The sequence below is a fragment of the Trematomus bernacchii genome, unplaced genomic scaffold (assembly GCF_902827165.1).
Source record: "Trematomus bernacchii unplaced genomic scaffold, fTreBer1.1, whole genome shotgun sequence".
NCBI lineage: Eukaryota > Metazoa > Chordata > Actinopteri > Perciformes > Nototheniidae > Trematomus > Trematomus bernacchii.
In genome coordinates, this window is record NW_022987648.1 from 5,459,761 (window position 1) to 5,599,760 (window position 140,000).

At 43.0% G+C, this 140,000-nt stretch overlaps 2 protein-coding genes across 3 annotated transcripts; both read right to left on the minus strand.

Annotated features, from left to right (window-relative positions):
• Positions 1-24,187: 24,187 nt before the first annotated feature.
• efnb2a (ephrin-B2a) lies at positions 24,188-50,568 on the minus strand. Its single transcript, XM_034134408.1, has 6 exons — positions 50,476-50,568; positions 49,793-50,351; positions 39,969-40,252; positions 31,638-31,730; positions 30,477-30,557; positions 24,188-28,081 (listed from the first exon to the last, which is right to left on the minus strand). Exons 2-6 carry the CDS (start codon positions 49,903-49,905, stop codon positions 27,675-27,677), a joined length of 978 nt encoding a protein of 325 aa, XP_033990299.1. The 5' UTR covers positions 49,906-50,351; positions 50,476-50,568; the 3' UTR covers positions 24,188-27,674.
• Positions 50,569-53,654: 3,086 nt separating this feature from the next.
• Positions 53,655-61,596, minus strand: LOC117485666 (arginine and glutamate-rich protein 1). Of its 2 annotated transcripts, none has more exons than XM_034134293.1 (5): positions 61,050-61,596; positions 58,992-59,217; positions 56,092-56,175; positions 54,967-55,146; positions 53,655-54,933 (listed from the first exon to the last, which is right to left on the minus strand). In XM_034134293.1, the coding sequence occupies exons 1-4, from the start codon at positions 61,367-61,369 to the stop codon at positions 54,982-54,984; spliced, it is 795 nt and encodes a 264-aa protein (XP_033990184.1). In that variant the 5' UTR covers positions 61,370-61,596; the 3' UTR covers positions 53,655-54,933; positions 54,967-54,981. The 2 variants fall into 2 exon arrangements, with proteins under 2 accessions (XP_033990184.1, XP_033990183.1); XM_034134292.1 differs by having other exon boundaries at positions 53,655-54,941; positions 54,975-55,146; positions 58,992-59,250.
• Positions 61,597-140,000: the final 78,404 nt, after the last annotated feature.

Here is a 140,000-nt window from a genome sequence, read left to right on the forward strand (position 1 = left end):
ACTTCAAAGCTGCAATCAACACACGCATGCATCTTATATGTTGACGCCGAGAACACAGGCAACACCATTTTAAACTATTTATTAGGATTTCTAATAAAATAGGTATTTATAATATTGAAAAACAACTATTTCATATAAACAGTACTTGTAAAAGAGACATATTTAAATAATGAGTTGTTAATTCTAGCGTTTTATAACTTCATTTACATTTCTTGCATAGACTGACCTATAACAAAACACTGGCAACACATCAGCCCACACAGAGTTAGAGGTGCTGTTCAGAGTCAGGGACGGTGCGTTCAGAGAGAGCAAAGCATCATGTACATTTCATTTATTCTACTTGGCCAAGAAACCTAATTTTACAAAAGAGCTTTTAATTGTACTCGCCCACTCTAAATCCGCTCCATATTGCTCTTCTCTACCCTTAGAAGGCTTAGCAGAATATTCATAAACTCCCACAAAAAAACAATAATGACACAGCGAACGTGTCATTATTGTGTGTGTGTGTGTGTGTGTGTGTGTGTGTGTGTGTGTGTGTGTGTGTGTGTGTGTGTGTGTGTGTGTGTGTGTGTGTGTGTGTGTGTGTGTGTGTGTGTGTGTGTGTGCTTTAAACACACCTGCTGTTGCAAGGACTAGCACACAGCAGGTTGAGTACTTTGCCAGGTGTCACAAAGAGGGAGTGGTCCGGAGCAAAGTCGCTGGCAGATAGAGGGCAGAGGGTGGGGAAGAGGACATTGCCCCCCCCCCCCCCACACACACACACACACTTTACGCACCTGGCCCATTTGCTTTTGAGGGTTGTGTGACCGCATCATGAGATGGTCTTTAAGCTAAAACTATCTTATGTGAAATTAATTGAATATATATGTTTTGAACACGGTTATCTTTAATACCAGGATAGCTCAACCACCGTGCTTAATGTCATTGAATAAAAGACTAACAAGTCCAAACAGCAACATTTCGCTTTAATTTGAGATTGTAATAGCAGTCAAATTAAATACATCACTCGTAATTATGTGAAATACATAATTTAAACAACACTGTACATTTCCCCTCTGTGGGACGAATAGAGGAATTCAGATCCTACCTCCTCATAAACCTGCTGTTATTTAGCCTCCATTGACATACTAAATTCCATGGGAAGTTCAACAATGCTTAAGATATTTCAGCTAAAAGCAACCATGTCCACCTGTTGGTGTCCCTGCAGGAAATGTCAGGGGTCAAAGGCATTAGGATTCATCCTCTGGGGGCCATCTTAACCACATTTAATGATAAGCCATTCCATATTTGTTGTGATATCTCCACCAGCCTTTGTCCTTGGCCCTGCAGCTGTAGGAGGAACCAGAGTCCTCACCCCGCCCGGCCCCCCCTATAGCTTGCGGTTTACGGAAGTGGCTCCTGGCTCTTGTTAGAGGGTCTGGAGCCACTTTGTTTCGCTCGGTTTGGGACACGGCAGGCTTTTCATGCTCCAGGGGGCCGAGGCGGATCGTCTTGCAGTGGCTGAGACAGTCCTGGCACACAAAGGGGGTCTTTGTCTAAAAAGACCCTTATCTGACCACCAGCATCAACTTACTCCTACGACACAGAACCGCTCATATAAACCCTCACTTTACACCCCAACCGCACACACACACACACACACATAATCAGATAGGACAGAACACACACACATATACATACTCATTTGCATACTCACACACTCCTATCCATTCTGGATGTCATTTGTAAGTGTGTATATATCATGTGTGTACCTATACTTCAGCGGGTGTGTCTCTCTGAGGTGCATATTATTAGTAGAGAAGTACAAATACACTCCTGCAGCTACGCCGAAAAAACTCATTAAATGTGGGAAAGCATATGGTCATACTGTGCAAACAACAAATCCTCTCCGAGGTTTATCTGCCCGCACACATTTGCATACACCCACACACCCTTACCTCTTCAGATGCATGCATATCATCTCCAAGCAATTAACATCTATAGTGATGGCAGTGCATGGGCATGATTTGCCTCCTTATTGTTATGCTGTGTTTTGTTTACAGTCGGCACTGCACCAACACAGCCCGGAGAAAACTGGCTGTTCATTTTCTGTGAGTTTAAGTACCAGTCTGTACTGTTTGTCAAACTTTAAAGCTGAATGAACTGCTTTAATGTCCACTTGGAGGCCTTCTGAAACAAATGTGAACACATACACTGACAGATCTTCCACTTTTAAGTTAATATGGTGAACCTGAGCAAACAAATGCTTTACATACTGAGAAGATATGCAGGAATATCGGAATCAGAAATACTTGAAAGAGGCCCTATTATGCTTTGGGGGTTTCTCTTTCCTGCAGTGTGTTCTATTATTCTTGCATGTAAATGGTCTGCAAAGGCTCAAATCCCTGTCCCATTTTACTCCACTTCATTCATTTAACACTCATAGTTACAGCTTCTGTTTACATATGAAACACGTGACATTCTTATATATTATATTGCATAACTGTACTATCAATATACAAAGTAAAAAAAAACATTGAAATATATTGAACTACACCATAAAATGCTCTTACATGCTTTTGTAAGCAGTACAAAAAAGAATGATATAATATTCTATCATAATATAATACTTTCAAAAGATCAAGTACTTTTACTTTGGATACTCTAAGACAATTTATCTGACAATACTTCTGTACTTCTACTTTAGTAACATTTTGAGTATTTTCAGACCAAAGTACTGACCTATGTATGTCGTCAACCTCTGCAGTTGTTCCATTGTAAAAATAGGAGATACAAAAAATCAAATAGTATATATAAACATAGGAAGTAAGAATGTGCAATAAAAAGATAAATAAGATGTATAAAAATGAGAAATGAAAGTAAAATGTCAAATAAGAGGTAGAATAGCATAAAAAGAAAGAGATATTATATAAACATAGGAAGTCAGGTGCCAGCAGACTGACTCAGAGTGCCTGAGAACAAAACCATGCATTATTGGAGTAAAACATATGAAATGTGAGCACACACACTGGCCATGCAGGTGTGTGCATGCACTCTCCGCTCAGCTTAGGAGCCTGTGAGAGGCTGTGTGTGATGGAATGACAGAGGACAGAACCAGAGACATAGAGACCTCTTTACTGGAGCTCCTCTCAGCTTAAAGTTAATTACAAGGATTATTCTTCTCCTTATTGTCCCTCTGAGCCCGGTGGAGCCAGGTCAGATACAGAGTGTGTGGTCGAGCTAACACTGTGACCAAGAGGGATCAGGGTTGGTATGTTGCTCAAAATGTGTCAATAACCTTTTCAGGTGGGGGAAAAAGCTTTTGAGAGTCGAAGTTACCAAGTCGACTGGTTAAATGATTTTGTATTGTTTTGATTGTGTGCATTTAATCAACCAAGGCTCTTGAGCGAGCAGATGTTCTCGTATAGTAAAGGATGCCACTTGTAAGCAGAATTAAATGCTCTCCTAATGTAATGTAAGTGTCGACAGGAAATGGCCATCATCTGGAGTATTTAAGCAAATTGTTCAATGTGTGTGTGTGTGTGTGTGTGTGCGTGCGTGCGTGCGTGCGTGCGTGCGTGTGTGTGTGTGTGTGTGTGTGTGTGTACATTGTTGGAGCAATTGAGTAAATGGGCATTTAATTGGTTTTGCAGAGAGCACACATTTTGAGAGGGATAAACAGATTTATTTGTCTGCCGACGTCAAAGATGACAAAGCAGTGATAGTCGAATGGAGCTGTGACTCACGCTGAGGCAAAACAATTAAGATACCGACGGCTAATTTCTGCTTCAAAAAAGATTGGTTTGTCTTCGGAAAAGAGAAAATTCTCAAAGCATTTTCTTGGCAGCCTGGAGTGCCAGACCTTTTTGAACCACCCACAACATACACATGAACTAAATCAATACGATAACAGTAAGCACAGTTTTTCTTCCTTTTATCCCCTTTTTTAATCTGACAAAACAATGATGTCAAACTATAAAGAAGTGAAGCAGAAGCTATGATCGATATTCCACTGAATGGCAATTTTTATTTTGTCTCAGCTCAGAATCAATTATGTATTCCTCAGAATCTCCATTGTTTCACAGAAAACTGTTTCTTTGCTCTCCGAATGTGAAAACCTCCAGTGAACGTGTCCCAGACAACATCTGTCAACAATGAATGGAAGCGTGTACTGTAATGAACTGACTTCAATCATAAACTGTTTCAGTAGTGAACAACTGATCAATATCTTTATTTTTTAAATCAAGTGAGGATGTGTAAAGTGTTAGGCAAGGTGATAGACACAGAGACTTTGCATCCCGCTCTGCAGAAATCATTAAACAATGCAATTTCTGAGATTAAAGGCGTACATTGAAGAGACAAAACTCTGCGGTGGGTCCGTACTTTGTTTGTTCCAACCTTGCAGAATGAAGCAATGTGTGTGCGACTGTACTTTTTCTCGTATAATTGTGACTTTAATCTCAGAGAACTTAATCTTTTTTCTTCCCTTGTAAATGTATGACTATAATCTCACCACATCTTTCAAATGTATTTCTGTTATTTTGTGAGATTTATTTCTAACCTTTTTCCACTTAGCTCAGTATTTTTTTTTACCCCCAATGGCCCTAATACACCATTCAACAAAACAGAGCCAAAAGACTGTGCATATTAAGTGGTGCAGGAATGAGTCCTAAATCAAGGAAACACTTTTGTATTTTGCCAATTTGGTACCTTTGTCTCAATGTGTCAATGGTTTTCTGAACGCCTTAAAATATATTAGCCAAAAGCTGAAGAGATTTTCACAATTTTTCCCACGACATAAATTAGGTCAGTAATACACTGGTGAATCTCTGAAGCTTGTATGTGTCATACAAAATTGGCGGTTGCTAACAAGTAACTAAATGAGACTACTGAACGTCATCACGCAAACATTAGCCGCCTTTAGCTTAGCCGTGTTAATTAACAGCCATGCGACCGCGATGTAGTTCATTTACGGAACAACGTTAGCTGTTTACTTCAATCACATTTCGATTCAAAAAAGATTTAAAGGTAGGGTAGGTAAGTTTGAGAAACCGGCTCGAGATCGCTAGAATTTGAAAATACACAACCGGAGAAAATCTGCCACTTCCTTACAGAGCCCCTCCTCCAACACACACGAACGCGCACATGACCAATGAGGGCACGAGATAAGTTTGTGCACAGGTGGAAGGCTGACAGGCAGGTAGGCCATCCAATCATTTCAGCCGGGCCGGCTAAAATGATTGGTTGTACTTTTTACAGTATTACGGCTTCCACAGATGACATTTTTTTATGGATTTTTTGTCAAAGCACTTAAGATATTCATTGCTATCGGGATGTTAAGAGCATTCCATGGAATATAACAAAAAGTGTATCTCGAGCCGGTTTCTCAAATGTATCTACCCCACCTTTAAGTGGTGTTAATCTGGAAATGATCCTGCTGAGCAAAACATGTTAAGTATCATAAAAGTATGTTAGCCACAAGGCTTATTTTCTGCAAATTACCAAAACCCAATGGGTGAATCCCATTGGGTTTTGTTGGGGGAGACCTTGGGATGCTAACTTCCGGGTTGGCCTACAAAAATACATCATCACTGACTCTTTAATATAAGGACTAAAAGATAATTGGATTACAATGTTGCTCTGTGTCTTCTAATTGTTTAAATATAAGTAAACAAATGAATATGCAACTATAGGAAATATGTTAGAAAGTACCTGATATAATAATAGAAAATCACATCAACCAAAATAGAACAGATCTCAGAGCAAGTTAGAAAAATCACCAGGAAAGCAGCGAGAGAGCTGCTTCGGAACGTTTGGCAGCTTCTTGAATTTGTCGATGTACTTTAGCTTGTTCCACTGGCCCAAAGTGGCCATGAAATCAATGACTGTAGCTTTATATGGACTTTGCTGATAATGCATTCGCACTGTACCGAGGTAAGATTTATTTGTGCAGGATATTAAGTATTTTTTTCCTTTTTTCAAGTTGTGCCATCCCTGAGCCAAACAGCTGGAATCACATTAAAATAAATGATAATTGATGAGGTCTGCTTGTCATCACCAGAGTGCACTGTGTCTCATCCCTCCGTGAGTTGTTTTCGTCTCTCTCTGCTCTGTCACCCTCTCTCTATCTCTCTCTCTCGTTGGCGGGGCTTCTGAGAGTCGGGGGACACAGACGGGGTCTTTGACTCGGCGGTGATGCTATCACTGCTAGCTGCACAGGCCCCGCTTTGTTTCCTCCCTCCTCTGCCTTCGCTGCGCTCACTCGCCAGGTTTCCCGTTGCTCATGGAATTTCTGAAACTTGGAATAATGAGAGGTGTAAATCAAGACAGGGAAATAAGCAGCTTCCAGAAACTCACAGGGGAATTCTGGGTATATAAAGGCGATTTACAAAGGACTGTTTTTGAAAGAGTGGAGCAGAATGCATGCTTACCTCACCTACCAAGCACTTCGGTTTTGGAAAGTTATGAAGAAGTTAAGGAAATGAATTTAAGGGGCCACAGCAGGAAACCTAACATGAACCTTTGCTCTCTATTTACGCTGTTACTTCTGAAAACAATCATCCCACATCATCCTCACAGGAGACTTTTTCACTTATTCCAGCTACTTGAAGCCGCTCACATTCAGATGTCATCGTCTCCACAGGCCAAATACTCCAGAGTCTAAGGAAAGTGGCCCAAACATTGCCGCTGTGCACACGTCATAACTGAATAAAAAAATAATGTTAGAACTGAGCAATGGGAGATTTAAAATAAGAAAACACATGAAAGCATATAAACACACTGATGGTATCCTCTGATGCATTTGACTCAGTGGGTAGAGGAAAACAAAGTCACATCTTCATCACTAAGAAGAGCCATTTTATTTTCCTCCATTACTCACTCTTTATGGACTAATCCAGGTGGATGCCAGTCGTAAACATGCTGCTTTAACTCCAGTGGCATCTCAATTTGCACACCAGCTAAAAACACTGTGTAAAATATTCCGTGTTCAAACTGATTTGTGCAGTTTTCATAGCTATTGCATTTATCAAATGCTGTTGAAACAAAGGTTGCATTTAAAGGTAGGGTAGGTAAGTTTGAGAAACCGGCTCGAGATCGCTAGAATTTGAAAATACACAACCGGAGAAAATCTGCCACTTCCTTACAGAGCCCCTCCTCCAACACACACGAACGCGCACATGACCAATGAGGGCACGAGATAAGTTTGTGCACAGATGGAAGGCTGACAGGCAGGTAGGCCATCCAGTTATTTTAGCCGGGCCGGCTAAAATGATTGGTCGTGCTTTTTACAGTACTACGGCTTCCACAGATGACATTTTTTTATGGATTTTTTGTCAAAGCACTTAAGATATTCATTGCTATCAGGATGTTAAGAGCATTCCATGGAATATAACAAAAAGTGTATCTCGAGCCGGTTTCTCAAACTTACCTAACCCACCTTTAAGGAAGAAATCCCCCAAAACTATTTTTTAGAAGCCAAATGTAGCCCAAGAACACTCAGGATCTTGATGAAGACATATAGCTCTAGGTGAAATCCTTGTGGACCCAAACAGTCCAAAAGCCGTCAAAGAAAACGTTGTTGATGGAAACATTGATGATGAAAATGTTGACATTGCCCCAACAGTCCAGAAGCCATCGATGGAGACATTGTCATCAGATATATCCTGGTACAGCCATGTTTCCATGAAGCACATTAAACTACACTCCATATATTGCGTATGAATCCTAGCTAACGCCATTAGCTTGTCCATTTCATTAGCTAGTAATCTTTTATTGCCCATGAATGAGAGGGAGGAGTCATACATTATATAATATGTTCTGCATAAATCTGGACACAGGTGTCTTCCCACTTCGCTTCGGGTTAGCCTTCCATCATCTGTCCTTCTACAGATTTCAGTGGGATAGCCCTACAGCAGCAATTCAACAGCAACAAATATAAAAATCCCTCTTTACAAGAGAGTTTAGGGATGGCACAGCTTAGTGAGTTGCTAATAGAAGTTATTTATAGAAAAATAACAAGTAAGATCAAATAAGAAAGCTAAAAGATGAAAATACTGTAGTAAAGCACAGTTGGCGCATATGCAAGATAATAGTTAACCATTAGTTGCTGAAATAACTCAGATGACATCACTATGACCTCACCAGGGTTATTTTTTCAGACATGAAAAAGCTCCTAGAGAGTCACAACCATTTCACTACAGGCTGGTTGTGACGGCAAATTGACTTTGACCTGTGAAATTGGCGAGCTGCCCCTTTAACAGCGACATTGTAATAGTGCTCGACACATAAATCAGTCCGTACTCTTCCTGTCACAGCCTGCATACATTACTATCAAACACTAAGTTTGGCCCGTAAGTAGCTGCTGGGATTTGAGTTATGAGGCTGGTAAGGTAACCCTGCTCTCTGTCCCGCCTCCTCTCATCTCCTTTGATGCATATTATCTATATGTATGAGTGTACACAAGCGGGTCACGTTGCACCTCCCAGAGAGCCCATTTCAATTCATATTTAAACTGGGTTATACTGGGCTAATGTCTGCAAAAGCTGTCGCTGTGAGAAATGATCTGACTTGTTAAACCTTGCAGGCATATTAAAAGAAGATAAAAAAAAGACTTTGTTCTGGGATTCACATATCTCTGTATTCACCAGCTTGTATATGTGTATACGGAAATGGTCCCAGGGATGTTCTCATTCTGCTTGCAAGTATTAACACGAGGCAGATGTTAGTGTTGGACTACTTTACAGCTCATGAAATGATCGATTTGCTCTGGAACAAGATCTAAAAGGGAATTAAAGAATCGCAGTGTTTAACGCCAAGATCAGCAATATACAGTATGTTAGTGTAATCACTTTAATCACTTCATAAAATACACTTGTACACACACACATCAAATACACTTTAGTCTCATTACTGCTTGATTTGTTTATTCTTCAACTGTACTTTGAGACCTATCTGGTTTCTCATCATCTGAAAATAGAGGAAATCTAAGTTTATTTGACTATGAACCAGGATGCCAGAGACACATACCAAAATGTGACTAAATGTAATTTAAAATAAAGAAGGTATTTTTTCATTGTCATGTATACGCACATCTTTTCCAGATCAGTGTCAGTGTACCAATGTCATATTTAGGTTCCACCCTTAATGACAAGATAGTGCTCCAAAACCAAAGTATGAGCATCAGCAGATGTGTGCAGGAACACTTTCCAGTGTACACACTTTGAAAGCCCTACTACACACTTTTCCAGGAACTCAAGAACCGCTCGACTCAGCATTTATCTTGCATCTGAAATCACTTCCTCCATCAATCATTAAATATTTGTTTCATAAGTCTCAATTCTTGACTGTAATTTTCACATCCAGTACTACTACTATGTGTATATATATATTTAAGAAATGTCCCCACTTGCCCCATCTTGTGTGGTCTGTTGTTCTTCCTTCCTTCAGGCTGTGGTCCTCTGAGCCGGAGGGTTCTGCGCAGTATCTAGCTGTTCCTAGGACTGTGCTCTTCTGGACAGAGATCTCGGATGTTATTCCTGTGATTTGCTGAAGCCAGTGTCCCAGTGTTGGGGTTACTTTCCCGATTGCTCCAATCAGCACAGGAACCACTGTTGCCTTCACCTTCCACATCTTCTCTAGCTCCTCTCTCCTATAGGATCCCAATTCCTTTTCCCCATTGGATTTCGGTATATTGCTGGAAATAAGGTTTGCGGTGCACACACACTTACCACGTTTTGTTCAGCAGGATAATCTCCACATATTCACACCATTGTGAAGCTCTCTAGATTTATGAAGCATAAATGCATTTGCCAGAAATAAAAAGGCTAACGTGAGTCTATGAACAAACTACAACATGGTTGCACGGGCCGGCTGCACGTCTCTACTGCTAAGCTAAAAGCGATTTTGTGTTGGCGTGATGACGTGATTTTAGGCATCTACAAATACGTATAAAAAAGGGAACCTAGTGATAAAGTCCTTTCCTGGTTTAAGGACTCATTACTGCACCACTCTATAGACCCGTGTGGGAGGGATGATTGGCAGGTGTCTGATCCAATTCCCCGAGAGAAAAGTCAAACTCAAGTCATTAGAGGTGAGGAGGTCCTGTCTGTGAGGCAAGACAGACAGCTCCTTGTCCAGCTCACACACGCACACACACATAGAGAAAATACACTAATACACATCAGTTACATGTCCAGCACTTGGTGGAGCTTGCTGAGCCGTGGCTGCAGACTGTCAGACACTGACGGATACATCGGTGTGTCAGTAACGGGGGGAGGGTTCCACTACACACACACACACACACACACACACACACACACACACACACACACACACACACACACACACACACACACACACACACACACACACACACACACACACACACACACACACACACACACACACACACACACACACACACACACACACACACACACACACACACACCGATGTCTAGGTGAACACCCTTTTTCAGAACCCACCACGACCAAAAAGCTTTTGGAAAATGTGAGTGCTGCTTGAAAGAAGAAACCTTTAAACAACGGGTTGTCTTGTGTCTACATTTGTCATCTAAATGTTAATGTTTGTTCTTGTTTTGTTGTGCGGTTAGTTTATTTGAAAGTCTCTTCATTATCTCCTGGAGTATTTCAATCTCACCTGAGACAATTTCTTATTTTTCTTCCCCTCTATCTGTTTGGTGTATTTTTATCCTTACTTTGTTGTCATGTTTTTCTCACTGTGCAAGAACTAAACTTACAACCAGGATAAACACAAATAGACGTTGCACTGCTTCTGAAAAGGAAAAAACAGATTAAGCGTTTGCAATGCAACAGAAAAAGGAGCAGGGCCTCAGGTGGACGGGTCTGTGGGTCGAAATGGAATATTATACTTTTTGATATATATATATATATATCAACAAAAAAATATATATATATATATATTGGAGTTTTTCTCTCAGAACTACTGTCATTGATTCATTAACTTTGTTTCCTGATCTGAAATCTGTTATAAATCTTTAATAAAAATGCAAGCAGCAAACATTTATATGTTGTGAAAAGTGCGATCAATGTAAACCCAAATATGTTTATTCGAAGGGGTACAGGTAACCTTTAATCCCACCATCATGTATCTCCTTTTATCTGACACCTGGGTTGTTTCTTTAATGGCTTGGATAAAACTGTCACAGCATAAGTGGAAGACATCTGAAACCCATTGTTGCAGGCGACTGGGTGCGGTTACTTGAGGGAACGTCATAACTCTCCAATTGTCGTCCAAATTATTCTCCACGTTTCATTACATGGGTGACATAAAAAATGAACGTTGGGTCGTGTGGACTGCAGCCTGACAGAGGGAGAGTCTTTTATGTGCCCAATAACGCAGACTGAGCTCAACAAAGGAATGCCTGCGTACCCGGATTATTTTTACTTTAATGTAGCGCCATTCTCAAGCATGGGCTCAAGGGATTCCGACATATTAGACATATAACTCTGTCGGATAATGTGTACTAGAATAGGCCACACAACAATAAAGATGATATTTATAGTGGACTATATCTTCGACCATGCATTCCATGTATCTTTTAAAGCACACATTGGAAAGATGCAGCTTCCGGCACTGAGGAGCGAGCTGTGCAAACGTATTCATACATAATAAATGCACACAATGAGATAAAGACATGAACCCCCGCCCCCCTCCATGATCATTTCCTCTCCTTCTTCGTCCTTTGTAGTCTTTTATTTCTCTTGTTGTAGCATTCTGGTGTGTCCTTTGTTTGTTACGCTTGCTTGATTTCTTTCTTTCAGCTTTTCTTTCTCTTGGTCGAGGCTGGATTACCAACAAGGAAAAGGAAACTGAATGAAGAACAACACAGATTTAGTCAGCAGAAGTTGGCTTTATGTCATTTGATGAATTGATTCGTTAGTTAAGGTATTTGAAACCATCTATGCACGGTATAAATAAAGGTGGGTCTTTTATTATTTCCTAATCTAGTGTCTTAATTTTAAAGAAGGCCACATTTAGTTAATATTGTGCTAATACACAACAATTGACTCAATTTCACTTCAATTGGGACCATCACAAACAATCTAAACTAATTTAAAATAATCTAAGAACGTTAGAAACTTCCACTTGTAGCTGAACTTGGAAGTTTCCCAGGCTGTGTGTTTGACTAACAGGAAGCTTTGTCTACATTTGTTGCAGTTAGCCTCAATGATATTATTTATCACACATTTTCAGAGATGTCTTTAATGCCTGAATTCATTTCATACAATGTGATTGCTAAACATGTAGCTAATAAACAAGTGAAAATTGTGTTTATTAAAGGTTACGGCTAACATAACTCTGACAATTACGTTCGAATTTCTGCAACACTTAGAGCCTGTCACGTCCAGCACAATGTTGACTTTGGTGAAATTGTATCTGTAAGTTCCCAACAGCAGACATTTTTGACGGTGATGTGTTTGAGGGGACCTAGACAGACCAAAATGGTCGAAGCTGTGGTAGTTTATAGCTGCGTTGCACTGCTCCACAAAAGAGGTTACTGATTGTTACTTACAATCAGCCTAGTAAGTTGTACTATCTGAGACTGCAACTAACCCGCTAGCATCAGTTTCGACATGCAGGCCTGTCTCTAGTGGCCAAAGCATGGTAACGTAGTGAATACCATGCAATGAATTATATTAGACTATCCAGCACATTGAAACCTGCCACTAAAAGTTTTCCCAGTGTATTAAAAAGTGATGTCTTGGGTCCCTGACCAAGCTCCCCCTCCTGGGAGTGAGAACATATTGACCAAGAGTATCTGCATAGAGCAGTACGAACCCACTGGAATTTCTACCATTACCATTACAACTCGACCACCAGACAGGATACAAATACAAAATGTGGAGTGGAGGAAAATAATTCATCTTTGTCCAGGGACCAGAATGTTTCCTTTATTTATAGTTTTATTTTTTGGATTTACATTACAAGACATCACTGTCCATCCCAATCTCTCTTCTGATATCCTATCCAAATCTACGCCATCTCCCATCTTCACTGTCCAGTTCTCTCATTATTCCACCATAATGTCCAATCGTCTGTCACCCTGTGTGTGATTAGAGCTTCATCCCGGTGTGTGTGCGTGTGTGTGAGACACCTCATCATCAGCCAATCATACGGATCAGTGCCAATGATCCGGCTGGAGCATGAGGAACAAAAAGCAAGCTATTGTTTTTGGACCCGCTCCTCCTTTTTCTATCTCCACCACAATGGCCCAAACCTGTCATTGACGTTTGCCCTCTTTGAGCCAAAAGAGCTAATTCATTCATTTATATTTATGAATGCAAAACCCATTCAACTCTGCCATTAAAACAATGCAAATAGAATTGAGTTGCTTTGTTAATTTCTCTCTCTTTCTATATCCCCAAAACCCTCTGATAGATTATCTGAACCTTTGTGCTGTAGTCATGCGCCACTGAACATTAGGAAATAACAAAAGCACCGTGAGCTGATAAAAGTGACAAAAGAGGTCGATGATCTCGGCATCAGGGACAGACAAATCACTGCTGCAGCCAAGAATAGGTAGGCTGTCTGAAAACAGGGACCAAGTGAGACTGGACCTGGATTTACCGACCAAATCAGACTATCACAAGTTAGATTATAGTAAAACATATGCCAGTAAAAATATACCAATAGAAAACGGCTTATGCCTTAGCTATGTAATACGAAATAAACGTTATTTACAGCGCTATGTTGACAATTATTGTCAATTAAAACATCAAATATTGACCTATGGGTATATACGTATGCATCAGGGGATGTTATTTGTGTGACTGTGAATACGTGGATAACTACTTTACAGTGGCAGCATTAGGCTAAATGTTGGTGGACAAGCATCGTATCACTCCAGCGATTGGCTAATGCGGCTGAATTAGAAACCACAGTGCAACATGACCACAGCTCCGACACAGTCCGCCATTGTTTTTGTGGTGAGTTTAGTTGCCGAGAAAATTGGCAACTTAAACAATGACATCATGTTGTGGCTCCAATCGGGCACTGGGCAGTGGAAACCAAACTGTTTGCAATTCGTTGAACCAACTGCGGACCAAACTAAGATCAGAAAAAAACTAGAACAGAAATGATTTCAGTGGAAAAGGGTTTCTGTTACTTCTTTTTGATTTGAGCTTTGATTGCTAGTTTACCTTGAATTTTTTGCCTAAATCATCTTCTAATTTGTTTCTGTTGAGAAAAATCTGCAAGTTTCCAGCTACCCGTTACCTTCAACTAATGATCTCAGGTGATGAAAAATAATCGTAAAATGAAGTGGTGAGATGGATAGAGGTATAGAGGATGTGGAGGGATTTTCTCTTTTGCAGCTATCGCATTACAACTGGCAGAAGAGGAAGAGGTAGGGTGAAGGGGTATTATTATGTGGGAAAAGGGTCGCATGAGGTCCTTTTTGAAGAGATGAGTTTTGAGAGGGATGAAAGAATGTACTGTGCTGACTGGAGTAAGAAGGTCCACTTTTGGAAATGAGGGAGATAGAAAGGACCGGGAGGAGCAGCAGAGTGAAAGCTAAATTGTCGGGCCAGACTCCAATGGCGTTCCTTTTTTCTCAGAGCTGTGAGATCCTCCTCTGCAGGTGATTGAGATTAGTTTCTGAATGATGATGAAATGCGGAGGTATTTCAGACACTCCAATACAATTTATCCCTTGCAAAAGTGCAATGCAGTGGTCACATTCAATGTAAAAGCACCAGTGACCAACCTGCAGCTTACCGAAAGTCTTTAATAAAGCCATCACACATACACTGCCGGTACAATGGTTACATGAAAGCCATAACCCTTAAATATAGCCGTTTTTGTTACCCTTTAATCAAAATCATGTGTGGCAAACTATTAGCCACTGCACTCCAAACATGGACCCAGGTTCCATAACAACTGGTTGTATATGATTTGATTGCAATTATATTAACGAATGTGTACTTCCAAAGTGCAATTTCTACTACTGGTCCTTCATCAGTAACTGATCTCGTGGCCCTGACAGAAATGTTTCAAAAAATGGTTTCATAAAAACAATAGCTTGATAACAGCACATCCCCAAAAAAGAATGTGTCTGTACCTAATACCTGATATGTCTTCTGTGTCATTCTGTATATCTTCATTCAGAAACACATCAGTGATCACTGGCTGACATCTTCTTTCATTACCATCAACACACACTATCAGCTGTTTTGTATTTGTTTAAAAATCAAAATATATCTATGAAATGTTTTTAAATTAACTAAAAGTACATTTTAGAAAACGTTGGCATGCAGGATGTCTTATTTCCTGCTTCATGACTTCTAAAATAAGCCCAACATAACAAAAAAAGTCAATCCTGCCACAAAATAACAACAACAAAAAATGTCTGCAATAGTAATGTGTGTGTGTGTGTGTGTGTGTGTGTGTGTGTGTGTGTGTGTGTGTGTGTGTGTGTGTGTGTGTGTGTGTGTGTGTGTGTGTGTGTGTGTGTGTGTGTGTGTGTGTGTGTGGTGTGTGTGTGTTGTGTGTGTGTGTGTGTGTGTGTGTGTGTGTGTGTTCCACCTCTGGGACAGCAGTGGAGCACAGCAAACTTCAAACAGTGCAGTGGCTCCTCGGGGTCCATTATGGTGGGACTGACATGGTTCTAATGATGATGCTGTGACTCTGGCAACAAAGGTAGCTCAGTCCCATGACAACAGGATGATTGACAGCTCCCGGGTTGTCGTGGACAGCAGGAGGCAGGGACTCCTGCACTATGTTGTGGGTGAGTTAAATTGACATGTGATGTGAGCTGGCTTCAGCTCAGTTCATTTCACAACCCCGCCCTTGGCTGGTTAAACTATGACAGACCATTACCATTACAGATGGAAAGACGTTGTTCCGGTCCCTAAAAAGACGACTCCTTCTGGGCTCAATGACTATTGCCCAGTAGCTCTCACATCTCATGTGATGAAGGTGCTGGAGAGACTGGTCTTGGCCCATCTCAGTGAGATCATTTCTAGATCCTCTGCAATTTGCCTACCAGCCTCACCTGGGGGTGGACGATGCCATTATTTACCTGCTGCAGCGTGCTCACTCATACCTGAATGGATCGGGTTGCACTGTGAGAATCACCTTTTTTTATTTCTCCAGCGCATTCAACACGATCCAGCCTCGGCTACTGAGTGACAAGCTGCAGGCTATGAGGGTAAACTCGTCCACCATCTCCTGGATTACCAACTACCTCACAGACAGACCACAGTACGTCCGGCTGGGCAGTGTGCTGTCTGATGTGGTGGTTGGTAGTATAGGAGCCCCACAGGGGACTGTGCTGTCTCCTTTCCTGTTCACCTTATACACCTCTGACTTTCTATACAACTCAGAGTCATGCCACCTGCAGAAGTTTTCGGATGACTCTGCAGTGGTAGGGTGTATAAGGGATGGACGGGAGGAGGAGTACAGAGCGCTGGTGGGTGATTTTGTTGAGTGGACTGGAAGAAATCATCGGCTTCTGAATGTGGCCAAGACCAGAGAGATGGTCATTGATTTCAGGAGGAAGAGGACATCTCCTCCTCTGCCCCTGTGCTTTCTAGGAGAGGATGTGACTGTTGTGGAGGACTACAAGTACCTGGGAGTGCACTTAGACAATGGGCTGAACTGGAGGATCAACACTGACGCTGTGTACAAGAAGGGGATGAGCAGACTCTATTTTCTGAGGAAGCTGAGATCCTTCAACGTATGCAGTAAGATGCTGGAGATCTTCTATCAGTCTGTGGTGGCTAGTGCACTCTTCTTTGCTGCGGTCTGCTGGGGGGGGCAGCATAAGAGACGGTGACACCAGCAGGATCAATAAACTGATCAGGAAAGCTGGGTCAGTCATCGGCATCAAGCTGGACCCCTTTGAAGCTGTGGTGGAGAGGAGGACACTGAACAGGCTGTTGTCCATCATGGATAACCCCACCCATCCTCTCCACCTGCAGCTGGACAGACAGCGGAGCTCCTTCTCCAATAGACTGCTGCAGCTCCCCTGTCACAAGGACAGATACTGGAAAACATTCCTGCCCACTGCAATAACTCTGTACAATAAATCACCTCTGGCTGGAAGAGAACTCTCTGCTCCATAGTTTCTCTAGAAATAAAACCACGTTGTACATTTGACACATATATAATCTGTTCAATATTTAATATTTAATATTAATATTCCATATATACCATATATATTTGTATATATAATATCTTGTCAAATTTAACATGTATATTTTCTATTTTCTTTTCTTTCTTTTCTTGTTTTGTTTTATTGTAAAATGCCTTGTCTTTTATGCTGCTGCAACACAAAAGAAATCCCAAATTGGGATCAATAAAGTACCATCTTATCTTATCTTATTTTATGAGTTCAGACGGGGGTCAACAAAGGGTCTAGGGCTACTTTACTTTACTTTACCCATTATCTCATTACCCATAATCTAACTTTCCCATGGTATCCAGTTATGTAGATTATGAATTGTGGATATATTTTTGGATCATTGTTTTTGCGGTGTCCACTGAAAGGAATAGTTCAGTTCAAGGCCGTGCTGACTATTTCAATCACAGCATTAGTCATTTGATGAAATGCCTGAGAGGCCCAGGATTACATTTACCTGACAAGGACATTTTGAGGCTGTAAGAATAATGACCGTTCATTCTCTGAGAAGCAAAGGTGGAATTGTGAATGATACTAAATTACTTAGTTGGTAAGTCCCTTCAGAGCCTCCTTGGTTTGTTATAATGTGAATATGGCTTTATAAGAAGAAGAAAAAGACAACCCATTATGAATACGCGCCTTAAAGTGCCTTGCTCAAGGATGCCTCGGCAGTGTCCAGAAGGTGAACTGACACCTCTCCACAATCTGTATTTTTGGTCCGAAGGTGACTTGAACTGAAGAGAAAGAGGGCAACATGGATGGTTGGGTCAACAAAACATCTGGATCAAACCAATGTCTCCAGTCTGATAAAATATTCATTCCTACCATGTTCTTTTCCCAATCTTATATTAACCTTGATTGAGTTAGACCGAAATCTCAGATACAACAATCATTTTGTAACAATGTATTAAATGTTGTACAATCTTTATGAATTGTTGTCGTGACTCTAAAAAAGAGGTGAATTCAATAATTTTAGCATTTGCGGTTGTCTTAGAGTAGAGTAACTTTTCTCATTATGTCTAGTCCCTGCCGTTTGTTTCAATCAATTTTACAGAAAAACTGAGTTACAAATTAATTTGAAGGGAAATGAACTCCATGAAATGACAAAAATAAGAGTTTATAATTGTAAAGAGTTGAATAGTGAGGTGTGTGAGTTAATAATCGCTGCATTGATATAACTGAGTGAGACAATAGAGATACTGATATGAGTTAGTACCGTGGTACATGTTGAGCCACTTCCTGCGGTAGATCTCACAGGAGTCACTGTGTTGACTTCAGTTGCTACCAAATCACTTAGGACATCTGGGGGTGCTCCTCCTTGTGCAGTTTCACTATGTCAGACACATGTCGTATGACTCAATCTGACACCAGAGGAAGAGGGAGGATGATTTGGGGTTGTGGGAGGAGGATGGAGAAAAATAAATGTCAGACTGGGCATAGGGCCCGATGAAGAGGCATGGTGAGAGGACTAAGTGATTTCAAAGCTTCTTTTTTTGTTCCTTTTTTCAAAACGAAACACTGAGCTACAGCAGCTAATACCTTCCATTCATCCTCACAAAGGAGAGGGGTGGGGCTGTCTGCCTGTACAACAGCACAGTGAGTGTGTGTGTGGTTGCTCTCCCATTAGCCGAAGGTGTTGGCTATATTTACACACCTCTGTGGCATTTCACCACCCAAAACTTCATGACGGTGGGGTTAGGCATATTATACTGAAACTGAAACCCTGTTTGGTAGGTAGGGATTGTAGGCTTATGTGTACGTAACAGATATTTAACCAACTAAAATATGGACTGTTGTACATTTACCGAGGAATGCATTTTAAATTGTTGTTAATTAGGGTTAGGGTTAGGGTTAGGGTTAGGGGTGTCTTTGAACAGGATGTAGTATTTGTAAAATGGTATCTTTTATATGGGTCTATTTTACAAAATGTCAAACGTTGCAAATTACAATGTTGTGTAATTCAGAATGACATTTTCCTAGCTCCAAACTCACAATGTCCTCAAACGAAGTACCTTCTAATCTTCAGAGTACTAGCTTGTTACTATTTCTACAATGTGTAAACAATATTAAACTACAAATGCTATTAAATAGAAATAAATACGTTTTCAACAATAACATTTAATAATGTTTTGTCCATTTTTATCTGGGGATCAGCAATAGGAGGACCTGGTTGAGGTGACTAACATTATTGTTTACACCCAGAAGCGTTTTTGCTACCGAGGAATGCCACAACAAAGTGTCAACAAACTAGAACAATGGGTCTTAAGTTCAGCAGGGTGAAATATAAGGTGAACCAAACCTTGAGTGAATAATGCTCCCATATTCCTGGATGAGTCACGCAGCAGGAATCAAGTTTCTGTGAGGATTATCTTATTAATGTAAGATGTTGTTTCACCCATATGACTTATTTGTTTACTCCCTCTCCCCATATGAGAAACTAGGATGGAATTCCACAGTCACATGACACAACAGTATGCATGACAGGGTTATTCATTTACTCAATGGAGATAATCTGAGCAGAGGAGACCAATGTTAATTCTGCCCGTGAATAGAGTGGTGCATGAATCAGTCCTTACTTACCACTTCCAGTTCCCTTGTCTCGAAGTCAATGGATTTTTCAACGTGTTTTTGGTTAGAAGCCTGAAATAAGATCTGTGGCTAACACAAGCTTAGGAGACTTCCAAGTGTTGTTCTACGACATCAAATATGTCAGTAAATACCCCACTGGTGATGTGTCATAGAAACAGTGGTTGCTAACAAGTGACTAAATAAACTACTAGAAAACATCTCGCCGAACATCAGCTGCATTTAGCTTAGTGATGATGATGTGCAGGCATGCAACCGTGATGTAGTTTGTTTTACATTAGCTTCAGATGTTTTATGTGTTAACAATCACAAATTGGTGTTAATATGTGGATATTATCCGGCTGAGAAAAACGTGTAAGTGTCATAAACCTGTGTTGATTACATATACTGAAATCCAATGAAGAATTCCCATTGCTTTTTGCGAGGGAGCAGGAATGTGTCATCGTTGCAACACTTCAGCTGGGATCACACAGGCATTTTATTTTCAGTGATCAACATGACTGATTTAAATGCCAACACAGGTGTACGTTCCAAGCACCTCTACAAACATTGCCACCAACTCAAGTCCCAGCACCTGTTTTCCTCCCCAACAGAATCATGGTTAGCACAGGAAGCTCCCGGGCATTTAAAACACCGGCCCTCTGGTTCTGAACAATGTTAAATTACAGACATGTGGAGAGAGGTTAAGGGCCTAAAATCCTTACTACTCCCCGGTGATAAACCCTTCAGCTTCCTCAAAAAACGGACCACCATGAGAGAGCGAGAGATGGGAGCCTCACAATTTGTTTTCTCTTTTTGTTTCCTGCTTTTTTTTCATCTTGGCTTCGCAGGCGGCTTTTTTTCCCTGATAAACAGGAACAGAAAGAGCTGAGATGCGGTGCCATGAAGACATTTTCATTTTCAGCTGCAGCCTCATAAACACAGGGCTGTGAAGACAATGTGGTTAGAAATGATGAATATATAGCCAGTGGCTTTAATATCTCTAATACGTGTGATGTGGCAAAGAATAGAGCGGGGAATTGGATAATGATGAAAAAGAAGAAAAAAGATGGTGGGTGCTTTTCTACTCTGAGAACTGTGCTCCATTAGGCTTTTTTAACTGCAGGGTTTAGCCATAATGCTTTTTCTCAGGACTAACAAGGTTTCTTTTTTCAGCTTTGGAGGTGCTTAAATGTCAGTGAGGTTGCTGAAATAACAAGAAGACCTGCAATGCAGTAAACCAAAATGGGAGGCAGGTGTAGAGTAAACCACAGAAAAGCTTACAGGAGTTTAACACTTTGGGAAATGCACATTAGATTTCTTGCAGAGAATTAGATGAGAAGTCCGAATACTAACCAACCATATACTATACAAAACAAAAGTAAATATGAAGATACAGCTAGCCACCATTTGGCTTAGCTTAGCACATACACTGAAAACTTAGTAGAAGCAATACGTAAAAGATTGTTGGAGTGAAACAAACAAGATCTTTGAAGGCCAAACCCTGAAAACTTGTATTGCACAGGTTCTCTTGAGAGCATTGGATTCAAAAAATATAAGCTTTGTGGCAATCAGATCCCAAATGAATGGTTACAGCCACATTAGCAGTGGAGTGGTCTGGCCAAAAAACAGTGAATACGTTAGCCAGTGTTTGATGAACCTCTTCTGGTATACATACAACCATTAGCAAGGTTTCCATCTCAAGTTAAGTGGTTCAATGTTTCTCCGAAAGCAAAAACAGACCCAATGAGCTAGTGTTGATGCTATAATAAAGACCTAATCTAGACTTGGTCAGGACCGCTGGCTGTCTGGATGCTTGGCCGTCACCACTATAATCTTGCCTGTTGCTCTATTTCCTGGCCTGCAGACTGTATGGCTGTACAGAGAGTTATGGTGGTGAGCTGATGGGCTGCAAGAGCTGATTTGGTGGCTAACTGGCACTAGCTAGCTATAGTAGAAGGGAAACCTGGAAGTGTCTGCCTGGCTGTATCCTCTCTCTCACTGGCAGCAGGGCTGGTTATACAGGCTGGTTGCCTGGATATATTGGCTGATTACTCACATGCCAGCTTAGTGACAATTTGGCTGTGCTGGTTCTGTCTCAGAGAGCAACCATCATCCCAATGATAGGGAACAGGATCCCTTAATCACTGCCTCCATATTACATCAACAAAGAGTAATGAGTCCATTACTGTCGTAAGACTGCGCTAAGCCTTGTGTTGTACAATGCATGGTCGGAACTGTGAGGACACTTCCTTTTGTCTGAGGCAAGACACCTTAGTGTCAATTAAGAAGCTTAAAGGGCATTGATTGTAATACATATGTTATGGTGGTGGGTTATTTTGGAGACATGTTCATGGAAAGACTGTGGTAGAAACTCATGCTCTGCACATTCCCAAATCTGAAAACCCTACATTGTTGAGGCTTTGTCTTTTCTATCACACTTGAAAGCAAGTCAATAACAAAGGCCCCTAGGTGGACTCAAACCGCGGATTTTGGTTCATTTTTAACTTTGAGGCTCTCATGGTTCCCCACACCAGCGCCTCTTGGAGCGTGATTAGTGCTGCTGTTTTGCGTTGTTTCATCAATGACAAATAGTTATCTCTTCCACTCTTCCTAGAGGGCAATGCTCATCTTCACCTACATCCAACATATGACAGAAATGGAATGGACACAATCTGTTAAATCTCCTATCAATTATTTAAAATGTATAAAGATTCCAAAACTAATTTCACTGGGAAGCCAGGTAGCAAAACCATTTCAGGTTGAGACATTGAGTATTAAGGATTTGGATATTTACCAAAAACATTTGGACATGACATTAAAAAGGGAAGTGTCGGATACAATGATTAGGAGGCTTGATGGCATTTCAGAAATATAAGTCATCTCCACCGTGCTTCTACCATTATTTTTCAAACCTGTCTCACTCAATTCCTCAACTTTTAAGAACGTTCCTACTATTTTACTGCAGTGTCCCTTTAATGCTACAGCATGAGAGAGTTTTGATAATAGTTTGCTTTTTTTAGGGCTGCAGACTGTTGCTGCGGAAGGTCGTTGTGTTAGGTCAAAGGCAGCACCATAAGAAGATGCTTCCCAGCTTCATATGGAAGTATTTATCTGACCTCAACCATCCAACACCTTTAGGATAAACTAGAACTCTAACTGTGAGTCAGACCGTATCACCAGCATCAGTGTCGCCCCTCACTATCGCTCTCGATGCTGAAAGGGAGAAAATCCCTGCAGCGTGTGGCGGACAGACTGAACCGAAGAGTGGAGGCTGTTAGAGCAGCACATTGGAGATCGTGGTTGTGTAACATGATAATACTTTAGTGTCCATATTAAGAATAAGATCCCTTTACTAATCGCAGAGGGCAAATTCAGGTCTTCACTCGGGTGCTTTTTACAATTACACACATAGGCCCAAAATCCACACATACAAAAAAAGGACCTATAGACATGTACCAAGGGTGTCAGAGCTAAGAAGCCGACAGTGTTACGGTACCGGGAGCAGCTGGGTTCAGTGCCTTGCTCAAGGACACCTCAGTAGTGAGGAGTGAACTGCACCTCTCCGATTACCAGTCCACAATCTGTATTTTGTTCCGATCGGGCCTTGAACTGGCGACCCTTTGGTTCCCAAGCCATGTCCTTACAGACTACTATAGGGATTGTTAGTACTGATATTTCTGTCCCTCTGTCCTGCAATCAACCCATCATAATATTAGGAGCAGCGCCTTGGAACTAGTGCTGCTCACGGGCACCTCGACAGTACTCGGTCATTCCGAGACTTGAACTGACAACCTTCAGGTTACCAGGCCAAGTCCTGGCTATGGACTGAGCCACTGTCAGCACTGTCGCTATAGGAGCCACAATTATGAATGTATTATCTGACTGTTTAATTATGTGTAAAAATGATATAATATTGGAAATGGAAACTGAATATATAAGATAGTAAACACTATTAATTCATTGTTTTCAACTCTTGAAGTTGAAATACCACACCCTTGTGAAAATCAGCTGATTGAGGCTATGATTGTATCGTATGTATTGTATGTATGTGTGGTAATAAAGTCCTTAGGATGTTTTTTTGGTGTCTTTTGGTTTGAAGCCACACGTTTTTTTGACTGCTGCGCTGCACGGAGTGAAAGTAAATAATAAACTATATATGTCTTTGACCACAGAGTGTATTTTAATGAACAGAAAATGATTGTGCATGTTTTTGCATTTCAGTTGTTATAATAGTAAAAGCTACAATGTGCCGATGTGATTTCAAATGTTCTCTGAAAACATCATGTGAATGACAGTCTGACATAAAGCGGTGGACTGTGTGAAATATATCCTCAGGAGTGATTCTACTCCCAGATAAATAAGTAGATGAAACTGTCACATCAACTCCTGCACTGTCAAGTTGTGTGAGACAATAAAATATGGAAATTATTCATTCATGCCGTTTGAAGGCAACAAAGCAACACAGGCAGACAGCGCGTCCATAGGAAAAACATTTTATTGAAAAACATTTTCAGTTTGTAACAGACTGGTGGAATGTGTGTCATTTATCCTCACTTTGAACTTGTTTTAAATTGTCAATGTTAAAACCATTTTTCCCAGCCTGGCCATCTCATACTGCGAGGGGGGGGGGGGGGGGGGGGGACAGGGCTACAGCCACCCGGCAACCATGACATGACTAAAGAAAACCAGGGGGAGAACAAACAATGCAGATATAATACTGTGTTACTTACAAACTGGACTGAAGTTAAATCGTTAACAGAACAAAAAAGAAAAAAAAAGAAACTAATTCAATAAATATTTATGGTACACTTATGGCACAAATATGCAGCAGTCGGTTTGGCAACTTTTTCTCTCATTTTTTTAAAACCAAATTACCATGGAAACAGTGCAAAAGGGGAGGGAGTGGGGAGGACACAGGCTTTCCATCGAGCGCTAGCTAAAATACATAGCAAAAAATTCAAATTTTATACAAAACATCTTACTTTAAGAGTTTATAAAAATGTTTTATTGGGTTCTGGTCAATATTTACATAAGCTATTTACCAAAAAAGTAGTATGCTCTGTTTTACTGAAGTGAATTCAATTTTTTCTGTCGTTTTTTTTCCCATTTACTTTCCTAAAAAGGTGAATAAGGCTATTGTAACAACCCAGGATCCATATACAATACAAACATTAATGTATTTACAGTTTCTTACCTACAGAAGTACGGTGCAAAATTACTGAGTCAAGTGACCAAGGGCTGACCATACGAGCAAGGCATTTTACAGAAGCCTGAGGTGCTTCTCCTAGCCTTTGTGCTAAGACTCTCACAGCATCGCTCCACGTTTCAGAACCGTCAGAACCAAACCTGCTCAACGCTGGGAGAGCGCTAGTCGAGGGGCAGCTAAGAAAAGGACGTCAGATTCAAATAAACTAATAAGATTGTCATATTCTGCCGCAGACAGATAGCAACTAAACAGCCATTTCTTTGTGTGTGTCTTTTTCATCTTTTTCTTAAATACCTGTTCAGGTGTGATATATATGCTTTTTTAATGGTTTCACAGTTTACCTTTGTACTACGGCACATCGTTAAAACAGAAAAGGTTCAAATAATAGGACAAATAATGCAGGAAATAAAAACTAACAGCAGGCTTGTGTGACGTACTTTGCTAGTTTTGTGTCATTTGTTTGTTGTTAAGAACACTTTCCATAGGTGGGTTTTTTTTTCTTCTCAGAATCGATTAAAAAAATAAATAAGAATTGCATATTTGCAGATTTTGTGGCCTCTTAGAGGCACAAACCTCAGATCATACAAGGCTTGGCTTTTCGGTGAAATTTGATGTTCTTCATGAACAAATGGCGATGTGGATGATGGGCTGATGCATGCTCTGTGAAACAGCTTAAGTCACGATTATGATCTAAAGCCAAAGATAGTAATGAATGTGATGCACTGAAATATGGACTTGCTCAACACGTGCACACACACATACACACATGCACATGGAGGTGTGTTTGAGGGGATTGGGTGTTCATGAGAATTATCATTTGGGAGATGCTACACTGAGTGAGTGTGGGAGACACAGCTACTCTGCCCTTGTGTACACCAATGTGAGCTATTTTGGGTGAGTTAGCCCTGCCCCCCCCCCTACCCATGTCCTGTTTCCCAGGACCGAGAGCTCATGAAATACGGGACTCAGCGGGTCGAGAGATATAAAATAATCAAAAACCTAGATTGCATAATGTGCACTTATACCATAATATATTAACATGACTTCTTCCTCCTGTCCATACCGCCTGACAACACCTGTGCTCTATGTGTCTATCGTAAATAAATTCTGCTTTTTATTTGACTTTTTTATGGTTTTTATTTCATCTTTCGTAATGTCCTTTTTTTAAATGTACATCTATATTGTAAAAAAAAATAAGAAAATCAAAAAGATCACAATATGGAAATGCTAAAGGAGATTGAGAAACAGTGACGATGTAAGAAGATGTCCCTGTGCTTTTTTAAATTTTTTAACAAGAATAGGAGAGCACCTGTCACCCTTACTTATCATTGGACCCCGGGGGTAAACAGTACAGTACCTCGAGCTGTTTCAGCCAGCTTCGCTAACCTCAACTACATCTCAGGCCTCTTCTTCACCTCATGTGAAAAACGTCAGTAAGGCGGGTTTTGGATTTCTTATTGCCCCTAACACTTTCCCGTGTGAAAAGCCCAGGTTCTGGAGAAGATGAGGCGAGCCCTCACTAGTAAATCTGACGGGATACAGCTGCTCTCCCATCTCTAGCCATCACTGTGACTTCTGTGAAGAGTGGAGGTACCAGAAAGGGGTTAAAAGTGCTGCTCTATGTATACGAGAGGCCTCCACTCTTCCCAGAAGCCACCTGGGCAGACCTGACAGGCGCCCATTAGCAAGAGAGCGCCTGTGTAATCCTCACTTTTCCTGCTCTGGCCACTCCTGGCCAACTGTTGGGTCACTTGTGTTTGAACGTCACACACGATTTGACAAAGGAAAAGAAAGAAATCTCTCTATCCACATACACCGGGATATGGAAACCAGATACGAGCATAAACAAGATCAGTAAATGTTGACAGTACAATACAAAAGGGAATTTATTTCTCTTGCTTAAAACCTTCATCTAGAAGAAGTGACTTTCTGAAAAACATACGTGGGAATGAGGAGAAAATGGTGTAATCCACACTTAAACCCAAACAGTTCACTGGTGAGACAGTGTGTCTGTGTGTGTGGGTGAATATGTGTTTATGTGATGGTGAGCATGTGTGTGGCAGGGTGATTGGGTGATCTCCATGAGTCAGTCAGGAAAGTCCCGGAGAGGAATCGGGGTGAGAATCCTCGTCCGACTGCTGAACGCAAAGAGTCTCTCCGGCTAGAGGGCATTAAGGGAGGGCGGCCATTTTTGTGAGTTCATGGTCAGCCCGAATTCTCTTGCATCTCCTCCTCGCTTGTTTTTTGTCTCTTTTTCCAAGCAGTAGTCTCTCTTAAATGTGAGGTCAAACATTCCTGCCAGTTCACCTTCCAATCCATACATCCGTCCTTCTGTCCGAGAAAAAGCTGTGCATCCGTTTCACTTTCCGATCCCTCAACACTCAGTTCCTCTAAAATGCTGGCTGCAGTGCACAAAACAAAACCCGGAGCAGCATCGAGGGGAAAAAGAGATGTGTCCTCTATTTCCCAAGAGCCCCCAGAGAGCGGAGGCAGTGGAGGCAGGAGCCTTCTCTCCGGCTCCCTCCACCCGCACAGTCAGCACCGACTGGGACCAAACCGGAGCCACAAGGTATCAGCAATAAAGAAAAAGTAGTGACAAAACATCAGAGACGAGGAGGAGGAGGAGGAGGAGGAGGAGGAGGAGGAGGAGTGGACAGAGAGAGAAAGAGTGATTGCAGGCATGCCGGCGCTGCCAACTAAAAACCCGCTTTTCTGCCCGGGATTGTTCAAGTTCTTCTCTTGCTTTAAAAGTCCCGCCTCAGACCTTGTAGTAGATGTTGGCCGGACTCTGAGGCGGCATCTCCTGCACGATGTAGACCGGGTGGCCGTAGTCGCCGCTGACCTTCTCGTAGTGCGGGCAGAAGACGCTGTCAGCAGTCCTGAGAGGGATGATGATGTCACTGGGCTCCGAGCCGTTATTGTTCCCACCCCCTCCGCCCCGTTTGGGCGTGGCCAGGGTGCTCAGAGACAGCGTGGTGGCGTGCTGCGGCGAGTGCTTGCGGTGCCGCCGCCGGTACTTGAGCAGCAGAAGGACCAGCATGATGATGATGATGATGAGGATGACGCTGCCCGAAGCAATGGCCACGAAGATGGCAGCGTCAGAGGCGATGCCGCTCGAGGACTTCCCGCCGCTGTCGTCGCCGGCGCCTTCTCTGGGTGCTACACCTGGGAGACAGGGGGGAGCAAGGGTGAGTACAGGGAGGACATGCATGTCACTTCTATAAACACAAAATAAATCAGGGTGAACTCAGAAGTAGTTTGTATGCTATGCCATTAGACCGGTTGTCCTGGTTTTGCACTTGGCTGACTCACAACAAAAAGTGAGGAAAGTCAATAATAACAGACGCAAATTCACAACAGCTGTGTCCACTCAGAAGCGTTCATGCATCCACACACACACACACACACACACACACACACACACACACACACACACACACACACACACACACACACACACACACACACACACTCACACACTCACACACACACACACACACACACACGCACACACACACACACACACACACACACACACACACACACACACACACACACACACACACACACAGGGAGGGGCTTTTTTAGGGAGCAACGACTGACAGACCTAGCTCCTGGTCGCATAAAAAAAAAAAATTTGAGAGAAAATGTTTGGTAAGTTTGGAAGTAGGCATGATTTTTGGATTGCTTTGGAAAAGTTCCAAAACTGTAATTTGGTATCAGCAGGTTTCAGATGATCGAATAAACTCTTCAGTTTGAGCTTACTGACGCCTTCTAAGAAAAGGAAGCTGTTTTCCACAGTCTTTCCCCACCTCTCCCTTTCATTCCTCACAATCTTTTCATCAGGCCACAGTGAAGGTGGCCGGCAGCAGCGTGGCTGAGAGTGAAGCCTTCCTATGGAGGGCTTTTGTATAAAGGTCACATTCGATCGGTGCCTATTCAAATTCAGGCGGTGAAGACTGCAACCTTGAAAGTAGGGCGAGCGCAGCCTGATAGGAGATACAATGGCTGAGATACTAAATACAGGCACTTAGATCAATTGCATTCTGAAAGGCATAAAAAGTAACTTCATTTTATAACTAGCAGCCTCAGAGAGACGAAAATAAGAGAGAAATATTTGAGATCATCAGGGGACATCAATTATGGAAGCCGAGCTGGGCTCTGACTCCCTGCGATGGACATTCTGGTTCCCATCCAGCACCTGGGGGGGCGGGTGTGTTCCGTTCTCCCGGGCTGTACCACGTTCCCCCGGGCAGGCGGGATTACTGAGGCTCCCTGTCTGGTTCCTGCTCTCCTGAGGGCCTCAAAGTGCTTCTGCTGTGGTATATGGGGGGAGTGGATACATGATGGCAGGCAGCCCAACGCAGAGACCCTTCAGTTGTTTTACAAGGGGATTACGCTGCCTCAGAAGCACTGCCCATAGCACTCTGACGCCCATGTGCTCGGGATGGAGGGATGAGACATAAAAAAAGCAAGGCAGACGACGGGAAAAGGAGAGAGCAAGGTGCTGATGTCGGCAGAGAGCGGTGCCAGCATGGATTTAACAGGCAGGGGGGGGGGGGGATCTGCATGCTCCACGTCAGTCAGATTTGAAGTGATGCCACGCCCTTAGTGAGCCAGGAGAGAAGGCTGCTCATATAGGCAGGTTTAGGGAGTAATGGACTATGTCATCAGGACAACAACAAAAAGTAACTGCATTCCCTTACAGTTACATAAAAATGATGTAATCAGATTACTGTTCCATTTCAACAAATTGGGGATTACTAGCAGGATTACAATGTTAGTAAGAACTAAAAAGAGCATATAGTGTTTGTTGTAAAGGATCAGATGTTATCTTTTCTCTATGAGCTGTACTGTTCTGTAGGATAATTCTTTAAGTGTGAATCTATCCGTTCATGTGTTCTGTTATTATTCAGTAGGTGAAGCTATATGTTAATGTCTTCTCTTTTATTTATTGCCATTGCATTTGATATTGAGGAAGTAGCCCTCCCAAACCTACATATAGGTGTTTTTGTTCTTTTTTGTTTTGCCTTTCCTGTTTTTTAGTTCTAATCACAGATCGCTGAGGAAATTGCCGGTCAGATTTGCTTCTCTGGAGATTTCTAACTGCAATATAATAGGCCGAGATAAGAGCGGTCTGCACGCTGTCTGAGTTGTGATGTAGAGACAAGAGTGCGTCTGTACTGAGAGCAGGTGGTTTAAAAAGATGGCAGACAGCGATCAGATCATTTTCCTGCAAATGTCACTTAAGCGGCGGGTTAAGGCTGGAACGGGGCCAGCAGGGAGATGCCTTATACGTCCTTGAGAGGCCGGAGATGCCTATCAGTTTTACGGGCAACATTCAATTACTGGCTGATGAATTGCTGACCTTTCTTTCCTTCACTTTCACATGCACACCTCAGTGACTCACGCAGACACACACACACACACATGCTTACTTGGCGCTATCTGCTTTTAGTTAGGCCAAACAAACGCACGCACTAAATGTCAAATAGTTTCGATAAGTCCTTCACTCCATTACCAATTTCCTGGGATTTAAGATTCATGTGTGGGATCTCACCTGGTTTCGCCGGCACTTTGGTGGCCTTGGGAGAGTAGGGTACTCTGGTGGGTACTTTGGGTGAAATAGGGTCAGAGGGATCTGAAATAAAAATACATAAGAATTTAGTTTCATTTTAAGGTTGTTCTTTATGTCAATCATGCAACTCCCAGGGAAACACAATAAAGGGAATTTTGTATGAACATATACAACAATATGTTCCTCCAAATGCTTCAACAGTGTACACTTATTTGACTAGATCCACTTAAAAACAAACAGTTTTTATACATATGGCTCTTCACGACCCAGAAATGACTGTAATCGACTATTAAGACTAGCTAATGGTTGTTTTTAGATTCTGCAATGGGTCCATTTGCTTCTAAATGTATCTCAAATGTCCGTCAGTACCTGTGTTGTGCTTGTAATGATGTGCAGACAGTCACACTAAACGGAGGAGTAATTCCCTGAGCATCTGCTGTTAGAACCACAGCGATGAACCCAAGCCCAACGGTACCGAAAGCACACTAAGTAGAACATTACGTTTAATAAAGCCCCCGAATGGTAGGCAGCTCCTAACACAGGAGGCTCAGATATTGCTCAGCACCTGTTCTCTCCTTCCTCCGAGTGCAGCGGCCATTAATTCCCTGACCTTCAGCCACTCTCAGCAGCACTGGAGCTGGAGCTGACGACCGGCCAACCCCGGGATATAACCACTGTGGGTGGCAGCCGAGCAACTGATTTATGAATATTATCGCTATAATAAAGAACAGTGTCCGACCTGGTGTGGGGCAAACTGTGCATGTGTGTGGGAGTCACACATACAGGGTCATAACTCATGAGAATAACGCCTCTAAACTCAATTTGTGTGCAGAAAGCCTTCTAGTTAGAGCGTGTAGAACAGCAGATGCTTCTGGTGCTTGTGTGTATGCAGGCATACTCAATGTTGTGTGTGTGTGAGTGTGTTTGAGCGCATAAGGCTTCCGCTAGATTACATCTCCTGCCCCCTCGCAGCCCCAGGTGTCATGGAGACGATGGAGCTGTATGCTGCACAGCCTCCTATGACCTTATTAGGGCATTTTCAGAGTCTCGCACAGTTGTGCACAATGTACCGGCGCTGCATTGTGGCAGAATGCGTAAGCCTGCAGGCACTCATGAACCGTAATTCAATAACACAATACTCACTTTGTCCCACTTTCATGATTATCTTCATGGACTTGGTCTTGCACACTCCCCCATCCTGGTTGTCGATGCCATCCATGGTGCCGTTAGATGTAGCTGCAGGAGGCAAAGAGAGAGAGGTTAGAGTGAGCTGTCACTGCCAGCATCTTGTACAGAGGCAGTGCGGGGGGGAAATTGTGTTGCTATATATGCCTCAGTCTATCTCGGAAAAACAGCCATTTCCCAAAGACAACAGAGGCACTGAAAGCCTTCCGCCGAGGCAGGAAATGAGTCATATCCCCTTTAATGAGATCACAATTCACCTGTTCATCACCTCGGACGCGCCACTCCTCACGTCCCCAAAGTCAATTAGCTTGAGTCATTTTGACTGTAATACCTCTAACTGTGCTGATGGGCCTCATGAAGGAGGCAGTTAAGGGAGGTGAGGAGAGGGGAGGGACTGAGGGATGGAGGCAACGCAGGGACGGCCATGACAGCGTCCATTTTGGCAAGCCGCAGGAAATTTGGCGGCGCGTCGTGCATTTGCGCTAACGACACTCCAGAGAGAGGTAGCCGCTCATTAAAGAACACACTTTTGGATTTTTAAAAGCCCCATAAATGCTCAGATCTGAATGCCAAACTGGCTGCCAGGCTTAAAGAAGGAGAACCTGCTGACAACATGAAAACATATATTAACAGGAGGGGATGAGGAATTGTTAAAAATAATAAGAAATAGGGCACTTTTCCAGGAAGGCGGTGAAATGAAGGGAACAGAGGGAGGTGATAAATGCCTCAATAGCCCTTGAATGAAAATCGCTTAAAAGAGCTACAAAAGCACATAAACAGAGGGGGAAACAGCAGTGCTCCACTAAACACCGTGTTTAAGGGACAGGGGCAGATGTCGGGGGGGGATCTCGAGGGGGGTGCAGGACGGCCCACATGTGACAGGAGGAACGAAACGGGCCCGGTGAGCAGATGATGTGAAACTGCACTCTGATAAAAGAAATCTATACACTGAAAAAACTGTAGTAGGTCAACAGATCTCACATAACGGGATTAGATCAATGGAAGCATTCATGTTAAATATTAGGTTCAAGTTAAAAGTATTGCTTTCAACTAACCTAATACAGTTATTTGCCGTTTTTTGTTTCTTCAGTTTACTTGTGTCAAACTACAGATGTGGCCAACACACACAGACCAGATGAAAACTCCCCCCCCCCCCCCTGGAAAGCTCAATCAGCTGCTTTAAATCCATTAGCTGCTGCTCTGCCTCTCTGCTTTTTATCTGTGCTGCCCCCAGAGGTTGCTGGGCAGAACTACAGGGCACAGGGTAGGGGGAGGAGGGGGGGGGGCTTGTGGTCTATCAGGTCAGTAACACAGAGGCTAACGAGCTGCCAGGGCTTAGCAGCTTGGCTTTCTGCCAGCGCGCAGTGGCCCGCATTCACCATACTGACCCCCCCCCCCCCCACCACCTCCTCCCCTCCCCTCTGCTTCCTCTCCAGTCTCTCCTCCTCTTTACCCTCCCAGAACAACACCCCATCATCCCCAGTTTCCACCTCTCCAGGGCGGCCATGCCTTCTTCCCTACACCCCCTTTACCCCTGCACATCTTTTCTTATTTCACAGAGAATTAAATTAAAGTCTTGTAGATTGTATGGAGGGACTGTTACCAGCAAAGTTCAAACACATTCCATTTCAATTTCTTCATATGCCTCAGAACATCATTCTAATTCATAAGGTTATCTTTTTCAGTGTTTCAATTAGACAAACTTTCTTCTACCGTTTTAGATTTGACCTGTTTTAAATTAATATACTGTTTAATTGATGTGTCATATGTTATGTTCCCCTTCGTTCTCCATCAAGGCAGGTGCTGGTGAAACTTGAAGATGTGCTTTCCTTTCTCCTCCTCCTCCTCCATGTTGTCCCCTTTCCTTTTTTCTCCTTCCTTTCCACCCAGCTACCAATCATTTTGATCCGAAACCCCTTTGCTTCAATAAGATGGTGATGGGAGCGGACACAAAGAGCATGTTAACAAGGACTCCCTCCCTCCCTCGCCTCCTCTCTCCCCCTGTCTCCTTCTCTGGCTGACCTATGGCTTTTCAGTGGCGACCGAAAAGCACATTACAGACAAAGCTCCTTAAAGGCTTGTGCTCCTGTGCCCTGTGTGTTTGTGTGCATGTGCATGTGCGTGTGTTCATTTCATAAACCTGTTAGCACAACACACATGAAATTAACAATCCTGCAGGGTGTCATTAACCACCTCGACAATGTGTACTTTGCGGAGCGATCAGCGCGGCCACGGTGCGTTTGGGTTTGAGGCGTCGAGGTGCATGCACGCTCAAAAGCCTGAGAGGTCGGAGTTCACATGGCTGTGAACTAAACAGAAGGTATGTTTATGTCTGTAGCGCCTCCTTCATTCCTGCCTTGTTCTTTCCCTTTGCTCCCTATAAATCCCTTAACACATCCATCAACACTCACAACAGAAAAAAAGAAACATCTTCCTTGCCAAGATTTTTTTTAAAACTACCCACTTGGCTGCAACATTTTCTTGACATTTAAGAGAAGCCAGAAAAAAATCCTTCAATCGGGAGTCATTTTAAACTTTAAATTCTCCTTCCCCTTTAAATGCAGTGTTAAACACACTCACTATGCCAAGGCTGCAGTCCCAGAAAGCCTGACTTGGATTTAAACAGAATGTGATTGTTGAATGGGCTCAGGCTGAATGACTTGGCCCTCCTCGGCCCAGCCAGACGAGGCCAGGCTGACAGACTAGCTGGCTAGAGTTAACCAGCTAATCCATAATGCTGAGGAACACGTTGGAGGAGGCGGGGTGGGTCATACAAGACCCTCACAAATGGATTTAGTCAACTAGCTGGCATTGCAGCATTTAGATAAGACTCACAGGAAGGGAGGGGGGGAAAGGGAGAGATGTGGGGGAGAAGGGGAAAAGGAGAACAAATAGTGAGAAAGATTAACCTACTACTGCAGACTGTGTGACCTCCCAGAGAGAAACAATGAGAGAGAAAATCAGATTTTCCTTCACTATGCTCTCCATCTCCACCGTGAGTTTCACAGTCTATTTTCTCACTAGGACGTAAATATGGGCATGTTGGGGCCGAAGACGACACATGTTCCCATACACATAAACACATTAACGCACTAATGCAAGAGCAGACTCCGCAGCCGGGGAAAAAGGCCATCAGGAAAAATCACTCACCGCCTGTGACAAAGTACCGCTTGAGACCAAAGTGACAGCTTGAGTGGGTCCATACACATTTTTCCAGCACTCTCACACACACACAACTTTAACCTCACACATTGTATGTAGCTTCAAATGGTAAAAGTGTGTTGAGGGAGTGTCCCCACTTTGAGCCAGCCTGTGTGTGTGTTACAGTCACCTGTGAAATTAGCACTAGCATAAATAAAAAAGCACACTCAAACCCAGTGGTGAGCCGTGAGTTTTATACCTCAAACCACAATCCCACCCCTGCTCCGTAAACATACATCAAGTCAGTCCCCCCCACTCCCAACCGCCCTCACCCTCCTTAACTTAATTTACGCTACCTAACTTCATTTTCTGCTGTTTATCAAATGAAGAGAGTAGAAAATCACCCTGCCTTAAAGGCAGCCAATTGTGTGCTGCAATCCACATAAATATGCAGAGCTCCTGCTTTCTACTCATGTAACTAGCAAGATAATCCTACAGATACCTGTGCTAGCATTTAGAGCTAGTTTCAGATTAGCATTGGTAACTGAGCTAACATAGCACTCATAGAGAGGTGTTAGCATTTTTTTCATTTAAAATAGTTAAGCATATGCTTTAATTTCTTGTAACTAGCAAGATAATGCTACAGATAGCTGTGCTAGCATTTAGAGCTAGTTTCAGATTAGCAAAGGGTAGTTGAGCTAACATAGCACACATGAGGTTGTGTCTTTTTTTGTTATTTGAAATAGTTAAGTATATGATTTAATTTGTGGTGGGACAACGTTACGACCTTTTTATGGAATTTTAAGAACGAAGCATTTTCACAAAGTTAAAATAGGAAATGATATCTCGTATCAAGAGGCTTGTAAAGCTTGAAAAATAGACTTTGAAAGCGGGCTTCGCTTAAATTGCTCAATTCTGTGAGTTTAATTAATACACAATGAGCTTCTGCATAAAGACAATGCCTTTCCTTTCATAATGGAACAGAGCTGAGGCATGGCAACAAGAGACTGAAGAGGCAAGAGAGAGAGGAAGAGAGATATTGCACACAGCCAGAGAATTAGAGAATGATTGGATGGACAGAGTGAGGATGTTTCCCCAGAAAGAAAAAGGAACAGAAGAGACAAAGGCAGCTATGATCTAAACTCTGAGCATTAATTGCCATCCATCGTGTTGCTGCGGAGCTGTCGCCACAGCACTGGGGTTACGGGCTGGTTAATACCCCTCACCACCGTGTGCCCTAATCACCCGTGACAGAGGCGCCTCCGCATTTCGGGACCCCGGTGACCCTCAGAAACAGGCCAGAGCAAAGCTGGGTCGCCCGGGATAATCGAAGCTGTCCAAAAACCACTAACCAACATTTAAAATCCATCATTTAAGAACACTTCACTCCATAATTTCAGCAGTGGTTACATTATGATTTAGCACGTCAGAGAGTTTTTAGACACTTTTTAGAAGAGTATAATAATCCTGTCTCCCTTTATCATAATGATAACAAGGTCCCCAACAATCTAATACAGCCATCCTGGATGTATTAGGGTGAATTAAGAACGGATTGTCTGAATCAGACAAATCAGAAAATGCATGAAAGCGCATTTTAAAATGGTATATTAATTGAATGAGTGGAATTTCCCTCTCACAGTATCACACGACAATCAGCAGGGAGTTGACGGGACTATTTTTCTGTTGTGACTGAGGCAAAGGTTGATTAAAATCTTGATGAAATTTCCGCGTGCATGTGTGCTCTGACTGTAAATTCAGCTCGTCCTTCTCTTGCCCTCTTTAGCTCGTCGTCTCTTCCTCTGCCCCCGTTCCCTTTGGCTCTGTTTCTCCTCTCTCTCGTTAGCTCTCTTTAGCTGTCGTCACTCTTTCTGCCCCCTTTCCCTCCTTATTCATTCCTCTCTCTTTTCCTCCTCATCGACCCCTCTCTCTCTCTCCCTCTTTAGCTCATGTAATCATCCAGCTCACTACGTCCTCGCCTGCAGGCCGTGCTGCCACAAACAATCACATCAAACTCATCTGCTCTCAACTGGAGCAGCATTGTGCTTTCAAAAAGGCACACCGAAGTACACACGCATGCACAAAATACACAAACGCGCCCACGTGTAGTCACAGTGACAGATATCTGCAGATATACAGCTGTGCACGCAAACTCACAATATGCAGTTTGCAAACCCACACACACACACTTACACATGTATCCGTCTTTTTCTTGCCCGTCTGTCTTCTCTTCATGATAGTACAGGAAGAGACAGGCAAGTAGTGAGGTCTGATGTTGCTTCAATGGATGGGTTTGATGTGTGTGTGTGTGTGTGTGTGTGTGGGGGGGGGGGGGTTGAAATACTCATCTAATCTAGGTCTAGCCTTGGCACAATACTCAATGCAAGGCAGCGCTAATCCAATTGGTTGAGACTCAGATCCGTAGCATTGATGTGGGGGCCTTGGCCATTGTGAGAAGTAATGGAGGATTAAACGCCGGTTAATTAATTACGTATCGAGTGCTCACTCCAAAAGACTAATGAATTCCTCGCCGTGAACTTTCTGAGGCTGTGTCACACTGATGGATCTTGGACAGGACTACTGGAGGGGGGGACGGACAAATACACACACACAGAAGATGGAGATGCTTTGAGGTGGAGCTGCACAGGGCAAGTCAGGCCAATATGTATCTTTTATTCCCTTCTGCCACGGAGACACACGCAGTTATAGGCAGAGATTCACACATTGGCTCACTGCAAGGTAGAAACAACCACAATCAGACTGATTCCACCCACACACACACCTCTGCGCATTCCTCTCATTCTCTCTTTTAGTTGTGTGTGTTTGTGCTTTACTGCTGCTGTTTGCCCATGCAAAGCTGGAGCTTCACCAAGCGGCCGATTCAACACAAAAAGGCAACATACGCCACAATGCAGCTGCAGAGGGCTGTTCAAAAGCTGCAGCACTGGAGCCAGAGCTAGCCAAGGAGAGGCAATTAATAGCAAAACGTGACATATGCCGATGGAGAAACAGCTCCCTCTCCCCTCTTTGGGCTACACATTAGCATTTTGGGTAGATGTGAAGGAAGGCGGGATGACTGAGAGGGGGGTGTGAATGTCGATGGAAAAGGGAATTTGCAAGAAGTGCAACATTTGAATTTTCCGACCCTTCTTTTAAAGTTCCGAATTGAACTTTCGCACAGCTCTTTCTGTTCCAACGTGTCGACTCGGCATGTTGATGGAGATGAGAGGTTTTCAACGTAAGGCGCTGGGAAATGGAATATTCTGGTCTGCTAAAGCAGTGCCACAGAGAGAAATAGCTTCTGTAGATGTAAAGTGAAAACGACTGGATGTACCCGTATGTGTGCACAGAGACGCTGCTCCATCTCCAGCCTCCTGAGGAACAGTGTGTTATCAGTGTGTGTTTGCCCTCACCCACGCACCCAGCACATGCACCCCTAAATGTACCCGTGCTGCTCTTTCTTAGACATGTTCTTCATTAACCCAAACTTAACCCTGTCTTCTGATTGCGATCCACCACAGTGTGATCACGTTCAGCCGCAGGAGCGCTGGCAGAGCTCCGGGAGAACCAGAGAGAGTAAACACCAGCCCCGGCTCATCAATAATTAACTGCAGCGTTTGGGAGGGAGAGGAGCGGAGGGCGATGGTGTCTGGCTCAGAAGCCTTTGTAGTCCTAGCACACACACACACAGACACACACACACACACACACACACACACACACACACAAACCACATCTGATGGTTTGTCAGGCTCCTGTGTATGTGGATGCATGCGCTTGCTTGCTTGCACAGGTGTCTTAGTCCCATATATTCTTTATTTTCCATCTAAATTCAATGTGAGCCTTTGTAAAGCAATTAGCGCGCTGTTACTGCAATCAGCTGCACTGCTCCAACATAGTTACTTGTCTTACCTGCAAGACCACAAAAGCAGCTGTTAGACTCTTACACAACAGGAGTAGCCCCCCCATGCAAATATCCTGCAGCTATGACACATTGGTGACAGAGCAGCCTCTTCTGCTTGTGTAGTTTGAAACTGACTGAGGTAGGACTGACTGAGAGTAATGCGTCTGTGCTTTTTCTAACAGCTGTTTGACTGATCTCTCTGCGGGACTTCTGTGGAGCTCAGAGGAACATTACATTCACAGGAGTCTGCTTCTGCGGACGGTTTAAAGTGGGACATATACCGTACAATACAATTACCTTGTGCATTTGTTTTGCTAAATTCAACTTCCTCTTCCCGCAGACTGTTTGGAGTCAGTATTTCCTGCTCCTCTTTCCTCCTCCCTCAATTCTCTTTTCTTCCCCGCTTCCTTCTCCTCACTCAGAAATATGGCCTTCTCCTACTGTGACAGCTCACAGATGGCCGTGGCAGAGCCTCACAGATGGTCCTATCTGCGGCACACCCCCTATCAGCGCCACACAGATGGTTCAGTCCACCTCCCATGTTTCAAACCAGGGGGCCGTCGCTAAAACCCGATCAGAACTTCCTCCCAGGGCGACGTTAGTACATCACAGGCAATCAGCCGCACCTGCACCACGACAGAGTGAGCGCTGCGGTCTGAGTGCATTAAAGATTCACTCTCTGACAGGCAAAGTGTTTCCTACAACTTGGAATGGTCTGGCTTTAATATTCCCATTGTCTATTTGGATCTTTCTCCAGGCTTGATTTATGCAAGAAGCAAATTCCATAAGGAACATCTTTAAGAAGAACAGAATTCCTTTGAATGGACTTTGAGCATACCTTGAAATGGACCTAAAATGTTTACTTATGTGCTCAATAAAAAAAGGATTGTAATCATACAGGATAGCTTCTATCTGCCAATTAAGCATTGGTGACTTTCCCCTCAACCCAAGACTCATGTACTTCAGTTTACTTCCTGTAAATCTCAGTGTCCATCAACCACAGAGACTGATCAAATGCCTGATGCTACAAAACTGAGTGTTGAAAGCATTACACCCAGACTAATGTCCCACCCTGTCTTTGACCAGTTATCCACCAGAAACAGAAAACCCCACAACAAAGTCCACCATAAATTCAGTGCGTCACTAACACCGGGTTCTTCGACCTTGCCGAACTGTTCCAGGCTGTTTTCCCCTTCAATTATGCAAAGCCTAATTTATTGCCCCCTCAGGCAGAGACATGTACTTACAGATGATGTAGTAGTCCTTCCCTCTGAAGAACTCCAGGCCCCACAGGTTGGGGCTGAACTCCTGGAACTTGAGGGTGAACTTGACGTCCTGGTCGGGCTTGACACAGTTGAGGAGCGGCGTGTCGGCCTTGGTGATGGTGCAGCTATCCTGCTGGTCCCGGGGCACCATGTACACCTTGAAATACTCCACGGCATCATTCATCCCGGCTTCCGAACGGGGGCACACAATGTCCAACTTATCCCCGATCTGGGGGTACAGCACCACGCCTTGGCCCGGCACAAATCTGAAAGGAGAGGAGGGAAAGAGGATATTAGTAGGCTGCAGAGAAACTGATGATAACTCATCCATTATGCATTGCTGATTGGAGTGTTTGCCATTGAGCCTCTCTCCATATCTTTCAACAAAAAAAGAGAAGTCAGCTTAATTATTGATGTGGTAATTACTGATTGGGTCCATTAATGTTAGATGATGACGGATGATGGTGGGATGTGTGTATATGTGTGCATGTGTTGCAAAGTGACCCCGTATCTGAGGATGAAATCACAGCTTTTTCTTCAGCATTGTGACAGCGACGGAATAATTAACCGGATAAATGAGGAGAAGGCTTCCCGGATGCCAGGGAAAAGGCAGAAACGGCGTTGGCATACAAAACAGAAAATTAAAAATCCCGGACTGGGTGAGGCAACATCATAAACAGGAAGAGCTGCAGAAACACAGATGGACTGCAGGGCTTTGTTTGTGCGTGCAGTTGTATTTCCCTAAATTCTTCCCAAAAGTAAAATAATGTCGCCATTTAGTCTCCGAGCGCTGAGAGCCCCCGCAGCATGATTGCACACACACTCACACACACACTCACAGTTGGAGCTCCAGTTGGAGGTGAAACCTTGTATTTATCTGCTAAACCAATTTGCCCCCACGCTTGAATACAATTTGAAGTGTTAACCGTGGAGGCCCTGGAGGCTTTTTAGAGCATACTGCTGCAAGTAAATAGACAGGAAAGCATTGCACATACTGACTACTGAAGATGATGGGGATATCTATGGGAACCATTTTGGTTTATTGTGTCGATTCCATGTATGTGTCTGGTGGGGGAGAAGAAGAAAATACCCCATTGAACAATTAACTGATCAATCAAAAATTATATTGTGCAGATTTATAAACAGTCAAAGTATTTAAAAGTTTCATCTATATTGTCCGTTCCTTGGTGCTATATCTAACCAAGGCTTGTTTTGTCTGAAAAACAGTTCAACTCTATCTTTCCAATTGTATAAAGGAGAGAACATCATCAAATCGTCACATTTGAGCGGGTGGAACCAGCACAGGTTTGACATATAATGCTTGATAAATGACCCTTAATTATTTACAAGTTGTACCTTCTGATAATTGATGAGGTTTGTTTATTTATTTCCCTCACAAATCTCCATCCAGCCATACATAAACACATACTGTAAAACAAATGTTTAAGTGTGGGCTGCCTGGCGTCTCGAGCTGGCTTCTTTTCCTGGAATAAAGCACATTAGAGCCTATAAGATCTTCTCATTACAAAAGCAATGAGACTGAAAACAGCACACTCTCCTGCTCTGCAGCGTGAGGCTTTTACTCGCTTCTTTTTTTTTCTGACTACAAAGAGAGCCACCGCAGGGCGGCAGGGAGCCTCCACACAGGGGACGGGTGGCAAGGCACAGTCGATTCATAATTAACAAAGAGCACTAAATGAAATAGCGGGGGGGAAAATCCAACGCATAATCGGTTTTATATATATAAACAAGCCTGGGATGCTAGCTATGACAGAAGCATGTTTTTTCTCTCATCTCTGTCACACACTCTTTCAAATGATACAGTCACACACATTATTTCTCCTTCCTCCTGCAACAGCATGCATCATCTTCCTTGCTTCCGGCTTGAGCTCGTGCACGAGTTGGTTACACACACGCGCAAGCTAACAACGCGCAAGCTAACAACGTGCAAGCGCGGCGGTTAACTAGGCTGAGTGAATATTTTCTGCCCCCTGGGGACACACTCAGCGGTGGCACAGTGTGTCCAGTGACGGACCCAGAGATGGGGAATGTATGTCCATGCATCGCAGCGCCATCTGGCATCATCTTATCATGTGAGTGTGTGTGGGGAGGGCGGGGGCGAGAACTAGAGCACAGAGAGAGGAAAGGTCCTTAGAAAAGCCTAAGGGGGGGCTTCACTTCTATGCACACACTGTGGAGCTGAAGGTGTGTGCATTAACCTTGTGTGTACGTGTGAGCACGACTGCAGGCACTCACTCATGCGTGCTAGTGTGTGTTTATACAGCGGTGAAAGCATGCGTGCATGTGTGTGTGTGCACGTTAGCATGTGTGTGTAGCACAGCACGTGGTGGTCATTATTTATCTAGCGAGGTTCATCTAAAAGTGCTTCAGTACTCGGTAATGACAACACAACAGCAGATCTCTATCCTCCTTTATCGCCCTTTCCCATCATGCTTTGCACATCAGGATCCATGAGTGTCACAGTCCTGAGCGTTCAGGTGATTATGTTAGAAGTGATACCTGAGTGAAGTAGGAAAATGTATATCATACAAACATGTTATTTATGTAAAAAGTAACTGTAAGTGGGAATTTTTTTTTTTATGTAAAAGCACAATATTTTTAAGTAGAAGTACAATGTAGCAGAAAATGTAAAGTACCTCAAAATTGTACTTAAGTACAGTACTTGAGTACATGCACTTAGTTAGATTCCATCACTGTGCATGATTTATCTGTGTTATTTTTCTCCTTTATTAAAATAATAACCTGTCTGTTTGCCGGACACACGGTTTTATCATTAGTTACAATACTGATTATGTTGGTACACTATTTTATATAAAGAATTATTTTCAACTCCCTAAAAGAGAAAATGTTTTAAACTTAAAGAGTTCAAATGTGACACACGCCCAGGCCAACACCTTCTGTACAAGCAAACATAGTGAACAAGTGAATCATCAATAATCTTTCCCATGACACATTTCACCAACACCTTCCTGACAATACCAGGGAACTGCTGCTCTGCTAGCATGAATGCTATCACTGCTACAAGTGGGCGACCAGTTCAAAAACATGACGAAGTGTACACAAAGCTAACACACCAGCCTAGCTGCATGACACACCCACACAAAAACAACACAGGGAGATTTCATGTCAGAACAACCGATACGGTATCATAATCTCTCCTGTTCTTTTCAAAACTGAGATCTGCCTTAGCCAGGGGGGGAAACAAGAGCATCCTCTCTATTACACTGTATGTAAGCCAGCTGATTTACAGAGCTAATAATGAGAGCATTCAATAACTGCTGACAAAGACCAATACAACCGTTTGAGTGTGGTTTTAAAGAGGAGCTGCCAGGAGGCTGATTGAGGGCAAATATGAGCTATTCTGGATGGTCTCAGAGAAAACCCAGAGACAGGGAGAATGTCCCGTTGGACCCTCATTCATCACCCCCCCCCCTCCCCCTGCCCTGCGCTGTGCGATGACACCTGGCCAATGGCACCATCAGAAGCTAACAGCAGGTACACAAGGTCACGCTGCACATACTGCAGATAGCAGGGAGGGGCAGGAAGCATATAGGAACCTGACCCCCTATCTCATGATTGTTAATGCATTTGACCCCCACTCCCACCCTGCTTTAAGGCACACTTGCCCCCTCCCCTAAAAAGCATTCTTTAGTAAACTCCCCCCTTCATAAATATTCCTGAAGCAAAGAGCCTTTATCTCACAGAGGTCTGTCTTTAAACACATGCATTCACTGTTGGGAACTGGTTAAATACAACTAGCACACGGATTGATAGACTATAGGTAGAATACAATTAAAGCCCATAAAACTCTCTTACTTCAAAACAGTCCGTCAGTCCAACATCAACTAAATAAAAAGAAATACAAATATTTAAATTTAGAAAAAATAAATGTTTAGATCATGAAAATTGTATTAAATGATTGTGTGTTGCTGCTAAGTTTACTTTCACGTCCTCTGATCACAGTGTATCCCTCTACCTGCCCCCCACCCAGCTCCACCTCTGACCCCACCAGCCACAGGTGCCTCTCTCCTCTCAGCGTCAGTCAGAAATAAACCCTTTTATACTATTGAGAGGCTTTTCATAATGAAACGGCAAAATCAGACAGCTGCAATTTTCTCCGAACAAAAAGCCCTTGCCGCTTTTCTTGGAACGGGCTTTTTAAAAGCATGGACTGTGATTGCTCTTTAGTGGAGGTCCATGGCTGCCTTTGTGAACATGACTTTCACATTCACATGGATAATATTATCTTTTGTGAAATATGGAGCTGTCCATTTCAGGTTTGAGGATACTTTAAAACCATGTAAGTGAAATGCCAAACCCGCGGCCTGAGACTGCAGCCCTCTCCACCTTCAACTGTCTGTTCTAGTGTGTGTGTGTGTGTGTGTGTGTGTGTGTGGTGTGTGTGTGGTGTGTGTGTGTGTGTGTGTGTGGTGTGTGTGTGTGTGTGTGTGTGTGTGTGTGTTGTGTGTGTGTGTGGGTGTGGGTGTGTGTGGGTGTGAGTGTGTGTGGGTGTGAGTGCGTGTGTGTGAGGAAATGTTTGGGGCAAAGGAAAGAAGCAGCAGGAGGACTGTACTCCTACTTCCTGAGGTTATGACCGCTGCAGTCAAAAAGACAACAACAAGTAAAGTTAGATCTCTCCTTCCTTCTCTCTCTCTGTCTCCCCCCCCCCTTTTTTATTTAGACCTCTCCTAGGATTTGTGACAAAACAGCCGCGGTGGTCTCCCCCGGTTGTAATCCTCCGGTACGATCTCCCCTCCGTTTCTCTTCCTGTGGCCCCAAAGTTATGAGAAGACAAAGTAATATGATGGAGGTGTGTGTGTGTGTGGGGGGGGGGGGGGGGTATTTTACTACAGATCAAGAGCAACTGTGTGACTCGGAATCCCAGCTGCAACGCAAGGACTCATTAAGGCGGCAGACAAAGAGGCCGAGTGAGGGTTAATCCAGCCGCCATTCTTCACAGCGCCCCGGCTTTCGCCCTCTGTCGGCCGAGGGGGGGACGAGGGTCTTTTAGGACGCCTGTCGCCCCTGTCGTCGTCGTCCCCCCCTCTCCTTGCCCTCTCTCTGGTTCTGTCTCGCTACCTTTCATCCAGTAATCCAGGCCTATGGGTTCAGAGCAGGCCTAGACATAATTACCCTGGTCGCCCCCAGGGCCCTGACACTATCTCCCCTCTCTTTCATATTCCTTCACTTCCTGTTCTTTTTATTACACAATCTTAATCATCACTGGACAGGAATCATTATAAAAAAGCCACCTCTGTCACCCCGGATGTGCAGGATTTCACTTTGACTCACTGAAGAAACTGACTTTAATTAAATGTATTATGACGTCAAATGTCCTGCATTAGGTCAGTTGAAAGCAACAATATTAAGTTGAACCTAATATTTGTTATTTAAACTTAATATTAATGCTAATACAGTTATGTGAAATATGTTGACAATATATTTATTAAAGTTCCGTTTTTTCACTGCTGCTTCCATTTGAGCTCTCCGCCTGATCGATGAGGCTAAATTAAAGCAACTGATCCTTCTATCTCTGAAAAAAGGAAGACAGGACAAATCAGAGCGACTGCATGGCTTTGGAAAGGAGGGATAGTTTGAGGAAGAGGGGGGGGGGGGGGGGGGGGGGGCGACATTACATTCAGCACAAGGCCTCGTCAGTCATTCATGATGGACCTGCATCTCTATGCATCCCCCCCCACCACCACACAGCCCCCCTGTGCATTCACAAATAGGACCCACAGAGGTGCCCCCGTCACTGCCCGGTCACAAAGGGCCTTTGGGGGCTTCTATGTAATCTCTTAATGAACTGCAGTGGAGGAGAGGGAGCGCTCCTTTTTACATAAACCATGTAAAGCAGGCCTCGCTTTTGTTTCTCCCTCCCAACTACAACATGGATTACCAGGAGAAGGAGGTGTGTGATGTGTGTGTGTGCGTGTGCGTGTGCGTGTGCGTGTGCGTGTGTGTGTGTGTGTGCGTGTGCGTGTGTGTGTGCGTGTGAGTGTGTGGGAGATTCAGAAGGGTGAGGGGAGGTGGTGGTGGGGTCATTGTTTTTTTTCGTAGTAGTAGGTTCATGCACAAGGGCAATAAAGTAGTAAGGCGCAAACAACAATAAGGTTTAATCGACACAGCCGTGGGCCCCGTGGTGGGTTTTATCTTCCACACACACTTAGTACACACAGTGTGTTAGAGAGCCTGGCTGTTTCTTTATCCTCTCCCCCGGCCTACACACACAAAGGCATTAGACTGGCCCGCAGCCTTCACATTTCTAACATTCATCCTTCCTTGAATAGTCAAAGAGGAGACGAGGAGACGAGGAGGACGAGCTGGAGGAACGCGCAGAGGTTCTGGAGCGTTCTGCTGACCTGCTGCAGAAACATATTCACGCACGGGGGTTCTCTGTTACCAGGGGGGAGCGGGCGACACACGGGCAGGCATGAGGACTTTCAACAAGCAGTGAAAAGGGGATGATACACTCAGGGAAGTCATTCATCACACTGTAACTGTGTGGAAAATGAGCGGCATCTTAATCTCAAACTTTAACTAACTTTCTTACTTTTTCTAATGCAGGGGCGCAAAGTGTAAAAATACATTAACTTCAATTTTCACAACTTTCATGTATAAATGGTATATTTACAAGGCAGGGGGATAACTTAACCTTCTATAGTTCCAACTTTAGTTTGTATGGTGGTGTGTCAGTTCAGATGGTCAGGAGGATTACTACACAGCTGTGGAAATGAATGTAAAATCATCACATTCAAAGTAGTTTTGATCATATCCAGATACCGGTGACTAAATGTTTTGTACCTTTGTAAATACAATGTGATCTGGAAGTTGTAATGTACATGTGTAAATAATAAACTGAGGCATAAAAATGTTGAATTTCCACACATTCTTCTTAAGAAATGTCTAGAAACAAAGTTCATTGAAAGTGAACATTTTCAGAATGTACTTTATTGCACTAAAACAAAGGGAAGAATTTGGAGTTGTGGTTATTTAAAGGATATTGTGCTATGATTTTACTGGTCCGGCCAACTTGAAATCAAATTGGCCCCTGAACTAAAATGAGTTTGACACCTGTTCTAATGAGTAATAAAATAACAACTTTATATGAAATGTCCCAAATATGTTGAGAAAAAGCTGAGTTGTATTGCAGCCAGAGCACTTGAACTACCAACTGAAGCTATTGTCCCCCCTGTGCCGTGCTCCAAACCAGTATTAGCTCCACAGGAAGAGGTGAGCGGTCAAACAATGATATCACTCTCTGGCCTTTTACCTCTGAACTCCTCACCCACCCAGACAGAACGCAAAGAATGCGCACAGGCACACACTAATTCCGTGGAATGCCCTCTGCATTGGTGGCAGCCCGGGGCCTGAATACTCTCCCCGAGGCTGGACCATGTTCCCCTTTTGGGTTCTGTCCTCCTTTTACAAAATCAAGAGTGAAATGACACAAGAGCTGCAGCTCCAACATCGAGACGTTCTCTGAGACGTTTTCTAAAAGCACAAAATGAGTTGATCCCTATAGAGAAAACAACCTTTGCCAGGAAGCAAAAAAACACATAGCATGACATTTAAAAAAGGACATTTGCTGTGAACTACTTTGCATTGGCTTCACACTGAGATCTCTCGACACGTCGGATTCAAGCAAATGTTTCCTGCTGAAATCAATGTGGGGTGTTTTGTCTCACTGTCTCTCTAATAAGGCCAAATGGTCATCAAATGGCTCTACAGCAGAACAACAAAGAACTGACTATACAACACACGGCAGCATAGGGCCATTTGGGCTGAAATATATGTGGGTAAAGTGAAAACCAAAACCGATATTAACCTTTAAAATATGCCTGTCTGTCTAACAATGAGCTAAAGTATAATGAGTGCGTCACCGATGAGATTCAGACACCGCGGGACACAGATGGCTGAGGCAGTCAAGAGGCTAGAAGGCCGAGTGCTTCATGCAGAACACAGATCAGTGTGTCCCGCAGACCCTCCACTCAAATACATGGCGCAGACGTGGCCCCAGTGCGCACAAGTTAGCGTTCATTTCCAGCAGTCAGCCTGCAGGCCATGCAACAATAGACACCTGTTAGACGATCATAACGTCTCCATTGTGTGCATTTCTGAGAAGGGAAGCAGAGAGGGGCTTTCTGGGCTGTATCGGAGCCAAAAGCTGAATTATTGAGCGAGTTGGAGTTTGGCCGTGACGAAACGGCCACAAAGAGGGGCGCCCCCCGCCGGGCTGAGAGCAGGGGTGTAGAGGAGGAGAAAAACACCTTTTTATTCGAATAAAAGACTTTTAACCGCCTCTCTGGGCCTGTTGGAATATTCAGGAGGCACATGGAGTGTTTAGATTATTGTACATTGGGGAACAGGCGGGGAATAAATGGAGCCCGTGTTTGTTTGCTTTAATTCATATTAATCTACACAGCAATGGTCATAGCCAGCGCCATATAGATAGAAGGTCATAGCTAATGCACTATTTTCTGAAAATATACTCACAAGTGTATGAGACATCCTGAAATGTCAAACCCGACACTTTTACATGCAGGATTCTGACCGACAGTGAGAATGTCTGGATGTCTAGAGCCATAAGTATGCGCACGGCGGTATATTAAAAGGTTGTGCGTCACCTTACATATTTACAGTATAATATACTTTGCTCAATTGATTATTTAATTGTACCCAAACAACGTGTTGGACACCGTCACCAGAGCTCCAGAGGCCCGGCGGGGCGCCCCGGCTGCTCCATGAAGCCTCCACCCCGTCACGTAAAGCACAACGAGGACCCATTCCTCTCCAATCTCATATTTATATTATCTTCAATGCTGGGGATAAAAATGATATCCAATATTTTATCCAGTGGAAACTCAACCGCATGAATAAACAGGCCTGCTAATGAGCTCAGTGCAGCTTAAAGCTCTGCTATTTTTAATTGATTCAGACCTGTTACAGTCAGATATGAATTATAGTAGTACAAGTTGTTATTGACCGAGGAAGCGATGCGTAAAGTTACCTTCACAATTAATTGTCTAAAAACTATCAAAATCCAATCAACAAATATAAAGAAATATGCCAATAAACAAAGAATAACCGATGGATCGCACACACTACCGAGCCGTGTGTATGTGTGTGTGTGTGTGTGCTGCCTCCATTACGCGCGACCGAGCGGGCCCTGTCCACTGCGCGTAAATATTCCCACACAGTAAATCTACCAGATTAGATGTAACGCCATACTCAGAGCTAAATACAGTTTTCTTTATCTTGACAGGCGTTTAGGGTGATGTGTTTATCATGTATGGTAAAGCGTGACTTAGTATCCTAACCCCGATGCATCTCAGAATACAAACTCCGGAGTGAAGCTGCAGAGCGGGCACGGATCGATGTGAGATGTTTTACAGATCATTAAGGTTCTGTGGGAAACTCGGCATACTCACGACCCACTATAAACTGTTTTTATTTCTGACAAAAAAAATGTCTCGATTTCAATAGATCGTTGTCGTGGAAAAGTATTGTGAGGATAAGAGGCAAATAATCATTTACATTTAAAATCACGCTCCTATGAGAGCTCTTTGTTTCACTTAATGTATGCTGAATGTAAGAGTGGCTTATGTTTAACTACCCCATGTTAACTCGTGCTATTTTACCCATATAGGCAATGGGCGGCGGGGAAAGCAACATTCAATTGCATGATTTTTCAACCGAGTCTGGCACGAAATGCGCCGACACACGGGAGAGCGCTCGGCACCGCGGGGGCCAGCAGCAGCTCGCGCGGCTTGTGTTCCACTTACTTGGTATTTGTTGTGTTCCAGTAGATGGACTCCAGGATGATCGCCCGACACAAGTCCACTTTGAAGGCAATAAACAAAACTCCGAAATAATATCTCCACATCGAGTCCCCCATGGTTAGCCTGCGCGCACAATCCTTCTCGAATATGTCCACAAAAAAACAAATCAAGCGCTCCAGAAAAAAAGGCTGACCGTGGCAATTTCTTCAGTTTATATCCCGATCCAGAGGAGATGCGCAAACCCAGATCAGAGCATCTCCAGAGGAGCTCCAAAAAGCAAAGGCGCACGGCAGTAGTTCATTCAGCGGCAGCGGGTGTATATTCTCCCCTGTTCAGAGCGCACACTTCTCCGCGCTGAAATACATCCCTCACAGAGAAAAAAAAGTAGTGGGCCAGGCGGCAGATGGAAATCAATAAAAAATATAAATCCCCCTGCGTAATAGTCCAGCAGTGCACGCCAAAATCCAAATCAGCAGCAGAGAAAAGGACAGAGAGGCTGGTGCTGGAATGGAGAGATATTCTCCTTCAGATGCTGCTGGTGGTGGTGGTGGTGAGCTACAAACTGTGGGTGACAGCAGCAGAAAAATGAGAAGGGCAAAACAATGAGGTCGGATGGTCTAAATGAAAAAAATGGTAAAATATGAGAATGAAAGAAATCAAAGGAGCTGTAATGGAAGTTCTCATACTAGAGGTTCCCCCAACAAGTGCCGCGGCTCGGTCCTGCAGATATCGTCCTCCACACGGCCGCACACAGCGTAGCGATGATGCCTTAGTGCTGCTCCGAAACCTGGATGGAAAGTAACTGCGAGCTGCCGAGACTGGGAATATTTGGTGGAGCAGGCCCCGCCCCCCGCCGCCGCTGATTGGTCCCAACGGCGGGGAATTCAGTAGGAGCTCTGCTGTCAGTCAAGCGCGACAACTGGTTCAGCACGGTGACTAGTGGTGAGCGAAATGTGGAGGAAATACAGCCGAATCCTACTTAGTTAACTAGCAGGTGGATGAATATCAATCTGAAAATGTCACTTGTGTCTAATTATGACATCATAAAAGTGTAAAAGCATATTAGGTAGTCCAATAATACACAAAAACAATAAAGGTGCATTTCACTTCGATTAAAACATAGCTAACACTACAGAACAGCAATTATATGTGTACTTCTTATAAAAGCATAAGGGCTCTCAAACAACGCATAACGTGTTTATAGTTTCTGTAAATAGTCCCATAATGAAAACAAAGAGACAACATTGGGTCCCATAAGGCTCGCGCACAGCCATGTATGGAGCCACAGTGCTGCGCGTGTCTCCATCAGAGCACTGCAGCGCGAGCTCTTCCGAAGGGCACGAGCGCCCACTAGCGGGAAAGACATCTCGGAGACAGATGAGGAAATACAGAAAACAATAGATATTTGACATCTAAATGTAATTTAAAAATAACAGAACTGCTTGCATTGATGTTTAAAAAAGTACAACATCAAACGATGAAGTGCCTATTCTAATTAAGAGCTATTTTATCGTCAAGCCCACGTCATTTTAAAGAGAAATCCACTTTATTTAAACTTTTTAGAAGTTTAAAAAGTATGGCAGTATTTACAGGAGTTTTTCCTTGACCACCACATTATTTAATTATTATTTAGGCCTACAAGATGTCCTGCACAGGATTTCCGAACAATTAAAACGTTGTTTTAAAGTTCTTTCAAAGCATAATTGAGACGGCACACATTGACACTTTCTACAAACACTCTACTTTTAGTCAATGGCCTCTAATTTGATGAGCACTCACACACCTCTGCAGTCGTAGATTACAGGTCCCTGAAAGCACCATGTGAAGTTATGACACTGTTTAACGACTTAATTCGATCAGGCTTTTTCCAGGCGGCCGCTGTGGATTGCGGCTGTTTGCTGATCGTCCGGCTGATATTCACCGCAGACTGTGTTTATTGCAGCAGCGTGAACATCTCATTAATTTAATTCTGCGAGAGGAAAAGGCAACTATATTAGATTAACAAGACTGGCACGCGGCTCTGCGAACGGGCCCATACAGTTATCTAGGATGTTTACTCATTGACCTAAAGAAAACAATGCCATTTATAGAGTTTCAGAATGTGTCTACATATTTTAAAGATAGTATTTTATAACTGTGTGAGAACTTGATAGTGTTTTTGTTTTCTCTACACACCAACGTTTAAAAGTGGCTGAATAAAAAAATAACTAATATGCCCGTTCTTGAAGCTATTTAATCATTGATTTAATTTGAGTAAATATGCGCCTCTTCTGTCGTCTGTACTAACGCATCTCTTAAAGTAACTAATTTCCCCATAATGTTATCTTTATATTTCATGTAAATTATGGATTTGTTGTCATCAAATGTGTTGTTTGAAAAATTGTGGATGACAGCGCAGAGGAAGTTTTGAGTTTCTTTATTTTTAAATCTCTTCCTTCCTGCCTTTAAAACAAGTCCCTCAGCCCGACGGGCAATGAGCTGCAGCGTCTTTCCTGAAGAAACACACACACACACACACACACACACACACACACACACACACTCTCTCTGCACTCTCTCACACACTTCACCGTGAATCTCTGAGGTTGACACTTGCAAACAGGAAAGCACTTTGGACAGGACTTTAACTATTGTTGTTCCAACATTGTTCAAAGATAATCACATGGAAATTGTCCTGCTGACAGACAGGCCGCTAATGTAGGTAGCCTATTTCAAACAGACGCGAAAAAAGTTTGGGAAGCTCAGTTTGCCTTTAAAAGAACATTTAAAACAACTTAAGAAAAAATTGTAAAAATGTATATGTAGAATAGCCCGACATCAATAGGATAACCTGACACTTTTGTTTTACTTTCTGTATTCAGCTTGGAAACTTTTTTTAAACATTGTTTTATCTCCCAAGTAGCCTTACTCGTTTTTCTCTCTTTTAATTTAGTTTGTGGGGGAAAGTTCTCTAAACCAGCTGTATTTTTTTTCAAACTAACTAAATGTAGGCTACCATGTATTAATTAAATGACTTGTCTCAATCAGAAACAGCCCGCGAGAGGCCGCGGTGAGCCCCGTTTGTTCCGCGGCACCGGAGCGGAGCGGGGCCGGGGTCTCCGGGGCCGGGGTCTGCTGTTCACCCGTCTGTCGGTGTTTGACTGTGGACTGTGCTGCGTCGTTCTAAACTACAGAAAACTGTTGGCAGGAGTCACCAATTAGTAAGACATTAAAATAATATATTAGGTTCGTTTGCTCCTCTGATTCAAATAAACAAAGTAACCCGAGTTTAAATACTCACCTCTCAATCCGTCATTGCTTGACCTGCACTTTTAAAAGCAGTCGACATCTAAAATTGGATTCACTGTGCCGCCTTAAGCGTGATCGGCCCGTGCCGGAGGACCCGGGTTCGAATCCCCTCAGAGGCACTTTAAACAAATCGTTAAAGAAAAAGTATATATATATATATATATATATATATATATATATATATATATATATATATATATATATATATATTCGTTGAGACATTAAGCAAACTGTTACCAAACACAGTAGTATTTGTTGAGTTGATTTGTCATGTTGAATATGAGAAGCATGATCTCCATCAGCAGCCCTTCTGAATCCAGCTGCTGTTACAGGGTTTGTTAACTTGATGTATCGCTCGGCTCAAGGGTGGAAATGGATCGTAGTGCGATACAAACTGCTGACAAAGCTGGTGTAATGTCATTCAAATGTGCCAATCTGAAATACTACTTCTTTAAAACGGTAGTGTAAAGTGCTTTTAATTAACTTATTTGTGAGGTAGGACTGAATAAAAAAAAAAGTAAAATGGAAGTTGAGCGTTTCCTTTAAACTTCTTCACATCATCACACAGACACATGAGTGGCATTCAATGGATTTATTGAACTGTTCAGTCCCTTGACATTTGGGGGAAATTACATGACAAATTCCAAGTCCCACAACATAACAAAAAGTCTTTATATACCCACCTTAGGTCAGCCTGCCTGCCAGTCACACACACAAACAAACACACACACACACATTCACTGTCACACTCACACTGCTGCTGACCTTAAACCTGATCTTACCTGAACTTGTCCATCCTAAACGAATCAAGACTTACCAAGCGAGGCGCATTGCCAATTTTTATTTAATCTACAAAACTGTCATTAATGTAGGGACTGTATGCTCGGCTGCTCTCGTCAAATTTTCCCAAAAATTCTCAAAATGCAAAACTCAAGTATTACTGTGACTTTTGTGATCAACTTCCTAACACAATCTGAATTTGGGGGAGGAGGAGTAGTGGGAGTCAGCACATCACAGCAAGGCTAATAAAGTTACATCATACAGGAAATGTACTCTCCCCTGCCTTTACCCACAGGCCCCCTTTTATGGTGGACGACACACACATCCTGTTGTAAGGATCGGTCATGGGCAGCTTGGGAGACGGGCTGCGTTAACCTGCACTGCAGCGACTTCAAATCTAATACATTTCATCTCAGGTCGACATGCTGCTGTCATTTTAGAAAAAAAAATTATATACATGGCAGACAGAGCTGGAGCAGAAAGAAAAGAGGTTTATGTGAACGGAGCTCATGGTGAAGGAAGGAAAGTGGAAGACACACCGCTGTCAGCTGGACGGGAAGTTCACTGCGATTTAGAGGCTGTGATCGGTTACCACTGCCTGTTTTAGATGAAAAGGAGAACAGCAGGCCAACTCCCAAGCTGCACACGAGCTGTTTACAGTAGACTGAAGTACACAAAGTCACACATACTCTTCTATACTGGGGACTGGAGTTCTATAGTAGTTTGCTGGCTGTGAACACATGTAAAGAGGAGCGCACAGGTGCTCGCTGTTAAGACGTAACGGGGGCATGTTAAAGCATTCTACATCAAAAGTTCCCTAAAAGTAAAAAAAAAAAAAAAGCACAAACAGGATTCATCTGTGCGGTGGGGGAGAGGAAGGGTGGAGGAAGCAGTCGGGTCCTTCTTGGATGAAGAGCTGCCTCCTCTTCAAGGTAGTGGGGTCTTTCACAGCGACAAGCACAGGGATGCAGCCCGTTCCTCGGCCTTCCTTCTTTCGGCGCTTCCAAAACGAAGCGAGCGTTCCGCAGAGGAGGAGGAGCGGGGGTCGATCGATGAGAATGGGGGTCATGGAGGTTGGGGGGGGGGGGGGGGGGGGGGGGGGGGGGGGGGGGGGGGGAGCAGTCTCATTCCGTGGCCTTGAGGGAGAAGGACAGCTTGGGCCTGGACTTGCCCTTGCCCAGGATGATTTTCTGCTCCTCCTTCTGCTGCTTTTGACGGTCCTGCTCCAGCTTCATGCGCTCCTCGTGAATCTTTCTCTGCTCCTCTACAATACGCAACTGCTCCTCAGCCTGGGGGACGGAAAGGAAAACACGGAGCAGACAATAGGGGTCAGACAAGGTCAGGAAGAGACATCTATAAAAGACATGCACCCGCAGACTGCTGGCATTGGGGTTTTCAACCATGGTAATAATATAAAAGAAGCCCTATAAGGGTTAATCATAAGAGTGTTACAGGAGCAGGTTTACTAATTGAACTCAAACTAAAGCCTAAATAAAATATAAGGTTTATATAAGATTGGGAACAGTTTTGAATTGCCAAAAATGTTCAGTCTTAAAAAAGGAGAGCTCTTTATAACATATATTGACAAAGACGTTAGGAAATATGAAAAGTAAAAGGATACGGAACCAGGAGAAAATGAAATAAATTAGTCAGTACATTTTTGTAACCACGCAATGGCAAAACTCACACTGGCAAGTTAGGAGACTCGTCCCGAGATGCCAACATTTACATTGACCCATAAGTATAAAACAGTCAATTATACGTTAAGTCTTTTGCCACTTCAGTTTCTAGCATACCTCTTGCTGTGAGAAACCGCATTTCCCATACTTCTAGTGTCTCAGTGCTCTATACATTTGATTTGGAATGGAAGACACACAAAGACACATTGAGCACAAAAAGCAGACATGACGCGAGTTGGTTTTTCTTTCTGCACGTAAGGCACACTTATCATTGGCTGTGTCCGGACGGTAACATTTGGAATATATATATATCATTTGTGGGTATCAATATACTCCAAAAATGTTATTAAGAAAATCCCTGTTTTTTTGTTTTAAATATACGAACATGGTTTTCAGGTTTCTTGAGGACATTAAAGCGTTTGAAGAGGATGCGATTAGAGTGTTTTCGTATGTGAGGAAGGCGGCATGCAAAACAACAAAATGGAGGGTTATGAATTTTAGTCAAATGGAATAAATGTATGAAAACGAGACAGGAAGTAGCAGAGCAGGGCGTACCAGTTTGGCCTGAGCGTCGGCGATCTTGCGGTTATTCTCCTCGAGGATTTTTTCCAGCTCCTCCCGCTTAGATTTTTCTTCCTCCTAGACGGGTGACACGGTGCCATGTTAGCGCACGAACAGGCTACAGCCACAGAGCACTTTATGCACACACACACACACACACGCTCACCCTCTAATTGTCACACATACCAGCACACACACATAAAGTCATTACACCACAGAGAAGTTTGTTTAGCCTCTCGCACATGACCACACTCTTTGCAGTCAGCCAGAATTCTTAAAAAATACAAAGAGGGGGCAAAACGCATATAGAAACTGAGGGGGGGGGGAAATTCACCGGCAACTACTTTTCCCTCCCCTACCCTTTTAGAAGTAATTAAAGCTCACTCGCTGAATTATCGTAAAATTTACACGAGAATACAAAAAAAAAGAAAATAGAAAAGGGGGGGGGGGGGGGGGGGGGGGGACCCACTCATCACACTCGTAAAAATAAACATATAAATGACAGACAATACAATCTAGAGGAAAATAGATTTTTAACATCATTATAAGCATGAGAAAAAAGGATACAAATAAAGGAGGGAATAGTTTTGGCTCACCAATGCACGTATACCTACGCATTTTCCTTGCCTGTGTACCTACACAACTGGTGAAAGCATTCGGCATTAAACGGTTGAATATTTACTGTCTCGTCCGGACTGTGTTGCCCCTGCAGAGACAGAGAAGCGCTCCTGGGGTGGGTGGGTGGGTGGGTAGGTAGGTATGGGGGGGACTCTGCCATACCGCGCCAGCGGCATTCCTCTTTATAACTGATCTCTGTACTGCTTAGCCTTTGCCTGCAGCCACAGCTCATTCTGTTTAAGGGTTTATCCGTTCTGTACGGCGGCCCCACAGGAGAGGACAGTACAAAGTGGGGGTCCACGGTACACTTACAGTACAGGACACGAGTCACGGTGAGCTGAAGGCTGCAGGCCAGCTCGGGGGTCAAGTGCTAGTTAGGAAGACGCTGAGTTGTTGTGTTTCCAAAATAAAAACAACACAAATGTATTTAAATAACAGTCTCAAAATTTAGCAGCAAACCCTACAGGAGAAGCAAGGCATGAGTACAAAACACAGTACATTTGCTTTGCTAGAGAGAAAAAGCTCTTCAAATTAAAATTATTAGAAAAAATATATATATTAACAGATTAAAAAAAGGTTAGACCACAGATAGTTAACCTTGTCAAAACAGGAAATGTCCGTCATTATGTATCCAAGAGCAGGTGGCGTCTAACAGAAGAATCCCAAAAGAAGGATTGTTAAAGAGAAGGTAGGGGGGGGGGGGGGGGGGGGTAAAGCATAACACCTGTACAGGACAAACTGTCTGTATAAACAAATGGGATTAACATTTCTACACATCAAATTGGGTTTGAAATGTCAGCGTAGCCGATAGGAAATCTCCACTTGTGTTTTTAAAACTCAGGAGTTATTGTAGGAGTCTTCAGCTGAATACTCTACACTTTGGTTATAAAAAGGGTCTTTCTACCGGTCCTGTGAGTTACACGGTCTCAGTTTGAGAGTGGGAAATTCAGAAAGAGGCATACAGACAAACTGTAACAGCCCGTCCACACGGCGGCGTGCGTTGAAGCTTCAACGCTTCTGCCCGTTCACTTTGAATGGGGTGACGTCACACTTTGCCGAACTGCATTGTGGGAGCGTCGCTTCGCTCGCTTCAAAAGTTGAGCAATGTTCAACTTTTGAAGCTTCAACGGAAGCGTCAGCCAATCAAATCATATGCCAGTACAAGCTCTAGCCAATCAAACCGCGTGCTTGTGTGTCCGGGGCGGGAGATTCATGTGATTGGTTGTTGGTCGAGCTTCAGACTAGCCCGCCAGCAATCTTCAACGCACGGCGCCGTGTGGACGCTGCGTAAGGGGGCACAGGGCTGACCCAATAAGTCCTGTAGGTGAAGGAGGCTTACTACATTTCTCACCCGATTATTCCCGAGCCACTGGCTGCTCCCTGTGAGAGTCAGGGTCACTAGGCTTTAGCCGCCCTTCTCATACACAATACATTATTACTGTAGTATAAACAAACCCCCTTTTTTAATGAAGCCTGGGGAGGCAGTGGACAGGCTGTCAGACAGCTTCACTCTCTAAAATTCAAAACGAAAGGAAGAAGCAGGGGGGCTGTACTAATTTGAAAAAGCCCGAAAAGGGTTCATCATAATAGAAATCAAACTGAAGCCTAAAAATAATCTAATAGAGTTTCTAAAAACTTGTAGGTATTTGGGAAGTTTTAAATGGCGAAAAATGTTCAGAGCCGGTGGTCTAAAAATAGAGAGCTCAAAAAACAGAACCAGGGGGGGGAAATGAAATAAAGAAATCAGTTAATTTTTGTAACCACGCCATGGCAAAACTCTCACTGGCAAGTTAGGAGACTCTCTTGAGACGCCATTTACATTGCCCCATGTGTATAAAACAGGCAATTATACTAAATTGCCCATTTCTAGCATAACTCTCGCTGTGAGAACCACATTTCCCATACTCCTAGTGACTGTTAAGTGACTGCAAGAAAAAGGATCACTTTTAAGATGTGAACGTGTGTACATGTTGTCGTTTTATTACTTTAAATAATTGTAAGCCTTGTGCACGTAAGTTCATGCACATTTTCTCATCCGACATATTTAAATGTGTAAGAAATAACAATTTTGACAGTTAAATTGACAATGAATTACATTTATTAGTAATGCTTTTGCTACATGATTTCCCTGCAGGCTGTGCATATACCCTCCCTGCAGTGAAACTTGTACCATGGCTAGATCACGCATGTCCTGGAGAAAGGCAACAGTGAGACCAGCTGACTGGGGAAGGTATGTAGGGAATGGAGGGGCTGCGTTCCAAACGACCGAGCGTTACCTCTCTGGCCTTCTGGGCCGTGAGCTCTGCCTGCCGCTGTCTCTCCAGCTCCTCCAGCAGCTGACGCTCCATGATGCGCTTCGCCTCCTCCACGCGCCGCAGCACCTCCCGCTCAATCTCGTCCTTTCGCTTCTCCAGCTCCTCCTCCACCCTCTTGGCTACCAGCTCCTCCACCCGCCGCGCCGTCTCCTCCTCGATCAGCTTCTCCTCGATCTCCTGCTGCCGGCTGGAGGACGGAGAGGGAAACAGATGAGAGGAGCTATGAGAGCGGGATCACAGAGGGGAAGGATGCAGGGATTTATCATAAGAAACATATTCTACTACACTGAGAACAAAACAAGGGAGTGAGTTACCAACACACATTTAAACAAGTATCTTGGCTTTTTTAAAATGATTTAGAAAATGTTATCTGCAGCAGTGTGAAGTTGTATCAATGCAATATATGTTCACATTTTGAAGGATTTATTGTCATAGGGAAGTAGCTACAGTGTAGTGATGGCAATGAAAACCTTAAGTACTAAAATACTGCTCATTGTCATAAAAGATGAATATGGGAAATGTAACGGAAGAATGGTATGAAGTAGTGAAGGCTCAGAGCTCAGGATATGTATATATTTGACTTTATAATGCTTAGTCTAGTGTAGTTTTTCCACTAAAATGGCTACAATGGGTTGATGCAGATGCAGTATCATCCTGTTTACCTATTGAAAATGCTTTGAAATTGTTCTTTCATTCTCCAATGAACAGGAAGCTATTAAGAGTGGATGCGTGTTGTCACATCGCTCCTGGCCCCACTGTAAACACACAGCCCACCCTGCCTGGATCTTATTTCATTTTGTCAACCACTGGGAAACCAGAGACCGTTCCAAACCCAGGCCCAAGTCCTTCCTTATCTCCCAAGTCTCTGTGTCAGGATATTTACATGTGTATACCAGGAAAAGTGGCCTTGTGGCCAGGGGTTAATAAAAGAGCCACTCAGGAGGCCAGGTGATGGGCAGAGGCTGGGATCTCAGGTGTCTGTGCGCCTCTGGCTACCACACACACATTTCACAACAGCAGCTTTCCTGTCAGACAGATAGAACCTGCCAGCAGACAAGAAAACTAGCTATGGTCATTATGTGTGGCAACCGCTCCAGTGTTTTAACACAGAGAAGCGGCAGTGATGCACTTTTATTAGCACCTTCTGAAGCAGCATCTTCACTGCAGCAGCAGCTGGTGATGCAGTCAGACATGTTAAAGATAGCTGAAAAGCTAATTCTCCAGCTTTCATAGGTTACTAAACGCATGCTCTCTAACATGCATTCAGTATGTATATGTATTCAGTGAGGGGTCAAGGGGTTTATTAGTACATGTATTGACAGCCAAGTCAATTGTTTTCCTTTGTGCAACTCCATGTTAGACTGCAGAAAACTATTATTTCCATGTTAATATATGCATTGATCTAATTTTCAATAACCAATGAGTACCATAGGGGAGGTTAAGGTAAAAAAGTACGAAAAATCACTTATGTCAGATAATGATCCATAACACATTCAGAGGTTAATGTAAAGCACAAGTGCAGTTACATTAAAACAAGATTGATATAGCTGCTCATTAATGAGTAAGACAACTACTACATTTCAAAACGGTTGGTTGACAGCATCATGCATTAGATTAAGGACCAGTTGTACTGACAGTAATACTTATAACAAAGTTGGAATGTCCTCATTGCAACTATGAAGATTGTAATAATGATAAGCATAGTGCAACAACATGGCTGCTATTATAAAATGGGAATTATCTTAAAGTTAAACTTAACTTCAAGTGCAGCCAGGCTGAAAAGGTGAGCTGGCCCCTGCGTTGCTTTCTTCCCTGACAGGGATAATAATGTGTGCGTGTGTGTGTCCTCAGGGCCTGTGGAGCCTAGCTGACGTTAGCATGCTTTGGCTGCTAGCATGCTAGTGCAAAGAGCTGACGCTATCCATACAACTGAATGGAGCTAGCCTAGCATTTAGCTTAGCACACATTGCAGTTCATTTTACGTTAGATTTACAGAGTCTTTCATTAAAATATACTTACATCTTCCTCTGCCTCTCCATTTCTGCCCTTCTCTCCTCCTCCTCTTTCCTCTGTTTCTCGTCCAGAGCGTTTCTCTTGCTCAGCGTCCTGCCGAAGATGTCGATGCGCTCCGGCGGCGTGGCTGGTCTTTCTCTGCGGGTTGGGGCTGTGGTGGACCGGGAACGAGAACGAGATTCTCTGCGACGGTTCCTTTTCGCTTCCCGGGACTTGGACCGCTTCTTGGACCTCTCCCTGTCTTTGGACCGGCTCCGTTTCTTGCTGTGCTTGCTGCTTTTGGAGTGTTTGGAGCGGGAGGAGCTGCGGCTCCGAGATCGGCCCATCTTGACCAGCTCCGCTTAGCGTTACACCAAACTACGGTGCCTTGTGTCTGATATGTAGGCAATACTGCGAATCCTGTTGCACGAGCTCCTTTTTAAACGTATTGCTTACAGCGAGGTACCAAGTAAAATTGCTTCAATGATTAAATTCTGGAGAAATAATCATTTAAACTGGTTGTTATTTGCCCTACTAACTCTCTGTAAAGAAAGATGGCGGATTGTCGACTATTGCGTTTCCCAGCAGGCACCGCGGCTTTCGGTATTTTCCGGTGGTTTTCGGGAGAACCCAGTCAGGTGAAATCCTAAATCAATGTACAGAGCCCTGAGTTGCCTTAACTTTGTCAAAATAAAGATATTTAGAAAATGTTACGTTTATAAATTATTGAACAATTGGCGTCTATAAAGCCTTTGTGTTCAGTAATAATTACTTTCTATACACGAATAACCGAAAGCCAGTTTGTTTTCATTTTCTCACATAGAGCAGTTTTGGGTTGTTTGTACAGCAAAGTCAAAGTTACACTTTATTTGAACTGTCAATGATAATGTACATAATTAAAACGTTTTTACTCTCAAAATAATTACTAAATGTGTGGTCTTGAAGTAGGCTACTTATTGACCATGTACAGTCACTCACATGTAATCTTAATGGGCTGCTTACAGTTCATGCAGTTTATTCATGATTTCTGACAGAGATACTCAGATATTATTCAAATCAAGTCTTTTGAAGTAATTTTGATTAGAAAATGGTATAACCTGCATCCAGCCATGACCACATTTTAAATTACTCTGTTATAAGTAAAAGTCTGGCATACAAAATCTTACTTAAGTTAAAGCACAAAAGTATTTGCACCAAAATATACTTAAAGTAGAAGTAAAAGTACTTTTAATGCAAAATGGCCCATCATATAGGTCCTAGTGGATTAGGATTATTGATGCATTAATGTGTTCATCACAGCTTGTAAAGGTGGAGCTCATTTAATTACTTTATATACTGCTGCTGGATATTTTAACCAAGCATTATTTGACAATGTTTATTAACCACTTAATTGTTTAAGCTAGAAATCTGCATTTTTAAAGTTACTAGTAACTAAAGCTGTCTTTATATAAATGTATAGGAATACACGTACAATATTGGCTTCTTAAAAGTAGTCAAAGTAGCATAAATTCAAAATACTCAAGGAAAGTACCTCAATATTGTACTTTAAAACAGTTTGAGTAAATGTACTTCACTACATTCCACTAATTCTTCCAGCTCTACTGCATCAGTGTTGTATGAATTATTTTGACTCCAATATAAAAAGATCAACACCTAGATAAAGCACTAATGTCTTCGAATGAAAAACGCCAGAGAGAAAAGTGAAAGCTAAGTCGCTTCCATTTTTCTTTAACCTTGAGCTGGCTCACCGCCTGCAGCTGTTGAGTAAAATCAAGGTAGAAGTGTAAACTGAAATCGTTTAAATGCTCTCCTGCTACTTTTTAAAGCAAGCAGAGTGGCACTACACAGCTTTGAATTGTTGTCCCTATTTGACCTATATTTAACTTTTCCTGTGTCCATTTTTAAATGTTGTTGTCATGCGTTATCAGAGGTTAAAGCGATGCTTTTATCAGAGCTTGTAAATATAGCAACAAGAACATCAGATAGCCAACCAACAGACAGAACGAGGGAGAAAATAAAACACAATTTGACAATGACACAGTCCCACACTAAAAGACTGCCATCCCACTCTGGCAAAATGAGGCCATTGTGATAACTCTCCCTGGAGTGCTGCGCTCGAAATAAACTGTCATTACTAAATTTAAAAACACATAACTCAAAAGCCCAGTGAATCAGCTTTAAAAAGGTCACACAACTCAAGCTAAAAATGAAAGTGCTCCAACTTCAGGAAGATTTATTTTGTCATTTTTTCTAATTACCTGAAACTTCCTGCATCTCTGAATCTAATTTTAGTAGAAAGAAGGCTTTTGTTCACAAAGAGTCTTGCCGTGTGCAGCTTTGATCGTGGATCAAGAATACTTTGAGTTATTGTGAACTGATAACAGTTGTCATCTGAGTCACTTCCATGCACTCAGATGAAAAGGCGTTTGTGTTGAGGAAGGGTGCATTCATCCATGTATTGTCAGAAAAAGCACCATTACAGAAACACAACTGTTCCCAGAATTACAGAGAAATGATGTGATTTTAGTGCCAGAAATTGAGGGCAAGTCTTGGTTCCTCTCTCCAGGAACAGCTCCCCCGGCCTGCACTCCCTCCGTCAATTCCTCTGCTCAAAGCCAAAGAATCAATCTTCTGTAACTTATGGTTACGTTTTATTTTAATGATCCACAAATTCTGTTCCCGCAGATGAAAGGAATCAGCATTAAAGAGGCAAGGATGTCTTGTTTTTCGCTCGTTTCTCGCTTGTGTAACGGGAAGAGAGTGGTGCTTAAAGCTCCTTTTGATGAATAATAGAAAGTGTTTCATGGAGGTGGAGAGGAAAAGAGTTCCACTGCGACTCCGCTGGGGATAGAAAAAAGCCGAGCTGGAGGAGCAGTCGGTGTGTAAATGCAGAGTTTGTCTGTCTGCTCATGGGTGGTTTGGGGTGAATGTTGTAAGAGAGGCAATAACATGAGCGGGAAGATAGATAGAATAGAATATGGAGGGATGAAACCCTCTTTAGTGGTCACACATGCAGAGCACACAGCACACACAGTGACATGTGTTCTCTGCTTTTAACCCATCCTAGTACCAGGAGTCTAGTACTAGGAGATGGAGTTGTAAGAGAGTTTCAGAGAGCCTAAAGAGCAGGTTTCATATTCCTCTAATCCCTATTTGAAAGGGCTCCTTGCTGAGGTGATCTCAGGAGAAACCATTTGGATATGTCACTTATGATCACATGTCAGTCAAAGCTTAAAGGTGTCTGTGTCACAGGAGCACCAGCTCTGTCTTTGGTGGGAGAAGTTTTAGCCAAGATGATGACTGACCTGGTCACATCTCACTGATGAGCATAGCTGTGTGTGAGATCAATGAGATGTAAAGAGGACTAGTAAACACTGTAACTGAGACAATAGTCAAAAAGCTATCGTGAGCAGAGGTGCAAAGTAACTAAGTACATTTACTCAAGTACTGTACATACGTTTACAAAATAGGTACTTAGTACTTTACTTTAGTATTTATACATTAAGCTACTTCATACACTGCGTGCAGAATTATTAAGCAAGTCGTATCTTTGAGGATTCATTTTATTATTGAACAACTACAGTACTCTCGGTCAATCCACAATGTTAATAAACCTCAAGTGTCAATATTTTAGAAAGTAAAAGTGAGGTTTTGGCGTTATAGGAGAATATCTACGTGCAGAATTATTGGGCAACTAAATGAAAAAGGAAAATGTTCCAATCTGACTGGTTTATTTTCATCTTGTAAAGTGAGAATAATAAACAAACAACTCAAAATGTACAAATAAACATTTCTCATCAATCTCTCAACAACATGGTGTGAGATGGGACGCGGAAGATTCACGGTCTGTCAACATGCTGCCTGATGAGAGGGACATTTAAAGCTGGTCTGTATCTGAACTACTGGTTTGATTTGAGGTATTCAGACCATCACTCATTTCATTAGGAATTATACAATGGGATTACACCACTTCCTGTTTACATGCATCCACCGCTGCAACAGTGGTTTCAAAGAAGATGTATGCTGCTGAGGGGAGCTTCCACTGACCCCATTGACATTCATAAATGCAGATAAACCTCAGTAGTCAACATCATTATTATGACACCCACAGCTTCAGAAAGGAATGTATGGGTTTGGAAGATATCACAGTTCACCAAATACCAAATCCTTTTAAAGCGTTTTCCACACACTGAAAGTCTTCAATACTTTCTAAGAACTTCTGACTTGTGTTTCGAAAGTTTTTCTTATAATTCTACATTTCAGTTTGAATTATTTTGAAGAACTATACATTATCCTTAGAAGTCAGATTTACTATCCAAAACCCAAAGAAGCAGAACCCGGCTCCCCCGGCTAAAGTTAATCAAAAAGTCCATCCCTTTCACATTTTGTGATCAAAGTTGGCCCCTTTCTTTCACGAGCACTTCTCAGGTCCCCTGACCCTGCCCCGTGGTTGCTCTTCAGGGGGAAAAACACTTAACAAACACAGGATCTCTTTTAAAAAGCCCCGCCACATTGTCACATTGTCATGTTGATGGCCCAGGGGTCCTGGCATAAAGAGCCATTGAGGAAGGAGACCTGAAAGCAAGCTCCCCCACCCCTCCTGCCCTGAATGAGAACGCTTCTTTCACCTCAGGCTGGGTATGGGAGAGGTGAGGAGAGGAGGGAGAATAAAGGGGGAGGGCGGTGAAGGTGGAGATTTTAGGAGAGTGAAGAGAGGATGTAAAGGAGAGGAGGGGAGGAGGCAGTCAACAGGTCGGAGGAGAGGAGAATAGCAGGAAACCCACTATGCCCACTCTGCATCATTAGAGACTCTATGGAGTGAGTCAGGGATAATCACATCTGTATGGAACATGTCCTCTATTTTTCAATATAATGTCATTTAGACACAGCTAAAGTCATTGGGATACTGATTATATATACACTCCCTGAAGAGATTGTCCATTCATGATTAACATAAGCAGTTTTCTCAGTATCCATTAAACACATGTAGGACACAACATGAGAAGCTGTGTCAGAAGCCTTCTCACACTCACATTGTCGTTCCTTGAACATTTCTGAATATTTTTGGAGTCAGATCTTACTGACAGAAATGCCTTAATCTTGTTGTCTCACCTGTTTGACATTTTTGTTGGAGGCGTTGTGAAAAGGACCCTTCTTCCTTCAGCCTCTGATGTTGGTTATCTTCCGGTTTTATAGCAGCAATATAAACGTCATAACCACGCCCACTCACTTGCAATGAATTCCCCAGAGAATGAGTTGCTGGATTTGTACTTGGGCTCAGCAGGATATACGTAATACTTAGTGCATTTGATGTATGGGCCAAATGACTCGGACGCGTTCCCACATACACCTTCTTTGCATGTATGTAATTTAACTGTCAAAGTCGGTTCACGTTTTTCTTTTCTATTAACCAGCCGCTGTTTTTCTTGTTCTTTTGCGTCTGCACATCAATAGGTCTAAACCCTGAGTGTATATAAACAGTGTCATAATCATTATATTACCACCATACGTCATTATCATCGCAGGATGAAACTGTACTCTTTTTTAAATGAGAGGAAGAGAAGTCCAGGAACAATGACAGGAATGACGTTTTGACGGCAGCTTGTCTGTGACCAGCAGACTGCCGTTTGTGTTCTCTGTGTGTGAAACTGGTATCTGGGATCAGGTTTTATAAGGTCTGACTCCTTAGATCCCTGTCAGATCAGGTCACTCATTGTAAAAGATAATTGATACGTGTTGTGTTATCCACTCGTACAATTTGGATCCCATCCAAAACAGGCTCATCAATTATGTTAATGGCTGTGATAGTTAAAAACGACAATGTAGCTTTGGTGCTCTTAGGGCCCATTATTAGGTATGGCAATTAAAATACATTGTCTATTGAAACAAATCCTGCAGCCCCAGTCAAATCATGGAGCATAATTCAACCATTGTGCCTGTTATATCAGTTATACTGCTGGAACAAACACCAACAAGTTTAAGACTAAAGTCAAAGGATTGTCTTTCGGTGTCGTAGCCACGGACTTGTCTTAGGGCCTGTGTCCATATAGCATCTTCTTCTTTTTGTGTGCCTTTTCCAGGCACTTGAAAATATTTAAACTTTTAAGGAAAGTGCTGGAAATAATTGAAAATGAAGAAGAACCTTGTTTTCGACCACATATGTTTATCCTATACTATCATAAAAAGACTGAAAATCCTGTTTGTGGGAGCTGATCGGCCTGGTCGTTGCTGCTGGTGAGTGTGTGACTTTTATCGCCATACGTGGATCACCCTCCTCGCTCTACAGCTGTCACACTAGCTCATTCATACAAAGTGTGGGAGCAAGCATCCTAATTAAATACTATAGATACTAACAAATAGATAATACAAAAATGGTAGGCGATGCTAGTCTGATACAAGAAGTGGCTATTTATACTGCTGTCATAGACTTTTTTCTTAAAGTGCTGGGTGTGTTTCTTTGATAAAATGCTGGAATAAGGCTCTGCTCAGTGTCTGACTTTTTGCCGGAAAAAGATGATATGTGGAAACAGAGGTTTATGTAGCTGTATAGGCTTGACCAAAAGGTTTGTTGTGTCTGTGTTATCTGCCCTGCAACAATCTGAGAAGAAGCATTAATGTTCAAATAGTCAAAGGTGAAATGCAATATTCTACACAGGGACTATCTTCTTCTTCTGCTGTCCAATTTGAATTTCCTTACCGTGTAACCTCAACAGCCCTCACTGAGCCACTGACCAGATGTCCATTCCCATTACTCAAGACACAGCCACCCTGAAGATTCGCTCAATTCAAAATCACTAACCCTTAAAAGAGGTCCCCATTCACCGCGAGCACCATATGCCTAATGTCTTCCTCCTGACCATTTGTTTGTGTCAAGTCCAGTGAAGGGCTCAAGTCCGCCTGGCATGTGACAGCCATGTCCCCTTTCCCCTTAAGAGATGTAATTAAGTGTTAGAGGAGCTTCAGAGATGACCCCTGTGACAAAAGACTCCGAGGGAACTTGGCTGTCACCACCAGGGTTTTGTGACAAGCGGTGGTCAGCTCCGAGGATCATCTTTCTCTGGAGGGCCGGGCGAGAAGAGAGAGAGGAGGACAGGTGATTCTGACAGGCCAAACGGAGAGGTCAAGGGTCGAGTTTGAAGTATTGGCAGGCGGGGAAGCTGATCTGGTTAAGCTCTTGTCTCTATCTTCATCTGAGACGAGCGGTCTGCTTCTCTCCGGGTCCCTCCCTTCCCTCCCTCCCTTCCCTCCCTCCCTTCCCTGCCATTCACGACTCAAATGAGCAAAGTTTAGGTATCAGAGCAATTATGAGCTGAAATTAAAAACTGTGAGTGATCGAGAAGGGAAGGGCGGTGTTTGCTCAGCTGAAAAGATTGTATGAAAGGATTTGAAGGCAACATGATCTGGACCGTGCACCACCTCTGCTGTAGGCTGCAGTTTTATGTCAAAACAGGGGGGAATATAGTCCAATGAGAATGAGATTTGCTTTCTTCTCACTCCTGTATTTCTTATTGCGCCCAATTTTTCTCCCACAGCGTGCGCAGAGAAAGCGTGGCATTAGAGCAGGGGTGTCGAACTTATTTTCGTTCAGGGGCCAAATAGTGGGCCGGACCAAAATAATAGCATAATAATCTAAAAATATCTACAACTCAAGATTGTTCCCTTTTTTTTCATTTGAAAATGTTCACATTTAATAAACTCAGTTTTTACCTAACATTATGAACAACCTGACATTTCTTTAAAATAATAAGAGCAATTTCAACAGTAATAATTTACATCACAGTTTATCTACAAAGGCACAACACATTTAGTCACAGGTATCTTGAAGGGAACAATATAGTATTTTACTTTAAGATCAAAACAACTTGTTAAAATCTAGAAATTATTTAACATTCATTTCTACAGCTGTGTAGTAATCCTGACCACCTGCACTGACACACCACCATACAAACTAAAGTGGGAACTATTTAGGAAGAAGGTTAAGTAACCCCCCTGCCTTGTACATGTATAACATGTATACATACAAAATACATAAAAGTTGTGAAAATTGCAGTTAATCTCTTCTCTGTAATCTTTGCACTCTGCAAAGTCATCTCGCGGGCCGGATTGGACCCTCTGGCGGGCTGGTTTTGGCCTGCAGGCCATTATGTTTACACCCCCGCATTAGAGTGTGTGTTTCATGGGAAAAATAAACTCTCCTGAGAAACAGGAAGGGAGACACATCCATCACCTCCTCCTGCCACCAACACACACTCAGTCCCTGCTTGCCACTGTTCCCCACTGTAACAATGGATGTTTCCTGGAGACCGGAGTCACGGTGACGGAGTGACGCCGAGACGCCAGTGTGTGAAAGCTGAAGATACCGGCGGAGAGGAACAAGCCAAGGTCTTACTCAACCAGGACTGTTCTTTTTACAGATTCATATGTTTCCTCAACACTCATGTCTTAACATGACGCCAACATCTGGCATGGGAAGGTGCAGCTCATGGCTTTTGAATACAGCATGACTCATGCTGCGATCCATTCACATTTGAAGTGGGAGTTTGGAACTGGGAGTGACGTCACATTCGAGTTGACTGTGTTCCAGTAGCACAAGTCATACAAAGATGGAGGCTTGCAGGAAAGTTGTTGGCCTTGTTAGCAATACCAGTTGATACCTACGCTCTAAACATCATAGCAACATATCAACAGATAGAGCAGTATATGAACAGTTGATGTAATGTGCCATAGATAATACAGAAGAGCAAAACAATTTATATTATCAATGTTTTCTCTTAATGTTCATATGCAGCGACCCCATTTTGAATGATGATCTCGGGTATGGCGAAGTATCTCGAGTTTTCAAGTAGGAATTCCGACCTCAGGGGGTATTCAAGTTGAAATTTCCGACTGGGAACTCGGATACTCCCACTTCCCAGTATAACTGGAACGCACCATCAGGCCAATCAGCACAGTTCAAACACAGATTCCTATCTATTTACAGGCTGTAACAGCTTCACCTCTCAGGTATGGACTTTACTTGCTGCTGTTCAGGAATCACTCCATCTTCACTAGTATTTTCACTGTTAGGGAAGAGGAGGGATAATGATTCATACCCAGATGAAACACTGAAGGCTTCACACTCCCTCTATTAGTTTGATATCTTCAGAGCAGCAGAGAGTGAATGTGGTGGTTTCCCCTTGAGGCCTTGTCAGGTTCCTGCCTCTCTTTGTCAGGCGAGCTCTCCTCTCCATCAGCTCTAACTGAACAGAAGCCGTCAGTCTCACAAAGCCCTGACAGCCAGGATGGTTAGATGAGTGTGCCACCTCGCCCTGATCCACCCTCACCCAACAACCCCCAGACATACAGGGGGGTTACATGAGTTCAGGGCAGATGTGTTTGTGTCTCAGGCCACGTTTACACGGATACGATAACGAAAACGAACCTTAGTCGATATCAAAAAAGTCTTCCGTCCACACGGTATCGGCTCAAGAAACGTGTCCGTCCACACGACACGCTGGAGACGCTGTAGTACATATGCCGGGCCTGTAAGTGGCGCTGTACTTCCGCCACAAAATACACCAAAAGCAGCGAAGAAGACCCCCCGAGCATGGTTGCCATGGTTGCCTGGTTGCCCTTCTGTTTATTCTCCGTGGTGGATTTAGCAACATGTAGTTCATGTAGTTCTCCATGTCCACTTGTTGCTGATGGTTGTGGTAGAGGAGCTGTAGATTTTGCACTAACATCTGTAGCATGGTCAGTAGCAGACAGTAGCTACTGACCATGCTACAGCAGTGAGCAGCAGAGGTTGTTGGCGAAAACACATCAGCAATGACGCGGGTGACGCGGGGGTGAGCAGGAGAGGTGGGGAGAGGCGGGGCTATGGCGTCGTCGTTATCAGGACATGATCGTATAGGACGTACACACGGAGCCGTTAGGCCCCCCAGAGCGTTTCGTCTGCAGATCTACCGTGACCCGTTACCGTTTGAGGGCTCTGTTTCCGGGGTTCCGTTACGGCCTCGTGTGGACGAACTGTCCATACGATAGAGAACTGTAGCGGATACAACCCGTTTCGTCTCCGTGTAAACGTGGTCTCAGCAGGGTTGGGAGTGTTACTTTACAAATGTATTCTACTACAATTACTAGTTACATGTAGAATAAATGTAATCAGTAACCTAATCTGAGTATCACAATGTAAAAGTTATGTAACCTGATTACTTTCCGTTACTTTTGGATTACTTCAAAATCAAATGCAGTCCAAATAAAAACAAGAAATGTCAATAAAATGGATTTTATTAATGTATATTATGCAAGATAACAGAACAATATAACCTTAAAAAAGAAGAAACCAAGATATATAGTATCAAATAAAATCATTGGCTAGGCCTACAGAATAGTTTACAAATAATGTTTTAGTTTGAATTTGTATTAAATGTGTCCACCAACTGCATACAAAAAGATATTTAAAAAAGAAGAATGAAAGTAGCCATAGTGAAAACCAAAAAGAACATTAAGGCAGTACGTCTATAATATATCGATCTTTATTTTAAAATGTATTGTAATCTTGCTAGTAAGAGCCATTTAAAAAAACACCAGTAATCTGATTATGTTTTTTTATGTTACTCTAAGGGACTAGTTACCATTTGTTTTGTATCCCTATAATCTCGTTACATTACTCCCATGCCCGCCTCTCGGCTCCATGGTAAAGGTGTAATCTGGAGAATGAAAGGCTGTGAAAACACACAGCTACCACATTCCCTTCAATGAGCCAGACAAGGGCCAAACATCTACTGGAGATGTGCTAGATTTGTGTGTGTGATGTGTGTTTAACAAACCTAATGAGCAGCAGGAAGTTGTACAGCGAGTGATCTTAGGCCTTTGTCCTCCAAATATTGCCTCGTAGACCCCGTCCACACGGAGACGATATCAGTTGAATCCGCTAACGTTCTCTATCGTTTTAGAAGGTTCGTCCACACGAGGCCGACACGGAAACGCGGATTCGGAGCCCGAATCCGATACACTTTGATAACAGCTCCCAAAGTGGGTAGGTCTGAAGACGAAACGCTTGCGGCTCCGTGTGTACGATCATTCCCTTGAAACGATGACGCTGCTTTTGGTGTATTTTGTGGCGGAAGTACAGCGCCACTTACAGGCCTGGCATATGTACTACAGCGTCTCCAGCATTTTCGAGCGTTTTCATGTGGACGGACACGTTTCTTGAGCCGTTTCCGTGTGGACGGAAGACTTTTTTGATATCAACTTCGGTTCGTTTTCGTCTCCGTGTCGTCTCCGTGTGGACGGGGACTTAGACTACAAACAGTACTATGATTACATTACATTGCATTTAGCTGACACTTTTATCCAAAGCAACGTACAATAAATTCAATAATGCATAAAGGTACAAACTCAGAACAACAAGAAAAGCGCAGATATATTCACTTCATATAAGCCAAACCAAGTGCTGGTGCCTTAGTTTCAAACAGGGCTAAACTATTTTTTTTGACACGCCATTGAAAAAATGTAGGCACAGTGTTGAGTGGACAGTAAGAATACTCATACAGCCTTCAATATGTGTTAATGTCAACAAAAAATTGTGATTTGATTAATCAGCATTGCAGCATTTAAAAATTCTGCAAGTATAATCAGCCATGATATTTTATGTTTGGGAAGCAGAATAAACTTAAATTAAAACACCCCACTGTATCACTCCTTAAGTGTGCCATTTTGCGTTACAATTGTGGACGTCAATAAACAACTTTCTCAGATTTAGCCGACTTCACTCACAGCTGTGCAGCTCCCAGAGAGACAATATAAAGGGTGTGTTTGTTTCTGTGTGAGTGTGTGTGTGTGTGTGTGTGTGTGTGTGTGTGTGTGTGTGTGTGTGTGTGTGTGTGTGTGTGTGTGTGTGTGTGTGTGTGTGTGTGTGTGTGTGTGTGTGTGTGTGTGTGTGTGTGTGTGTGTGTGTGTGTGTGTAGGGTGTGACAGAGAACCAGGGCTAATGTTTTGGCTGTTGTCTGATTGTGTTAGCTGTCATTAGTGCTCTCCTGGTGGGGTTAGGCTGATTTCACAGAGTGTGTTGGGCTTGGCTGCTGAAGAGGCTGCTGGGACGGTGATCAGAGACTGACGGAGACTCTTGCCAGGAGGCCACACACAGAAATAAATGCTCTTTGGGCCTGGGTGTAGTAGAATGCTGGGAGGATAATAAAGTACAAAGGTGTGCTGAGTTCTCACACTACAGAACTCCTCCGCTCCTACACTGGTGGTCAGTGGCTGCCTGAATCTGCTTCAAGACACTGGGACTGGCCTATCATGCGGGGAAGGGATCAGGTCCTTCTTACATCAGGACATTGTTAAACCATACTCTGCAGCAACTGCCCAAAGAGTGTGCTCACTTGCGAATGGAGAAAGAAAATAACTCTGGATTTGGCTTGCAGCACATTTTACAACTTTTAGTGCCTAAAGATTTAAATATGGGCTATAAGTATTCGTACGGGGTAGTTTAATTCGTTTAAAAAGAAAAACATCTGCTGATTTACAGATGTCTCCTTCCCAATGTAAGTCAAAGGCGTCAAGTCTATTTGGGCCACATGACATCTCGGACTGACACGGAACACAATTTTGACACTACGAAAATGATATTCAAAGTCCGCCGCACTTCCTTTGGGCTTGGTGGGACCCAGGAACCTCTCAACAGAAATACTGTTTGCTTTGTTTGCTATCCTGGCAACAAAATGGTGGAAGGAGCTCCACATGGATATCAGGACAGCTGAAAGTCTACACATTGTCTGTTGCAGACTGAAACCCTCTTGTTTCACTTGTAACTTGGCCAAAACATTTTTATTTTTATTTGCACCAACTATAAATGCTATAAATATATATACAGTTTATAGTTCATTTTGCACCAGCACCTATGAGTTGGGCATATACCAGTTTTTTCTTGTTGTAAACTTATAATTGTCTGGTTTATTGCACTTGTTGTAAGTTGCTTTGGATACCAACGTCAAATGTGTTTTTAATCAAAAAGTTACCGATAGAATGATAAAACAAAACTGCATTGGAAAATGAAACTTCTCGATATTCTTTGTATGAAATTAGAACTTTTAAACAATTTCTAACACCTATCCTACCTGCAGGACATTAGCACTACATAGTGCGTTCATGCTATGACAAGAACATACGTGTTGACAGAATCATTGAGCATCTTTGCTGTTATTTTATTTTTTCAGATGAGTGCAATACTGCTTGAGGACAATTCATGTGGGGGTCACTAACTGCTAAAGTGATTTTCAATTGCTTTCCTGTGATTGTCTCAATGCTTAGCACTCACATTGTCTTCTTTTTTCAGAAGCACCACCCATCTAAGCAAAAGTGTTGAATAAAAAGATCCAAAGGGGGGTTCATGAGCCATGTGCAGACAGGCAGGTCTGTTCTTACCCACCGGAGCATGGTGATGAATTGCGTTTGATCTTAACTTGAATTTACGTGCCAGGCAATTTGCAGTTACTATAGGAAAATGTGTAAATAACATTTTACTCAGACAACATAAGGAAGTATAGAAAAAACGAAGAAAATGTCCCCTTAGGCAGAAAAACGTTATTATTATTTTAATGAACCTTGTTGATGTCAAACAGGCTGGATCTTATCATATTTCCTAAAGGATTACATGAATAAACACTTGAGAAAATGTGTTCATCTTCATATCCATTGTTGACAGCACAAATGTGAGTTGGCTTTTGTGTATATTGGCTTGTTTTTGTATAGGCTCTAACTCAAATCGACCTAACAACAAGTGAGAAGCACACACAGTTTAAGATCAAATATGTACCTTAGATTCATGCAGAGGCCCACTGTGCTGTAAAAGGAGTCCAGGTGCAGCTCTGCAGTCCAGCCATGTCATAAATCCACGACATGTTGTACAGACATTTGTGGTGCCCAGATGAATCCTAACAACTCTTCTTTTAGTTCAACTATCTAGTCAAAATGTCACTTTGCAATGCTTTGGCTTATGACCAAATACCTGCTAAAGTAATTCATTCCCATCTGCCTCCGCTGCAGTTTGAGTTGAGTTGTAACAAGCAAATGTTAGCATGCTAATATAACACATTTTAAAAGCTAAACTAAGCTTTGCATGGCACACCCATGCGCCACACCTTTCTATATGACTAATACAGTCAAACTTTGTGTTCAATTGCAATTTTTTGGCCCAGAGGAAGGTCGTTGTGAGGCATGGCAACAGCTAGTCAAACCTCACAGCCAATAGCACTGCTGTACGAGATCTTTCTGTGCATCGGCAGGGCAAATAGTGGAACTGAATCATCGAATGAAACGCTGCAGTATAATTACTCATTAAGCCACCTATTGATGAGAGTAAATGATGTAATCTAATGCTCACTGATTAACACTAAGGGGTTCAAAATACTGTTAGTTAGCAGCTGTTGCAAATGTTAAACCTCAAACATCAAATCATATCCTAACAAGTCATTACTTCACATGGTTGTACTATGATTGTGGATTTTCTTTTTAAAACAGCCATAATCTCTTTGCTGACATGCTTTGTTTCTCTACATGCTTTGTAGAGTTCTTTCCTCTTCTTTTCCCTCCTGCTGTGTTTACGGCGCTGCACTCTGAAGACCAGCATGTGCTTGTTCCAATTTAAATATATAGCATCACTATTCAATCAACCCATAAAGGTTCCTATCAGGGGTTAAATGTGTTAATAAAGAGCCTCCAGGTCTCCCCCGCCCTCCCCTCTCACCCCAACCTCCTCTCCCGCCTTACCCATCACCCCACCATCCACTTTGGTGACTGATGTCCTGATTAAACAGGGAGGGTGATTGATCCATCATATCCATCACCCTGCCTGTCTGCGGCACAGTATGGTGTCATCCCTTTGCTCTTTTGTGCAGAATTCCGACCTTTGTGCCGCACACGTGTGAGCATACATGTGTGCCCCCCCCCCCCCTCTCCTCCTGTGCGCAGAGCACTCTCTATCCCCATGTGAGAGGGTGACAAATGTAATTTGGTCGTCATCGTCAGCGGTAATATCATTTCTTTCACATGTGTGTTTAAGTGTTCGGGGACACCATATGTTCATTGTGCGAGTGAAAGTGAGGTTGGGGGGGTTGGGAGATTTTGTGTCCAACACAGGCTAAGGTGTCACTGGGCCTAAATGGATTCTCCCTCTCTCTGTGTTTCCCCCCTCATCCATCTCACTGACAGTGGCAGAAACAGTAGCCTCCCTGAGCGCTGCTGCCGGGCCCTCGGCTAACAGTAGGAGGCCCCCACTGTATGGAGGCCTTGTGCTCTGGAGGAAGCCCGTTCACAGGCGGGTTCACTTGTTGAGGACACCCCACCGGCGCTGTGTTGACCTCTGCGGGACCAGAATGGAGCGGCCAGGTCCCAGAGCCATTTGTCTCCTGGATATTTTGACACCTATCCGTGGCCCTTCACCTTTTTCCAGAGCTGTAAATGTTACAAACACAAATGATCCCACTAATCCATCCTATGTGCTTGAAGTGATCATGAAATATGAAATGAGCCTGTCACTTTTTGTTAGCTATTTCCACATGTCGAACCGCACACAATTTTAGAAAACACCGGTCTTTGTTACTTAAAAATGTAATATATCTAGAGGATAATTTATAGCGTAATGGAAATTGATACAAATAACAAAAAACAATAATTATCAAGTATAATGATCATAAACTAGAAGGTAACTTGCAGGGTGCGGACCTCTGCCCAATAGAGAAAAATGATACGTGATTCATGCTGTGATTAGGGTCCACACCAAAATGTATCTGGTTCTCGCTCAGCCCACCCAATTTCACCAGGTTTCAAGAAAATTGTGCTAGTAGCTTTTAGGTTATCCTGCTAAAAAAAAGACAAACAAAATATTCGCCCTTTCAACATCAGTCGGATGTGAGATGAATGTTGATTTTTCATTACCTCATCCTCGCCCCTGATGCTACCAGCTCAAAACGATACATGAATCCCCCTGAACAACAAACTGCTGACTATGCAACATTATGAGAGGGACAGCCTGCTAACTAGCTTTGATATAGATTTCAGAATCATACCTATTCCAAGGGGGGGGTACTGTGCGCCTATAACATTAAGCCTAGACGCCCCTCTCAAAACAGCTTTTGCTAATAGCTCAAAAACCCGTCGAGGTAACAATCCTGACGTTATGTAACATATCTGAAAGCTTAGGCCCTCCTTATAACATTGTATAACCCTCAAAAGGTGTTTCTGGGTCGACAGGAGTGATTTTGATGGAGCAAGTCACATATGTTTTTTGGTGAATCATAAATGTTGGGCTACGGAAAAGGGGTCCACATGGACCCTCGTTGACATAGATAGAATCGGAGGGATGAAACCCTCTTTAATGGCACACAGAGCACACACAGTGAAATGTGTTCTCTGCTTTTAACCCATCCTAGTACCAGGAGTCTAGTACTAGGAGCAGTGGGCAGCTATTGTACAGTGCCCGGGGAGCAATGGGAGTGGGGGGGGTTGTCTGGCGCCTTGCTCAAGGACACCACGGCAGGGCCCAGGAGGTGAACTGGGACCTCTCCAAGTAGCAGTCCACCCTCCATATTTAGGTCTGGTCGGGGACCTGAACCGGCGACACTACAGCACACAGTCCAAGCCCCTACTGACTGAGCCACTGCCGGACGGACAGATCCCGACAATGAGTAGGAAGCAGAAGGTGTCATTCGGACAGACTGTAGGAAACATTTATATTCTAAAGCTCACTGTGGTATTAACTGCTTTCCAATATCAGATGATGAATGCTCATTGAATATTGATCATCTGCCTAGTTACGTCTGTCATTGTCATTTATTATTGATTGTTTTCTCTGCTACTTAAAAGTGATTGTCTATCTATCTATCTATCTATCTATCTATCTATCTATCTATCTATCTATCTATCTATCTATCTATCTATCTATCTATCTATCTATCTACACTGAAAAAGCTGAGACGTTGACTTTAAATATATGTAGTATGTCAACCAAATATTAGGTTCATTTTAATATTATTGTTTTCAACTAACCGAATACAGTTATGTGAAATTTGTTGACATAATACAATTCAGTTTTTCAGTCTATCTATAGCTGTTGAGGTATCATACATACTTGGACTCCCCCTGCTTCTCTTTTTGATCTGAACACAATCTGAAGGCAAACTAAGAGTTGTTGGTGGGCCACAGCCACTAGTTCAGGAGGAGAGAGGCTAACGAGACGCAGGAAAGAACACCCAAAAACAAGTGAACAAACTGTGGTCGTAATGCTCGCTGTGTTTGCAGCATTCTGCCTGTTTGTTTTAACCTGCCTGGACTGCCAGATGGGTGGTGCTTCTGAAAAAAGAAGACAATGCGAGTGCTAAGCATTGAGACAATCACAGGAAAGCAATTGAAAATCACTTTGGCAGTTATTCAGTGACCCCCACATGAATTGTCCTAAAGCAGTATTCCACTCATCTTGTGCTCCCAGCAGGTTAAAGAAATGCGGGGACTAATTTGATAAGGGGACCGTGACCCTGGTGTGTTTTGGGAAACATGGGTGGAGAGAAAGACTTAATGAGTTCCATAAGTGTGCAGAGAGAGGAGCAGGAGGACAGGGACAAATGGAAACACGGAGCTTGGGGAACTGTCAGCACTCTGCAGGCTGAGTTAAAAGAGGCATTACATGTGAGGGAAAATCCACTTAGTCAGAATCAGAATTCCTTTATTAGTCCCACAGAAATGAACTTAGTCACAGCAAAGGTACAGCTGACTGTGCATGCCGATTTTATCTAATAGTGCGTTATTTGTATTTTTCCTCTATCTATACTTTGCTGTAACAATGTACATTTCCCCTCTGTGGGACGAATGAATGATCTCTGACTCTGAGGAATTCCGATTCTGATTGCAAAACAGTGTTGTTATTATTATATAGTGAGTTGTGTGTGTGGTGGTCTACCAGGGGCCGTGTTAATACGTTTGAGTGATAATCAAAAGGCACAATGAAGGTTTAGCATGAAGGTTTCCTGTCAAGTCTTTACTCGGACAGAGCTCAGTTTGATGGTAATGATCATATCAATAGCATGCAGCTACAGCATTTCAAAGTCCCTCCCTGCAGCAGCACAGAGATCAGCAGGTTGATAGCAGCAGGCCCAGAGGCCTGCTAACTGCAGCACATGAAAGACAAGCTATTCTTTTATCAAGACAATAGAGGTGGATGGGCCCCCGCCCTAATTCTTATTCAATATGGAGCGAGGCTCTCCTGCAAGAGGTGGCTTCTTTCATCAGACTCTGGTAAAACACTCGCTCCCTCTCCAGGGCGCAGCTAAACTCAGCTGACCCCTGACTCTGAGAGTAAAATCTCCTGAACCCGCGCTCCTTTCTGCGCCCATCCTGCTCGCGTAAAGACTGTTAATTGGAAGAGGAAAGGAAAAGCGTAGATCTGTAAAAACAGTACTCTGGAGAATTCGTAGAAGAGGATGTTGATGCTAGGGAAAGTAAGTGAATTCTCATGTTTGCAAAGTCATCCATGTTCACTCCTACGTAAAAGTATTGAGGGACAGGTTCACAGTAACAGCTGCTCTCAGGTCAAACTAAAATAACCTGCACACTATCATCTGTTACACCTTTGAAGTCAATACACTTTTTTATACATAAGATCAAGCCCCTTTAGACATTTCAACCTAAATGTGGTTTTAATCTTTATTTGTTTGTCCCAATAGGAGGCAATGTAACGGAGTATCACTAGTTTGGACTCAATAGCATTTAAATAAATATTAAATGAATGTCTTTTCTTTAGAGAAATTACTAGATCACAGTGCTTGTGCTCTGGTACGTTGGCAAACATTGTCAATCCTTGATATCATGACTTTCCAACTCACAGCGCTCTCTCTCATGCAGCATGTGTGTGAGCTTTGTGGCTCTTTCTGACTGAATTACGCTGAAATACAGACCAAAATTGGAATGGAAGTTCATCCTTCCCTGGAAATGCCTTAAAACCCTGTTATTGAGAGACTGCAGTGGCTCGGTACAAGCTGGAACATTTCAAACTTGCTGTGTGATGTACAGTCATTTCAGAAATGTCTGCTTTACATATTTCCCACAGAAAGAACTCCTGGCCTTATAGATTGAAAACCACTGACAAATCAACTCTTGTGCCTCAGACCTCGCATCGGTTTCTCACACGCTGCCACTAGACCTCTCCCACGAGTCCTCAGAGGTGCCCTGCCTCCCCAGGAGCTTGCCGCAAGAATTGTATTAGTCCCTTTTATCCAAAGACCTCACATCACCTCTACTCCCGGCACAGACACACTCTGAAAACCAAACCTCCCCCTCCATATTTCCTTTTCTTACTTTATGCTGCTGTGACTGACAGCTGTATTGAGCTGGATGAGTGCTGTGACAGCGGCTCATTATGTGTACTAGCCTGATTTGGGAACGCCCAGTGGCCTTATGACACCCAGTGAAAAAACCATGACACCCTCTGGGGTTTAGCGCTGTCACACCAACACGTACGCACTCTCAGACGCACACAGATGAATAATCCACATCTCCATCTACACTGTTTAAGGGCTGCAAGCATAATCATTTTTATACTAGACGTATCTGCTGCTGATATTTGCTAACTGATACAAAACAAAAAAAGTACATATTTAAGAGGCCAAAAACAGTATTTTCATGAACGCTGCTTGTGATTGTTTCATCTTTTTCCATCTTTAACAGGTGTCGATAATGGTTTTTGTTGATGGATTAATCCAAAGACGACTAATCGTTGCAGCTCTACACACACACAGCCTCCTATGAATCAACCCTCAGAACTCCTTATGAACTCTACACACTTTTACACAGAGTCAATCTCCTCATGTATGCAGTACAACTATCCTGCCTTCACAAAAACATAATGTTGAAAAATGACAAATGTCTCCCAAACAAATGTGGCCATTTATCACTTTAAGACTTAATCAAATAAAAACCACATGCCTTTGATCAAAAATGCATATTTGGCCACTTCTCGTTGTACACTCTTGGCAAACACAAACACAAAGTTATCTCATTAGCGAGCCAAGTCTCCCTGGACCGCAGGCAGCTACTGTAAATACACTTCCACCATCTGGAGTGTGTGAGTGTGTGTCTCTGCTGGCGGTGACCTGACGTAGCCTCTTGCTAGGTGGTACCAGCATGCCAGGCCTGGGACAGCTGTCTCCGTCTCTCAGCCCCCCCCCTGTGCCGTGCCTCAGAATCAGCAGGTCCTCAAGAAGTCATTTTATTTCCAACAGACTGAAACTGAAAACTTCCATTCTGCCATCTTGTTGTGGACATAAACGCCAGCTGAAGACACATCTTTTCAGATTAGTTTTTTCATTTGATTTGAGCTACAAAATACCCCAGAATCCAAACATCTTTGGAAACACTTAGCTATGTGGGTGGCTGGGGGTTCATTGGTTTTTTGGTTTGTTTTGCAAGTATGAATGGAGATGCAATATTATTTGGTGACAACCATTTTCATCTGCCTTGTTGTCCTTTAACTAATATATATTTTATGTATGTACTTTTTTCTTTAAAAAAAAAGTATTGTATCTATTCATTTCTTCTTATGTCTTCCCTAATTTTACTGAGGGGTCATTATTGATTTAATTGTATTTATAATTTGTTCATACCTTTTACCTCCTCATTAAACTCTTTGTTGCTATGCTAACCTGAAGTGAATTTCTTGTTCTCTGTTTTAATGTGTGATGTGTGCCATGTTGTTAAAGCCCTTTGAGCTGCACCTGGTGAATGAAAAGTGCTATACAATTAAAGCTTCATTAATATTATTATTATTCTCATCATTATTATTGTTCTTATCATTATCTTTGCTGCCTTGTCACTGCTATCTGAACAAATTATTTTCTGCTGTGGTCTTCAACTGTTTACTCCCGGCCCCCCAGGTTGGAGTCTTGTTTAACTTTAAGACGACCCGCACATATTCATGTTGCGTACTCCAGTATGTGACCTTCTGCTGACCCTTGAGCCACTTTCATGTCCCAGGTTAGCAGCGCAGCCCCTGGGGAGTGTCCGGCGCCCGCCCCCCCCCCCCGCAGCCCCGGCAGATAAAGCCTTATCTGGCCCAGCCGGAACATTCCACAGGTGTGAAACCAGCAGTTAACAAGCGCTCTGTCATTAACACTCTGACGGACCGCCTGATAATGATGGCTGGTACATACCTGCTAAGGACGTCCAGCAGGTATATATCAGACTCTGCCTCAGAAAGGGATATGGAATAACTTCAACTACAAGTGGAAACTAATATATTTGTGAGCATGCGTTCGGAGTCAATATAATTTAGGAGCACCCACCTGCGAAGTATGCTGCAGTAAAAAGTATTTTCACAGATCACAGTAGTTCTCAGTTTCACCGCCCCTAGTCCTGTTGGATCCCTCAAAGAGAAGGTGTTGTAAATACATGCCCACAGCTAGAAGGCTAGTAAACACTGCTGAGTCCCTCTACACACCTCTACAAACTAGTTTAGTGTTGTGCTGACTGAAAGTGTTTTCCATTTGAGTAATGAATGAAACCAACCAACCAAACTGGCCAGTAGTTATTATTGTAAATCATCTGACAGGAATAAGCAGAGGGATGTTCTGCAGAAAAATGCAGAAAATAAGCTCTGTGGCAAACACATGTTTATGATACTTACCACTTTTTGTTCAGCAGGATATTCTCCATACATTAACACCACTTTCCACACAAGTAAAAACTAACGTTAGGCTATAAACAAACTACATCAGAGTTGCACGTCACCACAGATAAGCTTAATACAGCTAATGTGACACATAGAAGCTTTGGACATTCACAACTGGAGTATTAACTGCTCCTAGTACTAGGATGGGTTAAATGCAGAGGTACAATGTCACTGTGTGTGCTGTGCTCTGCATGTGTGACAATTAAAGAGGGTTTCATCCTCCAATTATATATATATAACTGACATAGTTTATGTCGTAGAACAAAACATAAAAATCCCTTCAGCTTGTGTTAACCACAGACCTTATTTCAGGATGTTAACCACAAATACGTAAAAAAAAAAAAAGACTAGTAGTCTTTTCAGGGTTTCAGACTCTTTTCTGCACCACTCATTTGAATTCCAACTCAAGCTATTTGTAGTTCTGATAGGGGACTCACTCAACTCAATAATTCATAAGTGTTCTTACCTGCTCTCACCATCACACAGTCCAGCAGTGGGAAATGCTAAAATGTGCCATAGCCTCATTAGCAATGCAGTGGAGATGTCACACACTTTCAACATCGCATTATTTGCATTATCCATCATTAGAATCACGCATTGTGGTCACAGCCTGCAGCACTCAGTACCCTGCTATTGGGCACTGCCATCTGGCCTGGCATCATGCATATTCAAAGAGGAGCAGAACCTGACATCACACCGCCCAGCCGTATTCACAGCCACCTCGTACTGAACCATAACTTGTCGCCTGATATATTTGGATCAGCCTTTACTAATGACTGGGCAGGGAATCAGGTGGCTGCAGGCAGTGTGTGTGCAGCTCTGTGTTTGTTTACCAGTTTTCTATTTGTTTGAAGTGACTAATTGTGTCCAGTGGTGATGGTGACCACCAGAGGAGACCCCACACTCATCACTGCAGGGGATCCCCTTGGATGAACCAACATCTGTTTCTGTCAATCACACACAGAGAATACATGTGTGTATTGTATCTCATCTCACTCCTCCTCACCTCTACTCCCAGTCATTAGTGTGAGGGTCTAAAACCTCATGTCCGCTGCATGGTTCCTGGACCCTCTCAGTGTAGGTGGGATTCTCATACCTCTTCCACCGTCCACCGGCGTTTAGCCTTCCGTTTACTCAAGGCCTTTTTTCATTATGATCTTACTTGTAATAGTCTGACATTGCAACCTGTGTATCCAATATATTGATTACACCCGATAGCTGCTATAATAGAAGAAGGAAAACAACACGAAAACTAGCTGCTCTTCAAAACAGTCAATAACAGCGAACGGGTGGTCATGGTAAAAATAAACAGCATCACACTGTACCTGGTAAGTGTTGCCTGACTTCATATATGTGTGTTATTTTGTATACGTTTGTGGTCGCGCTATAGTCACTTAGCAATCTGAGAGCTACTGAATCCTCCTGACCACACAGGAGGAGGAGGAACGCCTGCGCTCTGTCGATAGGACGCAGTTGCATTAGGTTAGTTTATTTTCTTGCTGCCACTTTCTAAAAATCTATCACGGACCTCTCTTATAGCAGGGTCAGCCGGCCAGTCCCTCAGGTGTCTGCACTTGTGAACTCTCGCAGCTAGTATGTGAAGTTGAGTTTAACTTCTGCACGCAGTTTGAACTTTCTCTCTAGCAGAGAACAGTAAAGCCTCACTGTTTACCAGGTGCTGCTTTATGGCAAACCACTGACAGGCCTTTGTCCAGAGGCCCTGAGAGATCAATGTGTCTGTCACTTATCAGCCTGTATCTGTCACTGAGGTTAGCTGTGCTTTCATAGAGGTCAGAGGACATTGTTCGACAACAACAAAAAATCGATCTTTACAAACGCAGTGGCTATTTGGTCAGAAGTCTTTAAGAGCTGATCTGCAGCACAGTTGTGCTAAAGAGGTTAATTATGCTAATTGTCCGTGCCTCTACTGTGACATGTCTCCATGCTTTAATGTTCAAAAAGCTCTTTATTTTTCTCATACTGCCTGTGCTGCAGCACCTCTACCAGAGCCCAGTCTGCTCTGATTGGTTAGCTGGCCGGCTTTGTTGTGATTGGTCAACCGCTTAGGGATGAGTCGGAAATGTGCCGGCCCTGAGCAAATCATGTACAATCTGTTGTAGCGCTAGCCAATAGAAGATGGAGTGTTACAAAATGATGCCACTACGTTACAGAAGTAAACAAAGGAGTCCAATAGAGGCGTTTCAGACAGAGTGTGGAGGAGAGAAACTCCTTCTGGAGGACACTTTCAGATTTCAGCCTTTGCAGAACATTTACATGCAGTAAAACCTATACAACTACAGGAAAGGGGAAACCCTCAAAAGCATAACAGGGCCCCTTTAATGTGTAAGAATACAGAAGTAATACGGTTGAGAAATTGTAATGACAAATGAAGAGCTGTATAGGGTACACTTAAAGTGAATTAGATTTTTTTAGGTACTCCTTTCTGTTTCATAAAATTGGAGCGAGCCACCCGCCATAAGACCGAAAACCATGACTTTAACCCACAGGCTAAGTCAATGGCAAGGCATTGTGAAATAAGCCTAAACCTGAAATGCAGATCACATTTTATGGAAACAAACACATTTACATTTAAAAGAATTATCTTCAGCAGTTGGATTGCCTTAAGCTTTTAAATGCTGCACATGTTCCCTCTCTTCTGACAGCATTGCCAATGATTGGTTCTAAACTTCAGGATTAACTGCTTTACCAAGACTGCAAACATTAGATGTGAGCTGCTGCATTAAGTCTTGCTGCTGGTGATTTCTAGTTCTCATTAGACTTAGTCATTATTGGAAACTGATGAAATACTAAAAGATGTTAACCTCAAATGACGTTGGAATCTTCCTCTGAAGCTTGAACACAGAGCTGCCTTTATTCACATCAACTGGAATTAAGTCACATTATTGATTTCCTTAGTGTTGGCGATGGAGGTTTTCCTGCACGATCATCAACTCTCTGACTTCAGGCTGCGCTGAGAAAACTAAGGTGGGCAGAGATGAATAGAAAGTGAGAAAGGGATAAAGGCAGACAAGAAAAAGAGATATGAGAGAGTAATGAGGGGGAAAAAGAGAAATATGCGTGGGAAAAATAATACCAAATCAGCAAATCAGAACAGCAAGAAAGGGATAAAGAGAGACGGAGGTAGAAATTGTGAGAAGAGTGGGAAAGTGTGAACAGGTGACGGATGATGCAAGAAGAAGGGATTTGTGGGTAAGGGAGGACAAGCAGAGGAGAAGTGGCTGCAATCGATAGAGAGGCGGATCAATCTGCTGTCCAGAGAGGAAGACTGATCAGGATAAAGAGAGCATTCATCACGACACAATCCTCCTACCTGCACACACACAAACACACACCCACACACCCACACACAATCCTAAAGCCCCTTTCACACATGCATTATAACCCTGAAATTATCGAGCAATTACCCGTAGGAGCTGTGTGTGAGAGTGCAAATGTTCGAATCATTCTGACCTCACATTGCCCTGCAGCTCCCTAAGTCTGTGTAATGCAGCTGATTCTTCTGTTGATGGGGTTTCTGTGTGACTTGGGTGAAACCCCCACGAAGTTGAATCCAATTTTGGAATGGCCGTAGTGGCCAAACAGTGGTACTACATCGTCCGTTACGTAATTTTTGCCCAAAAATACTTTTTTTACCATTGACTTGCATTGGGAAAGAAACGTCTGTAAATCAGCGAACTCCGAGTTAAAAAAAAACATAAATTCCGTCTCCATTCATTTGACTGAGCCAAGAGCAGGAGATTGGAGGCGGGGCTTAGGGGGAAATCGGATGATCTGGGTATTTTCTGAATCTACAGTCACTCCATTGGCATTTTCCACTTGTGAGCCTCCAAGCAACTCTCATAGAAATGAACGATGTCACGCCTACGACACTGTATCCAGTTCTCTTTATACATCCATGGGGGACCCCAGAAGAAAAACAATATTCGAGGGTAAGGAAGAACAGTCATTTACATGAAGGCGCCTATGAAAATTCAACTGGTGAGACGATGTGATTCTTGGAATTCCACACCGAACAATCAGTCAAATTCAAGGAATGGCAAGTACTTGTTGTTTAATGTCCAATTACAAGCTGGCAATGTGACTGTGTCATGTTGAGGTTCTGCACACCAATGCAAACCAAACCAGAAAGAGTATTTTAGCAAGTGAGAAAGCTTCTGATACAGATAATCTCCGGTTGTGTGCCACATGTGTGAAAGAGAGACTCCAGGAAATTCTTAAACCTGATTCCCTGGGCATACTCCGGAGTTCTATTAAATGGCAAAAGAGAAGGCCTACCTAAACCCTCTTCCTCCTGTGCCATCATATTGCTTGATCAGCACATCGTTACTTTCCTCCAAAAATGTCCTGTTTTCACAACCTGGCAGTGACCTCCTCACAAACAATTAACCGGCCACATTTACTAGATAAACACTAAAGAGTGCTCCCCAATCACGGAACCCTGCTTTGACCTCTCTGTGATTACACCCCCGCTCTGTGTGGGATGGTATGTCCTGTCCCTGCAGAAAGACAGACACTGTCCTCTGTCACAACACGGAGGCTGCTGAGATAACACTCCGAGGGCCAGCAGCTCACATCTGTGTCCCCTCAGAGGCTCACCGTGACCAGGCACTGCTCTTCCTCAAGGTGGGTGGCCATGTTTTCTATTGGCCACAAAGACAGGCCAACACATGAACATTAGCATTTTGGGGATTTAGTTGAATTTAGTATTCACGGGGGCTAGCAATTGGCTTAGCAAATAAAGCTTGAATCCTAGTTTTAGGATGTGCAAGGGTTCATCATGAAATAAATGTCATTCATTTTTCAATGCTTACCTTTTGTCGGCATTTTGTCGGATAAAAAATGGAAACTGTTGTCAAACCTGTGTTGCTCATCAATCTTTGTCAATAGCTTGGCATACTGTAGCAGTGTAAGTACGGATATTATAGCACCCTAATGGTGGAAAGAAAACAACCTTGTTGACTTGGCTGATTCAAAACTAGCAAAAAATAACCTTGCAATGTGTTTAAAACGCCATCGTAACACCAGATAAGTGCCGTTGTAGTATATTATTGGAACTATAGAAAGAATTATCCTGTACATGTTGCCAAACTTAAATAGTGGTGAGTCCCATGCTAGCTATGAATTCCAAATCCCAAAAAGAAAAGTCTCTTGGGAAATTTGAATAATTAAGAGATTTGTTTACTTTCACCACCTACGTTGCTGCCTTAGCAGCAGGCCGTGCTTCATCTGCTAAATAAATTAGAAGAAAACAAGTCTATCTGTTGTCCTCATGGATGTATAATAAGAACTGGATACAGCGTCGGAGGCGGGGTCTCGTTCTTTCCTATGAGAGCTGCTCATTGGCGCATGAAAGCAAAATGGCCCAACTTTTGAGAGAGCGAAACGTCACAGATTACCCGTCATGCCTGGCTGTCAGAGCAGAAGAACCCGTATATGCGCTCACAGAGCATGCGCCCCTTAAGCCCCGCCCCCTGAGCTCCCACTCTCGGCTCACTAGAATGAATGGAGAGAGAAAATAAATCTAGATTCGGCTTTTAGTGCATTTTACAATGTTAAGGACTTAATGATTCTAATAAGGACTATGAAATAGTTCATACTGGGTAGTTTATTTAGTTTAAAAAAAATTATCCACTGATTTACAGACGTCTCTTTCCCCATGTTAGTCAATGGGAAAAAGTATTTTTGGGCCGGGTGACGTCACGGACTGATACGGAAGTTGCAGTACCGCCGTTTGGACACAACGGAATTTGGGCACAGAGTCCGGCGCACTTCCTGGGGGCTTGGTTGTGCTCTGACAAAAGCCACAAAGCTAATGAAAATAAAAAAACGTCTTCAGCTCAGCAGATAATAGGGTAAGATCGACATGGTGAGCAGCATTCCGATGCGGTCGGTGTTCTTTTTCCATGACTGCCTCACCGCACATTATCCCGCGTATTACATGGCTACATACTAAAAAGAAAAAACATCTTCACATATTGTTGATATTAAATGATTTTATTGATTCAAAACTGATCATATTTCTTATAACTGCGGCGACAGCAACGTAACTTAGAATGACGTCAGCACTGATCAAGATGTTTTGTAGCTGTCCAAGTCTGTAAACAATGCCAGAGCCAATACCATGTTCCTGTTTACTTTATACTACTTCCTACTTCATGGTGTTTCCTGATGGATGAAAACTAATGTTTGTTGTCCACAGCTGACGATACATTTACTGGACTTCTTCCTGTGGATTGATATGACTGAACTTGGTCCCTTCATCCTCCTCCTAAGCAACGGTCTGTTAGTGAAAATGATTGAACCTCGGGAATGTCCAAATTAATCAGAATCTATTTTTCAACTAAGCTGTGTAATAAGGCATGACAAGCGTTTCACATCATGTAAGGCAAATGCTTTAAAGAGTGTATTAAAAATACCAGAGCATATATTCTTAGAATTAAGATATTTCTCTTTGCATTGACCACAGTGGCGGCGCCAGGGGGGCGCTAGGGGGTGAAGCACCCCCCAGGATAGCCATAGCACCCCCTAAGCACCCCCAAGAAATGTATGTCTTTCTTTTTTTTTATGTGTGAAATTCATAATTTGAAAAACGATTGATTCGAAAATAATATGCTACAGTACAGTACAAGTAGCCTACTGTGTTTCATTCAAGTTCTGCTCTGTGTGTGTGTGGCACGAGCCATTGTGTGTGCGTGCGCGAGCGAGAGAGAGAGAGCGTGCACCGGTACCGGAGATCGTTGTGGTTAGCATCTGGTGCTAGCTAGCTACTCTAACGGATATAAGGAGCTTTTTCACCAACAAGGTGGAGGGAGAACTCTCTCCTGTCAGACTGAGAGTCTCAGATAACCTCTTCTCAGGTGAAGTAAAGGACTCTCTCAATGTTTAGATTTATCTCAGTGGGTCTCAAACGGTTTGGTCACGATTAATGTAAATAAGTATTTCCGAGGCACACGTTTATATGATCATTATAGGTGTAATAAAATAAGAGCATAAATGAAAAACAGGTATGAAATACTATATGACAGTAAAACAAGAATACAGTTTAAAAGGGGAGATATTTGTAAAATATCTATAAAGAAATAGAAAATCTGTTTACAGTTCTGTTTCATATGGATGTTCAGAGCCTGGTATCCATAGATCTCTTAATTTTGCTCTCAAAGTGCACCAGATTGATGCATTTAATTTCAATATTTAAAAAAAAATCTTCCCGGGGTTGCATGCCCCGGACCCCCCTAGAGAATGTTAGGTCCACCCCCCCACTTAAAAGAAATAGCACTTTACCCCTGCTTACACCTATATGCCGTGAGCTGATTATCGAGCCTTCATTGTAACTGTCGCGGGTACACTGTGTATGTGCGTGGGGAGTGTTGCAGTAGAAAATTCAACTGTAGCGCCCGGGACATTAATGGGAAACCCTAAATGTTTGAGCACCCTCCATGAAACGTCAAGCTACCCCACAGCACCCCCAAAAGAAAATATCTGGCACCGCCACTGATTGACCACCAAAGAGAAACCCGGATATTAATGAATCTTGTAATAGTAATGTTGATGAGGCACACAGTGTATCCACCCTACATTTCAATACCTGTTTCCAAAAAGTAAAGCTTGGCCGCGACTTCAGGGGATGGAGCCTTCCCTTTTGTTCCCCCCCCCCCCTGTCTCCATGACCGTGTTTATTTCCTCAGTCCCAGCCGGCGGCTAATTATAGCAGCTAACGCTGAGCCTTGCCCACAGCTCACCTCCTCTTCTCACTCTTATCTCCTGTCTGATTGTCAATACACAACAATCCCCCCCCCCAGCTCCATGTGTTCTCACTGCTTTGGCCTCCATGATAAAGAGGTGTGTAGTTCCACCCCCCCTGTTAAATGTGTCATTAATTGAGAGTTTAGTGAGAAATGTATATATCCTACTACATCCTGTAGTTTTCAGTACCCTCTAGGTTTCTCTAAATTTCATCATTCAGTATTTTCTGCAATATCCACAACAACCCAAGAGTATCGAGTTTATAAGTTTCCCCAAAATGGCAGTACAGCATCTTTGAAAGAAACTTTTTTTAAATATGCACAAACCACAGTTATGAAGCTTTCCATGCGAGCATTCTGCTGATTATTTGTGGGTGATGCAAGTATTTTTCAGGATGTAAAAAATGTATTCAGCACACGTAAAAATGTTTTCCCACCACTGATACTATTTAAAGATGCTGTTTGAGATTTGGCAAAGTGCCAGATGGGTTACTGTGATAAACTGCGAAAGGAAATGTTTTTTTATTTCTAAGCAGGCATCTGATTTGTGCTGCAGCAGCACAGAGAAGCAAAGGAACGTTTCACAGGGCCCACATTTACAAATATTATAGACAACGTGTTATATTAGGTATGAACTATTTCCTTATTAAAGTTTTTCATAAAAACAGAAAAAAGTTTTCACCATATTGAATGGTGAACGCGCAGATAGGGACTAATGAGTCAGAGCAGACATGGGTTTAGATGGAAAGAAAACAATAGGGAGGGCGGGGAGTTGGGGGAATGGAGATTTTTTCAGCATGCATTTCATAAAATGCGACCGTGAGAAAATGGTTAAACATTGGCTCATCTGTACTGCAAATACCTCAAAATGATGCTTTAATAACTGTAATGACAAACAGCTTTTACCCAAATGTTTGCACTTGTAATAAACCCTACCAGTGACCCATATATGTTTCTTTCAGGGGGGGCAGGGGGAGATAGCAGCTCAAGAGTATATGCCATATAGTAATGTTATACATCTTCTGAAAGATGATTATGTTTTAATATGTAAATGTGGCATTATATAGCTAACTTTTGGTGAAATTAGGTGAGTCTACAGACATGAATAGATTAAATGTGTATCGCAGTTGTTTCCTTTTCACTAGTCGGAAAGAAGACGTGTTATGGAAGCAGAAAATCCAAACTCTAAAAAGTAACCAGTGCTTAAATGAAACAATGATCTTTCCTGTATGTATCAGCTGCTAAATATAGACATAGCTTTTGTACAAACATTAATTTTCCAACAGACCTATTAAGGTACATTAAGGATGCATTGCGGTAAATGCAGAGCACAAAAGCATGCATGCATCTTCCCAGCCATTGTTGTGCCGCCTGTCAGCTTCTGTTTACGACTCTAATAGTGACCTGCGTGGGAATCACACATGCTGCAAGAAAACAAAAGACAGAGAGCGAAAGTCATCGTTGTCATCTTCAGCCGCTGCGGTCATCCTTTGGTCAACATGTTATTTTCATTACTGGACTCCAGCCAGCTGGCCGGCCAAGAGACAGCGTCGCACACAGACAGTGGACGAACACACACACACACACACACACACACACACACACACACACACACACACACACACACACACACACACACACACACACACACACACAAATACACGTACAGAGACAGGGGGGAGCTCCCTGTTCAAAACAATAGACATAAATATAGCAGCCTCTGGGAAAAGAATACAAACGCTGTGTCCATCCCTGCACCGAGGAGTAACGCCCAGTCCTGCGTTTCCTGCTCTCAGCCGCATGCAGAGAGGTGCATGATGGGAGAAGGGACCCCCCCTCTTCTGCTTCTCAAGACAGAAACATTCACATGACAATCCCAGTGGCGGCCGGCCCATAGGGGCCGCCCCCCCTCTTCCCACATTAAAAATAAAATAAATAAATTGGTATCAGTAAAATGTATAATCTACAATAAAATCTCGTTTAAATTTGTGTTACGATGTCTATAGTTACTGATAAGTCACATGTTTCCTGCCTGGCCTTGCCCGTGTATCATTACCCTCTCTCGTCTGGGCGCTATGCACAGCGCCCAGACGAGAGTGCAGCAAGTGCAGCAGAAGCCAACTGTTGCTATCTTTAAACTATGCCGCCGAAACATAATTTCAGCCAATCAGCGTAGTCAAATATGATGGTCACAGGGCGCCTACGTCAGCGCCCGGTGCAGTCTGTGGGTTGTTTGGACTCGTATCCAAGGAGACAAAACAGGAAGCTGTCATACACTCTGGAAGCTATCATTAGCAGCTAATGAAAACTCAGTTTTTGACATAAAAATGTTATTATGGATCATCAATAATTTTTTCAAAGTAACAGACACATTGGATTAACCTATGGATTAACCTTCAGCTGCGTTTTTCTCGTTTTTGATCAGAATAACAGCAAAAGGTGAGCATATCTCCGTATTTTGCTACCTAAAGTTACGTCGTGTGATGTCTGTATTTGCTTCCCCTGTCGCGAGTTCTGATCGCTCAGTGATGATACTTATATTTATAGAATCTGTGGAATCTCAGCTTGTTAGCTAAGCTTGTTTGTGCATATCCGATAAGTATATCGATTGATTTATACCTAGAGTGCGTTAGCATTTTTTCGCTCAGGGCTCATTTAGACGCTTCTTGTGAGACTTGTGTTTTGTTTCGGTAAACATGGTTCATATCATCAGTTAGCTGCGTTTCTTCCCGTTAAATGAGTAGGACACATGAATAGTTTATTACATTTTAAGAAGCCCTGAGACACAGTTTCGTGAGAACAAAAACGGGGGAAAAAAGCCCCTTAACAGGTTAAATGGGAATTAAATCATTTTAAGTAATTTTGAGTGTTCCCAAAGCCCCGGTGTTCTGCAGTTTGTGTGGGCCTACTGTACTGTTGCACAGTTTATGCTGTAGAAACTATGTCCAGGACAAGGTATTGATTAGTCTTCTCATATTTTTAAGCCTCAATTTGTCCTTCCTCCCCCCCCCCCCCCCCCCCCCCCCCTCTAACATCACCAGAAGTCATAATTTAAGGGGTCTTTTCTCAATCTTTTTACCGGGGGAGCATCCCCCAGGCCCCCCTAGTTTTGTTTGGTCACCATTTCCACAGCCCCACCAAATATATTTTCCACCAGCCGCCACTGTCCCTTAAAGGGGACCTATCATGCAAAATGCACTTTGGTACGTCTTTTATACATGAATATGTGTCCCCGGTGTTCCAGGGAACTCACCAAGTGTCAGAAAACACAACCCTCTCTATTTTCCTCCATACCCAAATCTCTAAAAAAGGGGCTGCAACGGATCTGATAAAAACTGATCCAGATTTGAACACTGTCCTGACGTCAGGACGGTGGCGCTACGGCTATTGGGCCAACTCCACCAATCAGGAGGAGACAGCCACGGCCATTGCCGTTCGAAAGCGCTGGAGACGCAGTAGTACATATGCCAGGCCTGTAGGTGGTGCTGTTCCCACAGAATCAGCCCTTGCAAAAACAGGGCTAAAAAAGTGCAAATTGAGAGAAATGAGGCATGGCTAAAATGCATGACCTGTTTGGTATTTTGAAAAAAAAAAAGCATAAATATGCCTTATATAGGTATGGTCCTACACTATATTATTAAAATATAGCATGATAGGTCCACTTTAAATAATAACTCCCTTTTGGATTTCTTTGCCAAAAACATCTCCCTTATCAGGAGTCAAAGGACAAAAGGCGCTTTCACACCGCAGTACTTTTCCCACTTTAGTTCCAATATAGTTCCGAAATGTTGCATTCACACCAAAAACATCCAGAACTAAAATGAGTTCATGAGAACCTTTTTACCCCCTTTTCCGTCCCTGCTAGAGAGCAGGTACTTTCGTGGGAGAAAAAGGTTCCTATGTCTGATTGGCTGGGTGGATTGCAAACCACGCCCCGTAAAACTCAAGAAAAGTTTTGTGAAGCCGCCATTTTATTATCCTCGCATTAGCATTATTAGCATTAGCATTAGCCCAGCTTACAAACGCAGAGAGACTAACTTATGACAACACAAAAGAAAACATGGGAGCGGTGGAGATGAGGAGGTGTCGGCGTTCTGGCGATTTACTCGGAAGGCTTCAGTAGAAGCTGCTGAGAGTCCCAGCAGCTTCTACTGAAGCCAGTCCCCAACTCCGGGGACTTCCGGCCGGGGACTTTGGGTGGCAGTATACGCCGTGAAGTTGTTTGCGGCCTGCCAGTAAACCCAAAGCAGAAGAAGAAGAAGTGACGTCAGCGGCTTCATTTGCCTAATCCTCCCCCAGGGACTTATTCCGGTGTGAACGTGATCTGTTTAGTTCATGAGAACTAAAGAGTTCTCATGAACTAAGTTCGGATGAACCTTTGTGGGAAAAGTACTGCGGTGTGAAAGCGCCCAAAGACACATTTTCAGGCCTCCGTGTGTGTGTGTGTGTGTGTGTGTGTGTGTGTGTGTGTGTGTGTGTGTGTGTGTGTGTGTGTGTGTGTGTGTGTGTGTGTGTGTGTGTGTGTGTGTGTGTGTGTGTGTGTGTGTGTGTGTGTGTGTGTGTGCTATGCACTTTCTACCTACCTACCTACTTAAACCCCTGACCAGAGGATGCCTAGGGCTAGCTTGACTTGTTTTCACACACATATTTCTGGGCTTTAAGGAAATTCGGCAGTAAACTTCAACCGAAATATAACCTGGCACAATTCTCTCAGGAAATACGGTGGGATTACGAGCAAAACAAGACCCTCATTGGGCTTTCATGGCCTCCGTTTGGACCAACAGCATTCTGAAACTCACAGTGCACCATGGACTGCAACTGCTATCACCTTTACTTTATTAGTGTGAATCGATTAAATAATGTATTCATGTTTATCACAATGTTAATCTGTCATTCATCATGATTAATCATACGTTCAAAATACTAGTGTTCAATTGTATTTAGGGGGTAGATAAAACACATACACGGTAGGGTGCTGGTGAGAGAAATCTGAGGGTTTTTTACTTTATTATAACATGAATTCTGAATTATTGGCATGAATTCTGACCATTTTCCAAAACAAACTTAAGCATGGACAAAGCCACTGTCACAGAGAGCCCCTGTGATTGCCCTCTGTATAATTTGCGCTACACAGGGCATAAGGATGTATGGTAGTATTCACACTGCGAGCACTATTGGTTTATTCATTAGTGAGCTTATCCCTTTATCTGTCTCTCCTGGGCAACTTCAGCAAACTGGTGCAGGCTTCAGCAAAATGCCTTTCCTCCGTTTTCAACACACCTAAAGTCATGGATTTGTGCAGTTACATCGAGGTAATGATGGTTCTAACTGATGTCCAGCGGTCTCCAGTCAGTGAAAACATGTAGCTTGTGCCAGTTCCTCTGCTTTCCTTGCCTTTTTTACTGCCACGCAATTAATGCTAAAAGTGCGCTGGGAATATGATAAGGAAGATACTTTATTCATCCAAAATTGGGAAATTCTCTTGTTACAGCAGCAATGTGTTCAGGCCTTAAAAGGAAGTTGGGGTCGAACTTGTGTAGTCAGGAACATGTGATTAATTTCCATTCATATAAAAAATAACGCATTAAGGTTTCCAGATTGTAATTGTAAGTGTTAAACTTGATAGCCCCAGTTTATTCTTGTTTGATGACCAAATCTCTAAATACTGTGTGTCACAATGTATGGCTGTATTAATAGAGATGAAAACAAACACAATGATAAAATCATTCAATGCTCAGTTGTTGCATCCTGTAACCAGATTGAGCAACACAGTCTCACTCCCTGATAGTCCAGGAGCGACGCTTGGTCAGGGTCCTTTGGCGTGCAGTTGTGACGCGCAGAGTCTCCTTCAGCTTCATAAACGGACGCAAAGAGCTTTCAACTGATTGCAATGTATTTCCATCGGCGGCGGTATTTGACGCTCAGGGAAGCACCGCATCGGTCCATGTCGGAGGCAGTTAAAGGCAATGTGAGCGTCCATTCCCATTGGATAACGGAGAATCTTACACCCGTAAATAAGTATTCTCCTTACTGTCGATTGATTTTACAGTGATATCTGCACTACTCATCAACTCAAAAACACCAGATTATCCTTGTTAATTACACAACATTGATTGGTTTAAATTGTGTACAATGGTTTTGTGTTTTTCCCCTTCGACTCTGAGAAACAAATAGTTGTATCGGAGTTTAGGATGGCCGAAGACACTACACTACCCATAATCCTCAGCTATCGTTTGATACTACACCATGCGACAAACCCCGTGATTAGTCCTCAAGCTCTGTGATTGGATGTTGGAGTGGCAGTGAGCGAAGTTTACGCCGAGCGTCAAACAGCACTTTGAAATGGAATGAAACCCATCGACGGCATACTATCCAAAACTGGACTCGAACGTGTCCACCCCCCCCCCAGAACTACACATGCTGGCTATATGTGTGTTTCGCAACATGTTCTATGGCGCGTCTCTACTGGGAATTGTAGTTTTAAAAGACGTTTTTCGTATTTCCCATAATTAGAAGTTGCCCGTATTAAACTGTATACATCCCTGAAGGTTTAGGGGATGGGAAACACATTGGTGTCTATATACAATGATTGGAATATGATATATTAGATAAATAATTTGTAAATTGCAGCCAGATTAATGTTGTGGATGTTGTTTCAAAAGTTCAGGTGTTTAATAGTCTTCTGGCCTGTGGGATGAAACTGTCCCTGAGTCTAGTGGTTTTAGCCGGATGCTGTGGTACCGCCTGCAGACGGCAGCAGACAGAACAGTTTGTGGCTGGGGTGATGGGGGTCTTTTGTAATCCTGAGGGCTTTCTTTAAAGGGGACCTATCATGCAAAATGCACTTTGTGATGTCTTTTATACATAAATATGTGTCCCCGGTGCGTCGGGGAACTCACGCAGCATCAGAAAATAAAACCCTTTCTCTTTTCCTCTGTACCCAAATCTTTTAAAAACGGGTGTACAACGAGCGGATACAGATTTGCTGCCGATCTGACGTCAAATCGGCGGCGGACCCACAGAAAGTTGCTATCAGAAACAATGCCTGACGTGTTTTGGACGTAATCTCGTCTTTGTTTACATTAGCAAGCCTCGCTAACACTCAGAGCTAACCTGTACTGGAGAGCACATGTGTTTAAAAAGCAGGAAATAAAAAAAGGAACTCACCTTGTGATAAACCCGCAAGAGAAAAAGCATTTGAGCTCCATACTGTTTCAGAAATAATCTTTGATGTGGTTTAGAACAGGATGGCATTTTACTAAGGGCTTCTCTGCAACTCTGCAGAATCCTATGGGTGACGTCACGGACACTACGTCCATTTATATATACAGTCTATGGTGTTAACACAATAAAATATACTGCTGTTTCCGGTTTAGTTTACGACGGATATATTTTGTTATCCACAGACGACCACACATGTTTTGATATTTGTAACACAAAAGCGATGGAAAAAACCCACAGCAACACAGAAAAGATGGTCTTAACATGACCCAGCTGTCTAGTTAATAAAAAAGAATAATATCAAACAAAATATTACTATTAACTTTATTGTGAAATTAAAACAGAACGGTAAAAGAATAGTTTCCGGTCTATTCCGAGGCCCAATCTCTGTAGATAAATAAAGAACTAAGACAGATGTGTAATATTTAATGCAGCCGAACCATTTATTACAATGCATTCATGTGATGACTTTCAAAGAGTAAAGCAAGCACTAGCTGAATAAAGTATGATTTTATCTTTTACAAAACTTTTTTTTTCATATGGAATACAGTCGGAGGTCAACCAATCACAGAGCTTGAGGACTAATCATGGGGTTTGTCGAGCAAAGCGCATGGTGTAGTATCAAACGATAGCTGAGGATTATGGGTAGTGTAGTGTCTTCGGCCATCCTAAACTCTGATACAACTATTTGTTTCTCAGAGTCGAAGGGGAAAAACACAAAACCATTGCACACAATTTAAACCAATCAATGTTGTGTAATTAACAAGGATAATCTGGTGTGTTTGAGTTGATGAGTAGTGCAGATATCACTGTAAAATCAATCGACAGAAAGAGAATACTTATTTACGGGTGTAAGATTCTCCGTTATCCAATGGGAATGGACGCTCACATTGCCTTTAACTGCCTCCGACATGGACCGATGCGGTGCTTCCCTGAGCGTCAAATACCACGTGGGAATACATTGCAATCAATTGAAAGCTCTTTGCGTCCGTTTATGAAGCTGAAGGAGCCTCGGCGCATCACAACTGCACGCCAAAGGACCCTGACCAAGCGTCGCTATTGGACTATCAGGGAGTGAGACTGTGTTGGATTGAGGGATTATAGCAGGGGGCAGTGGCAGGGAAATTAACAGCATGTTGTATTTTCATCAATGTTAATGTGGATTTTAAATGCATGCTTGTTCTCCTGCATCCAATAGTTATCAGTATGCAACCACATAAGTGCACACATGTGACAGGTATTTAGGAAATTAATTTGAGAAATATTTTTTGGAATAACCGGGATGCTAGTGCTTTGTATTTACACTTTTAAACACAAAAACAAACAAATGCAGGATTACCGCATCACCTATTTCAAGTTGCTTTGAGAGTATTTTGCTTTCTCTGGCTGGCTAAACCATCATTGGATCCCAGGTCTTTAGATCCCAGCGATGACTTTATGTGCATACAGTTCTCTCTGTCATTGCTTGTGACTTGTGAGAGGAAACACACAAATCACCACAGAAGAAGAAAGAAAGCGGGCCCTGCCACATTCTGCCAGAGCTGTCAGCAGAAGAATAAGATGCAGTCCCTGTGATGAAGAGCTACGGTCGTGTGTCTGTTTAAGAGGGAGCTGGGATGCAGTGCGGAGGGTGGAGGTGGGGGGGAAGGGGAAGGGGTGAGATGGCAGCAGGCCAGGCGGATGTGTGGGGGGGGCAATGGGCCCTGAGGGCGGTGACCTTTGCTTCAGCAGGTCGCAGGTTCAAAGCCCAGGTGGGGCTGAAGAACACATTTCAGCAGACGCTGCCCCAAGGCCACGTCCAGCATGAAGGGCGACAACAACACACTGTTTATGGAGTACGTCTCGACTGAGGCAACTCCCCAAATACCAGCCAGGCTTTTGGCTTTTTGCCTTTGTTGTGTCTTGTGTCATGCTAAGCTACTCTGAGTGTAAGGTATGTGTTTCACAAATGATGGAAGATTTTTTTGTGCGATTACTATTCAACAACACATGGTTCTAATACAATGTTGGAGCTAATATCCATGTGATCTCAGACAAATCCCAGAGTATCGACAATGAGCTGTTAGCCCATCTCTCAATATTTCCAAACGTCCTTATCATTTCTTTGGCACACAGCTTGTTCCTACTGATTAGTATAGGGTTACAAAATGGGTCAAAAATGTATATTTTCCACAAAAGCAAAAAGTAATGTGTGTATTGGCCAATTTGGGTTTTTCTTGGCCCTTGTTAAACCCTTCCACCAAGTGTTATGTAAATTAAGTGAGCACCTTTGCCTTACTCCAACTGATGGAAACACACACCAAGCCCAGCACTTTCCTCAGAGGAGATGAAAACACTTTTCATAGAGAGCTAGGCAACAGTGAATATACATCACTGAAAGTATAGGGACACAGTATACACGTATGTATAAATATATATACAATGGTTGTATTTTCACATCTGCTGCATACATTTAGGTGTGGCACAACATGTAAATGATATTACTCATTGCATGAATATTTACTTCATTTTCCAATCTGGGGCAGTTTGCCTTTAACATTAACTTATATTTGGAAAGAGCCTTTTGCTAAACCAAAGAGCCTTTTGCTAAATCAACTTCTGAGTACGAACACTTTTATGGCACTTATTTCAATCAATAGTTCCCAAAAGTTGTAAAATGCGCTGGAAGCCAAATCCAGAATTACTTTCTCTCTCTTTAATGTGACTGAGACAAGAGCGGCCATGATTGGAGGCGGGGCTTGTGCGCACTCTCTATGGGTCCAGATACGGGAACTTTTGTACTCAAATCAAGACATGCGTCACTAAGCAACTTTGATAGGAAAAAACAAGGCCTCCCCCTCCAACACTGCATCTAGTTCTCTTTATACAACCATAGTTATCAGTATGTACACTGCCTGGACCAATCAGCTGGCAGACACAGTTAGAGGGTAGTTGGTGAACATTGATGATAATTTAGCAACTAGAGAGACAGATATTTATTTCTCAGGATATGTAATAAACCAAAAATGTTAAAATGCAAAAATGTCCAGCCTGGTACTAATTCTACCTTATTTCTCCGGGTCTAACCCTAACCCTAACTTTAATTGATTGTGGTGGTATTTTGTATTAGTGAACCATTTATATTATACCAAATCTTACATTTCTGCATTATTATGGGAATGGCTACTTTGAGTGACAGGTAGGTGTCCTCACAGGTCAGTAGCCGCTAGCTATCTGCTCTCCTGCATCAATATTGGAGCTCTGACACAGAGGAAATCTTTGCACAGCACTGGGTGAAAGTGAGCATCCTGCAGGCACAGTTATATATATAAAGAAAATATAGAGAATATCACATGTTACTTTTTGCAGCTTCAGCCAAAACACTTATTCAATGCACCAGACAGCTTTTAGTTTTCCAAGTCCATTTTATTTTTGATCTTGTTTACACCACTTATTCTCTGATCTTTGTGCATGGGAAAATGGAAAGGAAAGAATGTGTGTGTGAGTGTGTGTGCCTAAGTGTGTGTGTGTGGTCAGTTATAAGTGTGAGGCGTCTGAACCTGCAGAGTATTAACTTTGACTCTGTGTCTCTGTCAGAGGAAGATCATTGTAGTCTAAAATAGTCTCTTTGTTGCCAGAGGAGGAAGTGATATTGGGGGGGAGTGAGGTCATGAGGAGGAGAAATGACCTTGGAGACTTTCACACACTCACGTTCCCACTGGCCCACACACAGCAGGACAACCAGAAACACACATGCAGGCAGTTTCCCATTGCTCTACTCACAGGTGGACAAACACACACACACACACACACACACACACACACACACACACACACACACACACACACACACACACACACACACACACACACACACACACACACACACACACACACACACACATATACTTACGGGTCACAAGCTGACCCAATCACTAGAAGGACAACTGAGACACACACACACACACAAAGATCATAGACTTTTGTGTGTTTACTTGAATAACAACATAATCGTATTGTGAAATTGTCACGATCTGTCTGTGTTGTGTTTTGTCTTGTCTTATTCTGTCTCTGGTTTCGTTTTATTTTGAAAAGTGTTCACCCCCTGTCTTGTCTGTTGATTCCTGTCTCTGTGTTTGCCCTCCTGTGTCTGATTTCCTGATTGTGTTCACCTGGTGCCCCTGTGTTTTCTCCTCCCGTCTCACCTGTGTCTTGTTGTGTGATTAGTCTTGTGTGTTTTTAAGTTCTGGTTTTTCTGTCTGTCTTTGTTAGATCCTTGTTTGTCTGTGACTGTGTTCACAGGGTAGGGTTCCGTTTGTCACCGTGTAAACCTTGAAATAAAGGTATTTCCTTTGTTATCTGCATTTGGGTCCTGCCTGCTTCACTCAACCCTGACAGAATGATCTAACCAGAAATGGGCCCAGCAGATGATCCATTTGAGGTGGATTTACTCAATTTTACCTTTTCTTTGGCTTGCTGCTATGGTAGGTGGAGGTGAGCGTCCAGTGTTCAGCAGAAAGAGGCTGCTCTGGCAGAGGCTCACCAGGTGGCAACAGTGGATCCATGTTTAGTGAAGTTCTTACCTGACTAGATTTTGGATTTCCTTTCGACATGTGATTCCCGGCCTGCTAGCCCCAGGCATGCTAGCCCCCTGCCTCCCAATTCCCAACCTGACACCATACGTCTCGGTGTGTTCCGTCTAGAGTCAACCCCTGCTTCTTCCCCATTTCCTGCTCCTGTACAGGAGCCGTTCTCGGGTACTCGTCTGGCTTTTGGAGGTCCACGGAGCCTCCAAAAGGCTCCTAAGAGAAGGAGTCGCAAGTCCAGGCTAGCAGCCCGAGCCCCAGAAGCCATGCTTTGGGCTCCAGTACAGGCCCCAGCAGCCATGGTTCCAGCTCCAGTACCGGCCCACACAGCCATGGTTCCGTGCTCCAGTGCCGGCCCACACAGCCTTGGTACCATACTCCAGTACCATCCCACACAGCCATGGTTCCGTGTTCCGGTTCCGTGCCCAGCAGCCATGGTGCCTGCTCCAGTACCGGCCCACACAGCCATGGTTCCGGCTCCAGAACCGGCCCACACAGCCATGGTTCCAGCCCCAGTTCTGGCCCCAGCAGCCATGGTTCCGGCCCCAGTTCTGGCCCCAGCAGCCATGGTTCCGGCCCCAGTTCTGGCCCCAGCAGCCATGGTTCCGGCCCCAGTTCTGGCCCCAGCAGCCATGGTTCCGGCCCCAGTTCTGGCCCCAGCAGCCATGGTTCCGGCCCCAGTTCTGGCCCCAGCAGCCATGGTTCCGGCCCCAGTTCTGGCCCCAGCAGCCATGGTTCCGGCCTCAGTTCTGGCCCCAGCAGCCATGGTTCCAGCTTCAGTCCTGGCCCCAGCAGCCATGGTTCCAGCTTCAGTCCTGGCCCCAGCAGCCATGGTTCCGGCCCCAGTTCCGGCCCCAGCACCCATGGTTCCGGCTCCAGTTTCGGCTCCAGTATTGGCTCCCCGGGCGACGCCAGCCCCCCGTGTTATGTCAGTGGTCCGGCCCACTCCAGCCCCTCGTGTCCTGTCGGTGGTCCGGCCCACTCCAGCTTCCCGTGTCCTGTCGACGTACCGGCCAACTCCAGCACCTCGTCTTCTGTTGGCTCTCCAGCCGACGCCAGCTCCCCGTGTCCTGTCGGCGTACAACCCGACACAAGTCCCCTCTCAAGTCCTCTCTCGAGTCCCCTCTCGAGTCCCCTCTTGAGTCCCATCTCGGGTCACCTCTCGAGTCCCATCTCGGGTCACCTCTCGGGTCCCCTCTCGAGTGCCCTCTCGAGTGCCCTCTCGAGTCCCCTCTCGAGTCTCTTCTCGAGTCCCCTCTCGAGTCTCTTCTCGAGTCCCCTCTCGAGTCCCCTCTCGAGTCCCCTCTCGAGTCCCCTCTCGAGTCCCCTCTCCAGCCCTCTATCGAGTCCCCTCTCCAGCCCTCTATCAAGTCCCTCCTCTAGTCCCTCCTCTAGTCCCCTCTCAAGTCCCATCTCTAGTCCCTTCTCAAGTCCCATCTCGGGTCCCTTCTCCAGTCCCTACTCAAGTCCCTGGTCTAGTCCCTTCTCTAGTCTCTTCCCAAGTCCCTTCTCTAGTCTCTTCCCAAGTCCCTTCTCGAGTCCCCTCTCGAGTTCCCTCTGGAGTCTCCTCTCGAGTTCCCTCTTGAGTCCCCTTTCAAGTCACCTCTCGAGTCCCCTCTCAAGTCCCTACCCAATGTCCTGGTCCGTTGGAGGTTCCGCTGGGGGTCCTGCCAACTCCATGTCCTGTGCTGTTGGAGGTCCCGCCGGCTGCTGTTCTGCCGGGGGTCCTGCCGGCCCTGTGTCCTGTGCCGTTGGAGGTCCCGCCGACTACTCTTCTGCCGGGGGTCCTGCCAACCCTATGTGTCCTGTGCCGTTGGAGGTCCCGCCGACTACTCTTCTGCCGGGGGTCTTGCCAACCCTATGTCTTGTCCCGTTGGGGGTCCCGCCGACTGCTCTTCTGCCGGGGGTCCTGCCAACCCTATGTCCTGTGCCGTTGGAGGTCCCGCCGACTACTCTTCTGCCGGGGGTCCTGCCAACCCTATGTCCTGTGCCGTTGGAGGTCCCGCCGACTACTCTTCTGCCGGGGGTCTTGCCAACCCTATGTCTTGTCCCATTGGGGGTCCCGCCGACTGCTCTTCTGCCGGGGGTCCTGCCAACCCTATGTCCTGTGCCGTTGGAGGTCCCGCCGACTACTGTTCTGCTGAGGGTCCTGCCAACCCCATGTCCTGTCCCGTTGGGGGTTCCGCCGACTACTGCTCCGCTGGATTTCCTGCCAACACCAGATCCTGTCCTGTTGGGGGTCCCGCCGACACCTGCTCCGCCGGATTTCCTGCCAACACCAGATCCTGTCCTGTTGGGGGTCCCGCCGACACCTGCTCCGCCGGGTTTCCTGCCTACACCATATCCTGTCTTGTTGGGGGTCCCGCCGACACGTGCTCCGCCGGGTTTCCTGCCAACACCATATCCTGTCCTGTTGGGGGTCCTGCCGACACCTGTCCTGCCGGGGGTCCTGCCAACTCTGTGTCCTGTCCTGTTGGAGGTCCCGCCGACACCTGTTCTCCCGGGGGTCCTGCCAACTCTGTATCCTGTCCTGTTGGGGGTCCCGCCGACACCTGTTCCACCGGGGGCCCTGCCAACTCTGTGTCCTGTCCTGTTGGGGGTCCCGCCGACACGTGCTCCGCCGGGTTTCCTGCCAACACCATATCCTGTCCTGTTGGGGGTCCCGCCGACACGTGCTCCGCCGGGTTTCCTGCCAACACCATATCCTGTCCTGTTGGGGATTCCGCCAACACGTGCTACGCCGGGGGTCCTGCCAGCTCCATGTTCTGTTCCGTTGGAGGTCCCGCCGACACCTGTTCTCCCGGGGGTCCTGCCAACTCTGTGTCCTGTTCCGTTGGGGGTCCAGTTGACACCAGCCCTTGCTCCATCCGGGGTCCCATTGACACCAGCCCATGTCATGTCCAGGATCCCGTCTACGCCTGTTCCGTCCGCTCTGGTTCCTGTCCGGCCGACACCGGGTCCTGCCCGTCCTCCGGAGCTGTCCCGTCATGGCCTTCCTGCCCGTCCTCCGGAGCTGTCCCGTCATGGCCTTCCTGCCCGTCCTCCAGAGCTGTCCCGTCACCGCCTTCTTGTTCGCCCTCGAGCCCGGCCGCCTGAGTTTGCCCGCTGTGGCCTTCGCCCCTTTTTGAACTCTGCCTTGTCCTCGGGTCGTCCGCCCGAGACTTCCACCATGAACTCTGCCTTGCCCCCGGGCCGTCCGCCCGAGACCCCTTCCGGGTCCTCCGCTGTGCCCCTGGGCTGTCAGCCCAAACCCGTCCTCCAGACCCCCTCCACCCACCCTTTTGATCCTAGTTTTGTGTTCACAGGGTAGTGTTCTGTTTGTCACCGAGCGTAGAAACTATGATCAGCATTTACATGATTGTCATGATTTAGTTTTTTAGTAGCATTGTTATCCTGCTAGTAATCCCACATACATGTATTAGAAATGTTATTATAATCTGATTTCATTGCATAGCCAATATTAAACTACTACTATACATAAGTGCCTGGTTTGAAGAGGCATGAGCAGTCAGCAAAATCTGATTTGACTACTCTTCTACTATTTGATGTTGCTGATGTGAGAAAGTTGATGTAATAATAATTATGTATTACTCCTTTGTCTCCAGAGAAAGCATCTTAAAGTCCTGCAGTGTGTTATATAGGTTGGACTACTTTTTTACTTCTGTAACATAATGACATCACTATGTACCATTCGTGCTTCAGCGCCCCAACAGATTGTAAATGATAAGCTAAGGGGCGGGACATCTCTCAGCGGTTGATCAATCACAACAGAGCTAACCAATCAGAGCAGACTGGGCTCTAGTTTCAGACAGAGGGTGAAAAGAGGTGCTGCAGCACAGGCAGTATGAGAGAAATAAAGAGCTTTTTGAACATTAAAGCATGGAGACATGTCCCAGTAGAGACACTACATACTGATATACACCTGAAACTGAGCAGAATATGGCCCCTTTAATTAATAAAGGGAGGGAGGTGTGTGGTGCAGTGGATAGAGCCTTGGTGTTGGGATCAGGGGGTCACAGGTTCAAACCCCACTGCAGTCAGCATGTCGTTGTGTCCCTGGGCAAGACACTTCACCCCAAATTGCCTACACCTGGGACAGTTAATTTTGTATTATTGTGATTATATATATGCCACTGTTATTAATACTGACACTTCGCTTTGCACTAAGGTGTGTCTGCTGCTGAGCCTACCTATTGTTATTATATATATATATATATGTTTTGATACTACTGACATTTGATATTGAAAATGTTAACTTCTATTTACATGCATACGACACACCTGGGACAGCGTGATGCTGTTATTGATATTGTCTTGAGTGTGCAATAAAAGAGAACCTACATGGCGATTAAACGGAGCCTGTATCTTACATTTTTCATTACATTTCATGTAACTAAGCTTGCTTATTTCTCCTCTGACACTTTATCTTTACAGTGACCTGTGTAGCATGATACATCACATGTAAGTAATTATTCTGATACCATCATGTTTCATCGGTTATAAACTGGCGAAGCTTTATTTATTGTGGCTTTCAAAAAGATAATTTCATTGTATTTCAAAATGGCGTCCAACACAACCCTGAGACACTTCACCTCAAATTGCTCCTGTGGGGATTGTCCACTGTATTGAGTATGTTGACCTTTGGATAAAAGCGTCTAACAAGTGACATGTAATGTAATGTAATAACTTGGGATGGAGAGTCCCGCATGTCATCTCATTTATATTTTGTTTTTTAAGATATATCTGTTGTAATTTATTGTCGTTTATTGTGATTTGTAGTAATGTGTTTTTATTACATGTACAGCACTTTGGCTCGACCAAAAATCGCTTTTAAATGTGCTATATAAATAAAACCTGATTTGATTTGATTTGATCTCATCCTAGAAGCTGACTTCAAATTAATAACCAGAGTTACAACTCCCCTGAAATCATGCTGTCGAGGCTCAACACACTCATGAGCATCACTGGATCTGTGTCAGCCTGCCTCCTTCTCAGGTGTGTGTGTGTGTGTGTGTGGTGGGAAGGAAGTGGGTTGGTTTCCAAGACGTTGTCAGGGTATATCTGTCTCCTGTAGCCACGACCCTGTCATCGTTCCCTCATCGACGTCGCCCCCCCGCCATGTTACCAGCTTTGGAGAGCGGCCACCTGCTGTGATGTCACCATCTGTGACGCATTTACCTGTAAGCACACACCCACACACACACACACACACACACACACACACACTCACACACACAGAGCTGACGGGATATCTGTGCATTAATTAGAGCAGGGAAAGTCTCAACGTATCTACGAAGAAGATTAAATGCTGTCACGATTCTCTATCTGTGAAATGTCTTTATTTCTAAAGGGTTTTCACATGAATTTGAATTACATAATAAATTCATGCTGACACACACACACACACACACACACACACACACACACCAGTTGTAATTAGTGACATAGAGGTGATGATGAGTGGGAGGGATTCACACGGAGCTGGTCTGACAGCTTTATCAGTTCCACTGTGGTGAGGACAGATGGCTCAACCATCTCCATGGACTTACTGTTACCACATACATACACATACATACACACACACACACACACACACACACACACACACACACACTGTGCTTGGCAAGGCACACTATGTACACACATTACTAACAGTTTTCTATACTGCAAGCTTGTACAAATATGACTGAACACTATTTTCATTAGCTGCAGAATCAGACACACTGCAGTTCATTCTGTCTATGGGAAGCACATGGTATGATGGATAGGTATCATGCACACAGACATGTCTGTGAGGAAACATGGAGATTGTTGGACCCTTTATGTGTTTCATTGCTATATATTATCTGTAATCACCCACAGCTAATGCAGCTGAGGAAGGGATCCTTACTTATTGTCCCTTGTAATGATTGAGCCTACACTTCCCAAAAATGGTTGTGGAATTAGTACAGACCCTTCAATGCCAACTTCATGATGTCGTTAGTGTTAGCTGATGAAAAAAGAAGAAGACTGGAGGCAAGCACGAATCAGCAAGTAGTAGGTAAAAGATAATGCATCAAAAATGTCATCTTGCTGGCTTCAAATAGAAATTACAACATACATATAAAATGACAGACTGATTGGAGGGTTGGCCAAGCTGGTCTCATTGGTTAATGGTCATTTTCTTTAGCTAACTATTAAAAACAAGCCAACAGAACTATTCTGGTACCTATGCTCACAAAAACATTAGGTTTATTCGCAGAAAAGCATGGATATCTGGAGGTTCTCCACAACCATGTTTGGTGTTATACATTGTATTCAAATTGTTCTGAGCTTTTCTGCCATATGATTGCGGTTATGTAAAAACTAGATATAGTAAATGCATATAAAATATGTTCCATTACATATCTAGTAGTCTATTCTTTCTATTTGTTTATTTGTTTGTTTTAAAGGCTATAATTAAATCATGACTAACTTATTGAAAACATTTTTTAAACAACATGACCAAAGTCTGTGGAAACTATCACAAAGAGCCTTTAGTTAACTTTGTTCAGGATTCTGGGATGACTTGTTTTAACCATGCAGGCCTTATCAAATGAAAATGTAGCCAGATGTTTATTCTTAAAACACATTGAGTGAAGGCCTTGGTCTGCCTGTACTGTCGACATTCACACGATGAACTAACACACAAACAGATGCTGCATCATGGTGTGTCTGCTCGTTCGCAGAGGAAACAAACCCCACAGCTGCTCACTTGATCCAGAGCACAGACGCTAAACTACTATTTTGATATGGAAATCGCCTTCGCTTGAATATACAACTGAGATGTTGAGATACCACGCTTAATTGGCCCTTCCTCGACTCTGCTTTGTGGATTTCAGGTAAGTAAATCAACATCAAAGCTCACAAAACACTCGAGCTCTATCAATCACAGATGCTCCTTGGGCCTTTCAGCTGCTTGAGAAATGTTGAAATAATTAACAATTAGCAGTTCAAAGGGAAGGTGATGGGCCCGAGCAGACAAAAACCTGAACTTGTGTACTTGTAGCACGAGTGACAGTGTGTTTTAACACCTCGTTTCAAAAGATGAATGCTCACCTCAAGTGCCAATCCACAAGCCTCCATTGTGTTTTCCACGGTTGACCTTACTAGAATAACGTGGTCTGCCCTCAGGAAAAGACCTCATCACATTAAGCTAATACACATGAATTCACTTGAACCACTCCAATAAAACAGAGCTCTGTAATTAATAAATAACTATAAATGCCTGCAGCTGCGGGGTTTTTTTACGACTGATGGTGCCATTAAGGGACTGTAAGTAATGTATCTTGGGTTTCTAAAGGGCGAGTGGTGTGGTTCTTTTTCATTTTTGCACAAGAGGGTATAGGTCTTTTTTCTTTTTTTTTAAAGAGTAGGAAAGGGTTGTTTTATTTCTCATACCAGATCTTTCTTGTCTCTTTTCCTTTATATTGCACCACAGACTTTTTTTTATCTGGGGAACTGTTGAGGATTTATTTCATTCAATTAATTAAAGAGGCTCCATTATTCTTTTTGGGTTTTGTCCTTCCTGTAGTGTGTTATTTAGGTTTTTGTGCATATAAATGGTCTGCAAAGGCTAACATCCCAAAGTTCCCTCCAAAGGGAATTACAAATAAAGACCTTTTTGAACATTAAAGCATGTCACAGTAGAAGCACAACATACAAATATGACCCTGAAATGAGCATAATAGGGCCCCTTTAATATTCAACAAATTATTCAAATAAAACATAAGGTTCTGACCCCCTTTTCTTACCCCACTTTATTTGATAATGTACTTTCTTATTTTCTTTTTGGGCTCTGTAATTTGCTTTAGGATGTGCAATGGTAAAAATGATTGTACCTTGTAAAAATAAATTGTGAAAGTCAGCATCCTAAGGTGACCCCTGAAGAGGAATTTAAAGGTCCCCTATTATACTCTTTTTCATCAATATATTATAGTTCTCAGATATATACAGAACATGTCTCTGAAGTGTTTGGCTCGAAATACCAAACAGATCGTCCATTATAGCATCCCATAATCCCCTCTGTTTTAGCCCTGTTTCAAAAGTGCTGATTCTCTGTCTGTTACTTTAGATGAAAATAAGGGGCCACTCCCCACGCCCCTCTGAGAGATATTTGGTTAAAAAGAACACAATGGTGCTCGAGGAGGACATTCAGGTGATAAGGTGGGCGGGTGTTACCTTGGTTGGTTATTGGCTAATGGTTACACAAGCCAAAAAATCGTTATGACCAGGGGTGCACATCACTTTCTCAGTGAGGTACTCAGATGAGTACCAGGAGTCTGTGTTTGGTACTCCAACTTCTGGCCCCACGTAAAGTTATGTGATGAAGCCCTCTGTGTCGCGAACGCCAACCGGGGAGGGGGGTGCTAGTGGAGTACTTCGGGAGCGTGCCGTGAACGTTGTGATCAGCTGATTTTGCGCAGTTCTCCAGTGTGTGCGCGGGGCACAGAATGTGCACAGGGGAGTCTCCCTCCGCAGCTGGTTGGCGTAGTTTTGGCACATTCCGTTGAACAGACCGACGTTAACAGCGACGGAGTCCGCTTAGTGACACAAGTGACGGTACGCATTTCAGATTTTTATGTGCACCCCTGGTTATGACATCATAAAGTGGCCAAAAAGTGAGCGAATCTTTTTTCCTGAAACTTTCCGATTCTCTTTACACATGTTTATGTATAAAAGACATGAAACAGTGGATTTTGCCTAATAGGTCCCCTTTAAAGAAAAACTCACTAATTCGATAACTTGGACAGTCCTATTGTTCTGCCTGCAATTCTATTTCCACACTTTAAAATATTACTGGCAATTTCCCCTTCCTCCTCCACGGAGCTAACGTTGATGACTTAATTGTTTTCTCACTGGTCTCAAACTGCCCAACACGATCTGCCCCTGGGAACCCTCCGTGTCTGCCGTGAGCCTGAGGACGTGGAATCCGGTGACACAGCGTGTGTGACTGTGTGAACGTCTAAAACTAACCGGCTCCATGTGTGTGTGGATTGCTCCAGTGTGTGCATGTGAGAAAGTGTTTATGAGCGCGCTGCTCGTGCACGTCTCCCAGCATGAGTGGCAGGCATGCTTAAGCCCACTTTGTAGCAATGTGTGGGAAGCCAGCCGAAAGGGCTTCCTCCCTGTTTTCTCAACGCCAGCGATTACCAGCTGCGGAAATGCTAATGGCTGTTTTGATAGCCATGGACAGGGGCTAAAGCATTTGTTTTAGCAGCTAATCCACGTCTGGCCTGCCCTGCCCCGAGCCTGTTGATTTTAAATTATGAGGGGATATTGCAGCCACTGCAAAAGGTACTCGCGAATCACCAAAACTCCCCTGTTCCTCTCCGAGCGCTGAGTGATTTCAATTAGGGAAGTTAACTAGCAGATTTAGCTTGTGGAGCTGAGAGCACCTGATTTATGTTTGAGGTACACACTTCAGGAGGACTTCAGTGAGCTTGCCGGGTTTTTCCATCACTGATAAATGAGCTGCATTATGTTCAGGACTTTAAATGGAAAACATGTTGTGTGCTGTTGCAGGGCCACCCCCATTATGCTAACATGAATTCCCTTTTGAGGCCAAAGGTGCTAAGTCGAGTTAGTGACACTTCAGAGGGAAACAACAAATGGGGGGCTTTTTCTTTCTGAGTGTTCTGAGAAAAACAGCATGTTAATTAGACAAGAAGCCGTTGCAGGCTGCTTGTTCTGTGACCAGCAGCTTGTCTTTCAAAGACCGCACAGGCCACCATTATGAAAAGTGGTGTGTCCATCGGGCTCTTTATATATCTAAAGCCAGTTGGTTATATGAACTCCGGGCAATATCGGGAGAATCAGGTCCACACAATGTCCATGTTTCCCTTTCACATGTGCAGAACACAACAGGAGATGCCAGAAGTTTTTTTTGACTTAGTTGAAATATGTGGAAATTTGTTTGGGTGAGGCGAGGATTTGAAGGCACCAACTGGACACTTATTTATTCACTCTTAAAGCCAACTCATGACCCAGTGGTCTTTGTTTGTAAATCTGATCAAATGCTATGCCTAAGAAATATCCAGAGCCCAGTCTGCTCTGATTGGTTAGCTGGCCGGCTCTGTTGTGATTGGTCAATCGCTGTGTGTGTGTGTGTGTGTGTGTGTGTGTGTGTGTGTGTGTGTGTGTGTGTGTGTGTGTGTGTGTGTGTGTGTGTGTGTGTGTGTGTGTGTGTGTGTGTGTGTGTGTGTGTGTGTGTGTGTGTGTGTGTGTGTGTGTGTGCTCTCCATAATAAAAGCAGGCTTTAGCCAGCTCTACACTCAAGAGGGAATCTCGAGGGTCGCCCCATCTTTACTCCCTCAAAGGCCAGAAAAACTATGGTCCATTATGCTTGTGCTCAGCCGGTCCAGATGTTAGCGTTTAAGAGAAGGCCTTCATTCCGTAAAGAGGGTCAAACTGTCTCTTTGTCTCTGCCATCCATTCATTAAACATCACCCTTTAAAATGAACTCCTATTAGAGGACAACATTAAAAAGAGTTTCCTTTATGTAAATGTTACTGTTGGTTAACGCAGTGTTTATGTTATCATACTACTTGAAAAGGCATTCACTTAAACATCCAAGTTGTAATTATGACTAGGAAACATGGATCCTTCTGAAACATTCAATCAAAGGTAAAGCTTTAAAGGGAAATAATAGTATATTGAAAAACATACCTTTCTAAATAAATGTTGATCCATAATGAAGGAGAACCCCTGTGTTACTCATTCTTTAGCATCCAATGAACTACAGCTTCACATGTGTAAACAAATAAACAGGTAACTCGTTTTGTTAGAAACTAACAGCTAAACCTGTGTTGATAGAATTCTTTTTTATTTTTCATTATAAAATGTGTACATTCAGTGCTCTCTCCTAAATATGTTATTTTGCCAGAACCTGATATCTACTGAATTGTAGAAGAGAGCCAGGTTGAACACAGATGCAGACAAAAATGGAAATATGGCAGAGAATAGATATTCTTTCATCATAATTCACATTTAATCTTCAAATTAAACATGCATGTTGGTAACATTACACATGTACATGTTCACCTTTTTCAATGATTGAGACATGTTCTTTGGATGTAAATGCAAAGGCCAGAAAGCGTAACACATAAGATACCACCACCCTGAGTGGCATGAACACCACTGCCTTGCTTATTCACTGAGTCTTGTTCTCATGGCATTCCTCTGTTCTCACGTCAACTGATGCAAAGGCAGATCAAGCTCTGACTTGGTCTTTGTGTACATGTATCAGTTATATCAACTGCCAGTGGAGCACCGTAAGGGAGTGATTTGGTCATTATGTGGCCCTGTAATGTGTGTATCTGGGAGCCGCGGTGCGTTCAGGGTATCAGTAATGATGTGTCAGCCTGTGCGCTGAAAGGTCACAGCGTTAACAACACTACTCAGTGATGAGTGACAAAACGGAGTTAATGTGGCATTCAGAGTACGCGACTCGAGCAAAGTAAACATATATACGTGCATGAGTGTGTGTGTGTGTGTGTGTGTGTGTGTGTGTGTGTGTGTGTGTGTGTGTGTGTGTGTGTGTGTGTGTGTGTGTGTGTGTGTGTGTGTGTGTGTGTGTGTGTGTGTGTGTGTGTGTGTGTGTGTGTGTGTGTGTGTGTGTGTGTGTGTGTGTGTGTGTGTGTGGGCATGTAAAACAGTGGTGGAGGAGAGATTACGGAGCAGAGGAAAGGGAGTGAAAGCCAAAGAGTGATTAAAAGAAAACACAAAGTTTACTTTGTACTATACCAAGTATTTGAATTACTTTATACTTCTACTCTACTACATTTTGGAAGGGAATGTTGTACTTTGTACTTAATGCACTACATTTATTTGGCATAATTATTTACTAGTTACTTTATAAATTCAGATATTGAAACACAATACTTCACACAACTTTTGAAATATGAATATGGTATAGATTAAACCATTCAACATTTTATTCAAGTAACTAAAACCATGAGTGAAATTTTACTTTTTTGCTTTTTTGTTCAAAAAGAATTCACAGTTCCAGCTTCTTAAGTGTGAAGACGTGCTGCTTTTGCTTTTAAATATTTGTAAATATTTAAATAGTTTTCAAAATTAGCAATTAGTAGTTGTACTCCTAATATTAGGTGCATTTCACTTAAGTAACATTATTGATGCAGTACTTTTACTTTAAATTGAGTATATTCACAGTTTTGTTTTAGTACTTTTACTCAGTGAAGAATCTGAATGATTTTTTCATCACTGTAAAATAGGCACCAACAAGACAACATTGCAAGTTGTAAACGTTTAAATTGAAGACTTACTTCTCCCCTGTCCCTGCCTACAGTCTTTGTTTAATAGTTTTGTACATTTGTTTGTTAATTTCTCAACATTGCATCGTCAGTTTTCACCTGGTGTTGACTGCTCTTAAAACACAAAGGGGCTTTTTCTGTGGTTCCATTCAAAACTGTTAAAAACTATAAGTGACAACGAGCAAACAGTTGACTGAGAGATGTTAGTTAGGCAGGATATTTAGACTGCAGTAACCAGGATACTGTTGAATCTACATGCAGCAGGTCAGTGAACGCATCGCTCTGCAAACTTATTTTTGTGACACAAGATACTGTTTTGCATTTATTACATTTTTTAATTTGTGCCTGTATAAGTATTTGGACTTCACACATTCATAAATATTCATATGTTCGGCTGCTGAAACTGGACGATTTAGAATTAGAGACTAGTTCAAGTTTCACTTTCTCACCTTTCATCCCACTGCTGCTGTCACAGGGTTTCCTCTCTCCCCTGCAGGCACACTCACATCTTAAAAAATGATTTGAAACCTTGCGACGTGTCTACACGGCTCAGTAATAAGCTTTAAAAACTTGGAATCTGGCCAGCTGTTAGAAATTATGGACAGGGGAACACAATTTTACAAATGTGGACCCTCGTCCAAGGCAAGTACCAAGCTTTTGCATAACAACATGAAATTATTAGGGTATCTTTTATTTCAATTTATATAGTTGCTTTGATTAAAAAATATTGGCATCAGTTATAATGATTAACATTTTTTATAATATATCATTTTGCTTTGCCCAACACATATTATTAACCATTAGAGTTAGCATTGCACAGAGTGCATAACAAATGCAGTTAGCATCCAACCAGAAAGTGCCAAGAGTAGGTAAAGTGCATGATGTTACAGTATTTCACATAGGTTACAGTATCAAAGTTGTTGCATATGTACTGGGGAGACACAGAGCCTTTGTCACAAAAGGCAGCATATGCTAGTCAATAGAACCTCCATTAACTTTAACGTTAGCCGTTAGCGCTGTGATTTAGCTAAGGAGGACTGAGACGACCGGCTGCTGATGTTCAACGGGAACAAATGCTGTTTATATTTGGGTGAACTGTCCCTTTTAAAACAATTACATTTAACATAATGAAACGAGGGGTTACATATTGTAACCCTAGTTATATAAGCACAGGCGGAGCCCTCTACTGGATTCTATGGGTACTACCCTCAATCATGCTATGCGAGCATTCACCTACTGAGATATCTATAAACGTAGCCGGCCCCTCGGGGCGGGCCTACCTGAATGCGCGCGCAAGCCCACCGTATATAAGGCGGCCACGCCTCCTGCCTGTCATCCTACACCCTCTTCAGTGAGCGGCATAGGACAGACAGGGCCCCAGGTAGAGGGCTCCACCTGTGCTTATATAACTAGGGTTACAATACGTAACCCCCCGTTATATCTTACACAGGCTCCGCCCTCTACTGGATGGATAAACGCCTTGTCGTCCAACAACATCGACCCATCACACTGCCCCTGACCGGCTTTTGGTTAACAGCCACTGCATCGCAACTTCTTCTCCTCCGGTTGTGAGCGTGGAGAAGTCGGGGCCGGAGCTTACATGGCTGGGTAGAGCACACTCAGACACGCTTACCTCGTGAAGAGTGTGCATGGACGATAGTGGGGAAGGCTCCCCCTTCAGCCCTGTATGGGGCTTACTGCGCACCATGTATCCTGGTCCCCCAAACACTCGAAGCAGAGGTGGTGGGGATCGGCGCCCGCTATTAAGCCAGGGCACGAAGGACAGGCCCGGGTCTCTAGAAGTGGCGACTCCATGAAGGCGTGATAACTCTTTCTCTTCTTTCAAATGTTTTACTTTCTCTGCTTCAGTTGTTGCTCGCTCGCTGAAGAGAAAAGGATGACAGTCAGGAGGCGTGGCTGCCTTATATACGGTGGGCTTGCGCGCACATTCAGGTAGGCCCGCCCCGAGGGGCCGGCTACGTTTATAGATATCTCAGTAGGTGAATTCTCGCATAGCATGATTGAGGGTAGTACCCATAGAGTCCAGTAGAGGGCGGAGCCTGTGTAAGATATAACCTTGATCCAGTATCAAACCGGAAAACTGAACTGTCTTCTTAGACAACAGCATTTAACAGATTCAACAAAATCCTTCTTTCTGCTTCTCTGTTTCAAATCCCTTTTCCCTACATTAAGTACACTTTTCAGGACACTGCAGTGAACAGCTGACCAAATCTGTGATTACATCAGGATAATGGTTTTCCTCAATCCCCCCAACACATTAGCTGATCCTCGGCTCATCTGGTTGTAGAGTTGTACGATGACAATTGTTTTTCATTAGCATTTAAAAGACTAGCACATCCCTGTCAACAAGTGAGGGGGAGGCTGCATGCAGTTTTCCTCACTCTGTGTCTGTGCTGTTCTATGTGTGTGTGGTGGGCTTAAACAGTTGGAACCCCCTCCCCCACTTGAGCTTGAGCGCCTGCCCCATTCAGGTGCAAATAGGGGCCGCGGCATGCAACAGATTTACAGCCTGGCTTTACAGCGTATAGTGGTTTTGGACTCTTTCTCCTCTCCGGCTGCAGCTCTTGGGTGGCTCGGGGAAACATCTGGAGGGGACAATGGCCCCGGGGCCGCCGCTCCGAGATGCTCTTTCAGCGACACATGCCGGCGACAAATCTAAAAGCACAATACACACAATCACAGACACACTCTCTATCAATTCACTGTCAGACATTTTTACAGGCGTATTCAGCCCCACACGCCAGGTGATGGAGACGTGTAGTCATACAGCAGAGACAAAGAGACGGGGGATATAAACGAGTACCCAGAAAACACGCTGAGAATGAGACAGACAGAGGTGGAAGAAGTACTCAGATCTTGTACTTAAGTGAAAGTAGAAGTACTAACTAGAGGGTAGGGATACTCTGTTACAAGTAAAAGTCCTGCATTGCAAATGTTCCTCAAGTAAAAGTACAAAAGTATTGGAATCAAAATATACTTAAAGTACCGAAAGTAAAAGTAGTCATTGTGCAGATTGGTCCATTTCAGAATAATATATATGATGTGTTTTATAATGATTGATCATGAAAGTGTTCTCAAAGCTGGTAAAGGTGCAGCTACTTTGAATGACTTTGTATACTGCAGGGTAGCTTGTGGATTTACTCCAGGTGGAACTAAAGTCTGATTCAAGACTTGATTATATTTCACATCATTCATCCAGATCAGTAAAGTAAGTAAATGTATTCAATACATGTAGTGGAGTAAATGTACAGTATTAACCTCTGAACTGTAGTGGGGTAGAAGTACAAAGTAGCACGATATTAAAGTACTAGTATCTCAAAATGTTATTGAAGTACAGTACTTGAGTAAATGTACTTAGTTTCTTCACACCCCTGCTAACAGATTAAAGTTGGTATTCCATAAACCCTGATTGTGCCAAAACCCAGGGTGGGACAATGACATCATCACTGCAGAGCTGCCATGCTTGACGCCTTTATTTGTACTTGTGCGACATCCGTATTTTCCCCATTGTAGACACTACGTCAGAACAGGAAGTCAGAGGAGGCGTGTGAAATGTTTTAAACATCTGTGAGTGGTTTCAAAGTAGGTGCAGCTCGGGTCACTTTTCTGTATGGAGCTGCCGGGCCTTTACACACAGACATGCATGAGTTGTATACATTGTTCTGCCAGTGCCCTTGACCAAGGCACTGATGTCAGGGATGATGCTGTCCCCTGGCTAGTGAAGTGTTAGCTCCTAAACAGCCAGCATGGGTTTAATGCAGAGGATTGATTTCTCCACAGGGATTAATAGCTCAAATTTGGCTCAATTTTAGAGTAATTGCTAATTTATGACTGACCACTTGGCCTGCCGTTTGGTGGACAACCACAGCCGTAGCTGATGACATTATATGTACGTCTAATACTTGACTAATACATCACACATACTCAGAAAGGCTCTGCAAACACCCACAACCTCTATAAAAGAGACATGCAAAGCAGAATTGTGAGTCACTATGAAACGTCATGGAGTGACCTCATCACAGTTTGGGTCTTCAGGGGAAGAGCCCAACCTCTGTTGACCATTTATTCAAGTAAAGTCATTTAACTATGCTGTTAAGAGGAAGTCCTTACTCAAGTAGTACAAAATAATTGACAAAATATACTTAGACATAGCGCCAGCATCTTTTAACAATTGATTCCTCGAGAAAAAGCGCTGCACCCAGTGATTTTCCAAGACCTTCGCCTTTTTGTGTGCAGCCACTCTGAGCACTTCTAAATGTCAGCTTTTGAGAAAAACGCCGATGACGTCAAAATTGGAGGAAAAGCTTGTTTTTTACCGTGTCTTTTCAGACGGGACCTATCATAACAAAGACCAAAAAGCCCACTTGTTGGAGAGGATCAGCCAGTCTGTCATTTAACAATAGTGATACGTTGTTAAGATAAAGTTGTCATGGTGTGTGCCTAGCGTCTCTTTTCTGAGCACTCTGCCTTCCGACTCTACATGTTGCTTTTGGTGAGTGTCATTTATCTCCATACACAGATCGTACAAAGTGTGAGAGCAGCTATCTTCCGGTGGGTGTTTATAGTGAAAAAAACAATGTAGTACGTACAAACGGATGTTAAAATCCAAGGGGGCGATGCTAGTCATACAACAGTGGTGATATGGCCAATGAAAAAGCGCTGGGAGAGTTTTTGATGTTGGTCCAGTTTAAATAGATAAGGCTGAAGACCTCACCTCTCAGCTCACACTGTGTCCAACAACAACATTGGTCCTACGTCCCCCCTCAGACTTTTAACCATTATTTGTTCCTAGAGTTCTCTGCTTGACCTGGGTGACGGCAGCAGACACGGTTGCTGGGAGATGTGTACGTGAATGTGGAGCCTTTGTGAGGGGCAGTGCACTCTGAGAGAGCGGTCCTTTCTCCTCGTTTTGTCCTGAAAGGCACCTGGTGTGCACTGAAGACATGAATGGGGCAGCTGGGTCATACTTCAAAGTGGACCCTCACTCACACACAGACAGGGCTGCATGCACAGACGCAGGCAACTCCTGAGCTAAGCACCGCTGGAATGTGACTAAGGACTTTAACCCAAAAACTGTACCTAAGTGTCATTTATATGGTATTAAGTACAAAGGTGCGTAGAAAATATGGTGATTTTGGCTTCCTTTGAACATTAGGAGTAGTTTTACAGATTAAGATTTTACATTCATTGCACGTTATTTAATTCTAGAGCTTTGACTGGTCTTTGTTTGTTAATACAAGATGTGTTTACACATCGATGCATTACTTATAGAAGTTCAATAATATACAATAATAGAACAACACTGACAAATGAATTCTGTTTTATAATAATAACTGTACGTTTATCACTTGGTTTTTTGCCTTTACTTACTTACTTCACTTGCATGTTGCAAACTTTAACTTGAAACTGCAACAACGTAATTGGCCAATCAGGCTCTTTTCAGTGTCCACCACTCAGTTGTATCCTCTGTAAACATTTTGTATTTGCTGAAAAAAAATATGATGAGAGACGTGAGAGTTAGCCACACAGTTCTAGATACATAACGCCTACTGGACTCCTTTGTTTACTACCGTCTCATAGTGACATCACTATGTAACACTGGCGCTTCTATTGGCAAGCGCTTCAACACATTGTACGTGACTAAGGCTAAGGAGCAGGACATCTCAAATGCCCCTTTCACACCAACGCGTTTCCAGCTCCGGCTCGGAGCTGGAGCCTGAAAAGTACCGTTTTTTCCTGTTCACACCGCAGCGGCGACGCCTCTTAGCTCCGGAATGCGGTTCACTTCCAGCTCCAAAAAATTGTCGGTCTAGAAGCAAGAGCTCTTACGTCGAGGCGTGCAGGAAACTAAACCCACCTCCCCTGAACATGGGTCGACTGAAGAGTCTCGTCATGCCTGCCTACAAGCAGTAGCGCTGAGCAAAGTGACTAGAAGGCAACCACACACTTATAAAAAAACACACTTTATAAAGTCAGGCAACACTAACCAGGCTTCGTGTGATTCTGTTTATTTGTACCTTACTTTGACCATCCGTTCGCTGTTATTGATCATTGTGGAGAGCAGGCAGACGTTTTGTTTGTTATTATAGCAGCTATCGGATGGAATCAATACATGGGCTGCACAGGTTGTCATGTCCGACTATCACAAGTAGAATCATAAAGAAAAATACGCCGGTAAAATGTGCCTGTAGAAAACGGCTTAGCAAGTAGTCAGTTTAGCTTCGGTTGCTATGCTAACATCACCCATGTTATACCAGAGAAACTTTCATAACAGCGTTGTGATGCCAAACAGCGTCAATTCAGACTGACACACATTCACTTAAGGGGAACTGGGGATATGTATCAGCTGCTTGTGTGACAGTCAGACAGTGAATACTTTAGAGCCGTGTGAGCTAACCCGGAGCTAACGGGAGAATAAACTCCCGTGGAAGAGCAGCCAGCACTGCAGCGGTCGGTAAATGCCGCTGAAACACATTAATAAACAATGAACCACGGCACTCTGGAGAAAAGTATAAGGTTGGAGAAGTCGTTATTTAATTTAATCTGGCTTCGTATGATTAAAAGCAACACGATCATCGACCCGACGCAGTCCCCCGTTGTTGTTGTTGTGAGCTCCGTTGGGGAGAAAATCAGCGATGTAAACGGTGACGTCATGACGCAGCAGCGGCAGCTCTGGGCGGTGTGAACAGAGCGGGAGCAGAAAAGGGAAACCGGAGCTGAACCAGAAAAGCTCTAGTTAGGAGCTAGAAAGGGAAAAGCGCTGGTGTGAAAGCCGCAAAAGTGGTTGTCCAATCACAACAGAGCTGGCAAGCTAACCAATCAGAGCAGACTGGGCTCTGGTTTCAGACAGAGGGTGAAAAGAGGTGCTGCAGCACAGGCAGTATGAGAAAAATAAAGAGCCTCTTGAACGTTAAAGCGTGGAGACATGTCCCAGTACAAGCCCAGAATACAAATATGAACCTGAAATGTAGCTTAATATGTCTTCTTTTAGAAGAGACATTGTGTTGGCATATGTTGTACCATTACTCTTACCTGCACTGCTGTTGCAAAACCCCTCAGGGTCTCTTGAGATTTTCCTGCTCCTATCGTGAATATCAATGTTTTTTTTTAGCTAACATAAGGACCATTCTTCCATTTGTGCAATTGGAATACAAAAAATAAAACAGGCCTTTGAATTCAAACCACATTTAATATCATCTTTCAATAGCTTTATGGTCACACACTGGGGAGCAATTCAGATTTATGAAGGTGCAGAAGAATATGCACACACACACACACACACACACACACACACACACACACACACACACACACACACACACACACACACACACACACACACACACACACACACACACACACACACACACACACACACCCAAACACACTCAGCACTTGGCCTCTAATCTGCTCTTAATTCAGTTCAGGCCTAGGGAGACTTTAACTCAATTACACCCTGCTGCCCCACCTCCCCCCTCACACACACACACACGCACGCACACACACTCACACACACACACACACACACACACACACGCACACACACACACACTCACACTCACACTCACACACACACACACACACACACACACACACACACACACACACGCACACACACACACACTCACACTCACACTCACACACACACACACACACACACATTAATTGAGCTTTTCCTGCATCACATACTTGAGCCGCATCAACCAACATGAATTAGATTGTGAAGCTTTTCTGTTGGAGGACAATTGAATTTGTCCACTGTCTGTCTGAAGTGGGACATTAATCACACTGTTGTTCTCACTGCAAAGTCTGGCTATATAAAACACCTGAACATTAGCCTACAGCACTCTTTCATTAAAGGTTAGGTGATCATTCATAATGTGATCCAGGCTATTAGAAATGTGAAAAAGTGGACATCCAGACTAACTCTAATTGCTGGCTAGAAAGTAGCATTTACAGATTCAGGGTTTGAGAGATTTTAGCAACCATATTTCCAGGTTTGAGAATATTAAAGCTGTGTAATAGCTGCCGCTGGCTCCAGGATGTTGATGTATGTGTGTGGCGCTGAGATCTTTATTTCAGGTCTTGTTGGGCCTGGGCTGAGAGGAATCTGTCATTGTAAATGCCAGGCGGTTCACTGGAGCAGTAATGAGAGTTAATGTGTTGGTGGAGAGCACCCATCAATATAAAGTGTTGGGATAAACCTTGTGTTATGGCTGCAGGCCTGAAAATGCAGCAGGTATTTTGGGATCATCATGCTGTATTTTTCCAGTAAAAAAAGACAGTTATTTCCCAAACTTCACATAACAGACACCTATATTAGGGGCACTTTTTCCCCTAATATAGGGGCACTATATTAGGGGCACTTTTTCATTGGGTGATTGGTACAGCAACAGTTAGCTAACAACATGCATGGTCCCCAGGTGATAAAGCCTTGTGTCTGTGTTGATTCCCATTACTAGTCCTGTAGCGCCACAGGAGGTCAACGTCGGTATTGATGTCAACATCTGGTATAGATTGCCACAAAATGTTTGACTGACATTCAAAATGCACAGAGGATTGAGAACAACTTTGCTGATCATGCCATCGTTAGGTCTAAATATCTTTTGGTCATACATAAAATAGATATTCCTTCGTTAAGTGCTTATTAGCAGAAGTTAGCATGCTAGCTTGAGATGTTTAAGCATTTGGCTCCAAACTCCACAGTTTCTAAATAATAAAAAAGATCTGCTTTTATGGCTGTATTTTTGCAGTTGTTAGAATTAGTTTACCATTTACTGTAAATACATCAGCTTCACATTAAGCTGCACTTGTCTTTTCTGGCTATAAATGACAGAAATTACTTAGAGAAGTTAAAGTAATTACATTTGTCTCCAAGCAGGCACACAGTTCATTATATATGGAGTTTATAATAATGTATTAATAATAAATATTGATATGCTTTTAAATAAATAATTTCCTTAAGAACATTACTATCTTCCCTAAAATTAGAAATAAATGACACAGTTCATTTACTGCAAAGTTCCCTCAAGATGAATAGGATTGTTGGGTACATACTGAATGTGCTCTTCTAATATCAGAGTAGCACATGATGACAAAGGCCCTACGTAGCTGTGTACGTAACAGGATGTATGATTACAGAGCGTCAGGACTGTTTTAGGCATATGATCTATATGACAACGATTAACATGATGATTCAGCCTCTATGGAGATAGACATATGACTGTCATGTGTATTGCTTACGCAGGCCTTAGCTAATCTCAACTAAACATTGAATACTGCTTTGAACCGGTAGTCTCCATCTTGTTTACTGTAACTCCCTCTCTTGTATATCAGCATGTGAACTAGTTTTACCACGCAGCTCTGTGTGTGATGACTACTTCCATTCTTGCAAGGATAATAAATACATGTATCTGATATTGAAGACCAAGCCGGTGACGAGTGATATTTTTCCTAAGAAGGATATTATTATAAAATAACTTGAGTTTCAGTATGAGCAAATGACAGATTGAGCTTTTACCGAACAAGAGGGTTGTAATGAAAGACACATATTTGCATCATGGGAATGATAGGATTGGGTTAAAACGTAATAGAGAATACAAGTCAGGATATCTCCACCTCTACTGCTTCAATTTACAGTTACACTATTTCAAGGAAGTGCAATGTTAAATCACCCTATAGCCCTTTCAGGCTATAATTTAATTTCACAAGTACTTAAGCAGGCCTATATAAACCTGGCCAGTCTGTGCTGTTTTATACCAGGGGAAGACAAAGTAATGAGTGTATCTCTGTAGTTGGACAGAGCACTTATCCTCTGTGTTTTAGAGAAAGAGTTTATTTTCATGATCTATCGCAGTGTGGTAGATATCCCTCCGGGCAAAAAGGCTAAATCTCTGGAGCAACCTACCCAGTGCTTCATGATAATAATTTGTTGCATAAATCTATTGCTCTCTGCAGCTTTGCATTATGCATTACATTGTGTTAATCCATGCATTAGTGAGGGTTTCACACTGCTAGATAAAGGTGTTGCAAGTATATGTTAATGTCTCTTTGTATCTAAACCAAACACTTCTTTGTGTTCTTACCGTTGCCTGCCCATGTGTTTCTGACACAGCTTCCAGCTACAGGTCCTTATTCCCAGTGTATATCAGTCGGCAGGATGACAAACGCGGAGGTGTTGCACGGGGCCAGACTGTGTGTCCATGTTACCACCTCTCAGCAAGAAGATTTATCCTCTAAATCAAGCATTTGTTTATTTATTTATACCTGTACTCTGTGTGATTTGCTCCAAGGCCTTCGCTAACGCTTTAGCGGCAGTGCTAAAGAAGACGGATGGGAGTAATTAGCATCACCTGGAGCTCTGCCACTGTCTCCACGGTTACCAGTGAATTATCCCCACCATGTACAGCCAACCTCCATATCTCTCACCTTCTCTTCTTCAATCTTCTTTACACACACTTTTTCTTCACCTTTTTTTAAAATAAATACAGGGTAAATCTTATGCCAGTTTAGCCAAACAACTGGGAAATGTAAACACCTTAAACAGGTTTTTATTTACTGGCACGTGGAAAAGTTTGTAAGAAGGTTTCTCTTATTTTGTCTTTAGTTTGTTTTGTTAAATGGCTAGTGTGCCCTCATTGTTTTGATTTATTAAACAACATCTGACATGGTGGCTGAATGTTGAGTGAGACACACACAAACCTTTGTTACAGTAGAATCAAAATGGTAATAGACAATCCTGCAAAACCAAAGATGTAATTGAATCATTCCTTCCTAAAATTGCGGTGCATATGGCATGGTTAAACCAACAATATGTATTTTTCCCGCATCTAGTAGCTCTCAATCAAAACAGTTTACTCGTATCAATATGGAAGTTGTTGTTTCCACAACTCTTGCCATCTTTACTGCCAGCTTCTCCGGTTCAGGACTGATCAAATCCAGTAAAAACACCAAAAAAAGTTATATGAGTTAAAATGAGTAAAATAATTGACCTAAAGAGCAGTGCTGTGCAGCGACAAAGGGGTGATGGCTTACAGTAGAATGTAGCTTACTAAAGCTCAGTTCTCCGTTTGTCTTTGCCAGTTTCTCCTCCTTCACTTCTCCTCATTCTTATTTTGTTATCTCCATCTTCTTGTCACTCATAATCTGCTGCTCGCTCCAGGTCATTGCGGCACACTCCAACACACAGCAACACACAGCGACACACAGCGACACACAGCGACACACAGCAACACACAGCAACACACAGCAACACGCACAGCGACACACAGCAACACGCACAGCAACACACAGCAACACACAGCAACACGCACAGCAACACACAGCAACACACTCTAAAAACGGTGGTTTGTGTTGTGGTGAAGATGAGGTAGAGCCAGGAGAAGGTTACAGGGTAAAGATGGAGAGATCGAAAGGTCAGAGAAGAGATTAAGTAAACAGGAGGGAATGAAAAGAAAGAAGAGCGGATGGCGAGTTTATTTTTTGCTGGCTTGGCAGACTGGATCCAGCTGAATCCAGGAAAGGAAAGTGGGACTTGGAGGCAAAAAGAACAGCAGTCGGGCATTAAAACTACAATCTGATTTGCTGCCAGTCTGTTTTCCTTTCCATCTTTCTACTCACTCTTCACATTCTCTTGTAATGGCCTCTGTGGTTCTGGCTCCGCTGTGAGGTGAGTCAGTGGACGGGGTGTAGGAGCGAAGTGCCAGGAGAGGCCAATCTCACAGCTTCACATCCAAAACCACTGTTTCACCAGCTAAGAAAGCACTTTTCATAAATGTAGGATCACAGTTACATCTATGAGCGATCAGGCAATGAGAGATGAGCGAGATCCAGGAACCCCAAATCGTTTCCTTACTCCCATTAAAACCTTCAAATTAGATTAAGAAAAGACAGAAAAAGGGAGGCAGAGGGAAAATGATGATGGGAGCTCCAGCGTTTTCTTGATTTGGGGCAGAAAATCCTATTTCATGGTGGTGTGGGATTCCGTTCCAAAAAAACGTTTTATCAGCTCCCTCATCTGACTTGCTGAGGGATTTTATTCTAATCTATTTCTTACTCTCCAGCTCACCCTCTCCTCCAGCGGTTCAGCAAAGAGCTGAGAGCAAAGACAATTCACCATTTCCAGGCATTTGTTTTTAATTTGCAGTCATTGAAGGCTTGCCATCGTGACTGCGCGGGCTGATTGTATTACCAGGAGATACAGAGTAATTGAGGAGATTAAAACCTCCCCCTGCTCTCATTCGATATTCTTGCAGAAACCGAGGAATGTCCATTAGGCCCCTTGAATGTTGATTAGAGAAACAAATCTGATGTCCAGATAGCTGATGATAGGCGAAGTGGATTTTCTTGTATAGAGCTGCGGGTAAGTGTTTCACGATGTTGCGCGTTTAAAAAAGAAAAGGGAAAGAAATGGGGATTCATTTTTGGATGACATGATTATAACGTCATGTGGAGCCATCAGATTTCTGGAAGAGCATCAGAGGAGGGACGGTCACGGCTGTAAGATGGAGGGGAAGTAACAGTTAGGTCTGATGTATATGGTTAGGTCAGAGGCTAAAAGATGAGGGGAAACATTTGTACAGCCCCTATATATTTAAGTTAGACATCTGGTGAATGGCAGGTTGTCTGCACGTCCCTAACAAAGTCTTCACGTGTCTTTAAATTTGATTAACCGAATTCTAGGCCTCAGAACTCTTTGGATACACCTGTTGAAGAGGACATGCATGTTTTTCCGATCATGTGTGACTGTTGCACAAAAAAAGGCAGTAACACATGTATTTAGGCTGCAATCATACAAGTATAAATGGGAAGATGGTGTAGAGCAGCGGTTCCCAACCTTTTTCAACTCAGGGCCCACTTAAGAATCAAAAACAATTTTGCGGCCCACATTCAACCATAAACAATACAGAGGCTAAATAAAGTTCTGATTGGTCAATTCAGAACATGTGACACGTTGTAAATCCAGTAGAACAGACCGCTGTCAAGGACTGTAATGACCGTTGCTAAGGAGGATCAAGAAAGAGAAAGGAAAGGGGGTTCAAATAAAATAAAAAATTGTAATAATTAAAATGTTTCCACACAAATCTAAATGTTTTGCAAATTATTTGGCGACAAATATTGAATTTACATTTACACCCTTTAATATTTTATTCGGGCTTTTAGCTGAAGACCGCACACGGTTAATAAATACAACTATTCTTCTGGCTAAAATACATATTTTTAAAAGTCAATCAAGGAGTAATCTTAATTTAAGGTGTTTGAAGAGTAGATACAAAATACAATTTCTTTTGGAAAAAATGATTGCCATAAAAAAATGTAAGGGTAGCTTATAACACGCCATGAAATGGGAAATAATTAGCTCTAACGAAGAGTGGGATTAACCTATTAAGCCCGGCAGCCCTCGTCCGCTTTTTTTTCTTCACGAAACTGTGTCTCAGGGCTTCTTAACATTTAACAACCTATTAATGTGTCATACCCACTTAACGGGAAGAAACTCAGCTAACTGATGATACGAACCATTTTTACCGAAACAAAACACAAGTCTCACAAGAAGCATCTAAAAAAATGCTAACGCACTTAGCACAGAACTCACGGTAGAAATACTTTATTACTTATCGGATCTGCACAAACAAGATATCAGCTAGCTGAGATTCCACAGATTCTAGAGGTATAAGTATCATCACTGTGTGACCAAAACTCGCGGCAGCTCAGGCAAACCCAGACAACACACGACGTAGCTTTACAGAGCAAAAACGGCAAATAGTCTTACCTTCAGTGGCGACTCGTCATTAGGGGCAGGTGCACAGCCCCACCTAGTATCAGCAGAAAGTAATGCAAATAATAATTCACAAAATATGCAAAATAAATATATGTTAAAATATATTTTAAGATCATGTTTAGTCATCTGATTCGTCTGTACATTGCTGTTTTAGTCTGCGTTCTTCTAATTAGTGTCTACAGTGTGCCTATTGAGCCATGTTGAGCGATGTGGGGCAAGCCCCTCTCTCTGTTGTTAAAATGAATGGGTGCTGTAAAAACTACACTGCGCATGGTCAGAGTCTTTTTGTAGTCAATGTGTGCGGCAAAAAATTATCACCATAGGGGCAAGGTGCTGGCATACCTACCAAACGTCATCTCATAATTCAGAGAGCTGATTGGCTGTAAGTACGTGTGCCGCGAAAAGTGTAGTTGTTTGAAGAGGAGACGAGAGAGAGCAGCGTATAGCGATTAAAATCAATAAAACGGAAAGAAAATGAATGAAGTTGACCATCTACTTCAGCTTTGGTAAGTTCATTTTATGTCATATCTTTTGTTGATCTTCTGTGATTTGCCTATAGGCTATTGCTCTGCTGGATCGATTGATATTGTGACCTCGGTGATGACTGTCACAATATCCCCCCCCCTCTCTCTCGGAACCATGGATAGCCTACAGCTATTTGTTTACGTGTTTAAAAAAGCACCAGAAGCTTATATATACACATCTAAGTTGTTCGTGCCCCACCACTTTTGTACATATAAAAACGCCACTGCTTACCTTTGCTGAAGGTTAATCCAATGTGTCTGTGTCACTTTGAAATGATTACTGATAATCCATCATCATATTGATGTCAATAACGGAGTTTTCATATATAGCTGCTATGATGGCTACGAGAGTGTATGACAGCTTCCGGTTTTGGGCATTCTGGCTACGCATCAGTCATTCACCAATGGGTAATGTTTAGATGGATTTTAGGTACGTCCCCTCGTTTCTATTGGCTCTAACAGTTAAAAAGAGGTGTCAATCATCAAAATCGACCGATGGGTTCCAGAGATATGGAAAATGCACCCAAATGACCCCAGAAGTGGTTTCTTTTTCTAAATCTCTCTAAAAAGGTCAAATGTCACTTGTTTTGCATCAATCTTGATACTTCTTATAGTTTGGATTCCTAAAGCTTTTAGTCTACTATCCCATCATTCAAGGGTGGTTTTCACTATAAGTAATGTTTTTTTTTTGGACGGACACTATAATTTACATTTCTTTACTATGTTCAATCTGAATTTACTTTAAAATTAAAAAAAATCTATATTGATTCTGACTTTTCTACATCCACATCACAGGTTTATCATCATCGCTTCCGCCTCTTGAGAGACTGTTGCTTGGGAATGTCTTCCACAAGCAACACTCCAATGGCTGATAGCTCCAGTACCGCACGAAACATGTTTTCGATGGACGAGAGTGAAAATGGAACGCACACGCTATTTGTTGTTTGTTTATATCACGCGGTCTGTTCTTCTTCTCTGTCTTCCGGTTCTTGCCTATTTTGAATGACGAATACACACTACCGCCGCCTGCTGGTAAGGCTGAAGTCTTTGCAGTGTGTTCCAGTGCGACACATGGCCAAGACGCAGGAGAACACGGCGACGCAACAGTCGGCGTCGGCGTCGGCAAGTTCTCTGGTGACTGCCTGGTGTGTCAGGGCCTTAACAGGTTAAAGCAGTGGTTCTCAAACTTTTTCTGTCAGGCCCCCCCTTTGGAGAAAAAAAAAGGTTGGGCCCCCCCAACACAAATAGTCACGTAATGGGCCAAGTTAACATTTATACATCAATATGAACGTGTGCATTCCTTTGCTAGAACAGTGATAATAAAACAATGCTCCATAAGTCTGTGTGGTCAAAAAAAAAAAAACATAATACAATTGTGCAATCCCTTTGCTTGAACAATACGTTATAATACTTTGCCACTTTGCAATCTGTGCAAAAAAATGAAAAGAAAGAAAATGCTGATATTTGGCAAGAAAGTGTGTCTCATCATTAGTGGCTGCAATGAGCCTGTGTTGCACTGCACATTTCTTCAAAACGGGGTTGCAGGCTCAGTGGCGGCGCCAGAGATTTATTTTGGGGGTGCTGTGGGGTAGCTTGACGTTTCATAGAGGGTGCTCAAACATTTAGGGTTTCCCATTAATGTACCGGTCACTACAGTGGAATGTTCTACTGCAACACTCCCCACGCATATACACAATGTACCCGTGACTGTTACAATGAAGGCTCGATAATCAGCTCACGGCATAAGCAGGGGTAAAGTGCTATTTTTATAGGTGGTGTGTGGACCTCACATAGGGGGGCCATGGGCATGCTCCCCCGGGAAGATATTTTTTTAAATATTGAAGTTAAATGCATCAATCTGGTGCATTTTGAGAGCAAAATGAAGACATCTATGGATACACCTCTCAACACCCATATGAAACAGAACTGTAAACCGATTTACTTTTTCTTTATGGATATTTTACAAATATCCCCTTTTAAACTTTATTCTTTTTTTACTGTCATATAGTATTTCATACCTGTTTTTCATTTATTCTCTTATTTTTTTATAACTATATTGATCATATAAACGTGTGCCTCGGAAATAATTGTTTACATTAACGTGACCAAAACGTTTGAGACCCGGCCACTAGGTCGCTAGCACCAGAAGCTAACAACAACGATCTCCGGTACCGGTTCTCTCTCTCTCTCTCTCTCTCTCTCTCTCTCTCTCTCTCTCTCTCTCTCTCTCTCTCTCTCTCTCTCTCTCTCTCTCTCTCTCTCTCTCGCGCACGCAGACAAAATGGCTCGTTCCACATACACACAGAGCCGAACTTGAATGAAACACAGAGACCCAGACGTACTTGTACTGTACCGTATCATATTATTTTCTAATCAATAATTTGTCTAATTATGGTTTTTTTCTTTTTTTTTTTAAAAACATTTTTCCTCCTGGTCTCTCGCGCCCCCCCCTGTCATGCCCCCCACTTTGAGAAACACTGGGTTAAAGGAACAATAAATATGCTTGCCATGTTGTGTTTTTGGTGGTTTTTGGTTGTCAACCTATTTTTGTTTGTGAAATGTTGAAGTGATCCTACTGACTGTATCTTTATTTCTTCTGTTTTTGTTTTGTTTTGTTTTTGTCTGAGATGGGAAAGTCATCTCCTATATGTTATTGTTATGTCCATGTTTGTGTCTTTAGCCTGTACAAAATACAAAAATAAAATATTTGGCGGCCCACTTGCAATGCCTTCACGGACCACTAGGGGGCCGCGGCCCACAGGTTGGGAACCGCTGGTGTAGATTTTAACAATAAACAAATGTATATTGGTCTTTTTTTGTAAGAATGGTTTCACCTCATAATGTGTAGACTTAATGCCACAAAAGATAAAAAGCTATAAGCTAACTGTTACAATAATAGTAACAAACCCCTAGCTAGTGGTGACAGTGATGAGATTTAGATGTACACAGTTTAAGATTACTAGTTCTCCAAATAAATAAGGAGTGCTACAGATATCGCAGGAAATTTGTGTTGCAAATTATGTCCTTTTTCTTAATGATGGACCATATCAGGAAGTACTCATAAATGTATTGATCGTTGAATTGTGGCAGGAGTAAAGATACAGACAGCAGAAAGAAATGTGAGAAGATCAACTGGAATAATTTGCCATGATGCAAAATAAGTAAAAACTGAAACGCGTTGAAACTTTACAACCCAAACTTTCCTGTAATGTGTTCTATAGGTTTTAGTGCATGTAAATGGTCTTCAAAGGCTAAAATCCCTGTGTTTATCATGGCTTATTAAGCTAATAATAATAAGTCAAATGTCCTTCAAAACAGTGATATCAGTAGATAGCAACCCATCCCCTCTTTATCATTAATAAGCAGTATTTAAACCTTTAATAAATTGTTAACAACAAAAGTATCACTATCACATAGCACCTTCTGTGGGAACTTGACACCAGTATACGTAGATAATAAAAGACAACGTAGTAAAACAATATACTGTATATATAAAGAGTAAAACACGTTTATAATAAAAATGTATATATCTTTAGAGGTGATGTTATAGTTACCGACAAATACTGCACAGTACAGTGTCCTTTCTCCTATGACCTGGTTATCAGACTAACATGCACACCCCAATGAGAAACAGGCTTATATATACCAAGCAAGATGCATGCTCACACAAACTCAATAATAGAAGCCTATAAAATGCCACTGTCCTCCTCCGTCCTCTGCCTGTCCTGTAAACGCTGCATGACCTTTGACCCTGACTTTGGAGGTTCATCCCGGCCAATAATCCTCTCAGTCTCGCTCTGAGCTCGTTCTCTCATGCCTGGTCATGCACACAAGCTCCAGCCAACTGACACTCTTGCCAATACTCAGCCCTTTTGCTCCATCCTTATTGAATCTGAATTCTCTCCCTCTGCCATCTGCTTGCTGGATATTATGTGAAGCAGACTTATATTACACTTTTTACTGTTGTATAAAGCATGAAATGTAATTAATGTCAATTTCAACACAATTTCGAACTGGCTAAAACCTTGCATTTTCCTTTGATTTCAGTTCTTCTCAAACATCTGCCTGATCGTGTTATTTATTCCTCACACACTTTTCCTGCCTCCTAAAATTCAAGCCTTTGCGTCAGAGCCTCTGTTCTAGTTCCAGGCTAGGATAAGCTCTAATGCTCGGTCTCGGCCTCCATTAACACCCCACACTCCTCCTCACTGCACCCCAACCCTTCTCAAGGTTAATCATGATGCGTTTTCCTGTTTCAGGAACGGAGAGTGAGCTATAAAGGGAAGCACACTAGAGAGGTAAAGAAGGGAAGCTCGTGAAAAGATTTGGAAAATAAAGTTCAGACCGAAAAAGAAGGTAATAAGTGTGAGAAGAGAGGAGTCAGGGAGAGATACTTCTGATGCTCTCTGAATATATGAGTGTATTTCCACAAGTCATCCTCAGAGATCAATAATGAAGAATTCTCCATTTGAACCATACACACTGATGGACAGGCCCAGAAATGTGACCACTGTGGCCCCTGGCAACCACACACACACACACACACACACACACACACACACACACACACACACACACACACACACACACACACACACACACGTACTAAAACTTATGTGTCAGTCCGTGACGTAAGTAGGCCAAAAAATATATTTTCACATTTGACTGTAAATCTGTGGATATTAAATATTTTGTTAAATCCAGTGAGCAGTGGCGAGCCGTCAGGGCCCTCTAGGCCCTCTCTGAGGGCCTAAGATATTCTAAAAAATCATATTTGAAAACATAAAAAAATATATATATATGCTTTTTTTGTTATATTTTTCATTAGTTTTACCAAAATAACTTGATTTAATTGTATTTAAAATAAAATTTCCAAAGAAATAAATCCTTCGAATCTGCCTGTTCAGTTTCTGTTGGAATGTGAAGGGTTAAATTAAAGAAGCTCGTCTCTGCGTTACTGTGAAGAGAGGAGCTGATTGGTGGTCCAGCTATGAATCCAGCTATGAGGGGCCGCTATAGTAACTCAACGAGAGAGTAATGTCAAATGACAGTACAATTGACCAATCATATCTTCCCTCTAAATGGGTGGGCTTTATTTTCGCGGATTTTATGACAAGTTCTGCCCGCTGTGAAGTTTATGCATGTGTGTGGTATGTGAGTGGTGCAGTGACGCGTCCTAAAACCCGGAAGTAAGCTGCGCATGGGTTCCCTCCAAACCCCCAGGAAGTGCGCCGGACTCTGAGGAAATAATTAGTTGTGTCCAAATGGCGGTACTGCAAGTCCGTGATGTCCCTGGGCCCGGAAATACATTTTCCCATTGACTTACATTGGGAAAGACACGTCTGTAAATCGTTGGATAATTTTTTTTTAACCAAATAAACTACCCAGTATGAACATTTGTATAGCCCTTATTAAAAACATTCGGTCCTCAAGTTGTAAAATGTGCTAATAACGTTATTTTGAGAGTTATTTTCCTCTGCATTATGAACGTGCATCTGACAGTGGGAGCTCGGGGGGCGGGGCTTAAGGGGCAACTCAACTGTGCATACTCTATGAGCGCACATACGGGTACTTCTGCTCTGACAGCCAGGCATGACGGGTAATCTGTGACGTTTCGCTCTCTCAAAAGTTGGGCCATGTTGTCCTCATGCGCCAATGAGCAGCTCTCATAGGAAAGAACGAGACCCCGCCTCCCACGCTGTATCCAGTTCTTATTATACATCCATGGTTCCCTCGACAAAAAAGCAATGGGATTTCTCCATAGGATTTTGGAAAATAGCTCGAAATAAGGTCTGTGGAAAACGAACCTGTGAGCACGTTTTGTTCAGCCGGATAATATCCACATGTCTACCCTACTTCTATAATTTTCAAATCATAAATCTAATCGATAGATTTATGATCGATAGATTTATGATTAGCATAAATTCGTTCATGATGGCTCACGTCAGTGATAGTGATGACATCGTTGCGAAATTATTAACCGAGTCATTTTCAAGATTGAGTTACAATGATAAACTGGAGTGGCAAAGGATCAGCTGCATGACCCGCCATCAAGTGCTTCATCCAAAAGGACAGGAGGATGGACTTTGTGTTTAAGTCATTTGATCATCAAAGGTAGGCCTAAGTCATTTTCAATGTGGGCCGCCGTGCCGACTTCATTCATTTTTAATTGTTACTTGGCTGTGGGTGCCCTGTCATGATAGGTGTTTATATAAATGGTCTTGTTCTGTGTGGTAGAGGGTCGCTGTCATTGATGTGTTTTGCACCCCGGGCCGTTGTTTTGATATTCCGCTGAAGTATACGCTGTGACGTAATAACTCTTCTTTTTTATTTTTTCGAGGGAAGGGGGGGGGCCAGAGGGCCTAGGTATAAAAGTCACGGCTCGCCACTGCCACTGAGATCCACCCAATTGAGACCTGTATTTATTTGTCAAAACATGTAGCCAGTAGCGAAAGACACTCAATGTTATTTTAAAGGGTAAGGTGCAATCCTAACATATTTTCCGACTGAGGCAGAGATTTATAGTCCCGCAAACGCGACTTTGTAGAGTTGTATCTGGGCTCCCTCCATTGTGAGCCAGAAGCAGAGCGTAGTGAAGGGGCTTGGGACCATGTCCTGGATGTAAAGAAAGCCGGAGCTGCTCACAGCTGGAAAGGCAAGTACCAGTGTACTCAATGAGATGCAAGCAGCTAATGCAGGGTGTGGAGGAGCAGCACAGTGTAGGAGATTGTAAAAAAAAGTGTAACACCAGCCTGGCTGCTGCATTCTGGATGAGCTGCAGTGGTTGATTCTAGGGCTGCTGGATTATGGCAAAAATCATAATCACGATTATTTTGGTCAATAATTGATATCACGATTATTAAATACGATTATTCATTGACTTTGAAAACATCCATTTATTGAACTTTAAAACAAATAATAATTTGAACAGTATCTTTTTAACTGTTTACCCTGAACGTATAATTCAACTGAAAAACCAATACAAAAATAAATACTATAAATGATACATTTATATTTACATTTAAATTAATAATGTCAAAATAATAAATACCAATAAACAAGATCAACAAATATTTTGGAGCACACTTCAACAAGCTACTAAACATATATACATATGATAAATACAAATTAATTAGATCAAATATGTTGCAGTGCACTGTCACAACCTAGCAAAGCAAAATAATAGTTTTTTCTGATTATGTTGTTTTCGTAATTGTGGCAGGAGAAAATCGTAATTGCGATTAAAATACGATTAATTGCACAGCCCTAGTTGGTTCCCATTGACCAGAGCCTGGACCAGAACCTACCTCAGGTCTTTGTTAATTAACGGGACTCCTGATGACGTGGAGAATGAATCTGCAGGAACAGGTAGTCAAGAAATGTTGGCAGCAAATGGGACACTAAAGAGTTCTCTGGTGATATAAAGCTCATCGATCGCTCAGCCTTGTCCACACACTCAACCCAATGCAGCCTTCAGCGTTCTGTAAGGGCCTGAGTCCACATAGCACCTTTTCTCAGTGCCAGTGTCTTTTTTCAATTGATTCCCATGAGAACAGAGTGCATGCCCTCACATGCAGCCGCCTCGAGAAAACTGTGCGCAGCATCTTTGTTCCTAGCACCCCACTGTTTTTGTGCAGTGTTCCGAGCGCCTTAAGTTGTAAATGTTTCAACTCTACAGCAAAGAGCCGGGGACGTGAAGTATAAATTGTGGGAGAAGCTTGTTTCTGACCATGTATATCAGACGAAAACTATTAAAACAAAGACCAAAAAGTAATTTTTTTGTAGCAGAGCAGCCGGGCGGACCCTGGATGGTGGCTGTTGCTGAGTGTGTGACTTTATCTTCGGATGCAGAGAGTTTTCTGCCAGAAAAAGACACTCAGGACACGGACCCTTGTCATGGTGGTCTGAGCACCCAGGAACAGTTGCTTGTGCAGCAATATGAATACAATCCCTCACTGGCTCCTCGATCACTATCAGTTGTGTATGAAAGCAAGCTGGTTCTGTTCATACCCGTGTACACAGACCTATTAAACTCCTCACTGGGGTTAAATGCTGTTACGGTCAGTTACTGAGTGTTGATTGAAGTTTAGTGAATAATCATGTGTGAAAGCCATCAGTTATACAGGTATGTGCCCTGGTTACATCAACATATATGTTGCCCCAAAGCTCCTAAATGTGTGGGTGTTGCTGCGGTGCATTAAGTTACACTTTGGATCATGAATTATTCCCCACAAGGCCATTAACAGGCAATGAGCGCAGGTATTGATAGCCTAATGCAGCAGTGAATGATATCTTGTGTGCATGTAGTAGCATTAGTAGTGGGGATTAACACTAGCTGCTGTGATGCAGCCTTTCAATAACGGCTTATAACGTCTGCTGTCCTTTGGTCTTAGAGCATTTCGCTGTCTCACATCAGCTGACAGTTGAGAAGAGCTAACTTTTGTATAAACTGGAGAGCCAACAAGAAATTGTCTATTTCACATTGCAGAAATACTTCACCAGCAGCAGGCCTTTTGATTCTTCAATCTTCTGTGTTAGCATCTGGATTTTGTCGCAAAAAGTCAACAGGAAAAACTCGGCTTTGGCCTGTGTTTCTTCTCAGCTTTCAAATGTAACCGTGTCAGAACAAAAGCAGCTGCAAAAAGAACAAACTACTTCTTCAGCTAAATCCTCTGCTACTGCCTCCCTGATGACCGTTTTCAAACATGCGGAGAACTTTTACAAATAAGTTATTTGCAAGTCTGTTTGACCACTGTCTTTAAAATAATGGTATGATGATCCAGAATTGCTGAAGCCCGGCCAATACCAGGGTTTAAAATCTGGGAAGCCAAGCCTCAGCTTTTTCTTAGCCCAGTCTAGTTTTTAACATGTATCAAATGTTGGTGTGACAGTTCCATGAAGAAGTCTGAGATAACTTACAAATACAAATTGCTAAAGAGAGGAATAAAGAGGAAGAAGAGGACTTGTAATGAAAATAAAGTGAGGACATTGAAGGTGTTTCGGTCGCCATTCTCAGACAGAACAGATACGCTTGCATTGTAATTAATCCAGCTCGTGTTCCTCTCACCCTACACTCGTGTGAATGCAAACTAAAGCATATTTTCTAAGCTTGAAACCTCCACAGTGACTGTGCATTGGGCCCTGAGTGCTGCACACAGTGAGTGAACTACATTGAAAGCTGTTCCTGAACACATCCTGCAGACAGGCTTGGGAAGTAACAGATGTAACAGGATTACATAATCAGGATACAAAAAAAGGTAACTGTATTCCCTTAGAGTTACATAAAGAATATGTAATCAGATTACTGCTACATTAAAAAAATGGGGGATTACTATTAGGTTTACAGTGTTAGTAAAAATCTAAAAAGAGCATACAGTGTTTGTTGTAAAGGATCAGATGTTCTCTCTTCTCTTAGAGCTGTACTGTTCTGTAGGATAATACTTTAAGTGTGAATCTATACGCCTACTGCCTGAATCTGCTTTATGGTTTTCACTTTCTTTGCTTCTTTTGTTCTGTTTTTAAGGTGAACCTATATGTTCATAGAATAGTGTGTTTGAGCTTAACTGTGTGTATTAAACTAAAACGGAGCATTTTCTGTCAGCTCAGATTTTATTTCTGCTTTTTTAAACTGTAGTATGTGTTCATGTGTTTCAGTGTTGGTGTGTAGCTGCTGCCTGAATATGCTTCATGAAAGGCAGGGGTTCTATAAATGAAATAATATGGTCTAAGGTTCTAAGGTCACATTGTGCTGTTGTCTTACATAATACACTTAAGTAAAAAAACATCTAATTGATATTTCTCTTCTCTATTAGCATTGCATTTGATATTGAGGTCATCTTAAAGTAATCAGGTTACATTACGTTTATATTTTCAAGATCCGGTGACTGATTACATTTATTTGCAGGTGGATTTGGTATCTGAGTATCTAGCTCCATGCTTCTATTCACATCTCTGCTATGTTTCACACATTAGCGCTGCTCTGCTCTGTTATGATAACAGAGCTGAGCAGCCAGCCTCTTCCTCCCCACCAGCCTCTTCCTCCCCACCAGCCTCTTCCTCCCCACCAGCCTCTTCCTCCCCACCAGCCTCTTCCTCCCCTCCAGCCTTTCGTGACGGGAACCTTTGTGCCATTGTTCTCCCTCTCTCTGTCCGTTACTCTCCATGGAGGCTTGTTTGTGTGTTTGATCACTCTTTCTCCTTAATTCCCCGCAGTTTGACTTTATTTACTTTGGCCTTCATAAGGGACAAGTGCTCCTTTGAATGTCAGGAGTAATGTAGAGGGCGGAGAACAATAAAGGTTGTTTGGTGACGGACTATGTGTGTGTTAGCAGGGTGTTTCCCCTTGTCATACCAATACTGCATATTTTCACGAGTTCTTTGTCACGTTACACTATGTTGTATATATATATTTATATATATATTTTTATGTAAATATTCCTATATTTTAAAGTTGTAATAGTGTTCTTAAAATCGTTTTTTACAATTGATTTTATTTAGTGTTTCTTACAATTGATGTTCTTTGACTGTGCTTATGTGTTCGCCACATACACCAAGGCAAATTCCTCGTATGTGTAAACTTATTAGTAATAAACCTTATTCTGATTATAAATGTAATGTGGTACTGATACCAGCAATATGTCCTGTAGCCATCTAGACATCGATAAAGACACATAAGGTCAACTCGAGGCCAGCAGAAATCTTACTGCCTCTTTAACTTGTTACGATGCATTTGTTAAAAACAGCACAAAGCATGATGGAATCTTGAAGAGGATTAAGTCAGTGTTTTGGATGGACTCATCTTGTGTTCTGTGTGTCCTCTCATCCATGTGACACCTCTGTGTTTGTGTTTACAGCAGAGTCTAATCCAGCTCAGCCTCTCCCCTCCCTCCCTCCTCTCTCCAGCTAAAGGTGAGAGCGTCACATGATATTTGATAACGCACAGACCAGCTGCAACTCACAGAGAGAGCTCCTTGAGTAAAACAAAGAAACTGTAAATAGAACTCTATTATCTCAAAATACACCCTACACCCCTAAATACATCACTATTACTCTGGTGTGGAAGCTTGCATATCTTTAAAATGCTTCAATGTTAAATGATGTTATATTAGTTCCAG

Excerpts from the sequence above, each read along its gene's own strand:
- efnb2a (XM_034134408.1), bottom strand. The coding sequence starts at position 49,905 with ATGGGGGACTCGATGTGGAGATATTATTTCGGAGTTTTGTTTATTGCC. Across the intron at positions 30,558-31,637 it reads AATCATGAAAGTGGGACAAA|ATCCCTCTGACCCTATTTCA; the intron begins GTGAGTATTGTG and ends TTTTTATTTCAG. Across the intron at positions 28,082-30,476 it reads CAAAGTGCCGGCGAAACCAG|GTGTAGCACCCAGAGAAGGC; the intron begins GTGAGATCCCAC and ends CCTGTCTCCCAG.
- LOC117485666 (XM_034134292.1), bottom strand. The coding sequence starts at position 61,369 with ATGGGCCGATCTCGGAGCCGCAGCTCCTCCCGCTCCAAACACTCCAAA. Across the intron at positions 59,251-61,049 it reads ATGGAGAGGCAGAGGAAGAT|CTCCTCTCATCTGTTTCCCT; the intron begins GTAAGTATATTT and ends CCGCTCTCATAG. Across the intron at positions 56,176-58,991 it reads CGGCCCAGAAGGCCAGAGAG|GAGGAAGAAAAATCTAAGCG; the intron begins GTAACGCTCGGT and ends TCACCCGTCTAG.